Here is a 121,896-nt window from a genome sequence, read left to right as displayed (position 1 = left end):
CTGTGCGTGTTCTCGGTTCAGTACCACCAGTACCAGCACCACGCATCAGGCCTACAGTGCGCCTCGCGCCTCCAGCGCTGCCGGAGCCTTTCTCCTCTCCTGTGCTGCCGGAGTCTCCCGTCTGTTCAGCGCTGCCGGAGCCTTTCTCCTCTACAGCGCTGCTGGAGTCTCCCGCCTGTTCAGCGCAGCCAGAGCCTCTCTCCTCTCCTGCGCTGCCGGAGTCTCCCGCCTGTTCAGCGCAGCCAGAGCTGCCAGCCGGCATGGAGCAGCCAGAGCTGTCAGTCTGCATAGAGCAGCCAGAGCTGTCAGTCTGCATAGAGCAGCCAGAGCTGTCAGTCTGCATAGAGCTGCCAGCCTGCATGGAGCAGCCAGAGCTGCCAGCCTGCATGGAGCAGCCAGAGCTGCCAGCCTGCATGGAGCAGCCAGAGCTGCCAGCCTGCATGGAGCAGCCAGAGCTGTCAGTCTGCAAGGAGCTGTCAGTCTGCAAGGAGCTGTCAGTCTGCAAGGAGCTGCCAGTCTGCAAGGAGCTGCCAGTCTGCACGGAGCTGCCAGTCTGCACGGAGCTGCCAGTCTGCACGGAGCTGCCAGTCTGCAAGGAGCTGCCAGTCTGCAAGGAGCTGCCAGTCTGTAAGAAGCCGCCAGAGCTGTCAGCCTACATGGAGCAGCCAGAGCCGCCAGTCAGCGTGGAGCAGCCAGAGCCGCCAGTCAGCGTGGAGCAGCCAGATCTTTCAGTCTGCCAGGATCCGCCAGTCGGCCAGACTCTTCCAGATCCGCCAGTCGGCCAGACTCTTCCAGATCCGCCAGACTCTTCCAGATCCGCCAGTCGGCCAGACTCTTCCAGATCCGCCAGTCGGCCAGACTCTTCCAGACTCTTCCAGATCTGCCAGTCAACCAGACTCTTCCAGATCTGCCAGTCAGCCAGACTCTTCCAGATCTGCCAGTCAGCCAGACTCTTCCAGATCTGCCAGTCAGCCAGACTCTTCCAGATCTGCCAGTCAGCCAGACTCTTCCAGATCTGCCAGTCAGCCAGACTCTTCCAGATCTGCCAGTCAGCCAGACTCTTCCAGATCTGCCAGACTCTTCCAGATCTGCCAGTCAGCCAGACTCTTCCAGATCTGCCAGTCAGCCAGACTCTTCCAGATCTGCCAGTCAGCCAGACTCTTCCAGATCTGCAAGTCAGCCAGACTCTTCCAGATCTGCCAGTCAGCCAGACTCTTCCAGATCTGCCAGTCAGCCAGACTCTTCCAGATCTGCCAGTCAGCCAGACTCTTCCAGATCTGCCAGACTCTTCCAGATCCGCCAGTCAGCCAGACTCTTCCAGATCTGCCAGTCAGCCACTCTTCCAGATCCGCCAGTCAACCAGACTCTTCCAGATCCGCCAGTCAACCAGACTCTTCCAGATCCGCCAGTCAACCAGACTCTTCCAGATCCGCCAGTCAACCAGACTCTTCCAGATCCGCCAGTCAACCAGACTCTTCCAGATCCGCCAGTCAACCAGACTCTTCCAGATCCGCCAGTCAACCAGACTCTTCCAGATCCGCCAGTCAACCAGACTCTTCCAGATCCGCCAGTCAACCAGACTCTTCCAGATCCGCCAGTCAGCCAGGATCTGCCAGTCAGCCAGGATCTGCTGAAACCACCAGCCAGCCAGGATCTGGTAGATCTACCTACCTGCCTGAGCTTCCCCTCACTCCCGAGCTTCCCCTCACTCCCGAGCTTCCCCTCACTCCCGAGCTGTCCTTCAGTCCAGTGGGTTTCTGGGTGAGGACTACTAGGCCATGGTCGGCGGCGAGGGTGGACTATCCAGGGACGCGAGGAGAGGGGACTAAGACATTGACTGAGTGGGTTCCACGTCCCGCGCCGGAGCCGCCACCATGGACAGACGCCCACCCGGACCCTCCCTATTTTTTTGAGGTGCGTTCGGGCGTCCGCACCTTAGGGGGGGGGGTTCTGTCACGCCCTGGTCTAAGTATTTTGTGTTTTTCTTCATGTATTGGGTCTGGCCAGGGTGTGGCATGGGATTGTCTCAGTGTTAGTTTACACAAGTATAGGCTGTTTCGGTTTTCGTTAAGTTCTTTGTTTTGTAGTGTTTGTTATTGATTCGTGTTTTACGTTGTTCATTAAACATGGATCGCAATCTACACGCTGCATTTTGGTCCGACTATCCTTCACACCTAGAAAACCGTAACAGTAGAGCTAGTGATGTAGAGAATTGTCATAGTAATGACTGGTGCCAATGTCTCATTGGAAGTAATAAGCAAATTGTGAGTTTTAGAGACTGTGGAGGCTAGTGGCAAGTCCCCCAAATTTTTGAGGTACCCCTACCCGAAGTATACCAAAGCACAACCAGACTCGCTACACTCGCATTAACATCTGCTAACCATGTGTATGTGACAAATAAAATTTGATTTGATTTGAACCATGTTTATCCATATCTCTAAGGTATCCCCTATATGAAATGGATGGTTGTATAAAAACATTCTACTGCAAAAGTGGTTAAATTAAATAGATAGTGACACACCCCCTTAACTCAAACAGTCTTTTTGATGTAATTGTTTTCAATGATAACTGTACAAAATAATATGCTCATAATTGTTGCTGTTAAAATATAATAATTGTTATTCTTAACTGGAATAAACTTGATTGAAGCAAGATGCTTTTGAGGCAAACACACTCACACAGTTCTGGGTTGTTCATTTTATTCTTGTTCAGAATTTAAAAAAAATGTATTGTATTTTAACAGCAACAGTTCCAACCTAGACTTTCTTTTAACAATCATTTCTACAGTAAGATGTACAGTAGGCCTGATCATTTTTCATCTGTACTGTTACTTAGAGTTGCACTATCAAAAAGCCTGTGTGTGGGTGCTGTTACTCATCTGTGTGATGTGATCAATCTGTTTATTCCAATTCAGAATGAAAATTATTTATTGTATTTTAACAGCAACAGTTCCAACCTAGACAGATATGTAAGAGTGTTTTTAATGGGGGAAAATAAACATGAATAGATATTTAATTTCATTGTTATTTTTTGTCTATATTGCATTTGTTTTAGACATAAGAGCAATGAAATGAACTGATATTTATGTATAGTTGCATATTTTCCTAAGTTTGGGTCCCAGGAAAACACAGAATTTCTCATTTGGGTCTAGACTAGTCTAGCCTTCTCTGAAAATAGGCTAATATGGGTAGTCAATCAAAAATATTACCGAGTGAAGTATGTTTCACTACAGAACAATTAAGCTACTTTGAGGCTACTGTACTTGATTGAAGACAAGACTAGATGGAAGACCAGACTGTATCTATACAGACCCCACCCCTGTGTTGTATGCTAAATCAACGTGCCTACCGTTTCAAGTCATTCATTGCGGAGAGACTCAGAAAAGTATGTGTCCGCTCGCGCTCTTTGCCGTCTTTTTAGGACAATTCATTTTTTCGGTGAAAGCTTCGACCCTTACCCACAAACCGAGAGTGACATTGACAGACAAAGGTAAAGTAAGCTTTTTCTTTTAAATCAATAGTACAAGTATTGAATGACGACAGCAGGGTTGAATGATCAGGGCTATTAGGAGTCGATTTATATTCAATAGCTACTAAAAGTGTATTGAGTCCACAATAGCCAAAGGGGTCGATTTATATTCAATACTAATCCATTTGGAGGAAAAGTGTATTGAGTCCACAATAGCCAAAAGGACTCGACTCTCTTTGAGTTCTCTTTCTCTCTCTTGATTTGGAACTGCTATCAAAGACCCGACTGTTCTCATAGACTAGACGTAGCATAGTAAAAGTAAATCCGGGACACCCAAATTAGTACGTTATATATGTTATGTTTGGTATGATTACACAAGACCAATGTCGATTTTTGCAGTGATGTAAAAACACTTTAAAGTACTACTACTACTTTTGGGTATCTGTACTTTACTATTGATATTTTTGACGAATTTAACTTCACTACATTCATAAAGAAAAGTATGTACTTTTTACTCCATACATTTTCCCCGACACCCAAAAGCACTCGTTACATTTTGAATGCTTTGCAGGAAAGAAAATAGTAAAGTTCATACACTTATCAAGAGAACATCCCTGGTCATCCCTACTGCCTCTGATCTGGCGAACTCACTAAACACAAATACTTTGTTTGTAAATTAGATCTATGTGTTGGAGTGTGACCCTGGCTATCCATAAATACAAATACATTTAAAAATTGTGCCGCCTGGTTTGATTAATATAAGTATTTTTAAAATTATTTCTACTTTTCCCTTTCCTTTTGATAGTTAATTAAATATATTTTAGCAACTACATGTACTTTTGATACTTAGGTACAGTACCCGTTAAAAGTTTGGATATGTAACGGATGTGAAACTGCTCGCTAGTTAGCGGTGGTGCGCACTAAATAGCGTTTGGATAACGATGCTTCGTGGGTGACTGTTGTTGATGTGTACAGAGGGTCCCTGGTTCGTGCCCGGGTAGGGGCGAGGGAACGGTCTAAAGTTATACTGTTACAGATACACCTGCCCATTGCAGGGTTTTTCTTTATTTTTACTATTTGCTACATTGTAGAATAATAGTGAAGACATCAAAACTATGAAATAACACATATGGAATTATGTAGTAACCAAAAAAGTGTTAAACAAATCAAAATATATTTTATATTTGAGATTCTTCCAAACAGCCACCCTTTGCCTTGTTGACAGCTTTGCACACTCTTGGCATTCTTTCAACCAGCTTCATGAGGAATGCGTTTCCAACAGTCTTGAAGGAGCGCCCACATATGCTGAGCACTTATTGGCTGCTTTTAAAGTTATCACAAACAGACATGTTTGGGAGTCCCATAGGGCTGCGCCCAATTGGCCCAGTGTCGTCCATAGGCATCTTTGTAAATAAGAATGTGTTCTTAACTGGCTTGCCTAGTTAAATAAAGGTTACATTTGGAGAAAAAAAAAGAAAAAAAACTTAGTCCACTCTGTTCGTAGCATATTGTAGTTTTGGGAACAGAAAATTGTATTGAAAATTAACAGAATGTCGGCCAAAATCCGTCTTGTTCCATCTTCTCACACGGCAGGCAACTGGGCTTCGGTAGTGAGTTGAAACGCCAAGCGGAAGCTTCACATTTATACATCCAGTGAAATATCTCTCTCATTGTTCTATCTGTGATAGTACTGTCTGAAGATAGGCAGGAACTGCTTCTCCAATAGAAATCCCAGATCACACTTGTAGGCAATGTCATGGCGACGTTGGCTAACTAAGCTCATGCAGGCCATCAAATCAAAGGCACTCCTTCGATATAAAGTTGTTTTTGACTGAAATTAAAATATGTAATTCTGTCACTTTCACAAGGTTGGAATAATAACATATTCAAATAGTTAAGACATTTCACTTCTCTCATTGACTTCTCAAACCCCGGCCTGGTCTGCTTGGTCTGTTTCCCAAATGTTCCCGGAAGTCTCGCAATGTTGGGTCTCTGGGTTTAGAAACTCTGTGGTGCTATGCCGGAATGTGAAAACATACCTCAATCCAGGGATGGAATATATCATTCTACTCATACTCATCCCGAATCGAGAATATTTAAATACGGCTTGTTTTTAATTAAACTGACGTTTTCACCAGCATGCTAGGCTAGCTAATGCAATAGCAACCCATTGAAAGTGCAACGCCTAGAGTTGGGGTGAGTAGCTACCGGAAGTGTTATTGAATCCAATGGGTTGCTTTAGCATTAGCTTGCTGACGAAAATGGCAGTTTAATAAAAGAATGAACAGTATTTCAATCTTCTCGATTCACCTTTCATCATTTCGTGATGATTAGAAGTACAACGATATATTCCATCCCTGGATTGAGGTATACTGTGACGGGCTCTGGCTGTCCACATTCTGACATAGTACCATTCCGACTCAAGGGAGAGAAATGAAAGAGAGTAGGATCCTTTTTGCGCTTCTCCAAAAGGACAAGAACATGAACCATATTTCATACCTTTGTCATTAGCCAACTCTGGTAAGGAACACAAACTATTTATACAAGCCTACATTAATACTGAGCTTGAACATATTTAATGAGGAATGTCCATCATACAGCCTATCACAGTGGTGAGATACAAGGACAGTAGGCCTATCCTTAATATAATATGGAAATATGCTATGCTACGGTAAAGTTAGAAGGATAAACTCATCTGGCACAACGTGAATCATTAACCCTATTCAAATTCAGTCACTGGGTACCTTCTTTTATTTAACTCTGGCAATGTCAGTATATACTGTGTGAACAAAACATTAGGAACACCTGCTCTTTCCATGACATTGCTTTCACCTGGTCCGTCATAAGGATCAATCGTGGTTTCTAAGAAGTTATCCTAGTTCCAGAGTGTAATGTCAATGAGCACAGTTTTTGCATGAACACATATCCAGTCCGGTCATATGTTTGCTTAATGATTTATATCTCTGTGTCCTCAGATGTGAGCTTCCTAAGAATCCACGTGTCTTGGAATAACAGCCATATAGAGCTCCTGCAGGGCCCTCAGGACAACATAGTATATGCTACAGACCACATAAACCTGTTCCAGACAAACTTCAACAGTTCTAAGACCTCTACAATGGTAGTATGACTGAGTTACATACCCTTACTGCAAACCTTACTTGTGTATTGTGTTGCTTTATATTGATTTAGCTCTATTCAGGTTGTGCTCTAAGTAGGATTGTCCAATACAGTTGCTGTAATGTAAATGATGGTAATAACAGAGGGAGGGATATAGATATTTTACATTAAATATTTAGTTAAACAGTCCTTCCCCTCTTACATGCTGTGGACTAGATTATGTTGAAATGGATGTATTGAACATTGTACTCTACATGTACAGATGTAGGATCTTACTTTGATCACTATTTTGTTGCTGCACAGCAAGAAATGCAAACTTGTAGTATATTCAATGTTTAAAAAGGCTTTTAAACTTTGTAATATCCACTTTAAAATGTCACTTGATTTACCCTAACGAAATTGTATCAATGACTACAAAAAATGTCCATTAATTATAATCCACATGTCCTGTTGTATTAAACTCGCTCAAATGAAGGTCCTACATCTGTACCTGTACAATCTTTTTAATGATTGCCTTTGCAGAGTCCTGTGTTTCGAGAGGAATGTAGAAGTAATGATTCCACATCACCAGTGAGTATCTGAAAAGATGAGAGGATGTTGGTTTTATAGCATAGTTCATTACTAAAGTTGCACATATTTGGTTTACAACCATGTAACACAGTTCTGTTTTCTCCTTCAGGACTGTCACTATAACATCACTGTTTTACACAAGACTAATGATCCAAACCAACTGTTCCTGTGTGGAACCAATGGACAACAACACACATTGTGCTGTTACATGGTATGGGAAATACTTTTCATTATATAAGTATACAGGACTTTTCATGATACCATTTTGCCATTGGCATGTTAACACAAAACGATTCCACTGTAGAACCCATCAGACGACCCGTTTAACTGCACTCGATCCAAGGCCATCCAAAACATTCAACAACACATAAATGAAACAGAGCCAACACTCCTCATTGGTGAGGAAAATGTCTAATTGGAAAACATTACCCTATAATATGACCTAATGTTCTTGAGTGGTTATTGAGCTAATGTGTTGTGTCTCCAGAATCTTCTGGGGTAGAGGAGTTCTACACCACTCACTCAGGCACAGAGGGTTCCGTGGGGATCAACAGGTTCGGGAAGAACAGACTATGGACAGACAATAGTGGAACAGGTATGGAACAGGGCGAGAGAACAAGACATGGCCTGACATGGTTTTGCATAGTACTGTATATCTCATCAGACTGTCATTATTTCTCCTGTTCTTTTCCTTAGAACAGAGATATGTGAGTTTGGTGGCTAGCGGGCAGAGAGAGGATCGTCTGCAGGACAGACTATATGCTTTCTACATAGAGAAGAACCGACACCCACGTTTGGACTCTGATCTCTGGGTTCCCCGGGTTGCTCAAGTCTGCATGGTAAGCACCACAGGAGGTTGGTGGCACCTTAATTGGAGAGGACAGGCTTGTGGTAATGACTGGGAGGAATCAGTGGAATGGTATTAAATACATCAAACACATGGTTTCCAGGTGTTTTAATGCCATTCCATTTGCTTCCTTCTGCCCATTATTATGAGCCGTTCTCCCCAGCATCCTCCACTGGTAAGCACTACATAACTGTAGAGCATGAATCTGCCTGCACTGTATGTAATCATCAGTGTTGCAGTTTAGTTCAGAACATTTTTGTAGCTCTTTCATATGCGGTACCACTCCATTTCTGCCCATTTAAGCCCGTAATTAAGACTAATTCCATCGGGGGGCTCCTTGAGTGGTGTGTGCACTGCCCACTGTGATTATCTTAACATGTCTGTGGTTGCATGTGTGTTCCAGGCCGATCGTGGAGGACCTAAGGGTTATCTGCAGTTCAGGTGGACCTCCAAGCTGAGTGCCAGGCTCTTCTGTGGATACCAAGACAGCAGGCTGTCCTTCACCCAGCTAGTGGACGTGAACACTGTTCTGGCAGAGAGGTGGCAGGATACCAGGGTCTATGCACTCTTCAGGAATGGCTGGTAGGACGACATACTGTATGTAGATAGATCATAATGGACCTTAGTAACATACACAAATCATCAATAACATCACAACAGGCGCTGGTAACAGGGACTCATAGTACAGTTTATGACATGAAGTTGCAGTGCCGTTAAGAAAATAAATCAAATTTGAAAGAGAAAAAAAATCAAACTGAAAGTGACACAACGATTAAGAAAACCAAAACAAAATGTCATAGTCTTTGTTTTGTTCTTATTACCATGGAAGTTTGGGTTGTACTTCCCCTCTCCCCTTTTCTGATCTCGAGAGTCAGCTGTTTCTCTGACCTTCACTGAAAGCAGAAGTCGTGAAACATTGCGAAAGAGACCTTTAGTAAGGGGTTAGTTGAAACTTGCTGAGCTCTGTGTCTACCCCTAGGGGTATGAGTGCTGTATGTGTCTACACCATAGGAGATATTGACCGCATCTTTAAAACCTCCAACTTCAAGGGACACACGGGGTCTGTCCCAATCCCACGACCTGGGAAGGTATGCTCAACAATATGACTTTCTAGTCAGCTCTACTCCTTTACTCTGTATGTTTACTATATTGGACTGTATTCTGTGTATGTCTTCGTATGTTGAAGTATACATACAAGTGTCCATCCTCTTGTAGTGTGTTGAAGACAGTACTAGACTCCCCATGGAAGTCCTGAAGATGGTGGACAAGGTTTCAGAGATGGAGGAGTGTGTCACCAGTAAGCCTCTCCTGGTCACTCACCACTATTACCACCACATCCGCGTGGACAGAGTCCAAGGCAAAGGGAATGTCCTGTTTCTGTCTCTAGGTGAGAAGTTTTGATCTCTAGACGATGAATCAGAAATTATCAGTCTGAAAGGAATGACGGGAAACCTTATGTTTGGAGACCTTTAACATAGACCCCTTATGACCCAGCAGCAAGTGATGATAGGGAGCCGTATTGTGTATACGTACAGCATATTTATAGGAATGTGGATGAGGTGAGAACATTTCCATCTTATACTCACACCAGTTTTAAGAGACAGAGGCTTTCAGAAGGTTGAAATACTATTGACCGTACATGGGTGTAAAGTGATACTTTTTTTCATGCTGACTACCTGACACTGATCTTTTGTAAGGTGTAAAAAAGGCCTGTCTGAGCTGTTTATTTTTTAGTTTAAAAAGATAACTAAGCGGAAGTATACTCTTATCACACTGTGCTGGGAAACCAGAGATGCAGTTCATTTCCCATCATTGGCACACAGACTTATTCAAACAACCCTAACTTGAGATTCACGTTTGCACAACATTTTGTAGGTTGTGGTTAGCGTCAGAGAAGTACAATCCAAACATGAGACTGATGAATGTAATTGAAGTACAGTATCAGAAGCATTACTGGAGCAATAGTCATAGATACTCATAGATATGTGTCCTTAGGGCGAGTCTATGCCTCACCATGCATCTGTACTGTGAGTGGTGTAATATGACTGGAGGATGTCTCAACATTATGTTGAAACATGAACTATTGTGTGTGTGTTATGCTTAAATGACTGTGTTGACATTTCTTACACAACTTTCTTTTGTAATGTTTGACTCTCACTCATAACCTCAATGATCGATAACTGCTGTTTGACACACTGTGTGTGTGTGTGTGTGTGTGTGTGTGTGTGTGTGTGTGTGTGTGTGTGTGTGTGTGCGTGTCTACACTAGGGAATGGAGGGATTCATAAGGTTCTGGAGAGGGATGGTCATGCCTTTGTCATCGCTGAGTTACAACCTTTTAACTACAGAGCACACATCCTCAGTATGATGTTGCACTCCTCCACGGTGAGTCAAGGAACACAGACAACACCGAAACCTCCCCACAGATCCAACAGTGGTAATAAGGAAACATGGAGTGGAATAGACAATAGTCAAAGAGATCCCTTTCAAACCATGTTTATATCTCTATAATAATATTGTAAAAGAAGTGGTGTTCTTATTGTAAATCAGCAACTTTCTTCTGCAGTCAACAGTCATTATTTGAGTACTTCCTACAATATTAGGTTCTAGATAGCACCTTTTTTCCAAAGAGTGTACTAATGTTCTTGTGTTCCAGGGGAAGCTGTATGTGGGCTCCAGCAGAGAGCTGGTTCAGATTGACTTGGGCAGCTGTGAGCAGTATGGAGCCCAGTGTGAAGACTGTGTCCTGGCCAGAGACCCTTACTGTGGCTGGGATGGCCATCACTGCACCACAGCAACAAAGTAAGACCAAACACAGCCTGCTTGCAGCTTATAGCATCCGCTATATAGATATTTAATGGTAGTGATTCAAAAACAGATTTTTCATTAATGGTTTCCTCTCTGTGGTTTCCTGTCAGCCTTACAGTTTATTTGGAACACTTCATAGTGTTTGTCAAAAATGCTAATATAGAGTGGTGCATTATTTTGGCCATTATACTAGACCTTATTTTCCATCAGTTCAGTTCAACATGGCCAGAGCCAGTTTTTCCAGAATTATGTAAACACACATGGCCCTTGTTCAAACAAATGGTGTCAGATGAGGCCTTGAAAACAAACAAAATATACTTAAAACAAGTGTGGTGTCAGATAGAGGCCATAAAAGAAAACAAAATATACTTCATTTGATTAAACATAACATACAAGTCTGTCTGCATTGTGTGTCAGTGGGAAATGTTAGTTCTCACTTCCTCACTCTGATCCCCACCTTCTGTTAAAAGTATACTACACTTCCTCCTCTACACTCCCCCAACACATGCTACACACACACACGATACTACACACTACCCGTTGTGTCGTGAAATGCTCTATGCTCTGTTGGTGTGATACCATGTGTTTTCAGTTCATCTTTGCATTTTCAAATAACTATCACTGCCAACCACAAGGTAGACACTCTACTGGGCCATAAACAGGAATAAGCAACCTCTGAGTGAAAATAGACATTCACTATTTTCTGGTTGAGTTGCTTGTTGAGACTCCTTAACTCATATGTGCTTGTCTTTTTACAGTAAGACAATTCAGGATGTGGAGAACGGGAACCATCAGGTATGCAGCAACATATCCAGAGGAGTTACTGCAAGTAAAGGTGTGTAGTGTGTTACAGCCACCCTTGTATAAATACAAAACCATTTATTATGACCATGTACTATAATAAAGGATGGAAACCACCCACAATGGTTAGCTATGGAAGTCTAGAAAGCTATGTTTTGCTCTTAGTTTACTTTCCAAGGTCACTAGTTGGCGCTGCAGATGGAATCAGAGTTTCTCAATCTTCAAAGTACTTCCTCCATTGCCCAACCTTGTCCAGCCACGCTGAGTACAGCTGGAGGCACCATGGCAACACCACAGCAACACCGTGCATCTCCAGAGGGTCAGAGCACCAGTGTCTCCTGCTAATAGAGAGCATGGGCCCTGAGCAGCAGGGAACATACAGCTGTGTGTCTGAGGAGAGGGGCTACCACAGGACTCTGGTGCAGTACCAGTTACAGCTGGACAGTGGGGCCACAGGCCTGGCCTCTCACCGCCTGCCCTGTCTTGGTCTGGGTCTGGTACTAACACTGGTCCTGACTTTGCTCTGCTAGCATCAGCTCTATGGACTCTCACCCCAGCCCTATGACCAAGCTGACTTGACTTGGACATCCCTGCACTTGTACTTTGGTCTTCCTTACACCCACGCTACCTCAAGAATAGTTCATGACAGTCAATGTCCGAGCCATTTCGCTGAGCCGTTTCCTTTGTTCATTTCACAATCAATTGGTAAAAAACAGAACGCTGTAGAAGTTAAAGCTAATGCACTTTTGCGGAGTTAAGGATTTATTGGCCTTATGCATTTTATAATCATGCTACGTTATCCAATATGGAACTTTTCAGGGGTTTAAAATATTTAATGTGAAAATCTGAATGTACAGTATATATAGCAAAAACAGACTTAAATTTGTTATATTTTAGAAATCAATTTTTTAATTAACTCCTAACTTTCTTGCTAACAGTATGATGGTTGTAAATATATACAGTACCAGTCAAAAGTTAGGACACACCTACTCATTCAAGGGTTTTTCTTTATTTTTACTATTTTCTACATTGTACAATAATAGTGAAGACATCAAAACTATGAAATGACACATATGGAATTATGTAGTAACCAAAAAAGTGTAAAACAAATAAACTAAAAAAAGAAACGTCCTCTCACTGTCAACTGCATTTATTTTCAGCAAACTTAACATGTGTAAATATTGGTATGAACATAACATGCAACAAGAAGACATAAACTGAACAAGTTCCACAGACATGTGACTAACAGAAATTGAATAATGTGTCCCTGAACAAAGGGGGGGTTAAAATCAAAAGTAACAGTCAGTATCTGGTGTGGCCACCAGCTGCATTAAGTACTGCAGTGCATCTCCTCCTCATGGACTGCACCAGATTTGCCAGTTCTGAGATGTTCTTTCTGAGATGTAGCCATTATTTACTATTTTACACCTAGGGTTACTATACATAACTTTAACCCATTTTATAAGAGATTCTCCAAAATGTAAATATTCCGGGAGCAGGTCCAATTTGCAGTTCAAGATCAAGCAAACGTAGCAGAATTCAAAGTTGGGCTGTACAACATGCAAAAAGGTAGGGAGCTTTGGTCTAGAAACGACTGGAGGGATTAAACTAGCAAAAGAGTGGGTGGAATGTACGGTAAATTAACATCCTATGCATCAGATGTAAAAAAAAATAAGAAAAAAAGAACAACAGCAAGCCTTGTAGAGGACACCCAGGTTAACACTCAGAAATGTAATAATAGACACTACTGCCAGAGTCTTCAGAACAGCCTTAGGAGGATGCTAAACATCACAGCCACATGCCTGCTCATGGCTTCCAGCAAGAAGTTGACATGGTAGGAAAAAAAAAGTTTCAAGTTTGTAATCTGAATATGAGCCTCATATTATCACATATAAATTCTCAAATGTGTGTTCTGCTGTTGCCTAAATGTATTTAAAGTTATATTATGATATTTTGATATTTGTTTTACTTCTACATTGTCTTGAAAATGATATGAAATTCGGGTCTTGAAAGCACCACAGCTGAGTATGTGTGTATATGTCTGGTGTTCTCCAGTGTCGTCTAAAAATGTTACTGTACATTGATGAGGCTATAAGAAATTCAGACTTGTGTAAGCCCCGCATCTACACTCACATCAGTGAATTCTAAAATGCTTTGAATAATTAGCACCTTGGAGAGTGCTGTCCGTTTCACCACCATAGATAATAGGCTACTTGGAGAGTGCTGTTTCACCACCATAGATAATAGGCTACATGGAGAGTGCTGTTTCACCACCATAGATAGTAGGCTACTTGGAGAGTGCTGTTTCACCACCATAGATAATAGGCTACATGGAGAGTGCTGTTTCACCACCATAGATAGTAGGCTACTTGGAGAGTGCTGTTTCACCACCATAGATAATAGGCTACATGGAGAGTGCTATTTCACCACCATAGATAATAGGCTACATGGAGAGTGCTGTTTCACCACCATAGATAATAGGCTACTTGGAGAGTGCTGTTTCACCACCATAGATAATAGGCTACATGGAGAGTGCTGTTTCACCACCATAGATAGTAGGCTACTTGGAGAGTGCTGTTTCACCACCATAGATAGTAGGCTACTTGGAGAGTGCTGTTTCACCACCATAGATAGTAGGCTACTTGGAGAGTGCTGTTTCACCACCATAGATAGTAGGCTACTTGGAGAGTGCTGTTTCACCACCATAGATAATAGGCTACATGGAGAGTACTGTTTCACCACCATAGATAGTAGGCTACTTGAAGAGTGCTGTTTCACCACCATAGATAGTAGGCTACTTGAAGAGTGCTGTTTCACCACCATAGATAGTAGGCTACTTGAAGAGTGCTGTTTCACCACCATAGATAGTAGGCTACTTGAAGAGTGCTGTTTCACCACCATAGATAGTAGGCTACTTGGCTGCTACGTTGTGTTTGACACTTTTTTCTCAATGTGTTCCAGTACCAGAGCCCCCCATGATAATGTAGGCTATACAATAGAAATAAGATTTTTAATTTGTTTATTTAACAGGAAGCAGAGAAAGTCAAGGTTGCCAAGAATTAAGACATTCAAGAGCGCCCATCCCTGCAAGTTAAAAGACTGCAATTTAAATTCTGCATAACGGCACAGCATTTCGTCAACTTCCCTGTGGGAAATGTGATACTGTATGCTTCAGTTTGGTGCCATATGACTGGTTTCACATTTGTCTCTAAGGTAAAATATATATTTTTAAATGTCATTTATATTTACAATTAACTTATCCAAACGGATTTCTTATTTACCTATCTCTTATTAATAGCTCTTATTAAGTTGTAAATTACAGTCCTTGGAGAACGGTGTTAATTCTATCAGGAAAAAAATGTAATGCCTTATACTCCTGGAACCGGTCGGTTCACTAGACCTTATTTATGGTTTCGTCACAAGTAAAGGTGGTAAAATGAGGAAATTAAGTCGAGATCACATCTTCATTTATTCGGTCTACACTCCAAACAAATAGTGGATGCTAAATCATGCAATTATCATGCTAAACAGAATACTCGGAGAAAAGTGTATTAACTCGGGTCGGAATTGGGTCCTAATGCTTAGACCTGTTGCGTATCAGATGGAAAGGTTTGTGTTGAGTTTGAGTAAGTGTGAACATGAGTCAATGAGTGAAGAGTGAGTAGTCGAGATGTGTGGGTAGCTAACAGGAACCCCACACAATGGAAAGTCAGCTCTTCTGGAGGTGGGGGGCTTTTGCATGCTGAATCATTTCCGAAACCTACAAAATACCATAAAATGTTTTAGGGTTATCCACGATACAAAAAATCTGACACCTCATTGTGAGAGCCCCTTATTAGTATGCCTAATCCATGCTTGAGTAACAGGAGGCTTAGGCCACTGTAGCAAAATAGGCCTCAACTTCCCATAAAAACCTTGTGACAGCTGTCATATGAAGAGGAAGCGGTTTGTAATCATGAACTTTTTAAAACTGTGACAAAATGTTATCAACTATTTTCATGCCTCATTCCTGCGCCTGAGTCACTTTCCCACTCTAATCTCTATGGTGCAGCTGCTGAGACATGGCTCCAAGTCCTGTATCATTCATGTGCAAATGAAAATGATGTGCCAATGAAAATCGTGTTAAATGGAGCCAGAGAAGAAGGCAGACGTTTTACGTGCCCCCAACTGATTGTTTTTTTGTTTGTCTATTTGCGTTGTTTGTAACTCATTTTTTAAACTTATTTTGTACAAAATGTTGCCGTTACCGTCTCTTATGAATGAAAATAACTTCTGGACATCAGGACTGCAATCACAGACTGGCAGAATCCTTTTTTTCCTATAACGTGTCTGACGAGCCTGACGCGAATGATATACTGCTTTTTCGGGAACAGGCCCAGATCCCCCTGATTTGTGTGAAGAGGAGGTGGGGGAAAAGGGGCCTGAGGGCGGGCTGCCTTCTGAGAATTCGTAGGCGATCGAATACACCCCCACTTCCTTCCATTCTGCTAACAAACGTGCAATCTTTGGAGAATAAAATAGATTACCTACGCGGAAGATTAAACTACCAAAGGGACATTCAAAACTGTGATATTTTATGCTTCACGATATCTAAGGAAGTCTCAAGCTATTGCTCGCCTAAGGTAGAGTCTCTCATGATAAGCTGTAGACCACACTATCTATATAGAGAGTTATCTGGATTTTTCATAGCTGTTTACATACCAACACAGTCACAGGCTGGCACCCAGACAGCATTGAATGAGCTGTATTCCATCCTAAGCAAACAAGAAAACGCTCATCCAGAGGCTGCGCTCCTAGTAGCCAGGAACTTTAATGCAGGGAAACCTTCGTTCTTCTAAATTTCTATCAGCATGTTAAATGTGCAACCAGAGGGAAAACAAACTCTACACCCCCTTTACTCCACACACAGACTCGCATACAAAGCTTTCTCTCGCCCTCCATTTGGCAAATCTGACCACAATTATATCCTCCTGAAAAATGTAAACAGGAAGCACCAGTGACTAGATCAATAACCAAGTGGTCAGATGAAGCAGATGCTAAGCTACAGGACTGTTTTGCTAGCACAGACTGGAATATGTTCCGGGATTCCTCCAACGGCATTGAGGAGTACACCACATCAGTCATTGGCTTCATCAATAAGTGCATCGATGACGTCATCCCCACAGTGACCGTACATTTATTTTGATTTTCTTTAAACCTTTATTTATACAGGTTTTTCTCATTGAGATAACATCTCTTTTCCAAGAGAGACCTGGTCCAATAGCAGCAGGGGGAACAATGTTTCAGACAAAACAACTTACATACACTAACAACATTAAACAAAACTAAAAACACACAAACGGTACAACAAAAACATTTTACCTAAAAAACACGAAAGTATTTACTAAAAACAACTGTCCTAAAGACAATTACACTCTTCTATGATATATACATCGATCAAGTGTTGAAACTCCACCAACGAAACTAGATCATCAAATTTTAAAATGTTCAGGAGAGAATTCCAGGACCACGGAGCTAAGTAACTAAAACTATTTCTACCACTTTTTTGGTACTGTTAGAAGCAAATGAGCATGGGACCGTAATTGATATTTATTTACCAACCTAACTAAAAAAGAACAGAGATAAAATGGCATTTTACCCAATATGGCCTATGTATACCAGTGTTTAAGCCTACGCAAGGTCAATGACGACCAGCCAACAGCGCTGTAGAGATCACAATGATGTGCTAGATGTTATTGATTTGTAATGAACCTGAGGACTGACTGCATGATACACTGAATCAAGTGTAGTGGTTGAGACCTGCATATACACAGCTCAAAAAAATAAAGGGAACACTTAAACAACACAATGTAACTCCAAGTCAATCACACTTCTGTGAAATCAAACTGTCCACTTAGGAAGCAACACTGATTGTTCTGTGAAATCAAACTGTCCGCTTAGGAAGCAACACTGATTGACAATAGATTTCACATGCTGTTGTGCAAATGGAATAGACAACAGGTGGAAATTATAGGCAATTAGCAAGACACCCCCAATAAAAGGAGTGGTTCTGCAGGTGGTGACCACAGACCACTTCTCAGTTCCTATGCTCCCTGGCTGATGTTTTGGTCACTTTTGAATTCTGGCGGTGCCTTCACTCGTGGTAGCATGAAACGGAGTCTACAACCCACACAAGTGGCTCAGGTAGTGCAGCTCATCCAGGATGGCACATCAATGCAAGCTGTGGCAAGAAGGTTTGCTGTGTCTGTCAGCGTAGTGTCCAGAGCATGGAGGCACTACCAGGAGACAGGCCAGTACATCAGGAGACGTGGAGGAGGCCGTAGGAGGGCAACAACCCAGCTGCAGGACCGCTACCTCCGCCTTTGTGCAAGGACGAGCATTGCCAGAGCCCTGCAAAATGACCTCCAGCAGGCCACAAATGTGCATGTGTCTGCTCAAACGGTCAGAAACAGACTCCATGAGGGTGGTATGAGGGCCCGACGTCCACAGGTGGGAGTTGTGCTTACAGCCCAACACCGTGCAGGACGTTTGGCATTTTCCAGAGAACACCAAGATTGGCGAATTCGCCACTGGCGCCCTGTGCTCTTCACAGATGAAAGCAGGTTCACACTGAGCACATGTGACAGACGTGACAGAGTCTGGAGACGCCGTGGAGAGCGTTCTGCTGCCTGCAACATCCTCCAGCATGACCGGTTTGGCAGTGGGACAGTCATGGTGTGGGGTGGCATTTCTTTGGGGGGCCGCACAGCCCTCCATGTGCTCGCCAGAGGTAGCCTGACTGCCATTAGGTACCGAGATGAGATCCTCAGATCCCTTGTGAGACCATATGCTGTGTCAGCAGTTCCTGCAAGAGGAAAGCATTGATGCTATGGACTGGCCTGCCCGTTCCCCAGACCTGAATCCAATTGAGCACATCTGGACATCATGTCTCGCTCCATCCACCAACGCCACGTTGCACCACAGACTGTCCAGGAGTTGGCGGATGCTTTAGTCCAGGTCTGGGAGGAGATCCCGCAGGAGACCATCCGCCACCTCATCAGGAGCATGCCCAGGCGTTGTAGGGAGGTCATACAGGCACGTGGAGGCCACACACACTACTGAGCCTCATTTTGACTTGTTTTAAGGACATTACATCAAAGTTTTATCAGCCTGTAGTGTGGTTTTCCACTTTAATTTTGAGTGTGACTCCAAATCCAGACCTCCATGGGTTGATAAATTTGATTTCCATTGATCATTTTTGTGTGATTTTGTTGTCAGCACATTCAACTATGTAAAGAAAAAAGTATTTAATAAGAATATTTAATTCATTCAGATCTAGGATGTGTTATTTTAGTGTTCCCTTTATTTTTTTGAGCAGTATATATAACATCACTAAAACCGCCAGTAATGTACATTGTACCATTTCCTTCCTGGCCTCAAAAGAAAAATAAGCCTTATGCCAGTAATAAAAACCTATTATCAGTCTGAGCTTCCTTATAAAGTTCTCTACATGCACAGTCAAGCTCAGCTTATCATCAAACCACACACCCAAACATTTGTACACTTTAACTTACTCTATAGTATGTCCAGCCAACGTAGCAATAATTTGATTAGTAACATGCTTGACATTTGAATATACCATGCATTTTGTTTTATACGAATTTAGAACCAGCTTTAAATCTTTCAGATTATGTGGTATGATGTTAAATGCTCTTTGGGCATTTTCAAAAGCTAAAGATAAACTACTACTACTTGAATAAAGAACAGTATCATCTGCATAAAAATGAACATCTGCTGTTTCAATAAGATCCCCCAATGTTGTTGATATACAAAATTAACAACAGTGGACCCATAGCAGAACCTTGCGGAACACCTGAGCACACGTCTATGGACTCAGATTTACAACCATACGCCATTACACATTGTGTACGATTTGATAGGTAATTTATAAACCAATCTAGAGCATGACCAGTAACTCCACAACATTTTAACCTTTGCACTAACACAGCATGGTCCACGGTGTCAAAAGCCTTCGACAAATCAATAAAGACAGATACACAATGTAACATCTTATCAAGAGTACAATGGATGTCATTTAAAACCTTCAATGTTGCTGAAAGTGCTGTGTCCAGACCTAAAACCTGATTGCATTCCATTTAATATGTTGTTTTCTTGGAAGTAGGCCTTTAGCTGCCTACTAAGTACTCCAGTACCTTAGGCAGTACAGACAATTTGGATATGAGTCGATAGTTGTCCAGTAGCGAAAGATCTCCACCTTTCAGGAGAGGCAGTACAAAAGCATATATTTCAATAACTTGGGGATTTCCTTAACATCAAGTGTGAGGTTAAAAATACATGTTAAGGGGGAGCAATGATGTCTGTAGCTAGGTGCAGGAAGCAGAGGTCTAGTTCATCAGGGCCAAGGGATTTCTTTCCATCAATTTCTTTCAGGGCTCGACACACTTCTGAAACAAAGAAGGATGAAAAGGAGAACCCGGTGAAGGAGTGCACAGGGGTGTCAGGTAAATTCATAGGGGGCTCACTTATACCTTTGACCTTTTCAAATAAACTGCCTGCATCTAAAAAATGCTGATTCAAGGCTTTCAGAACAGAGGTTATCTGTGTGTCTAACAAGAATTGTTTGGGAAGCTGTGTATCTTTTTTGCACTCCAAACCTTTCACTACTTGCCAGAATTTGGACGGATTATTTAAATTATGTGAAGTAGATTTCAGGTAGTGGTCTGCTTTCAATTTACGGATCATAGCCACACCTATATTTTGAAGATGTTTAAAAGCCATCCAATCATCTGCCAAATCAGTCCCTCTTGCTTTAGCCCACATAGCATTTCGTTCCCTTGTGATTTTTGTAAGTTCCTTAGTAAACCAAGGGTTCTCTCTGCCCTTAATCATGAATTTAAAAAAAAGGGCCATGCCTATTGCATACATCCTGGAATGCGTTGTGGAAGTAAGAAAAGGCTAGTTGAACATCAGGGATTAATTCCATTCTATACTATTCAATGCTAGATACATCATGTAAAAAACCTTGAATATCAAACCGCTTCCAGTTTCTTTTCGTAATGACACGTGGAGATTTCTTAGGAATTTTATCATCTCTCACACAGGCAATAGCACAGTACATACATACCCCAACCAGAAGCCATGGATTACAGGCAACATCCACACTGAGCTAAAGGCTAGAGCTGCCTCTTTCAAGGAGCGGGACTCTAACCCGGAAGCTTATAAGAAATCCCGCTATGCACTCCGACAAACCATCAAACAGGCAAAGCATCAATACAATACTAAGATTGAATCGAAGACCGGCTCTGACGCTCAGATGTGGCAGGACTTACAAACCATTACAGACTACAAAGGGAAGCACAGCCGAGAGCTGCTGAGTGACACGAGCCTACCAGACGAGCTAAACGACTTATATGCTCGCTTCGAGGAAAATAACTCTGAAACATGCATGAGAGTACCAGCTGTTCCGGAAGACTGTGTGATCACGCTCTCCGCAGCCGATGTGAGTAAGACCTTTAAACAGATCAACATTCACAAGGCCACAGGGCCAGACGGATTACCAGTATGTGTACTGCGAGCATGCGCTGACCAACTGCCAAGTGGAAGGAAATTCAAGCCACACTTAACAAAAACCACACACACAGATAAGATATAAAGTAAAACTTTATCATGACATACAAGTTTAAAGCCCTGAGAACCATATCTTTATATTACTAATGTGAACAAAACTGAATGTCAAAATCACTTTGGAAAAGTGCTCCTCTTTTAAATACAATCAGCACAAACCAGTTTTACAAGCATTTACGTTGTCCCAATTTTGTTTTAATCAAAAGAGAAAACTATAATATCATTACCATGTCCATAATAATAATAATAATAACAGTACAAAAATATGCACAAACCTCACAGATTTATATACGGAGCATTGTACAAGCCAAAAACAACATAGAATTGATAAATGAGGTATTCAATAACCACTTGCATATGCACTTGTATTACACAGATCAGATTAGATTTAAATAATAAAAAATCTAATAAAATCCAAACCATCCAGGGACAAGGTTCTGCAGACTTTCAACTTCACAGTTTCTTGAGTGATGTGACCTTGCCTGCAACTGATGACAAAAATCAAAAAGCGACAAAACCCGAACCAGTCTAAAACAGCATTTAGCAAGTCAGTAGAAACAGATTTTGGGTCGTCCAAGATTTGGATGTGTCCCTCAGTATACATGCCAATTGCATAACTTCAATATCAAATGCAACAATGACAGCAGCCCAATGCCCTGAGGTAAGAGGTAGGGGGTCTTCAAGAGCTCTCACACACACACCAACAATTGTAGCCCACATAAGCCTGAGCTGTAAACTGAATTCCCAGTAAATGTGGTTCTAACTTGTTTCCAACCCTTGTCATGGTGTGGTTTTGGAGAACAGCACCACCTGCAGTCTCCTACGTGGCATTACATGGTTGTTACACACCCGTCTCTAGCATATTCTGAACTTGCTCTCACTCATACACACACTCCCCTCTCTCATGCAAAGGCTGTAAGGATACACTGTCAGACAGTCATTGACTAGACTGATTGGAAAAAACAGAAATGTCTGTTTCTAAAACGAGAGAAACGAAAAAGGGTTTTTGTGACACCACCTAAGTGATCAAGCTAATTCGGTCCATCAGAAGAAGAAAAATCAACACAAATAAATAGCATACCTTGGTTTTGAAACCAATAACATGATTTATGAATGCCTTAATGCCTGACTGAATTCATGAAGATCATTTACTCTTCAAAGGATTAAGCTTGAAGATAAAACAGTCATTCCTAGCAGAGAGTCCTGAAAGGTTCACTGTTCTCTCACAGCTGATTTTAAGGCAGCAACTACATCTTTCACCTTTATTAAACGTGGACATAATATTTCATCACGATTGCAGTTGTCTCTTTAGTCATTGTATATATGTTGTGGTGGTCCTGTAATCCTGGTCGGTGGTCTGCACCGCAAAAAGTCCACAAAAGCCAACAAATAACAGCTAAAACACAGCTTACTAAAAGCAACAAGGCTGCCCACCTCAGAGATTACAGGAGATCAGGGGTGAAAGGTTTAGAAACAGTTAAATGCCTCACAGATAATGCTAGAAATTAATTTCATTCAAATCATGTTCTATTAAAAAATGCAGAGTAATTACCTGAACAGTTTGAGAATGGAAATACTGTAACTGTGGATGTGTCTGAGAAATTTGGGAGGCCTGAACATTGAATTGAGAGAGAAACCAGTTGTCAAAACAGCTACCCTTTCTGTCTTATTCAATGTAGAGATTAGGCCAAAGGGCCTTGTGTGTCATGCACTGTTCACTGCAGCATAACTCACTGAGGTATATCCCTGGTATGTCAGGTGATGGGTGCCCATGCCAGGCAGAACCATACCGGGCCCAAGACTCAATCACAGGTAGGCAAATGTCTGATTAAGAAGCTAAGGAAAGCAACATGACCAGAGCTGACAACTTTAACAGTATGGACTATAGAAGATGGGCTAGCATAGAACCCATTCTTTACTCCACTGTATCCTACCTAGTGGTTCAGCTAGCCTATTCAGCTAACCCACAGCAGCTAGCCCATAACAGCCTGGGCAGGAGACAGGGCTAGTCTTTGGTATTCAGCTGTGCAACGGCCAGAGGCTACCACACAGCAGAGGATTACGGTGTAAAATACTGGCCACCTGATTGTACACATGCAGAGCAATACTCTTAAATAGGTTTTGTCTCATAAAATGCAGTATGAAGTAAACCAAACAAATACAGAGAAAACCGGAGGAGAGCAAGCCCATCCCAGTTCAGCTTGGTATAATAATGTGTCCCCAAGAAAACCCAGTAGTCAAGTCTACGTATGTAGTCCAGCATTCGGGAGGGGTCCACTCCTGTGGACCGTTGCTTGTCGCAGGGACTCAAACCACCAGGTCAAGTCACGCTGGCTTTGCAGCAATGAGGTATGTAGTGTACGTCTCCTTCTAGAGAGTCTGAGGTATTCTTTGAAGACAGTCTGTTAGACTTGCGCATTCTTTCGGTGGAATCCTTTTTTAAATGACAAAGCGAGTCCATAATAAGAGACTTCACTGTGCTTCCTGAGAAAGGGCCCTCTCCCACACGGAGAGGTGAATATGAGGTTTGAAAAGGTATGTGGTTAGAACACTTCAGGTCTGGTCTGCCAGTGTTGGAGGAAAACCATTGATGGGTGATTTGTCTCTCCTCTCTGTTGAATTGAACTAGGGACACACACTGATCCCAGAGCAGGGACTAGAACACCTTCACTACCTTTCTGATTATTAGATCGATCCGGGGTGGTGAGCTTGGGGCTGCTAGTCCTAAACAGATAGACGGATCAGTCAGTTCTTATGACCTCATACCGTGTGTGAAAAAATATCCAAAGATAATTCTGATCCTCAAAGCCCTTTAGACACATTGCCCATCAGTTTCTTGTGTTAGATTGAAGATTAAGTACATCATTCCAAATAGGCTGAATGAGGGGGTGACTCCCTGGTATTGATTGTGGGAGTGACTACTGTATATGAGGTTTTACATGGCGATCTGTAGGATCAATAAAGTAGTGCACTCAGAAGCAAAAAGGCTACGGCCCGTCGTCATGGCAACTCGAGCGGTGTGATAGGGTTACTGCATGAATGCGTAGGTGGTGTGCTGAGGTGAGTGAGGTTCCGTTGTGAAATTCCCAGAAATTCCCCTGATTTCAATAAGATCAAAAAGGATACAAAAATAAAGTTAATTCAGGTGAAGTATACTACAGCTCCTGAGGTAAAGATACCACTGCAGGTTACTTGATTTGAGGTATGTAAAAAGATAACTAAAAAAATAGTATTAATAATAATAATAATAATTCGAAAAAACTAAAATCAAAAAAACAAAAAGCCAACAAACAAACAAAATAAAACTCTTCAAGTTCAGTTGTGAACACCTGTCAGTGGGTTTTGGCTGAGCTCTGATTGTGTTTAGCATGTGTTTGGGATAAGAGTGTCTGTGTGCTGGGTGTCTGTGAAATGCATGTGTGTATGTGTACATGTGTGTAAAATGCATAGGTGTGTGTGTGTGTTCATGTTCTCTTGAGATGTAATTGGGTGTGTGAATTGTGTATTCATAAACGGGTAGCCAAGGTTGACAGGAGCAATGAGGTATTTGTTGTGCACCAGTTTCTTTTTTTCTTATCGATTTATCAATGTACTGTATTCATGCTAGGCCTCGGTGTTGATGAAAAGCCTAGAGAGTGGGTTGTAGGGCGGCCTGAGCTAAGGGGAGCCACTGGTGGAGGGCTCGGCTGAGCAAGGCCCCTTGGAAGAAGAGGAAGAGCTGGGACTGTGGCTGTGGGCAGAGGTGACGAACCCAAACCCAGCGCTGGGTCCAGCAGAGGGCACTGGAGTGGACACACTAGTCCCTGGTGCGCCTGACTTCTGTGCAAACAGGGTTCCTACAGGACAGAAGGACAAACAGAATATTACAGCAAGATAAACAACACAACCAAATCCGTTTATTTCTTACACGCACGCACGCACACACACACACATACACACCTGAATAGAGTGTGCCGTTGACCTCCACAGACACACTGATGCTAGCAGATCCATTGGTGGAGATGCTCAGAGCCATGTCCTGCTGCTTCTCATCTGGAAAGACAGAGAAAGAGGAAGTGTAAACCAGTGTGGGCAGAAAGCAGAATCAGGTACTGTACAATAGCATGCAGTAAGTGAGAATTGGGTGTCACGAACATTTCCTTGTGGGTGTCTTGCAGCATACATCTGCATAACCCACTGAGGAGAGAGAAACACAATCATGTCACAGTGACCCCAGGAAAACCCAGGAAAACATTCTGCACTTCCCCTCTCAAAGCATTTATTGTGTAGCAGTCATAAAGCATTGATTGTTGTACTCGCACACACACATTCAACACCCATACAGGCTGAACCTCTACTGTGTGTGTGTGTGTGTGTGTGTGTGTGTGTGTGTGTGAGTGAGAGAGAGAGAGACATGGGGAATAACCAGCATGTGATAACATTAAGGCACCAAACAAAGCATGTGTTATGACATATATACAAACAGCCAGAGGCTGAGCTGAAGAGGCACAGGTCAGTGAGTCAGCTAGCAGAGTGGGCTGAAAGCCTTTATCTCTGTTGTGCAGTGACCGCTGTGTTGCCTTTATAATGGCTTCTAAATGTCATCCTCCTCTATCTCACGGGGAAGCGGAGGGAATCTGGTGTAGGCTGTGCGTTTTTTCATGGTGCTCAGAGAGTCAGGCATTGAGGGAGCTTCAGTGTACATCACTAGTCTACTTTAATGTATGCGTTTCCTTGAGAAAATGATTTCTAGTGCATATCAGGCAATTACTCCAATCTTGAAAATCTATGGAATGTACTGTATGTGTCGGATACAAACTGACTATGATATGTAACTGTATAGAGTGCCCAGGGGGAGTCAGCCTGGGCACGTACCTCTAGCGGTGGTGCTGTTGCCCAGGCGCAGGTTCATGGGGACCTGGGAGGCCATGGCAAGCAGGTTGTGTTGGAAGGCCTGCTGCATCAGACGCTGCTGCTGCTCCTCTGCCAGGCGTGCCATCTTCCTCTCAGGGCCCTCGCCAGTCTCCAGCTTCTCCCTCAGCTGCTCCAGAGTGGCAGCCCGCGCCAGCCCTGCCACCTGCTGCTGCCCCAGCGACAGGGACATGGAGGTACCACGAGCCGCTGCCATCACGGAGGGGGTGACCTCTTCTAAAGAGAGGCAGGGTAGGAGAGGTAGGATATGTTACTTCCATGGAAACAAAAATTAGAATAATTTCAATATTGTAAAATATGAAGAAAATATTTGATAAAATGACAATTTAACGTGGTAAAATGAGGCCAAAGAAAGGGAGGGAGATCTGTTGAAACAATAACTACCTCTTTTAGAAAAAAAAATAGAAAAAAAACACAGCAATTATGTGGGCAGTATTTTCTGTAACTGAGCAGCATTCCAATAACATCAAAGGTAAGATCAGATAAGAAAAACAGGTAATGGTAGTGATCCAGCCAGATCCTATTGATGAGGACAGACAGCTGTAATCCTGGCTGGCCGTAAAGTGTCCTGCTGTCTGTGGGAAACATGTTATTAATCAGTAGTAAATGGTTAAGAGACAGTGAACAGCCCAGGGTCAAACCCTCAGTCACACTCAGACGCTTTGATCACAAAGGGAGTGCATAGCACATTGATCGTCACACAATCTACAGTACAATACACACTGGAGAACAGTGGAGGCTGCTGAGGGGAGGACGGCTCATAATAATGGCTGGAATGAATGGAATGGCATCAAACACATGGAAACCACATGTTCTGTACTTTAACCCCTTTTTCTTCCCAATATCGTGGTCTCCAATTGGTAACTACAGTCTTGTCCCATCACTGCAACTCCCGTATGGACTCGGGAGAGGCGAAGGCCGAGAGCCATGCGTCCTCCGAAACACAACCCTGCCAAGCCGCAATGCTTCAGGACTGCCAGGCGCACCAATATGCCGGCTCATGGGTCTCCCAGTCACTGCCGGCTGTGACACAACCTGGGATCGAACCCAGGTCTGTAGTAACGCCTCAAGCACCGCAATGCAGTGCCTTAGACCGCTGCACCACTCGGGCGGTGGAAACCATGTGTTTGATGTATTTGATACCATTCCACTTATTCTGCTCCAGCCATTTCCAAGAGCCCGTCCTCCCCAATTAAGGCGTCACCAACCTCCTGTGCTGCAGATATTACATAACACAAGGCCTGCCAATGAGTGTAAAGTACAAAATATTTCTGTAAATGGCCATTAAGAAATCAGAGCATTTCTTCTTGTAATACTTGTACTGTACATAATGTCTGACTCTCTACAGTCTGTAGGCTGGGGTGTCTAATCCTATCCAGACAATGAAAGAAAATGATCCTGTAGTTCCTAACCATTGCGACAGAGAGCGCTAAGGCACTATGGATATTTGTTGAGGGTTGCGCTCCGATCAGTCCGATGCGCAAACCCGGAGCCCAACTCTCACTTCTATCTTATTTGAACCCAATAGAGAGCATGGTCTTTCTTTTCCTTTTGTCAAGATGCCTACTGTGTGTTTAGGCTATATCTTAATTCCAGTATTTATTTGAATTAATTATTTATTTTCCAATCTTAATCCTTTATTTCCATTTTTTTATTGAGAAGTTGCTGATCCTTTAATACTCACCTTTTTTGAGAGAGTGGACGGGTGAGGCCAGCAGGCCGTTGAGGCTCCCAGCGGCTCCGGCACCCAGTGCAGACAGGTGCATCTTGGGAGGGGAGAGGATGTGAGGGGCTGTGCTGGGGGAGAAGCGGAAGAGGCTGCTGCTGTAGCTAGGGCGACGGCCCTCCCGGCGGTTACTGTCGATGGCCGCCTGAAGCTCGCCTGGCGAACTTAGACCTTTCCTCTCACACTCAAAGGGATACAGGTACTTCATGTACCTGAATGAGACAGACATTAAGATATGCAAATTAGCAGACCAAAGCGACTTACAGTCATGCGTGAATACATGGGTCTTCAGATCAGAGTACACACACACACATTATATATGCAAACGTATGTGGACACCCCTTCAAGTTAGTGGATGACAGGTCTATAAAATCTAGCACACAGCCACACAATCTCTATAGACAAACATTGGCAGTAGAGCTCAGTGACTTTCAACGTGGCACCGTCATAGGATGCCACCTTTCCAACAAGTCAGTTCGTAAATTTTTTTGCCCCGTTAGAGCTGCCCCAGTCAACTGTAAGTGCTGTTATTGTGAAGTGGAAACGTCTAGGAGCAACAACGGCTCAGCCGCGAAGTGGCAGGCCACACAAGCTCACAGAAAGAGTCCGCTGAGTGCAGAAGCACGTAGTGGGGTTGCAACATTCACTACCAAGTTTCAAAATGCCTTTGGAAGCAACGTCATCACAAGAATGTTGGGAGCTTCATTAAACCGATTTCCATAGCCAAGCTAAGCTAAGATCAGTGTGGAAGATCTTGACTGGCCTGCACAGAGACCTGACCTCAACTACATCGAACACCTCTGGGATGAATTCGAAAGCCGACAGCAAGCCAGGCCTAATCGTCCAAAATCAGTGCCCGAACTCACTAATGCTCTTGGCTGAATGGAAGCAAGTCCCCGCAGCAATGTTCCAACATCTAATGGAAAGCCTTCCCAGAAGAGTGGAGGGCGGGGACCAACTCCATGTTAATGCTCATGACTTTGGAATGAGATGTTCGACGAGCAGGTGTCCACATACTTTTGCTCAGGTAGTGTAGATGCAGTGGCAGAGAGGTCAAAGTGTTACCTAACAGAGACCATGGTATGTAACAGCCTGTGAGCGTGCAGTAGCAGCAGCAGCATGGGTATTTTTCCACCCCATAAAAATGTATAAAAGCGAAGAGCATAATAGAGAGAGAGAGAACACTGAGGATCAATACGGAGTGAAGAGCACTATCCATTAGATAAGAACAGTGGACCGTTGCTGCTGGAGAGAACAGGCAGGCTGAGTAGGCTAGCATTAAAAATACATAAAAGGTTCATTAAGGCTCTCTGGTATACAGGCAGTAGTATAGAGAGCTAAAGCCCTACACAGGGGCTTACAGAACGCAGAGCTCTCGCCCCTCAGTGAAAGCCCACCTCAATTGCTGTGAACTCTGACCCAAATCACATCACAAAATCTACTGGATCAATGGGCTCCTCACACGTGTGATGTCATGGCTGGAGGATGGAATGCAGCGAGAGAGAAGGTGAGTAGTTAAGAGGGATGCGCACACACACACACAGTCAGGATGAATGGACACATGCAAACAGACACACACATAGACGTCATAGAAAGAGACACATAGCATAGGGACACACGACTAAGCAGAATGGGGTAGAGAGAGAGACTTACTGTGTGCGGAGGGTGAAGGCAGCAGAGGTGATAGAGGTGGGCAGGCTGAGGCCCTTGGTGATCTCTCTCCAGATCTTCTTGTTGATGACCTCCACCAGGCCGCCCTTCTCTGTCACCAGCTTGTAAAGCATGTACAGGTCCAGAACCTGCTTGGCCATGATGGGGATGCGGTTCACTGGAGTCCCTGAAGGTAGAACCACACACATCAATATGGATCCAAATATCCTGTTGACGTTACATTGCTGAAGGAGCTGGAATGGTGTGGGTGAGGAGGCTTGTTGCACGTTTTAACAACCTGAAAACAACCTAAAGTGTTTGGTTTTTTAAAACTCTATATTGTCATAGCACTGTAACATGCTTCGAACAGTTAATGAAAGTACATTTTCACCCCCCATGGTTTGCTGAAACAAATACACAGGTGATATCGTTACTGCCCTCGGTGACAGAGGCCCATAACTCAGAGAGCCGGTTGAATTAGACTGGGAAACGTAAACACAACGCTATAAAATGACAAAGAGAACATATTAGCCAAGTTAAGGCAAAAACAGCTGGACCTGGAAAGAGGGATTTGCAAACAACAAAGTGAACCTGCTCCAGACTTTTGATACAGATGCATTAATCTGGTTAACAGCTTATCTGCAGTAAAGCGTGTAGAAAGTGTGTGTGTGGGGGGAGGGAGGGAGGGAGGGGCGGGGAGGTGTAGCCTAGCCCTGGCCTAGTGTGCACCAGCATCAAAAAGTGCTACTCTCCTGCCCCGATAGGGGTTGTAGGTCTGGGCAGGGGGGGCATGGTTAGCCCGGTATAATGAAGCTTATTTAGTTGATTGTGGAGAGTAAATCCACACCCCTCGGCTGTTAGCTGTTGTGCCAGTGCTGCCTGGGGCCTGGTGCTGAGTGGCTGCTGGGCAGGGAGGACAGACAGCCTGAAGCCAGGCCAGCTTTGTGGCACGGTGGTTAATAGCAGCCAATCCTCCCAGCCTCCGCAGGCTGCTAGCAGCTCTAACCTGGAATAAGACCCATTCATGTTTTTTTAAAAATAGCAATGTGATCAGGCCAGGAGAGGAGATAAGCCCTGGTCCTGATTCAATGTCTCAAGTTAGCAGCAGTCAGTCCAGTCCTCCGAGGCACAGGTTGTCTTTAATTAAACCATTAGAATCATTGGCTCTGACTGGAGGACACATGGGCTAGCTTGTGTAAGTGTTGCTAGCTAACTCTGAGGCGGGGTGTAGCTGTAGAGGCATTACCTCTCATCTCATGTCAGAGAGGAACGTGTGTTAGAAAACACTGTAGACCCTTACGACTAAAGCCTATATACAGTAGACCATCAACAAAGCCAGCCAGTGGTAACTACAGCTAGCTAAGCTAGGAAATCAAAATCCCCTATTCCTACAAGACAGTGGGAAGTCTCAGCTTTTCCCAGAATTCCACATTCTGATTTCAAGAGACAATTAACAGACTCCGAAACAGAAAGTACTTTTGCCAAAATAGCCACTTTCTATAGTACAGTAGTAGTAGTTGAAGTAGTAGTAGTAGTAATAATAAATAAAAACAAATCTGAAAGGTGAAAGACATTTCACAAAACTAGGGTACAATATACACATAACATAAAATTAACTATAGATTGTACATGGCCGCTATGACATAATATCAGTTTCCTGTAAGATTAAGGAAGTGCCAACAGCCCAGTAATGTGTCCGGAGTCCTGTCTCTCTGTGTGGTGGATGAGATGACATCAGGCAGGATGTTTGATTAGCACAGAGAGCATAGTGTCACTACCACCAGCCACCACACAGCCCAGCACAAAGAGAGAACAGAGAGAGAGACAGACAGAGAGACAGAGAGACAGACAGAGAGACAGAGAGACAGACAGAGAGACAGAGAGAGACACAGAGACACAGAGAGACAGGCACAGAGAGACACAGTGACAGACAGAGAGAGAGAGAGCGAGAGAGAGGCCGGGTAGAGGGTAGATAGATCAGGAGCCAGTAGCCCTGTGCTTCCAGAACATACAGCCTATCAAAAGCAGCAGGAATGTGGTGTAAAAAGGCCAGCCTGAGCCCTGGTCAGGCCACAGTTATTTAATGCAGCGCTGCAAGGACATCAATCCTGCATCAAACAATTAGTACAACTGCAGGGGTCAAAGGTTGGCCAGGGGTTATTGATGTCTGAATTAAAGTGCAGGTCAGCAGGAAGCCGTTTTCATACACAGCCAGCCGTATGTCCCCCTGGACAATGAGGCCAGAACAGATAAGCACAATAGACCTGACCTGCACTGACAACCCAGCATTTAGGCTTTAATTCACACCAATGCCTCTATTCCATTCCAGGAGAGTAATATCAATGTCAGGAAGAGGACCATCAGGAAGCGATGTATAGCAAGAAGCAAATCAGTATTTTAAATTTAGACAATAGATTTATACTCTGAATTTGTAATAAATACAAACACTACAATAAACCTGACGGTACAGAATCAAATGAACACGTTTCAACAGGATCTGCTGAAATGTGAGCAAACTGCAACAACCCATTTACGAATATGATTAAATGACGTAATTAACCAAAGCCCCTTCAGCTGGACTGGAGGAGATAGAGAAACATTAGTGAGAACTAACAACCCACCAGTCTTTGGTGAGAAACATCTGCTCCAGCTCTTTTAGGCCTGTGGGCACAATCACTTTAAACACCTCATGTTTAATCTGGGAAACCCAACCCCCGAGTCAGTCGATGCAGAAATGAGTAGCAGAGCAGAGTAGCCATGATAGCAGGCCACAGAACAGCTGAAGCATTAGCTCAAGCTAGGGTTAATGTTGGCCACTATTGGCTGCTTTCCCTCATAGCTCAAGCTAGGGTTAATGTTGGCCACTATTGGCTGCTTTCCCTCAAAGGGCAGCAGGGATTTGTCCACAGCAGCACCGAAACAATTTGTAATTGGCTACAGGCTTCACCTCCCATCGTCCTTTGCCCTGGACTGATTTTCCCCCTGGGACAAGGCCATCAGGAGGCAAGTGATTAATGGCTGTGGAGGTCAGGGGTCATGGTGGTGGGAAGTGCTGTGGTGGTGAAGGCTCCCTGAGCCACTCCCTAACTCCTTCCTCCAGTCGCGGTACTTCCAGTGTTCAGACAGGGCCAGGGCCCAACAGAGAAAGGCCCCCAGGAGGCACCCCACTGGGAGGGAGTTAAAGTACAGTAATTGAGGTATTATTTTCAGTAGTGAGCACAGTCCAGCTTAGAAGACATTATGCTGGATAGAGAACAAGACCAAAAGAGAGAATGAGACCAGCCTACTGCAGTCTGAACCAGTCAAATCAGTGAGTCACAGTTCCAGGATTGAAAAAACACACCAATGAGACTGGTGTTGAAGCATCCCCTCGTCACATGATAGGTTTAACCCCCTTCACCATCCACACTGCTCCCTACAGTTCCAAGTATGCGTTCCATCTCCGTGAGACAAAAAACAAGGTCATTACATGATGATCCCTGACCAATTATTTTGTAAAACAGCTGTCTGCATTAAAGAGTTCTATAATAAATAAATTATATATAGCTGATTTCACATTACTGGCACTCCAGCTGACAGGGGCAGAGAAGAGACAGGAAATGCATTTTTTACAGAATGTGCTGCCAGGAGGTGTGGGGTTTCACTACCATCCTGCTCCACCTCTTCGGAAGTGAGGGAGGAGGAAAAGAGGAAGGAAAGAGAGGATGGAGAGAGGTGAGAGAGAGACAAGGACAGGCAGGAGCGCATTTATAAGCCCATCATTATCTAAAGGATATATTGCTTTCTGTGGACCTCCCCATGCTCTGAGAGAGGGAAGGAGCAGATGAGGTGGATGGGACAGCCAGCTGGATAAAGCCTGGATTACTGCTATAAAAAAAGGTGTCAGCCAAAACACAAATGGCCTCTGCCTCATGTCAGTGTCTGAGTCCTTTCAGATGATCACCCTCCCCCCAAACCCCTTTGGATCCCAACCCACCACCAGCAATATCCAAGATTAGACCAAACAAGGGCCTGCAGCTCCCCACCACTGTTTTGTTCTGCCTCAGACCCACTACAGTCCACAAGCAGCCCTTACTGCTCCTGCTGGATGTTTAGTTTACCCAGGGACCCAAGGCCATTTGGTTTACATGTTCATATGGTCGAGCCTGGTATTGTCAGGGCCTGCTATGCTGCTGCTGGAGCAGTGTTTGTTTGATTTTTAATGCCGGGCCGAGGGACATAGAAGGTAAAGTCCAACGACGGTATGGAATTCTTCAGCTATCTTTAGTCTGGGGAGAGCCATTCATATGCATCACATGACTGACCAATTCAGATCAAGTGGTACGGCACACGTACGTGGACACACAGCAGCCAACCAGCCCTCCTATCTATAGCGAGAGTTAAGATCACCCCCTATATATGTAGGAGGCCAATAACACCAGGCAGGCGAGGATATAAAAGCACAGCAGGGGGTGGGGGGGGTAATGTCTCATGACAAAACATGAAAAATAAACCCCACAACAAACATTTGAGGAGTAAATTACAAAGAGACCTTCCATTATATGTTAAACTCAGTACACAACATGTAAATCACTAGATTGAGGCCTGGGAACGAGAGCCTTTTTTTATTTATAGGACAAATCCTTTGATACATCAAGTATCGTCAATGATAAAGGAACAACAGTAACAACTCACAGAGTAGACCGTGATCTGGCTGCAGTCCAAAATGGGGACGGTAATCTCTCTCTCCTTGGGAACAATTAGTTCAGTAAGAAGATCAGCGATAAAGGGGTGAGAGAAGGAGCAAGAGAGAGAAACCTGACTCCCTCCTCTCGGGTCATAAAGATGGGTCACAAAGATGGGTCACCTGGTGAATTGGGGGAGGGGGATTGAAAGGACGGAATGTGGATAGCGTGAAAAGTGAGACTGTAACCCAAATCCCTTTGGTCCCTCGAGGCCAAGCGGGGTCTGGCTTGGACTACTGGTTGACTGGACTATAATCAAGAGTGCATCAGATAAGGAGGTGATGGGGGGGGGTAAACTGCAGGTAAACATGGCCCGGTAGACGGAAGAGATCTAGCCCTGATCTCAAATCCCTCAACCTCAACCTGAGATCAAACAATAGCCTACACTTACATTTGTATTCAGTTTCAGTAGTCTAATAACCAAATTGCACTGGCGGGTAAATCTCTGTCAATTATTTATTTTTTTAAAGCAAAAATTGGCTTTATGAAATTTGACATGAGCACATTACTAGAAGGCTTTTTGATCTCCACTGTGCTGCTACGTTTACTCTCCCCGTCAAAATATGAAATGTCATCATTCTCGTCTGAGGTAATCAAGTGAGACAGGTCTGAAATCAGCTGCTCCTCAAATAACAATAGAGCAGTGACCACAGAGGCGGTCAACTAAAACAGGGCTGGTTTAGAGGGCAGGTAGGGGACAGAAACCTCTCCACTGGCAGGTGGACCATTGACAGGGTCTCAGTGGACCTCTGCTCCACCCACTCCTCACTTTATTTCATAGATAACTGCTCCCAATCAATGGACACCCAGATTGACAGATAAAGCCATCAGCTGGCAAGCCTCATTTGGAGCCCAGCAAGAGATCAATACAGGAGCATCAGCTGCTGTGGACTGGGGATAGCATAGGGTCTGGAGGAGAGGAAACCAGGCACCCCTCACAACTCAATACAAAACCCTCTCTATGGTAACTGCTGATTGGAACATTGAGCTGGAATGGAACAGTCTATATATGTGCACCATAGTAGCGTGGGCTGACATTGTAACCTAGAGAAAGCAATAAAAAGGTGTAGGATCGATACTGTACCACTGACTGTGTGCGTAAATGAGTACAACGTGGACTAAGGCTCTTTTGAGACATCCTTTATCCCCCGACAGTACAGACATCTGTCATTCCTTGTTTCTCTTGAAAACCCAACGTGTACCAGTACATTACTGAGTCGTATGTAACGGTACTATATATACCATACTGTATGTCAGTGCAGGGCTATTGTGCTGGTGAAGATCTCCTTCAGGGGCCGTTAACTATTTCAGTCGTCCATCCATCACTGGATTGCGATGGAGAGGAATCCCAACTCCAGTGGACACAGAACAGGACACATATGTAGAAATGGACAAAGAGAGAACTATAGAGAGAGAAATACAGAGAGAGAAATATAAAATGTTACATTAACGTTACAACGGTCAGATTGAAACCTTGTCAAATAGAGTAGGGAATCGTCACAGCTCTATTCATTTTGTTTCTGTCTGCAACATTTACATCACTGAATACACCCCACAACCAAGTAGATTGATTCAGGAAAGGACAGGAAGAGGTGGGGGTGGGGAGAGGAAGAAAGAAAGAAAGACACTAAAACATAAAAGAAGGGCGGGCCCCTGATGGTACCGAAACTAAAAACAAATAGGATGGAGTAGATTCCCATCGAGCTAACATCAGGAAAACCCCAATTTCCTTTGGTTTTGAAGTGGGGAAAAACAGAGGACAGACGGGTCTGCCTGTGGATGAGCCTGCATCTAAATACAGCTTTGTAATTTGGGCGGGCGGGGTTTTAAAATGACCCAAGACAATCTCAGACCTCTAACATATCAACACGCTGACCACATCTTTGATCAAAAAAACAGAGAAATGTCTGCAGCTAAGAATACTTGTCCTTTTTGGCATCTGTCAAGATTCTATAAGGCATTTATTATAAAGCAGTGGCTCTGACTGCGCTGGGCTGGGGTTGGCCCTGCGGTTCCCACCCTTTCCTCCCTCAGGAGCCCACTCTACTCTGCCAGCCCATCCCCAGCTCCTGCCTGTCTGGACTAGCCCCAGACCCAAACTGCATCTCAAATAGCACCATATTCCCCATATATTGCAGAACTTTTAACCAGGGCACAGGTCAAAAGTAGTGCTCATAGGGCTCGGGTCAAAAGCAGTAAACTATATAGGGAATAGGGTGCTGTTTGGGACACACCCCCAGTGTCTGCTCCAGTGACGGATCGCCCATTTTCAGGGGAAATGAAAGACTGTGGCCTTGTTTCCAAACACGCAGGCCTGATGCCTCCCTTCGCTCCACGTCCCCTCTGATGCCTCTGTAGTTGTGGCACCCTCTCCCCTCTCTCCTTTCCCTGTTCCTCCTCTGTCTGTTGGTTACCTTCATCCCTCTTGCAGTCCAGACACGTGGCGGCCTTTCCCTAGTCTGCTGTCCGTCAGTGTTCCCCCTATCAAAAAGGCGGGGCACCCCAGTTTTAGGGGCTCATTAATCATTCTCTTCGGGACAGGAGGCCCCTTAATCCAGCCCCTCCCCCTACCGCCTGCCCTGCGCACTACCATCAGCCCCTATCCCCCACGGTCTTATCAAGTTTCAGTGGCTGTAACTGTAGCACAATAAACAGAGGGAAAAGGGGGTGAGGGGGGGAGAGAGGGAAAATGGGGTGAGGGGAGACGAGGGAGGAGGACAGAGGAGAGATTTTCCAGTACCATCACATTTCTATTCTGGCCCCAGTCACTGTTCTATACAGCCATGTTTCACACACTTCTCATAAGGAACTGAATCTGTGAGCTAGTCATCTATATAACGTGTTGCTACACTCACGGTTGCTACACTCATGGTTTTGAGTTAGTAGCGTAGTGAAACCAGAATGAAATTCAAATAAATGGTTTCTAAATCAGTGCACCATATGAGTAGCCTGACGTTTTACCACCTTTCAGACCAGCGGGGGAGGTTAGATTCAACAGGTTTGGATTCAGTTGGAAACCATTTTGCTCACACAACACCTACTATAATAGTATGGACAGATGTGCTCATATGAAAGAGCTGGTAAAACTCTCAGGCAAGTCATTTCCAGAAACTGTTAAATGAAAATAAAGCCCTATTAAACAGGCCACAGAATGTTCCCATTGTAGCTCTGCTAAAGTGTGAGTGTGTACAGCACAGCGCACCTCTCTGTCCTGTATGGGGGGGGGCTCTGTAGCGTGAGTGTTAGCCCTGCTCAGAGTGGTAATGTAATGCATACATGGATCCCCTGGAGCCCATTCGTGGTGTAATTGGTGTGGACAGAGCACTCCGTCTCTGGGTTACTGTTAGGGACTTCCTCGCGTCCACTGTTCCCACGCCGCTACACTACGCAGCCCTGGCCGCCAACACGTCGCCAAGCCAACGTGGCCCGGCCCTCAGTAAACACAGCTGACTGACCGACAGCCTGGTAACATTAAGACGATTAGGGCACAACTACTGTCAGCCTCAAGATTCACTCACTAGCTAATAGGCCTGGCTGTGCTGAGCCGGCTGGCGGAGCTATTGTAGTTCAAAGAGAAGCCTGCCTTCAGCAAATCCAAATCAATTCAGAGTTTATTAGTCACATGCACAGGGTCGCAGATGTAATTGCGAGTGAACAGTGAAATTGGAAATTAGTGAAATTCTTAAGCTCAGAGTTCCAACAACACAGGTTAAAAAGAAGTGAATGAAACAATAAAATACTACTAAGTAAAATAATAGAATAGAAAAAGATCACAAGACGACATATATAGTGTACAAAACATTTCCATGACAGACTGACCAGCTGAATCCAGGTGAAAGCTAGGATCCCTTATTGATGTCACTTGTTAAATCCACTTCAAATCAGTGTAGATGAAAGGGAGGAGACAGTATAAAGAAGGATTTTTAAGTCTTGAGACAATTAAGACATGGATGTGTGTCATTCAGAGGGGGAATGGGGGTGAATGAGGTTGAATGGACACAAGATTGAAGTGCCTTTGAACAGAGTATGGTAGTAGGTACCAGGCACACCGGTTTCAGGAAGGTGACTTTTATATTTGGTATACTCAGTGTATATTTACAACTAGTTTTAAATTCTATACAGCTGCTGCAGTTAAAAGTGGTGATGTGCGTAAACAAGGATACGTGTCCATAGAATGACGAGTGAGTAACAAGAATACATGTCCATTGTGGTTGAGTGGGGGAAACAAGTAGCTGACTAGTGGTGGCTACTCATGATGCAAAACCACCATCAGATCAGTTTCGGTCCCTCTCTCCAGTCCAGTCCTGACTGTTCTGGTTAAATGGCACAGACAAGGCCGGCTTACAGCATTTCAATCTAAATCTTTACTACGGAGGATTTCCCTATAATAACCTCTTACTCCAATAGCCAAACAAACCCCCAGCATCAGGTTTTTTGACGCATCAACTTCCTACACTACACTCGACACTAAACCATGTTTGGGCGATATACAGCAGTGGCCAAAAAATATTAGCACCCTCGTACTTTTTTCAAGTAACTCACAATTTCCCCTAAAAATAAGTTGAAATTGAACAAAGTATTTGGTCTCCACAATTCTTTATTACACTGTTAATATTACAGAACCTTTGTTTTTAATTCAGAACCTAATATATCCATTCAACAGAAATGACGTTGACAAAATTATTGACACGACTTAATATTTGGTAGCACTGCCTTTGGTCAAAATAACTGCAATCAAGCGCATCCTATAGCAATCGATGAGCTTCCTGCACCTCTGTACTGGTAGTTTGGCCCACTCCTCTTGGTCAAACTGCTCCAGTTCTCCCAGATTAGAAGGGTGCCTTCTCCCAACTGCTGTTTTCAGATCTCTCCACAAGTCTTCAATGGGACTTCGATCTAGACTTGTTGCTGGCCACTTCAGAACAGTCCAGCGTTTTGTCTTTCCTAGGTGCTTTGTCTTTCTTGGGTGCTTTTTGAAGTGTGTTTGGGGTCATTGTCCTGCTGGAAGACTACCATTTATACTGTATCAAATCAAATCACATTTTATTTGTCACTGAATACAACCGTGAAACGCTTACTTAACTGCATTGATGGTCAAGGGCTTGTAAGAAAATCAAGTCAAGAAATTATTTACTAAATAAACTAAAGTAAAAAACAAAAACAAAATTATAACAAAAAAATAACAATAAGGCTATATACAGGGGCTACAGAGTCCATGGACGGGGGTACAGGCTAGTTGAGGTCATTTTTACATGTAGGTAGGGGTAAAGTGACTATGCATAGAAAATAAACAGTGAGTAGCAGCAGTGTAAAAACGAGAGGGGGGCAGGGGTGGGTCTATGCAAATCGTCTGGGTGGCCATTTGATTAATTGTTCAGCAGTCTTATGGCTTGGAAGTAGAAGCTGTTAAGGAGCCTTTTGAACCTAGATGTGGCCCTCCGGTACCACTTGCCATAAGGTAGCAGAGAGAACAGTTTATGACTTGAGTGACAGGAGTCTTTGACAATTTTTCGGGACTTCTTCTGACACCGCCACCGTATACTAGGGTATTTCATAATACCAACGGTATGATTTTCAATACAATTATAGGGAGTTAGGGGCACAGCTGCAAGGGTGCCCGCTACACCACCCACTGCTTATAAATATAAGAAATCTAAGATGTGTCAAATGAATGATATCCTGCTCTGGGCTCCAGCTATTCATTTGGTCTGCTAGTTAAGTGGCTAGATGTCAAGATTAAGCTTCATGGTTACAGCAAAGACATTAAATCACCTCATGGATCAAGATTGATCTTGTCAAAACTGTTGTGTGTGTGTGTATTTAAAAATACATTTTTTATTTTTTTGTTTGTTGCCACATTCGGTAATAGCGTATACCCACCCCGGTGTGGTACAGTATGAAAGTCTGGATACTGCCCAACCCTACACTAGAAGCTCTACTATACAAGCTTCCCAATTACTAAACTTTGTTGTTAAAGTATAAAAACATGAGATCCCAAACCCGTTAACACGGTTGCTTAACTCTTGACGTTCCTCGGGTCTCCTCCGAACAAGGTAAATCCGCTTTAGGTTTTAACGCTTTACATGTTTTGGAATCACTTACAAAATGCATTACATTTGGATTCCCTGGTTCCCCTAGAGCAGTTTAAACCCCTGATGAGAATTTTTTACATTTTATTTCACCTGTATTTAACGAGGTAGGCAAGTTGAGAACAAGTTCTCATTTACAATTGCAACCTGGCCAAGATAAAGCAAAGCAGTTCGACACATAAAACGACAGAGTTATACATGGAGTAAAACAAACATACAGTCAATAATACAGTAGAAACAAGTCTATATACGATGTGAGCAAGTGAGGTGAGATAAGGGAGGTAAAGGCAAAAAAAAAAGGCTATGGTGGCAAAGTAAATACAATACAGCAAGTAAAACACTGGAATGGTAGATTTGCAGTGGAAAAATGTGCAAAGTAGAAATAAAAATAGTTCACCAAGGTATGCAACTGTTATGATACATTGACTTTAATAACTTGTTTATAACAGCTGTGATGTTTGTAATGTTCTAATGTAATGCACTTGTGATTCTATCTTGTAGTTTATCTTTATGTCATCAGGGCACCATTGAAAATGAGATTCTGGTCTCAATTGGTCTCCACTGAATAAATAAAAGTTAATGAAAAAAAAAAAAAAACTATACAACAAGACAGGACACTTCTTCACAGGCAGCAGGGACAACTGGGGTGGATCAAACCATTCTCTAGTTTGGAGGGGTCTATCTTTTTGTTGGAGAGGTGTGTGTGGGGGGGGTTAAACACTTTCCGTCCCGTGATTCCCTAAACAGAAGTCTCTCACACTCGTTCTGTCCATCAGACCTAGGCACCATTAATCATCTCAAGTGGACAGCGGTGACAGACATTTGGCTGCTTTGCACTGTTTAAATGTTTTTTTTTTAAGTGCCCGTTTCTCCTAGTCTCCCTTACTGCTCCCTCCCAGACCCCATCCCATCTCAGAGCAAGAGGTGAGGGAGGGGTGTCAAACCAAAGCAAACAATCACCCATCTGCTTAAATCGAAGCCTTTAAGACAGTTAATAATAGCAACACAACTGTCAAAGTTTTTCTCCACGTTCCCAACGAGAGAGAACGCAGGAAGTGAAACGGATATGATAAACAATCAGGCTACAGGAAAACACGGCAGCTAAACACTCCTGAGTCCTCAGCCACCAATTGAAGAGGAAACGCTGCTGCTGTTGCTGCTACTCTAATGTGGGGCGTGTCAATGGGCCTCTTCATAGGCTCATTGGGTGTATGACAGCTGGTGAAATTCCTCAACAATGAACACACAAACACGCCTGTTTTTAGGCACACAAGGCCAAATGGGATTCTCTCGTAAGCTTCCTTTCAGTTATTTCCCACTTCCCAAGCATTTGGGGGGGCATGAAGTGGGTAATTGCTCCTCCATTTGGGCCTCTCAACCTTCCCATTTCCTCTTTTCTTTCTTTCACTCCTCAGAAACTCACACTCTCTTCTCCAACTAACATCTTTGATCAGCTGTCAGCTGTCCAAATATATTCAATATCATTAGCTTAGAGTGTTTTCTCCTACTTCAAAACAAGGTAATAATGAGAAAAATATTTGACACTCAAAGCACAACTGAAAACGAAATGCAGTATCCCAGTATAAATCTGTATTTTCATTTGATAGTGCAGCAGAAGCCACAAAAACAAACCAAAAAATGGAGTACAGTGCCTCATAACAGGGCCGGACATCATTTTGTCAGCGATCACCGGCCTGGCCTGCGAGGCAAGCGGCTGAGGGCTGCATCTCACGGTAGTCCTGGGGAATGTGTGCTGTGCTGTGGCCCTGTTCTCACAGCCGAGTGGGAAGACAGCCAAGCAATTTGTTCACCATGATTAAGGCCCCGATTTAGGAGACAGCGGAGGTCAGCCAAGTGCCGCTTATTGAAGTAGAAAAAAGGAGTGGGGGGTTCTTTCTCTCTCAGGCCACAAAAGAGGTATTGACAGGGTAGCCACGTAGGTGAAATTCTTTGCTGCACCATGGTAATGACAGGATAGAGAACATCTCCGCTAAAAGCATTGACCTTCTGGTTCTAGAATGATCCTGTGATATCATCAATAAAGAAGCCTGGGGGTTATCATTCTCTCAGTGAATCTTATTGGAAACACAACACAGCTATAAATCAGGACTCACCCATCACCACTCACAATTATCTTGAATTACTTTTGAATAACTTCTTTGACTTATCACTGCTGCTACTGTTTAATATCTGTCACTTTATTCCTAGTTATATGTACAATACCAGTCAAAAGTTTGGACACACCTACTCTTTAATCTGACTATTTTCTACATTGTAGAATAATAGTGAAGACATCAAAACTATGAAATCATGTAGTAACCACCCCCCCCAAAAAGAGTTAAATCAAAATAGATTTTGTACTTGACTCTTCAAAGTAGCCACCCTTTGCCTTGATGACAGCTTTGCACACTCTAGCATTCTCTCAACCAGCTTCATGAGGAATGCTTTTCCAATAGTGTTGAAGGAGTTCCCACATATGCTGAGCACTTGTTGGCTGCTTTTCCTTCACTCTGCGGTCCAACTTATCCCAAACCATCTCAAAATGGGTTGAGGTCGGTGATTGTGGAGGCCATGTAATCCGATGCAGCACTCCACCACTTTCCTCTTAAACGCTAGTAAAACCAAATGCGTGCTTTTCAACCATTCGCTGCCTGCACCCGCACGCCCGACTAGCATCACCACCCTGGATGGTTCCGACCTAGAATATGTGGACATCTATAAGTACCTAGGTGTCTGGCTAGACTGCAAACTCTCCTTCCAGACTCATATCAAACATCTCCAATCCAAAATCAAATCTAGAGTCGGCTTTCCATTTCGCATCAAAGTCTCCTTCACTCACACCGCCAAACTTACCCTGGTAAAACTGACTATCCTACCGATCCTAGACTTCGGCGATGTCATCTACAAAATAGCTTCCAATACTCTACTCAGCAAACTGGATGCAGTTGATCACAGTGCCATCCGTTTTGTTACTAAAGCACCTTATACCACCCACCACTGCGACCTGTATGCTCTAGTCGGCTGGCCCTCGCTACATGTTCGTCGCCAGACCCACTGGCTCCAGGTCATCTACAAGTCTATGCTAGGTAAAGCTCCGCCTTATCTCAGTTCACTGGTCACGATGGCAACACCCACCCGCACGCGCTCCAGCAGGTGTATCTCACTGATCATCCCTAAAGCCAAAACCTCATTTAGCCGCCTTTCCTTCCAGTTCTCTGCTGCCTGTGACTGGAACGAATTGCAAAAATCTCTGAAGTTGGAGAATTAACTGCCTCACCAACTTTAAACATCTGCTATCTAAGCAGCTAACCGATCGCTGCAGCTGTACATAGTCCATCGGTATATAGCCCACCCAATTTACCTACCTCATCCCCATACTGTTTTTATTTTATTTACTTTTCTGCTCTTTTGCACACCAATATCTCTACCAGCACATGTTCATCTGATCATTTATCACCCCAGTGTTAATCTGCTAAATTGTAATTATTCACTCCTATGGCCTATTTATTTCCTACCTCATGCCTTTTGCACACAATGTATATAGATTATTTTTTCCCCTACTATGTTATTGACTTGTTTATTGTTTACTCCATGTGTAACTCTGTGTTGTCTGTTCACACTGCTATGCTTTATCTTGGCCTGGTCGCAGTTGCAAATGAGAACTTGTTCTCAACTAGCCTACCTGGTTAAATAAAGGTGAAATAAAACAAATAAAACAAATATTATTATGTGTTTAACTTTTCTATTATTTCTCCATTTCTTTCTTGCTGCAGGGCCTGTAAGTAAGCATTTCATTGTTAGTCCACACCTGTTGTTTACGAAGCATGTGACACAACAAATTTGATTTTGAAACTCATCCTGGCACCATGTTCTGAACAAAATGATGCATCATGAATGAAACCAGATTGAACTTGACTGGTTGTGAAAACAACACACTTGCAGTATGTAAGATAAAAAAGGAAACCACAAAAAACAACTGATTAAATCATCATCTATCCAGTTTTAGTCGGCTTGATTAAGATTCCCATCTGACCAACATAGTACAAGGGTCAGCCTTCCACTCCCCACTGTCAGAGCAGTGACATGCTAATTGGCCAATGACAGATCCTTTCCCTCTCTAACTAATACATTATCCCCCAACAAGACATCTAAAACACATGTCCTAGGCCAGGCCAGCCAGGCCCAGGGACCAGGGTGGGGAGTCACTAGCTACCGCTGATTTCACTGGCCGTGTGAGGACACACATAAGGCTCTCTCTACAGGGACTCAAGTCATTTGACTGGATCGGAGTCTATGGCATCCGCCGTGACAATGTTTTGACAGTATCTTAGTTCACACACACACACTGAAACTAACATTTTACATGTGGCTCTATACTCCAGCATTTTGGATTTGAGATCACATGTTTCATGAGGTGACAGTACAGAATGTCAACTTTTATTTTAGGGTATTTTCATACATATCTGTTTTACCGTTTAGAAATGCAAGTACTTTATGTATCTAGTCCACCCATTTGAGGAAGTGAAGTATTTGGACAAAATTCACTTAGTTTATTAAAGTAGTCAAAAGTTTAGTATTTCGGCCCATATTCCTAGTACACAATGACTACATCAAGCATTTGACTCTACAAACTTGGATTTATTGGCAGTTTGTGTTAGGTTTTGCTAAGTGCGTAACTTTGTGTTGCATATTATGGGTAGTCAGGGTCAATGGGTTCCGGGTTCAACACCCTTCATGGGACAGGATAATAAAACAAGAAGAAATTGCCTTGAAATGTTTCTGGTGTATTTTTAAGGGAAAATACATCCAAAACTTTGATAACTGATAATTTGGTCAATATATCCCAACCACAACTGAAATACCAATCATTTCTGTATTACTTAAAACTGTTGGTCTAACTAACAATTAAGAAAGAAACCATGCTTGACCATTTCTTGGTAGAATGACTGTGAATGTCAGTTCTGGGGTTTGATTGAATGTTGCGTAACGGCTTGTACTGAATGACGCTTCCCCAAAATGTTCTTCAACTTTCTTGAACAGACTTTAAGGTAGCCTCCATTTGTAGATGTGCTGAGGTGTGGCTTGAAGCAATGAGTGACGTATTTGAAGTGAAGCGGTGCATTTTGAATCCACAACAGAAACCCTCCCTGTTTTCAACCGGTCGTTCAGAACAACCCTGTTTCCATTTGATTGAATGTTGTATTATGTTTTGTTTTTGTACTAAACGCAGCCCTGGTGAATATTCTACAACAAAATTAATGAAAGTAAAATGGTGAAACCTTCAAAATATAATTTCCCCTTGAAAAAATGTGCCTAACAAAATATTGGTCCATATTAACAGGCTGGTGTGTTATTTAGCAATAAGCATTATCACCTGTAGCCCAAATTATGCAGCATAGTGGCTATAAATAAATAGGCAGAAACATGGGGTTGCCCATATGTATTTGTACTAATCATTAGCTAGAGCAGGGCTTCCCAAACCTTTTCAGTCATGGCTCCCTTTCATCTTGGGTGAACATCATTTTGGCCTTCAAAATTGTTTTCTAAACATAAATAAGGAGGATAGGTTGCTGCTACTGGTCAGAGTCTATGAGACAAGCAGGCTGCCTCTGACTGGGGAGAGAAACAGGCTTGTTTGAGCCTACTGCCTGAGGTTCAGAGAAACAACTTTTCTCTAATTCTGTAGCCTACAACAAACCCGTTGTTTCAAAGTTTATAATACTACCAAAGTTGTCTTTGAACTCTCAAAAATGAGCCCAATATAACCATTACCAATTATCACTGGCTTTGAAAAATAACACTCACATGCTAGATGCTCATCTTGTCACTTCGCAATACAAACTTTTCTATTTGAAAAATTGAATTTTATATACAATTGTTTTGTGTTTACATTTGTTTTATTTATTTAAATAATTTCCAATTCATTAAATTCACCATGGTACAGTGCCTTGAGAAAATATGCACCCAGTCACTACAAAGATACAGGCTCCCTTCCTAACTCAGTTGCCGGAGAAGAAGGAAAGCGCTCAGGGATTTCACCATGAGGCCAATGGTGATTTAAACCTATTACAGAGTTGAATGGCTGTGATAGGAGATAACTGTGGATGGGTCAACAACATTGTAATTACTCCACAATACTAACATAAATTAAAGAGTGAAAAGGAGGAAGTAACGTTCTTTGTGCCTCTAAATTTCTCACTGAACCTTTTCCACAATTAATTCACGATTATCCATAATCATGGTAGTATCCACATGAATGCAGAAGTGTTCAGAAACATTATATTCTCACTCACAATAAAAGTGACTCCAAAATGACAATACATTGGTCACCATTCAGTTCCTATCGGGCAAAACATAACCAGAAACAACCAAAACAAACTACAAATGCATCCGAGTTTGTAGAGTCACAAGCTTGATGTTGTCATTGAGTGCAAGGAATATGGGACCAAATACTAAAGTTGACTACTTTAATACACTTTTAGTGAATTTGTCTAAATACGTGACTTCCTCAAATAGGGAGACTAGATACATGAAGTGCTTTCATTTCTAAACTGTAAAACAGATATTTATGAAAATGCCCTCCAATAAAAGGTGACATTCTGTACTGTTGCCTTATATGAAACACTTGATCTCAAATCCAAAATGGTGGAGTATAGAGACAAATTATAAAATGTAGATTCACTGTCCAAATACATATTGAGAGGAGTGTACCTGGCAATTGAACATGACCTAAAAGCATTCTGAAAATGTGATATGACCACAGGGAAAAAGCTATGCTTATAAGATACTGGGAAAATACTGCAAATTACAGGTTGGATTGAACTGAGCCTTTTATCCCTTAGCAGTTCTGTAGTCTGAGGTGGTCTCTCTCATTTGAGTGACCATGTTTAGAAAGTAGACTGATTGTGGAGCCTTCCAGGCTGTTTGCTTAGTGAATTAGTCACAGCCTAAACAGGTCTTCTCAGGTCTGAGACTTGTGTGTGTGTGTGTGTGTGTGTGTGTGTGTGTGTGTGTGTGTGTGGGGGGGGTCAGCAGGAGACTGATCTCACCTGACAAGCCCTCGAACACCTTTAACACAGTGAAACTGGATTTACAGTGTTCTATAGTTTAAGTATATTTTCTAGTTGACTACTCTTTCCTCTGAGGAGAGGAAAAGCTTGTTTTTTTGTGTGTGTGTGTGTGTGTGTGTGTGTGTGTGTGTGTGTGTGTGTGTGTGTGTGTGTGTGTGTGTGTGTGTGTGTGTGTGTGTGTGCACGCGTTAGAAGGGACACCAAGAGGCTGATCTCACTTTTAACACAGCGAAACAGGATTTACAGTGTTCTATAGTTTAAGTCTATTTTCTAGTTGACTACTTTCTCTGAGAAAGGGCTTGTTTCGTGTGTGTGCGTGTGCTTGCACGCGACTGAAAGTGGAAGAGAAACTATGGTGTTGTGAATCATACAGGCAAGACAATCTGTGAGAATTTCAGTATCTCTACAAGTGAACCATAGTACATAGAAGAGGAAATGAATGTTGTCTAAATGGAAGTAGTAGGGGAAAGTTGCTTTCTAGACGTCAGTCTTCTTACCTCGTTTCTGCATGTAGGTGAACAGGTCATCCAGGAACTCCTTTCTGTTGGGGTCACTGTCAAGCTCATACAGCTGAAGGTGAAAGCCATCGAGTTACAGTCAGTCTTACCTTTTGATACTTTTAAATAAAGCATTTAAGTCCAACATGCATTTGTATTTATTGAATTGCTTCTAATCAATTGTCTAACGAAAGGAAAGTATCATCAAGCAATCACTACTAATAAATAGTAAGGGTTCATTATATAAAATCTGACCTGTGACCTTCTCTACGAGATTAATAACATTCTTTCTTTACGGCTAGATAGGTATTTGATGACCTGTTGGAGCTGTGTTCTGAGTGCTAACCAAAGCCTGGTTCAGCCATAATGTGCTCCAGACCAGATACGTACCTTAGCAAAGTCTCTGGAGGCCTCTCCTCTTCCTCCTCTTCCACTGTCATTCTCATCTGCCCAAGCACCACTCCCATTCTGTAGAGAGATGACGCAGAGAATTAACATCCAGTACACCCAAACATACACACGCTTAGGGCTGTGGCGGTCATTAAATTTTGTCCACTGTTTTCTTTCATGCAAATGACTGCCAGTGTCACAGTAAATGACTGAAAATTACAAATTAAAAAAACAGGTTTAGCATTTCAAAGGCTCCACACATACAAGCCACTGATGCGCGCCTATGGAACATCTACATTGAAAAAAAAAGGATAATAAATCTATTTAACCCTTTAGAACCCATAGTGGCTGTCAACGACCTTTCTTTATATTACTATAGCGCCCGCTATAGTGCCAGACATGTCCCCCTGCTTAAGCCAGTACATGTTCAGGCCCGTCTGAAGTTAGCTAGAGAGCATTTGGATGATCCAGAAGAAGATTGGGAGAATGTCATATGGACATATGAAACCAAAATAGAACTTTGTGTGTCGTGTTTGGAGGACAAAGAATGCTGAGTTGCATCCAAAGAACACCATACCTACTGTGAAGCATGGGGGTGGAAACATCATGCTTTGGGGCTGTTTTTCTGCAAAGGGACCTGGACGACTGATCCGTGTAAAGGAAAGAATGAATGGGGCCATGTATTGTGAGATTGAGTGAAAACCTCCTTCCATCAGCAAGGGCATTGAAGATGAAACGTGGCTGGGTCTTTCAGCATGACAATGATCCCAAACACACCGCCCGGGCAACGAAGTAGTGGCTTCGTAAGAAGCATTTCAAGGTCCTGGAGTGGCCTAGCCCTCAACCCCATAGAAAATCTTTGGAGGGAGTTGAAAGTCCGTATTGCCCAGCAACAGCCCCAAAACATCACTGCTCTAGAGGAGATCTGCATGGAGGAATGAGCCAGAATACCAGCAACAGTGTGTGAAAACCTTGTGAAGACTTACAGAAAACATTTGACAGCTGTCATTGCCAACAAAGGGTATATAACAAAGTATTGAGATAAATAAGATTTTGGTCAATAACAAAAGTTTTCCACCATAATTTGCAAATAAATTCATTAAAAAAATCCTACAATGTGATTTTCTGGATTTTTTTCTCTCATTTTGTCTGTCATAGTTGTAGTATACCTATGATGAAAGTTACAGGCCTCTCATCTTTTTTTAAGTGGGAGAACTTGCACAATTGGTGGCTGACTAAATACTTTTTTTGCCCCACTGTATTTCAAGGCCTATCATCAAACTCAGTGCCTCCTTGCTTGACATCATGGGAAAATCAAAAGAAATCAGCCAAGACCTCACAATAAACATTGGAGACCTCCACAAGTCTGGTTCATCCTTGGGATCAATTTCCAAATGCCTGAAGATATCAAGTTCATCTGTAAAAACAATAGTACGCAAGAATAAACACCATGGGACCAAGCAGACGTCATACCGCTCAGGAAGGAGACACGTTCTGTCTCCTAGAGATGAACGTACTTTGTTGTGAAAAGTGCAAATCAATCCCAGAACAGCAGCAAAGGACTTTGTGAAGATGCTGGAGGAAACAGGTACAAAAGTACCTATATCCACAGTAAAACGAGTTGTATATCGACATAGCCTTTCAGGTTATGTGAAACAAATCCATATATATTTAATAATTATTTAATATTTCAGGATCTTCAAATAGCTACCTTTTGCCTTGATGACAGCGTATAAATAAAAATAAATATATATTTTGGTTTAAAAAAAAATTTTGGGGTCCTTACATGATCCCATATGTGTTATTTCAAAGTTTTGATATATTCACTATTAGTCTACAATGTAGAAAATAGTACAAAAAGAAAAACCTTGCAATGAGTAGATGTGTCCAAAATGTTTGACTGGTACTGTACATATGCACACCATGAACTGAGAAACAATCTGGCCACTAAGGGCTACATAAAATAATTTTGATTGATTGATTTAAAGTGCTGTACAGCATCATGATGATACTGTTCACGGTGTGAGTGTGTAGAAGTCAAACGGGAGGGCTGTAACTACCACACTATTTATTATGGAACCCCCTAAGAGGTGATTATTAGGAAGACAGTATGTGTATGGTTGAGAAAGAGAGGAAGGAAGAGAGAGACAGTGTGAGAGAGGAGAGAGATTATGTTCCTGACCACAATTGTTTCCTATTTGTTGCTTCCCTCCCTCCCTGCAGGTCAGTGAAAGTGAGGGAAGTGATGTGAAGAGTCAGGACTCTGCAGCAGAAGGCAGGGAGGAAGAGATGATTGGAGAGATAGGGATGTGGAGCGAGGAGGAAGAGGAGAGTGATGAGGGAGGAAGGTGAGGAGAGTGATGAGGGAGAGAGAGGAGCGTGATGAGGGAGAGAGAGGAGCGTGATGAGGGAGGGAGAGAGAGGAGTGATGAGGGAGGGAGGGAGAGAGAGGAGCGTGATGAGGGAGAGAGTGGAGAGTGATGAGGGAAGGCAGAGGAGAGGAAAGGTAGAGGAATATGGATAAGAGGAAGCAGAGGGAGAGCACACCCAAGAGGGGAGCCTACATTTCCATGGAGTGTTTCTGCCCCAAGTCCCACCACCCACCCTTGTACCACACCACCAGGGACTAAAGTGACAGTGGCGGGGGGTTGAGTTGTAGGAGACTGTTCTTTTTTCTTCACATCTGCTGTTTAACACCAACCTGTCTGCCACCACATCCAATTCACTGAATTGTTGTCAAAGTAGGCTACTATTTCTACATTTTGTGTCATGCTTAGTCTGTACGAAATCTTATTGAAATAGTCTTCGAATAGTCGTTTGCATTTTGACATTTTTACAGAAGAAAGAATCGTAGTTAATCAAATAGCTTACTTTGTGTGGATTTTGAAATACTTTCTGAATATTGTTCTCTGGTCACATTTCTGATTATTTTTAAAATATTTATATGTAAATAATATTTATAAGTATAATGCTATACTTGGTACATTTAGTGAGTAACAAACTACAATTTAAACTCCAGGGTTTGTTGAGTGTTTTATTGATAGTGATTGTAGACAAAAATGAGTTATTCCTACTGACATGAATGTGATCTTTAAAACTCAGTTAACTTCTAATTGTCATTTGTTCTTTGTTTTTAGAGCTATTTATGTTTGAGAAAATTAGCTTAATCTTAAATTCTCAGTAATCTCAGCAGCAGTCTAGAATTCTATTGGGGTCTAAAAGGTTATTATAAACTAGGTGGTTTATATTGTATACCCTAGGTATGACAGAATATTTGTTTTTACTGCTTTAAATTACATTGGTAACCAGTGTATAATAGCAATAAGGCAGCTCGGGAGTTTGTGGCATATGGCCAATATACCATGGCTAAGGGCTGTATCCAGGCACTCCACGTTGCATCGGGCATAAGAACAGCCCTTACCGGTGGTATATTGGCCATATACCACACCCCCTCGGGCCTTAATGCTTAAATACACACCCTCACAATAAACCATTTTAGGCAGGTGCAAAGAAACCTGATATGAAGAAAATGTATTTCGGCCTACTGTATGTTATCTGGCTATGCGCCATGCTATAGACTAGTTCATTTTTATTTTATTTCACCTTTATTTAACCAGGTAGGCCAGTAGAGAACAAGTTCTCATTTACAACTGCGACCTGGCCAAGATAAAGCAAAGCAGTGCGACAACAACAACAGAGTTACACATAAACAAGCGTACAGTCAATAACACAATAGAAGAATTTAGCTGACAAGATATGCTTATAAGCTCCGTGCAATTATTTTATATGATTTTATTGTAAGAATGATATAACCGAACTTATCTGAATAAAATAGAAAGGATATTTTTCACATTCCGGAGTGAGTGTGCATATTCAGTGGCAATGCGTAAAAGTGTTCATTTGAAACAGGTCGCTATACGCTAGATTTAGCATTATTTGGCACATTTAGTTGTGAATGATACAAACCTTAGAAATGAAAACATATTGCAAATACAATATTGCACTCTGTTCCTTTTTCAGGCTGCACACCATGTTCTCTCATCAAGCAACATGTTTCCACAACGAAACAAATTTAAATAAACTGTTGACAGCCTCTATCTCTGCTCCAGAAAGGACTGAGTAAGAGAGAGGATAAGAAGGAAATGCACGGTGGTGAGATATTTTGTAGCTAAAAAGGTCATGTGTCAGCATATTCTTTAAGAAAATATAAAAAATGGCTATTACTAGGGATGCGCGATATATTGGTGAACATATCGTAATCGGCTGATATTAACTAAAAATGCAAACATCGGTATCGGCCTGATGTCTAATTTAACGCCAATGTTAAAAACCGATGTCAAAACTACCGTTCATACCTAAACTCGCTGGCCATGTCAGAACACTGACATTCCTGTCTTGCAGGAAATCACGCACAGAACAAGCAGTATGGCTGGTGGCATTGTCATGCTGGAGGGTCATGTACCCTTCCTGCAGGCTCATCCTGACCACATGAGGGAGGAGGATGTCTTCCCTGTTACGCACAGTGTTGAGATTGCCGGCAATGACAACAAGCTCAGTCCGATGATGCTGACACACCGCCCCAGGCCATGATGGACCCTCCACCTCCAAATCGATCCCGCTCCAGAGTACAGGCCTCGGTGTAACGCTCATTCCTTCGACGATAAACGCGAATCCGACCATCACCCCTGGTGAGACAAAACTGCGACTCGTCAGTGAAGAGCACTTTTTGACAGTCCTGTCTGGTCCAGCGACAGTGGGTTTGTGCCTATAGGCGACGGTGTTGCCGGTGATGTCTGGTGAGGCCCTGCCTTACAACAGGCCTACAAGCCCTCAGTCCAGCCTCTCTCAGCCTATTGCGGACAGTCTGAGCACTGATGGAGGGATTGTGCGTTCCTGGTGTAACTCGGGCAGTTGTTGTTGCCATACTGTACCTGTCCCGCAGGTGATGTTTGGATGTACCGATCCTGTGTTGTTACACGTGGTCTGCCACTGCGAGGACGATCAGCTGTCTGTCCTGGCTCCCTGTAGCGCTATCATAGGCATCTCACAGTACGGACATTGCAATTTATTGCCCTGGCCACTTCTGCAGTCCTCCTGCCTCCTTGCAGCATACCTAAGGCACGTTCACGCAGATGAGCAGGGATCCTTGGGCATCTTTCTTTTAATGTTTAATGAAGATCTGTGAAGCTATTTGGATTTTTACGAATTATCGTTGAAAGACAGGTTCCTGAAAAAGGGCAGTTTCTTTTTTTGCTGAGTTTATATAATGTAGGTACAGGACTGAATGACGCCACACAAAATGTTGCACTACAAGTGCAACACAGATTTCCTAACCTAGCTCACAATGTCTGCTGTGTGGATCGAGCAGTCAACAAGTCCAGCAGTCATTTGAAAGAGTAAGAACATTTCAGCGAGACAATTCAAAAGGCGAAATCCATTGAAGCCAAGATAACGGAATTCATTACCCTTGACAATGAACCGTTCTCTGTCGTGCGTGATGTTGGCTTTCGCCGACTGGTCGGGCACCGGGACACACTACCAAGTGCGCTATTTTTCAGATGCTACCCTACCGGAGTTACACGGTAATACCGTCACTGCTATTAGCTTCACGACATAGATACTATGGAACACCGTTTGAGTCTTTGCACGTCAAAAAAGATACAGCACTGTCAAAGCTGTACAAAAAAAGTCTGCAAACAAGCAAAGACCTGCCATGAATGATGTGTCTACAATACCGTAGTGATAATAAAGCATAATTTGTTCGACTGCAACTTCTGGGGTAGCTAGCTTTAGCTTGGTACCTAGATAGCACCAATACAACCAGCCTGGAAACAATGACCAGTAGAAAATGCAGTCATTTTCATTATTCTTAACAATGATTTAGGAATCCTTGTGAGTAAGCATTAGCTAGGGTGCCACTTGTTGTTCGCCTATTGGAATTGAACTGAATGGCTAGCCAGCTACTTAACCCTGTTGCCCAAAGCTAAGCAGCCAGCAAGTTTCATCTGGCTAATGAGTCTTGATCGGACCGGGTTATGTGTTGTGAAGCTAGCCCACAATAAGGATTAGGCACAATAGTGGAATTTGCGGTTTGCCTTCAAAATAAAATTGTCATTGACGCAAATTAATACAAATAATAGAATTATGCCATGATTTTATTTTGAGGGCTAATTGCAAAGTCCACTATTATGGCTAATCCTTATTGTGGCTAGCTTTACATAAATGGTCCCACCACCATTAATCAAATAAGAACTGTTTTATAAATTAGGGTTATTTTAGACAATGACACCTAGTTAGATAACTATATAACTATAGCTACTGAAACAGATGTCGTTTTGCTTTGTTTTTGGGGAAGAACATTGTTTGCATCCATCAGCTAGCTAGCTTTTTTACAACCAGAACTGTAGGTGCGCGAGACAACTTTACCAGCATTATAGCATATGTATCGATGAATCATTGTGATATATGAAATACGAGTGATTGATTACACTATGTGTAATAACTACATAAAAATGTATGAACGCGTTAAATTATTATTTGACGTGCAGTCACATTCAGGTCCTGATTGGTCAACAAGCTTATTTGACACGTCAAAGTGTGTTATTTGACGTGTATCTTTTTTGACACGCAAACGGTGTTCCATAGAAATCCTGGTTGAGAATGAAACAACGAAACAGTACAGCATGTAAGTGAAAAAAATAGGTTTTGATTATGTTTTACTGGTAATGGGGACATACGTGAATGCCAACAAAATATATTTTTGGTCAGTGTGGTGTGTATATGTGTAACCTTTATTTTACTAGGCAAGTCCGTTAAGGACAAATTCTGATTTACAATGACGGCCCGGACGACGCCGGGCCAATTGTGCGCCGCCCTATGGGACTCCCAATCACGGCCGGATGTGATACAGCCTGGATATGAACCAGGGACTGTTGTGACGCCTCTTGCACTGAGATGCAGTGCCTTAGACTGCTGCGTCCATGTGTGTGTGTTAACTATTTAACTGTACTAGAATGCTTTAATATGCTGCTAAAATTTTAAATATTGGTTATCGGTATCGATTTTTTTGGCAAGAAAAATATCGTATATCGGTATTAGCCAAAAATGTAATATCGGTGCATTACTACACCTATTACTAGGCTATTTAAAATTAAATACAAATTCACTATAATTGTAGGCAAACTCTGTAAGCCGCCCTGCACAACTGTGAACCAACAGCATCGCCTAGGCCTATGTTCTCTCCCAGACTCATAAAGTTTGGAGCGTTTCATAAGGTAACTAGTCCATCCAGTAGGCTATGCATAACAATACAGTCCACACTCAAAGGCATTTACTAAAATTTGTTTAAATTTGAGCATAGGATAAACCAATTATGTACCAAAGACATCTTAAATCTTTTTATTTTTAATGTTTTTCTTCCGTGGGTAATATACAGTGATGGATTTTGGATTGCATTTGCATTGATGTCAATGTGATTAGAGGGACAATAGAGCCCTGAGTACCAGCCATTAGGACCTGATGGTCGTTAGCGAGCTAGGTACTACCAATACATGCCCAGAGTGCATAAGAGGAGATTACAGTGACTCAACGGCCACGTGGAATTTGACTGTGGTCATGACTCATGACTGCCAGTGTGGCGGTAATACGGTCATTGCGACAGCCCTACAAACACTCACAAACCCTTTATTTGGATCTGTGAGTGAAGCCTGAGGAGTTAGTGTGTTCCTCAGAAGCTCCTGTGCCCTTCCCCCATTAGCTAACATCTCAATTTCACCTAAACCATCTACATCTGGGCCCAGACCCAGACCTGCCCCCACCAGGCCTTCCAACCCAGCTGGATACCTTGGGGCCCCCCATCCCTCAACCCAAAAGCAGCTGCAGCAGGCAGCCAGGTTAATGGGGTGTAGCAGGGCTGACAGACAGGCTGGTCAGTAGCCCTAACCAGAGGCGGACTGGTCATAAGGGGGGGGTTCACTCAGTGGCCCCACAGGACGGAAGATAAAGGAACATGGGGTAGAAGGTAAAACAGGATGTGCAGAACAGGAATTTCTCCTTTAAGACAAACCCAATAAAAGTATCAGGAATCAAAACAAGATCCGGACAGGAGAGAGAAGAGAGGGGTTGTTAATAGCCCCAAGCCCATTGGTCAGTACGGAAGAAAACTCCTGAAAACGAGAGGCAGGAGGCCAAAGGTTGTCAAGGGCCCAGAGAGTAAGTTATTTTCACTCACTGGGCATGTGAACATCTATATCTTAATGGTTGCCAATGGTCATGCAGTTTAAATAGATATTAATATCAGCTTACAACACATATAGATTTCAATCCAGTTCTGATCCAAATATCCCTCTTCGTGTTTCTAAATAACAGGTCAAACAAATAACTTTTTACAATAAAAATCTTGCATAGTTTTCCTTAGCAAACACTTTAGGTGTAAATTTCCACTATAGGCTCAGACACACCAATAGCATTGGCTGGACTTTGCACCTCTGAACAGAGCGACGGCTGTGATTTGCACACCAATTTAACATTTAGAATCTGTGAAAATGTCATCAGTCAGACACCCACCAACGGGTGGTCCATAAAACACAGCGCGCTTAACAATCAGCAGATGAACGCTAGACCCACATTCGGTGCAATGTGTGCGAGCCTTAAGTAACAAAGATTACAACAGGACCATCAAGAAAGTACAAAATAGTACATTTAGAAATCTTTATTGACCCCCCTTGCACACTATTTGGTTGCTTTTGTTCAAGTTGGACCATTAGAAATGATAACATAAGATAATTCATATTATGACCATGCAGAATCCCACATACTTGTATTTACTTTTTCATTCAAAATGTTGCGATCTGTATCTCATAAACAACATTGTTGTTATCTTTTCCATGGCACAGAGGTCATTGTGATGTAAAAAGCCATAAACCTATATCTGTCACACTCAATCATTTCACTAGTCTGGCACTGAATACACTGAACTCTCAAAGTCCTTCTGACTTCAGAGTCTGGAATGGCTCTTTGATATTATCGGCACAATGCTTTGATAATGAAGGAGGCTGTGCTTTTACTGGTTGTCTCTCCTCTGCCTTTCTCACTCAAAACACCCAGACGCACAGCCCCTCCGAGAGCCGCCCCCTTCCATTACAACGGCTGGATTTTCAAATCCAAACAGAGCGAGGTCTCAACCCGAGGGGAAAAAAATGACATTTGAGAGAACCAAATCTGAATGTGTGAGTGACTCATCACTGAAGATTTAACTACCAGTAGCCCCCTCCCTCTCCATAGGGTGAATATATAATATAACTATTGACAGTGAGCAGTGACAGTTGGGTTATCGGCCACCATTTGTTAGAGTACACACATCTCCCCAAGCGACACTCCGTGCTGCACTGCGCTGTGAGAGCGGGGGTCAAGGTGTGTGGCATCACAGGGAACAACGATCTGTGTGATAGAATGTCACTGCTAAATGACAGACTTCCAGCGTCTGGGCCAGCCCACCTGTCCACTGACCCACGCCCTGTCTAGGGTACTGCCTACCTGTCTGACCAACTGTCTGCTCCAGGGGCCAGAGGATTTCCCCTTCCCTGGACTTCCCCTCCTAATGGACAGCTAATGGGTATACAGGCCTGTAAATTCCTCAGTCTATATTCTGTCTGTATATTGTCTATTGCTAACAGCACCACTTCACCAAGTCAAATTCTGGATGAAGGTGATTGTGATTATGCTCCGGGCCTACAAACACACCTGACTCAGTAAACTATTCAAAATGAATTAGTATAAATCAGATTGAGGCTGGAACAAAAGCCTGCACAATGGCAGCTTTCCAGAAGGAGGGTTGGTCACCCCAGTTGTAGGGCTTTATCCCAAATAGACATCAAATATGGGCCAATACAAAAGGAACCTCCTACTCATGGGCAGACATGTTGGCGCTTGTAGGGAAATGGTCAGCCCAGGAATGTTAAAACTATGTTGTTTGTGTTTAGTGTGGAACACAGCCTTTTGGACCACTTTGTATAAATTGCCCATCTCTGCCCCTTCATCAACATGTACACACTCCACCCCAAGCTCCACATTTATCATGAGGCTCCCACATCCTAAAAACATATAACAGGGTACTTACTACCTCTGATGGGGTCTGGTGTATGTGTGGGTGCACGTGCATGTATGAGACATGAGTGTGTGTTGCTGAGGCTGAAAACTTTTTTCTCTTTCCCTCTCCCTCTCTAGTCTGCCAGCGTAATGCTGTTAGGAGGTTTACTGGCCAGGCGGTGGAAGGGATAATCACATTATGGCCATACGTGTCTGACTGGCCCAGCACCAAATAAGGGATGAGAATCATCCAGATGAACATCCATGTGTTAGTGAGTCACCAGGAGGGAACAAACAAGCAGTCTGTCTGCCACAGCTAGAACGACATCTCAGAGAGGAGAGAACTGGACTGATGACAAAAGAGCACTATGCCTGGGGATGATTACACACACACACACACACACACACACACACATATACATAAGGACACTTGATGAGCAGCTCAAAGAGCCACACTTCTGTTGAGATGGAGGAACCATGCCAGAAATGCAAATCATTTGGAGAAAAAAAAGGCCCATTTCTGCCAAAACAAATGCAGTGTGTTTTATTTTGAGTGGTAAACATAATACTTGAAATGGACTCGACTGTAAATGGATAATACATCTCCGGGAAATAAGCATTGTGTATTGCAGTGTGTAATGTTTTTATATTCTTTACATATATGCTTCAATCAACATCTCACACACACAAACAGGTTTACAATCCCTCCTCCTAGTTGAATGTCGACACATACCTGAGGGGGAACACAAAACAGCCATTAAAAACAAATGTTTGGAGTCACGCCTCCATTTTGGTGGAGGAAGCCAGGCGAGTTGGAACAGGAGGGGTTAATGGCAGGCGCTGGGCAGCTTTAAAGGGGGGAGGGGACAGAATTGATTGCTCAGGATGTTGACAGCAGTTCTCCAATTTGATAAGCAGCTGTTATTAGATGAAGAGGCTAGTTTGCAATAAAAGCACTTTGTGATTTTCCTTCATTTCTCCAGAGGGGCTTTGAGGGACAGAGATAGTTCACAACATGATGTGGTGTGGCTCTGTGTGGTGCTTACAAGGGGAAATACATGAAAAAGAGAAACCTTGGCTCTGGGCAAATCCTCTCTACAGCAACACTACACAAGCACACTAAAGCAGGTCAACCTGCAGCACATACTGCAAGAGAACATCCTACTGAACTAGGTCATTGTCATGTTGTAGATAACTTAGCAGATAACACTGAACATGCTTGTGGGACAGGGTGGAGAGCAGGGAAGATCATTTTCTCATTGGCTGGTTTAAACGTGTGTCTGGCTGGCTGGCTTGCAGTTCTGGTTTCCAGAGTTACATTATGCTCGTATGGAGCTAGGCTAGGGTTAATCAACGAAGGCAAGCGTGTCCCTGACATATCAGAGTCGTATTTAACCGGAGGCAGGTCGGAGCTGCTGCAGCCCCCTAACCTCTCCACTCCACTGGACCTAGATGCCACAGTCCCGCCCACAGCTTCATGCTACAGGCCATGGCTCTTTCCCCGGGGGCCTGGCCAGTGATCGAACTGAAGCCCGATCAATAGCTCTGGATGTGCAAACATGGTGAACTTCCCAACCCCCCCCGGACACAATCTCACAGCACGGGTCAATACTCATCATCCTCATACTACTGCTATGACCAGGGAAATTGAGATTGGGGAAAATATCATTGTGACGACTCTGGTGTGACTTCAACCGATCACCTTGAGCAAGAGCCTCAAGTTTGGGACAGGGGGATTTCCATTGGAAAAACTCATGTTCCCTAGCTGGCTGAATTAATCATAAAAACCCATAATCACCTACAAGCTGGAGCAAAGAGTCACAACCATCCTTTAAAAAACACACACACACCAAAATGTATTAGTCACATGTGCCGAATACAACAGCGAAATGCTTACCAACAAGCAACACTGCAGCTTAAAAAAAATACAGATAAGAATAAGGTGATAAAAGTAACAATTAATTAAAGAGCAGCAGTAAAACAACAATAGCGAGACTATATACAGGGGGGTACAGAGTCAATGTGCAGGGGCACCGGTTAGTTGAGGTAGTCTGTATATGTAGAGTTAAGGTGACTATGCATAGATGATAACAACAGAGAGTAGCAGTGGTGTAAAAGAGGGGGAGGCGGGGAGCAAAGCAAATAGTCTGGGAGGCCATTTGATTAGGTGTTCAAACAAGATCGCTATGGTAACCGCAGGTTGTAAATCATGGGCTAGAGAAATGCCATTGTACTCCCAGCTTGACCTAGTCAACAATGGCAGGCAGACTTTACTAAAATAGAGCAACAGTTCACATCCCACTGTAAATCTACAGACAGTCATGGGATCTCACAACACTGGGGGAGCAGAGCAGTCACCATCTCACAGCCTTCTCTAGGTCACACTCCTCTTACTAATCTTTTTCCCTAAAATGACTAGCTGTCAAACTGGAAGATTGAGGGAAATCTCTAAAACAGACATGGGAAGGGGAGGTAATTTAATCATATTCAAGGTTGTCTCTGGGCTAAGCATACCACAAGACTTCTGAGACCGTTCTGGAACCCAGCCAAAACGCTGGAGATAAATGACAAGAAACATGCAAATGTGCATCTCCATACAGTGAACTCTCTACAGCATAATTATAGAATTATGCTAAAAGACTGGTTCTTTCTATGAGGTCCAAAGATAAACATGCAGTGGTTAAATGTTCCTTATGTTGTGTCTCACATTAACAGTAAATGCCTATAAAATTAAGTTATCAAAATGAAATTACAGCTAGTCAAATAGAATGTTTCCCAGTCTTTCTATAATTTAACTTGGTTCCACCATTGTGAGAAAAAAAAAACTTCAATTATTTGCTTTGTACATTACTCAATTACTGGTTGGGAAGTGAAACCTTGGATTAAAGCAGATTATGTGTACAGCAAGCACCTTCTGTGTTACTGAACTCATACAGCATTGTCACTCTCCTTGGTATTCGGCGACAGGGTAGCCTAGTGGTTAGAGCGTTGGACTAGTAACCGGAAGGTTGCAAGTTCAAAACCCCAAACTGACAAAGTACAAATCTGTCGTTCTGCCCCTGAACAGGCAGTTAAACCCACTTTTCCTAGGCCGTCATTGAAAATAAGAATTTGTTCTTAACTGACTTGCCTAGTTAAATAAAGGTAAAATACTTTTTTTTTTTAAATTAATTCCCTACAGCTGCAAATCCACTTCCCTATGTCGGACAGTGATACTGCCCTTTCAGCACACTTAAAAAAAAAAAAAAAAAAAAAAAAAAAAAAACTGGCATTGCAGTGGGCTGCCATCTTTAATCTAAATAAAAAAACTTGGCCTTTATCCCTCTGCGGGAACTCATATAATCCTTTATAGAGCCTCTTGCTGTGGTGGGGGAGGGGGTGCTGAGTGGATAGGGCTGTAAAGGATCTCATGGTGAGCCGGCCATACGCTATGCTAGCACAAAGGTTCTCACTAATCACAATTCCATGTGCACAGGGAGTAAATCTCACTGCCAATGCTGGAACATATGGTGGAATTCCTCCACACACATACGACCGGATTCTCTCTGTTCACATTTGGAACTACCAAAATGCATTCAAAAGCTCATACATCATTATATGAAACGCAGCAGGGTTCTGAATCAGATCAGAGCCTGCCTGCCCTCTGGATGTCCAGTCATGTTGGAGGGAGATGTATTTCTTTGGGGAGCAGCAGACAGAACGGTGGGGAGCCAGGGACAAGGGGCCAAACGTCCAGAGGGGAGAGCATGTCGCTACCTGCCCATCCTGCGATTTGTCTTGCACCTCTAAAGAGAAGAGGCATGTGAAAGGCAGGTAGGCCCCAGGACAGACCACCATCCTCCATTAAATCACTCCAATTACAGAGCAAAGAGAGAGACAGAGAGGACAAACCAGACCCTGACTGACCAACTTTTTCACCTTGTTCTACTTGGCTTCTTCAGACTCTCCAAGTCACTAGAAGTAAGGGTTTAAAACTCAGAGGACAAAGGCAGGGTCTTGGAGAAAGCCAGGGTGTATCAACATTCTGGGTAAACATTTCTACTGCTGGTGACCAGTAAGTCTGGTTCATCAAATAAACTGTCTGCATTTGTTCAGCTCCAGCCCTTTCACCAAGATACCACATTCCTCAGGCAGAGAGAGATCCCCTCCCCCACTGCCTCACTCTCTCTCACCCGCCTCACGCAAATGCAAAAAGTTTACAGGCTGGCATGGCCAGAAGTTCACACTCATTGGTTGAAAGACCCCTTCAGAGCCAGAGTAAACTTATAAAATTCCATCTGTGGCTCAACATGCACCATACCACTGCCGCTTTAGGAGTGAATGTCTGAGAACTGAACTGTAAATGGGTTGACTTGTCCAAATCTAACTACTGTATGCACAGATTTGCGTGAGACCCAGACCCCCCTTTAATATAATTGGATTTGGAGCTATTACCTTTGTTCTCTGAAGTGTAGTGACCATTTTATTTGAAGTGCTCTCAGAGGTGGGGGAGCGAGAAGATTGTGCAAAAGCAGATCCAGTGAAGAAACAAGTGGGAGCTTTTAAGACTAGAATCTAAGTACATTATACGTACAATAAAACTACATTTATTTGATACCATTAAAGTCAAGACTGCTCCAAGCAAGCACTGCTCTACTCAGGTCAAAAGAGCCATTAGCCTTTTTTCTTGGGTTAAAAGCTTTGGCTAAAAATATGTTGCATCTCTCACATCAATCATCCACCTCACCCCAGTGCTAATGGTAGCTGTAGACATCACATGTCACTGGTCGGCTTTTATAGCCATTCTCATTACACTGCAGAGCCAAAGGAATTCAATACATTCAGAAATAAACAAAGGCCTTTCTGCTATTAAGCCACATCACATCTAATTACATATGAAATGGGGCCAGGGCCACAAACCCGGCTGTTAAATGAGAAAATTACTTCTTTGTCTGGTGGGGATATAAAAAAAAACAGAGTGCCTCATTCAGAGCAGAGGCTTTCCTTCTTAACTCCTAACGTCACATAGCAGCTAGCAGGAAGAATTTCCCCCATTCTGAAGTATCAGATGGCGCAAGTAATTTTCCCAATTCAAACACAGCCCTTTTGCAGAGCAGAACGTGGCAAGGTCTAATCAATAGGGACTGATTTTCCTTTTCAGTGGCTGTGGGTATCGGTTTTGTCTCAGCTAGTGTTAAGTGTGTGGGGGTGTTCCACCTCTGACAGTCTGGTCGGCTCCCTAGAGGACCCAGGCTGGTGTTCCACTGTGGGCCCGCTGCTGCTGTTGCATTGAGAGGAGCTGTGGCCCCGTGGCTCCTGCATCGTCCACCCAGGCCTCAGGCGTCACGCATCTGGAGCTCATCTCCAGGCCCCAGGGAGGCAGCAGAGAGGAGTCCAGCTGCTGCTCACTGGCTGCTGCAGCTCTATTGTACATTCTCACAAAGTCACTTCATGTGGCGGGCTAATACAGTACGCAAAGGGAAGTGTGTTACATCAAGTCTCACATAATAAGTCACTTGGATGACTAGGCATCAGGATGTCAAGTGAAATGTCATACTTTCCTATAGCCTGCGGTTTAATATTAGTTACAACACTGAGTAACAGAAGTCACTGAAGTCACTTTGAAAACAAATTTCTAAAGATTTATTTAGGTCCAAAGTGAAGCATTTAACTTGTACATGCCCTTTAGGTTTCATGTTTCAAGTTTTATTGTCACATGCACAAGTACAGTTAAATGCCATTCTCGTGCTTTCCCAACAATGCAGTAATCAATATCAGCAGTACTATACATTTTATGAAAAAGTCAAGTAGAACAAAAAACACAAGAAACATAAATAAGACCACGAGAAAATAAGTAAGCTAGATACAGGGTCAGTTCCAGTACCATATTTACAATGTGCAGGGATACTGGAGTGATTGAGGTAGATATGATTAGGGGTAAGATGACTAGGCATCAGGATATATGATAAACAGAGTAGCAGCAGCATATTTGGTGGTGCAGCATATTTGGTGGTATATATATATATATATATACACACACACACACACACACACATATACACAGAGTCAGTATGAATGTGTGTGCATGTTATGTACACCCTACCTACCGCCCCAACAGATCCACATATGATGCAATCTCTATTGCATCCACATTGGCCTCTCCCACCTGGACAAGAGGAACACCTATGTGAGAATGCTGTTTAAAGACTACAGATCAGAATTCAACACCATAGTGCCCTCCAAGCTCATCACTAAGCTGAGGACCCTGGTACTGAACAACAGCTGCAACTGGTTCCTGGACTTCCTGACGGGCCCACCCCCAGGTGGTAAGGGTAGGCAACAACACATACGCCACACTGACCCTCAACACGGGGGCCCCTCAGGGGTGCATGCTCAGTCTCCTCCTGTACTCTCTGTTCAACCACAGCTGTGGCACGGTTATGTGCCCTCAGATCCTCAAAAACGTTCTACAGCTGCACCATTGAGAGCATCTTGACTGGCTGCATCACCGCTTGGTATGGTGACTGCTTGGCATTTAACGGCAAGGCGATACAGAGAGTAGTACGTACGGCCAAGTAAATTACTTAGGCCAAGCTCCCGGTCATCCAGGACCTCTGTACCAGGCCGTGTCAGAGGAAAGCCGTACAAATTGTCAAAGACTCCAGCCACCCAAGTAAGGCTGGGCGAGATGGAATAAATTCTCCATTGTTTTCTAAAAGTTATGGGCGATTCACAATATAGATCTTGATTTCGTAAACTGTTCTCGAAATAAGGTTTGTTTGTAAAATACACTGCATTACAAAACAGTCAGCAATAATCGAACGAATTCGGGGGTTGTGAAATGATACATAGCATAGGCTAAATACAAGACTTCAACAATTATAAGACCAAATCATTATTTATTGACTCAAAATAGTTTAACATGCTTTTTTTTGCAATAATCACTGATCTGGCTTTCAGGTCTGTCTATAAAAACACAATTTTTGTAACAAATTTAACCACAAAACACGCATAACGCACATTCACTAATAATGAGAAATTCTGGAAGCAGGCCTAGAATATTAATACAGGTAGGTCTCAATCTCTCAAGCACAAACCCACATGCTAGTGAGGACACAAGCTCATTTTTATACTTCAAGTTTTGCCAACTTGTAATCTATTTGCTAGCTAACAAGGTAGAACAGTGTAATTGTTATGGACATAATCTTCAGTCCATCTCTAACTGTTTGAACAGCATGCAAGCCTGTCCACTTTGTTCAGATGATGAAAATCAAGTGGCCTACCTTATTTCTCAGAATGAGAAAAGTTGCCAATTCCTTGTATAATAGATTTTTATGCTCATTTCACATTTATAAAACACAGATTAGACAGCTAGTATAACAGTCTTTGGCTAAAATGCTGCTAGTGGTACGTGGTACCCCAATGCAGCTCAAAACAGAAACAGAGCATTTATTTTCCAGAATCAATGTTCATTGACTCTCCCGTTTTGGTAGTCTGCTCTTCACACAATTTCAGGAGTTGAGACATAAGGGTATCATAAAAAAAAAACTTTATTCTTGCAATACAGGCATCTATCTGTATTGACCCTTTTTACATCAACTCTTGACTTATCGAGGCAGTTAGCCCACTGTTCCCCGGTAAGCCGTCATTGTAAATTTGTTCTTAACTGACTTGCCTTGTTAAATAAATCACATACTCTGCTGGAACCGTTTATTGCCTAGTCACTAAATTCCTAAATACAGTGCCTTCGGAAACTATTCAGACCCCTTTGAGTTTTTCCACATTTTTGTTAATTTTATTCTAAAATGTATTAAATAAAACAATTTCCTCAGCAATCTACACCCCATAATGACAAAGTGAAAACAGGGTTCTGGACATTTGCAAATGTATTAAAAACAAAAAGAAATATGTTACTTACATAAGCATTGAGCTCAGGTGCATCCTATTTCCATTGATCATCCTTGAGATGTTTCTACAACTTGATTGGTAAATTCAACTGATGGTAACTCTGACAGAGCTCTAGAGTTCCTCTGTGGAGATCAGAGAACCTTCCAGAAGGACAATCATCTCTGCAGAACACCACCAATTAGGCCTTTACGGTAGAGTGGCCAGACAGAAGCCACTCCTTAGTAAAAAGGCATGACAGCCCACTATGAGTTTGCCAAATGGCACCTAAAGACTCTCAGACCATGAGAAACAAGATTCTCTGGTCTGATGAAACCAAGATTGAACTCTTTGGTATGAATGCCAATCGTCACGTCTGGAGGAAACCTGCCACCATCCCTACGGTGAAGCATGGTGGTGGCAGCATCTTGCTGTGGGGATATTTTTCAGGGACTGGGAGGCTTGTCAGGATTGAGGCAAAGATGAATGGAGCAAAGTACAGAGAGATCCTTGATGAAAACCTGCTCCAGAGTGCTCAGTACCTCAGACTGTGGCGAAGGTTCACCTTCCAACAGGACAACAGCCCTAAGCACACAGCCAAGACAACGCAGGAGTGGCTTCGGGACAAGTCTCTGAATGTCCTTGAGTGGCCCAGCCAGAGCCCGGACTTGAACCCGATTGAACATCTCTGGAGAGACCTGAAAATAGCTGTGCAGCAATGCTCCCCATCCAACCTGACAGAGCTTGAGGATCTGCAGAGAAGATTGCGAGAAACTCCCCAAATACAGGTGTGCCAAGCTTGTAGCATTATACCCAAGAAGACTTGAGGCTGTAATCCAGGGGTGGGCAACTCCAGTCCTGGAGTGCCTGATTGGTGTAACTTTTTCTCCATCCTTACCAAATACAGCTGATTATTCAAATTGCATTCTAAACTGAAGATCATGATTTGGTGATTATTGGAGTCAGGTGTGTTAGCTGGAGCAAAACTATGACACCAATCAGGCTCTTGCTCCAGCTAACACACCTGACTCCAATAATCACCAAATCATGATCTTCAGTTTAGAATGCAATTTGAATAAATCAGCTGTATTTGCTAAGGATGGAGAAAAAGTTACACCAATCAGGCACTCCAGGACTGGAGTTGCCCACCCCTGCTGTAATCGCTGCCAAAGGTTCTTCTACAAAGCACTAATGTGTTAATTTATAAAAAAAGTTAGCTTTGTCAGTATGCGGTATTGTTTGTAGATTGAGGGGGGGGAAAAAACGACGTAATCAATTTTAGAATAAGAAACTACAAAATGTGGAAAAAGCCAAGGGGTCTGAATACTTTCCAAAGGCACTGTATACATCTACCAACCTCAATTACCTAGTACCCCTGCAAATCGACTCTGCACTGGTATCCCGTGTTCCACTGTGTATTTATTCCTTGTTATTATTTTTCTCTATATAAAAAAAATATTTCTCGAGATTCTTGGGAAGGGCTTGTAAGTAAGCATTGGAGTGTGTTGGAGTGTCCGTGTGAATGAGTGTGTAGAGTGTGTGTAGAGTGTCAAAGCAGAAAGCCGGTGACGCCACTTTGTTAGCTATTTAGCAGTCTTAAGGCTTGAGGATATAGATGCTGTTCAGGAGCCGTTGGTGTCAGACTTGTTGCTTCGGTACCGCTTGCCATGAAGAAGCAAAGAACAGTCTATGGCTTTGGTGGTAGGAATCATTTTCCGGGCCTTCCTTTCACATTCTCTACTGGGTGGTTCAAAAATAGAGTTCCTGCTAAATAAGGAAATAACTATTTATTTAGCAGTTAAATCATAAGAGTAAACAACCCACTGACATTTACTATATTGATGCTATAAAGCGTACAGAACGATAAACTGACACTTTCAACATTTGAGTAATGCAGTTAAACAAGTTTGACAAAAATGCTCCTGAAATGTTGTACTTTCTTCATATTAAACAAATAAAAACCAAATCGTCCAAACCTAATCTTTCTATCATAATTCATTATTAGGTTTTTACCCTTGTAGGATGGCCAAAATTAGGGTGACAAAATCAATGTAGGCCAGAGAAAATTCTGGAAAAAAGCATTGTGTAAACTAGGCTAGATGCTGTGCGATAATTAAGGCTAACTGTCAGGCCCACCGTTGTTGAACTCGTCATTTTTCTTTTCGAATCCAGAGGACATAAAAAAAATTGAGGTAAGATTGAGATACATTTTGGTATCCACTGTTCATGTGAAATTCCTGTTATTTTTCAAAACAAGCACATCTCTAAAATCCCTTTACATTCTCAAAGCCTTTTCTATTGAATTCCATTCGTGTCATGTAAATTCTCCTCCTTTCCAGACCAGTGTGGTCACAGTTCTCCCTGCGCTGTGGAGTCACGTTAGTCGCGTCAACCATTCTAGGTTAATTGTTCGTGGAGGATTAAAACACATTTATTTGAGTCAGGCAGGTCTGACTGGATGTCTTTTGTTTGACCAGATGGTGGACCAATCTAGGCTAATTCAGGTGAGGAAAGAAAACAGCCTCCACAGTCCTCACATTTAGATCCATGCAAATGTCTGATTTCTGAAATCTGCAAGGATCCAAAACTTGCAAAGGCTCTTTTTTTTCAGTTGATGTTCTTATCTTCCTACTCATTCCATACCTTATCAGGTATACCACAGTATCCTCCATTTTATACTGAACATAATCTTTACCATTCAATGCAGTCCCAACTCTTTCTCTTCAAAGGCTTGAAGTTAATAATTAACATTTTTGGACCAACCTTTTAAATCATTTACCAACACGGCTTTTGAAATGATCAACTCCAGTTGACATGGTTCATAGTTCTATTGAGAATGTGATTGTCTACTAACTAGATCAGCAAAAAATAATCACAGGTTGTATTTCCTAATCTATCAAACCCCCATTTCTATATCTCACATTTAATTTAATCTGAATCTCTAGAGCCAGAAACTGTTCACCATATTCTGACTGATATGGACATCAGACAAAAGTAGTTTGCTTGATTTCAAAGTTGGGAGTAGGGTTGTTTTAGTTGAGAAACATGAGCTCAGAAAGACAAGCCTCAAGAAAGACCTTCGCAAGTCCAATCTATCCCATGTGCCTGATTTGCAAGTGAAATGTCTCTAAAATACAAGTTTCACTACTTCACAACAACACAGAGAACGCAATATTGAACTGTCTTTTAGTTCAGAAATAGGGTGAAACACGACTCGACACGGTGAAAATTCTCAGATTTCCGAATGTGTGAAAACATCAGCTGGCACAGCAAAGCAGACATTGGTTTTGCTGTGAAATATTACGTTTACCACTATAAACGAGTGGCAAATTCTCTCTCTCTGCCTCCTCTGCAAGAGACCGGTGCTGACAAGCGGGGGCGATTACATGGAGGCCTGTATTGTGAAGACTTGGCAGATTAACAACCTGGCCACACACTTGCGCTGTAATATACTGTACGCTACACAGGAGGTTGGCAGGCAGGTCGTCTGCACATGCCGTTAGAGCAGGGGGTGGACTGCGGTGAGGTGGGAGGAGAGAAAGGCAGCAGTGAAAGGAAAGCCTCCCTCCTACACACCTCCTGCTCCTCTGCCTGGCTGGGTGCCAGGCTCCAGTCAGCTGCGCTGCTGCTGCAGTGTTGTTTACCCAGGGCCTCTGACACAGCGGGTCATTTAGCAACTCAGGGCCCGCCTGCCACTGGCCTGGACCTGAGCCAAACCACCGCCAGGGTTCGGAGACGGCCACTAACAATAGCGAAACGCCTTTCACTCCTCACCTCCACACTGTGCTTTCAATAGGGAGCGCAGCCCGGTTTCGACACGCCAGGATTAAACTCAGACCCGACCCGGACCACCCTTCCCTCCGGTCTGTTCTAAGGACATGCTACGGATACTAAATAGTCAGTGGTGTTAGTGGGAATTCACTCACTTCTAGACGGAGATAGAAATGTTAAGTTTAATGACGAGGCTCTGCTGTGACATCGGAGCTCAGCTTGGCTCTGTTCCCTGGCTGCAGCCATGGTGGAGGCCTTTGTTTCACTCGGCCATTTCCTCTCATCTGTCTGTGCATAGGGGGCTTCATTAAAGAGCAGGTGTTGAGATATGTCATAGTGGGAAGGATATGGTCATTGAGGATGAAGAGAGAGGGAGAAAAAAAGGGGGTGCAATAGAGAAGAGGGGGGAGAGGGAGATAGGGAGCCGGGCTTGCGGTTGCTGCTGACTGATCAGATTACACCAGCCATCAGTAGCTTTCCAATAAGGGCCAAGGAAGTCAAATCCTCCGATTTCGTGGGGGGGGTGATAGCCCTAAGGGCATGTCCCATTTGCATTTAAAATGTGAGAACTTTTGCCTTGGTAAACTTTGTGCTCAGCATTGCAACTGATACGAAATAGAGATCAGATTTAAGCAAGCCATACTCTTATTGTCATTATCAAGAACGTACATTTCAAACATCACTGAGGTTAGGGCGGCAGGTAGTCTAGTGGTTTGAGCGATAGGCCACTAACCGAAAGGTTGCTAGTTTGAATCCCTGACAGGAGGGGGGCTGTGACCCAACTCTGAGGGTGACTCAGTTGGGATATGCGAAAAACACATTTCCAATTCACACATGAATATTAATACACACTTGTACATAGGGCTGGGCAATATATCGAATTAAGAATCCAGGTAATTTATTTATTATGCGTGTTTATGGCCACTTGTTCTCACGTTGTCTTCCCATTTACACACACACACCAAGCTCCTCCCCCTGCCACTAACAACAAAGATGAGAGATCACTTCTTCCTCTCTGACAAGCAGTTTCAACTCGCTATTTGCATTTGAGGTTTGGTCCAACAGAATCACTCATATGGACAGCGAAACACATGAGACAATATTTTACCGTAATAAAAGGGGAAGTTAACCTTTTCTAAATTATACTCTTTTTCATGTCGCAACTCCTCACATTGTGGTTGTATCAATGAACATTGACTCTGGAAATGTAATGCTCAGTTTGTCACGTGTGGCATTGCGCTACCATGTACCGCTAGGAGCATTTTAGCCAAAGAAAGGCTGTTTTACATATGTGCAACTTGTTCTCATTCTGAGAAAAAAAAAAGGTAGGCTGCTTGACTTCAACATCTGAACAAAATGGACAGGCTGTTCAAACAGAGACAGACAGAAGGGTGTGTTCATATCTTAAATGAACAATAATTAAATTATTAGTGGGTCTTGTGGTTGTGGAAAGCCTAGGTATAATTTCACAAGCGGTGAATTCAATAGCTTATTGCTGACTGTTTGAAATGCAGCGTATTTTACCTTTAAATTGTACAATAAAGTTTCTTTAGAGAATTTTTTTAATTAATCGAGATGTATAATTAAATCACCCATAAGTTTAAAAAAATTCAATTGGGATACACTACATGTATGTGGACCCTTCCAACTAGTGGATTCGGTTATTTCAGCAACACACATTGGTGACAGGTGTATAAAATCGGGCACACAGCCATGCAATCTCCATAGCTAGACATTTGCAGTAGAATGGCCTGTACTAAAGAGCTCAGTCACTTCAACATGGCACCGTTATAGGATGCCATCTTTCCAGTTGGTCAAATTTCTGCCCTGCTTGACCTGCCCTGGTCAACTGTAAATGCTGTTATTGTGAAGTGGAAACATCTAGGAGCAACACAAGCTCAGCCGTGATGTGGTAGGCCACAAAAGCTCACAGAACGGGACCGCCGAGGGCTGAAGTACGTATCACTTAAAAATCATCTGTCCTCGGTTGCAGCACTCACTACAGAGCTCCAAACTTCCTCTGGAAGTAACGTCAACACAAGAACTGTTCATTGGGAGCTTCATGAAATGGGTGTCCGTGTCCGAGCAGCCCCACACAAGCCATAAATCACCATGTGCAATGCAAAGCATCGGCTGAAGTGGTGTAAAGCTTGCCGCCTTCGGACTCTGGAGCAGTGGAAACGCGTTCTCTAGAGTGATGAATCACACTTCCCAATCTGGCAGTCCGACGGACTAATCTGGGTTTGGCAGATGCCAGAAGAATGCTACCTGCCCCAATGCATAGTGCCAACTGTAATGTTTGGTGGAGGAGGAGTAATGCTGGGGCTATTTTTTTAATGGTTCGGGGTAGTTTGGGGAAGGCCCTTTACTGTTTCAGCATGACAATGCCCCCATGCACAAAGCAAGGTTCACACAGAAATGGTTTGTGAGATCGGTGTGGAAGAACTTGACTGGCCTGTACAGAGCTCTGACCTCAACCCCATCAAACACCTTTGGGATGAATTGGAAAGCGGACTGCGAGCCAGACCTAATTGCCGAACATCAGTGTCCAACCTCACTAATGCTCATGACTGAATGGAAGTAAGTCCCCGCAGCAATGTTCAAAAACCTAGTGGAAAGCCTTCCCATATTAATGCCCATGATTTTGGAATGAGACGTTAAACAAATCATTTTGGCCAAGTGTATGATTTTAAGGCCATATCGCCCCGCCCTACTTGTAGATGTATAAAATAGGACAAATATAGAAACACCCACCAAATTATTATTATTACATATGGTGTCAGAAAACACCATCTTTAATAATATTTGGCCTCTTTTTGGTTCATGTGGCCATAGTGCTGGAGCTGCAATCAAGAGCACGGATCTTGAAATTCAACAACTCCTTTCTTCCCTGTAGCCTCAGACAAAAATCACTATGCCAATCCATGGTCGGTAGACTCATCACTGCCAATAAAGCTGAGGTTGAGTGGGCCAAGCTCTGGTCAGGTCAGCTGGTGCACATCTTTAGCACAGCATTGTCAGTCTGTCTGTCTGAGAGAGAAGTGGAGAGGAGCCATAAGGGTTCCCCCAGACCAGACCAGCCTCCCCGGGAGGGCTCTCTCCCAGCAGCAGCAGGTGTGCCCTTTGAGACAGGGATAAATAAAATAAGTGTCTTTCCCTGCACCAGCCCTCCCCTCCCGCTCCTTTTTCTTTTACAGCCCCTGTGACAATGACTAAAATAAATTAAAAGATCACCAATCACGGCCCTGACAGAACAGCACAGATACGCTACGCTACCCCACCCCCCCCAGCCTCTTGTAGGAGCCACAATGAGAATGCTCACTGTTTGAACAGTTAACTCTTTAATTCCGTCTGGAATGTTTCCTTTGGGTGGGGCAGTGCAATGTTGAGACAGACCAATATCCCCCTGACCCCACCCCTCCACAACGTCTCCCCCTTCATCTCTCTACCTCTATTTCTAGGTTATATTCGGAATATTCCACACTTGACTGTTAGGAGCAGGATACCGCAAGCAAACTCCCACAAAGGAGCCTTCCCATAGCCCCATGGTTCAATCATCTCACAAGATTACTCAGGCTCACGTCTCCCTTCTAAATCTCTGTAAATCTGACACCTAAACAGGTTCTGTATTGGTTTCTATACCAAGTCAAACTAGCACAGTTACATTTAGTACAGACTATTCTCTGATGGAAAGAATGCTATTAGAATGGTGGAGTCGGTGCTAATCGCGTGTTGCCTCCTACACCCAAACCACCCAGCCAGGGCCCTTTGTTAATGAGGCACAACGAAGGCCCACAAAGCACTGGGCCACAAACAGACAGAAAATCCCACTACAGACGCAAGGCACCATGTGAAGCAAACGTATAAACACAGCGCCGAGTTTGTTTAAAGAGTTAGAAATGCTCCATCACTGAAACCCAGGTTATGAAAATAAAGACTGGATTAAAATACACAAGAAAAACATCAACATACATCATTCATTCATGTGGACTGCCTGAAGCATGAAAATAGAAACGTATACAAGGACACTTAGTTCAAACACACTGTTAAAGCCACATCTTAAATCAGCCTAACACAAGAGCAACATAAACTACGGATATCCTAATTTATATAATCATAAACTTCTCAAACTGTATTATCATAAATCCTGGCTCCAGCCACAATCTCACCGGGTAGTTGTCCACCACAAACTAAAACTAAAGCTGGAATCATGGAGGCCCTGAGCAGTCTAATCTGTTTTAAGACAAGCTCTGAAATTAACAGGCCAAATTAGGCAATGTTAACCCCTTAGCGCTCAGCCTATCAATCACATGAATCACATTAGGACACATCAAGAAAGCCCAGATCATAGGATGTGTGTTCTTGATCGGTTCTTATTCTGTTAGTTCCTATATTCTGAATTGAAAAGAAACTCATGCACATTGGCGATCTCGATGGTCCACAAAAAAGTAATTGATCTTATGTAACCAACGATTCAGTCTCAATGGAACACCAGAAATGAAAAATGTAAAGTTAGTTACTGTATTGCCAGCTCCACAAGAGACATCCATCTGAGTGGACAAAAGACTGTACAAACATTCTACAACAGGACTAGGCTATACTTATTCAACCAGTCTTTAAACACAACCATTAGAAAACCTGTGTAGAACTAATGAGACACCGTTGTGTGTGTTTTTTTTTAATGCTTTCAGCTGTACAACAAATAGGTGTTTCACAATGGTTCTATAAATAGATGTGAAGAATTATCTAGGCCGGGAAATTCTGTTGGTTAAAAAAGGCTGTGTGAGAAGAACTCTAGCCTGTGGCAGGTAGGAAAATAAACTAAAAGCAGACTGTGTTCACTTAACTATACACGGCAAGAATCTGGCTTATAATAGCTACAGATCCCCAGTAGTAGCTGTCAATAGGAGAAAACAAACAGGATGTTGCTAAACAAAGGAGATGGGAGGGTTCAAACTGAACAAGTATACAACATCATTGAAAAACAGGTAGTAAGTGGCATTGGATAGTGAATACAAACAAGGCAACATTGTGAAGCCTTTAACAAGGTCATACTGATGCCGTACACCTGTACTGTATCACAGACTAGGCAAGGAGGGAGAGAGGCCCCATAATTCCAACCACAGCCTCGATCTCTGAGAACTGAAGCCATGTCACCGTGCAAAAAATAACAACATTTCGAGTGGTCTTCCCAGCACTCTGCTGGGCAGATGCATCAGGCTGCATTTGATCCACATTTCATTGTCAAAATGCATAGTGGAATACATCTGCTAAATATGTCCGCCATAAATGAGGCTTAACATTCACCCCCTCCTCCCTGCTCTAAAAGCAGCTTCCACAACCTCCATTGATCGCATCGCAGGCAGCTGCAGCTGTGCAGCCAGCTCTCCATTTCCTGACTGATGCGTTGTTGGGGCGACAGCTGAATTATGCAACAGCAAGCATTCAACAAACATGTTTTAATGCCTGGCCAGTAACTAGCAGCAGCCAGCAGTAGAAACCAGCCGTGCTTGGAGTTTAATGATGCGATGAGAGAGGGGCTCTGAGAAACCATGTCACAGTGCAAAGAAACCATTTCTCACATTTCCAGTGGTCTTCCCAGCACTCCCTCCTAGACCCAACTTAGCGCTCCCTGACTCGGTCATCACTACAATGCAAATGAAGCCCCAGTCTAACTTTTGTTGATTAGGTCTCCCTTGACACCAGAAAAAAAAGGAACATCAAAGATGTAAACATGAAGATACGGCAGATAAACCAGCAAAACCAAAACTACCTCTAGTCTACCACAAGTATAATCATTAGAAAATGCTCAGCTCAACCCCTCCAGTATGGAGCTGCTAGGGAGGGAGTTAGCTATCACTGCCCGACACACCAGGGCACGGTCCACAGGCGTGATTATTACTCTATTAATCACTGGGAGATTATCATGAGGAGAGGGATACGAGAGTTCAATTAGTGGGCCTACAGCGGAGCCCAGACCGGGGGGAAAGAGAGTGATCTGCCCAGGCCCAATAACACCCCGGCCAACACTCCACGCAATGCTTTTGTCCATCCTCTCGTTTGACAATTATTTACTCTGCTGTTTAGGGCAAGGGCGAGGTCACGACACATGCGTCAATGACAGAAAACACAAACTCTCCACCCCCAATCTTTACACCATGCACCTTTGACACAGAGTGCTATCGTAGAGCAGTGTTTCCCAACTCCCGTACCCCCAACGGCACACATTTTTGTTGTAGCCCCAGACAAACTCACCTAATTCAACTCATTTAGGGCTTGATGATTAATTGACAAGTTGAACCAGGTGTGCTTGTCCAGGGCTACAATAAAATGTGTGCTGTTGGGGGTTCTGGAGAACTGGAGTTGGGAAACACTTAGAGGACATTCAGTTGAATGCATTAGGTTGTAAAACTAACTAGGTATCCCCCTTTCCCATTCTTGGCTAATATAACAATTGCATAATATCAAATCAGTGGTAGGATGTTCTATTTGTTTTTATAACCTTAATATAAATTAATATAATAGGCTATTTCAAACACCCAGATTATGGTGTGCCATTGCCTTTGAAAATATGAATCAACACTCCCTCCAGAGAATGGTATTTGTGGCATTTGCTGGGGCTTCTCTCCAGCCTCTTGAAGACAATACCATCAAAAAGGTCCCCCTTCAGCAGTGCAACCTAAAACTGCCACAAGAGATGAGCAGTCGTTAAATACTGCAGAACTGACATAATGACAGGAAAGATAAAAGAGAGGAAACAAAAAAAGCGCAGACCAATTCTCGTTTGACAATGGCTCTCCAACCCCCCAGGCTCAATCCCCTCTCCTAATAAAAGAACCACGCCACAGATAGCCAGGCCAGGGCTCTGCGACACCTCTCCTGCTCTGATCACTGGTGGCTGTCTGACAACTGGCCTAAACAGAGACATGTCGACCACCTCTAACCTACTGCCGCCAATGACGCATTTTTTTGTTCACAGTCACATAACAATGTGGTCAAACTTCTTTTCATTCAGGTTGTTTCCACTGTGATCTAATAATGTGGTAGCTAGAAGTCTACTACACCCTCTATCCTGTCCGTCTGTTCTTTGTGAGAACTGTAGCCTACTCTAACCATAGCACTGCTGCTGTCTGCCTGCCTCTAATCCAGGGCTCAATCTGCTGTCATTTATTTACTTCCCCTTCCACCATCACTCCTGTGGAGCTAAATTTGGAAATAGACAGAGTGACAGTCCCAAAGCCATTTCCCCTTTAAATAGACAGTAATGACATCCTTGGAAAATGATAGTGCAGCACACGCAATGCAACGGTCAGTCACAGCAATAGATCTGTTCTGCCTCCTACATCTGTCAACTCCACTGCAACATGGCTTTTTATATCAACCACTGGTGGGCTGTTACACAACACATGCTACTTCCCTAGTGCTGACTCAACCATGAAGGATAGCTTGGATTCCACTCTGCATTCTGTCGCGCCGTGACAAAGCGGTGAGGAAATATTTACCTTCAATGGAAAAAGTACACTTGGCACAGTGCTGAAACCCTTCAGATGGGTAGCACCACTACTGTGCCTTAGGATACCTCTACCTTCTCACCCCGTGTGCTGCATGTCTGCCAGGAGAGCGCAAGAGAAAAATCACTGAGTGCGAGAGAGAGAGAGAGAGCGCAGTGAGTGAGAGCGACACACGTGCCTGGCCCTCTGCCAGTGCACACTTCTAGGGTTTTTGGCCTCAAAAGCCATAGAGCGGCTCAGCCCTCCCCAGTGATTGTAAGTGTCTCACAAAGATACTGGCTGAGAGGTCTGTGTCGAAGCTAAGATTAACCCACCCGCTCACAGCAGGAGAGGGCAGAAACAAATCAGACAACACACACAACAGGAGACTGGAAAATAGCGAAAGGCTTTCCCCCTATATGACGCTTACTTACCAAGGGGGACATTTGTATTTTCATTATACAGCTTTGTGTTGACTCACTGTGTTTGGGGAAGAGATAGTACAACTTTGGATACCAGGTTAGCTGCCGAGGAGAAATATTCAAAGAAATGTGCCAATCTTTCTTCATGTGGACAAATCTATTCTTTAATGTCAAGGGCAGACATAAAATTACATTGGGATTGGATTTTGAGAATATATCTAAGAAAGGAGAACTGACATACATTTATAAGGAGAGTAGAATGGCGGTAAGCCAAGGTGGCCTTACCTGTTTGAACTGATCCTCAAAGCTATTCCAGTCAGCCTGCCCGTTGGGGGAGGTGGCAGAATGGGGCCCTGCAGGAGAGCGGCTCTCGTCAGGCTCCTGCTTCACCCTGGCAGGTGGCAATGGCACCTGCTGGGGGCCCGAGGTAGAGTAACTGCCAAATGGATGCGCTGGGAGGCGGGAGGCACCCTGTTGTAGAGCCAGTGTCTGCTTGCGGAGGTACTCAAGACCACTAGCCCCTCCCTCTTCCTCCTCGCTCCCCTCGTCTCCATCCATCATCTCCTCATCATCCCCTGAATCCCGGCCTCTGTCCTCCTCATCCTCCCTCTCCGAGTCCACACTGCTCTGGTTGGAGACCCGGGACAGTGGGCCTCCTCTGGGTATCCCTGCACCTCCAACCAGGGCCTTGCCCATGAAGCCAGCTCCAGAGGCCCGGGCCGCGGCCAGGATGGCCTGCTGCGCTGCTACCTGCTGGGCGTACATGATGTGGGCCTCACGGAGCCGCCTCTCTTTGCACTCCATCTCCAGCCTGGCCTGCTGCTGGCGCTGCAGCTGCTCCATGACAGCCTCCAGCTTCATTCCTCCTGCAGTGCCTGCCTGAGGATAGACACCCCCCAGACCACTCTCCTGTGACATGCTGGGCTGGGAGAGGAAGTGAGGAAGACATCAATAGCCAACCATAAACCAACAACTCAAATTACCACTGGATGTCTGGCTTTACAGGTTCTAATAAAAACATGCATAACACAAAGTGGACTATTTAGACATAAAAAACAGGGAAGTCCCATATGTCAGGATTAGACTTGGTACAGTAGGCTACAACAAACCATCCACTTCATGAGGATAACATGGGTAAGTTTCAACATGAGCACAATAGATGAGGGAAAGGCTAATTGACATTGAGGAAAGGGGAGAAGACACTGCAAAATACTGTTAATAAACAAACAACAACAACAAAAAGTACAAAGAAATATACTGCATGGAAAGGATTGTATGGTATGCAATATCTGGTGCTACACGTGATTGTATCTAAAAGTACAGTAGTAAAATGCAGGACATATTTATACGTAGGTGTAGTATAGGAAAATGATACAATGTTCAGCACAGCTGCACATAATACAGAAGTTACAAGACCACGTTTCGTCCTGTAGATAGATCTACAGCATATTGCATTTATGATTCTTATTTGAAAAAAATGAATTCGAGTTAACGCATAACACTCAATTGAAATAGATATGCACCACTTTAAGAATGAGCTAAAACAATGTAAACCATTGGATTTTAACAGAAACATCAGTAACAATAACAACTTTGAAATAATTGTGAACCATGTAGCCTCGTACAGTTGTTTCTTATCATCAAAAGGTGTCAATTTAGCTTAAATCCGAAACAATAAATCAACCCAGATGTATCCTACATTCAAAATTAACGTTAGATGATTGTTAAAGTTCGAATATAATTTTATCCAAAACACATAGGCCTACAGCCTCTTCTATTCGTGCAGTCAGTCAAAATTAGCCTTCCGGATGTATATGGCGAGGCTCCAGAAAACGTACATGAGTAAACAGCGTATAGGTTCGTAGCTGGCTACGCACATATACTCTCCCCCCCCCCCTATCTAAATCATATTAGGGGAGCAGATTACAGTGCATAAAAATATGCATGCATTTGATCTATTTTATTGGGTTACGCACTATACATTATTTATTTGCAGTAGGATTTATAACTGTAATTAAAACAGGACATTGGCAATGACGTACGCTGAACTATCAAAACCAAATATTAATAAGGATTTGCATTTTTTTTAAAGCGTTACTTTTTATAGGCTAAAAGCACGAGACTATATTTCTCTGCAAATAAATGTTCGCTACCTCGCTCCTATAGGCTATGACACAGCCGAGACCCAGCCAGGGCACAGCGCCAAACAGGGGGAAACAACTCACCATTTGTGCCTTGCTGCTACCGGAATTGTCCACCATCCCTCCTTCCTAGGTTATCCTTTTCCCTCTTCGCTGGCACGGTTTCAATCACTTGTAAACACAGAGAAATTGTGCATGCACGGGGAGGGGGGTACATTTGTCCACCAGCAGATAGGCAGAATGTTGGCTGTGCAACTCTCAATTGGATCTTTCTCCACTTCTTTTTTAATTTTTTTTAGAGAAAGACGAACATGAAATATGGCCCGATCTCATATCTCGAAAAACTAGCCGTTGAGGTAACTCCCTTGACTCGATTTTCCTTCACTTGAATTACACCCCCCGTCTAGGCGTACAACATCATTAGGGCCCGCCCAGTGACAGCAACAAGTTCCAGAGTTCCAGCGCAGCGTTGGCTGAATAGTTACTATGCGTATGCAAATCTCATGAGAATGGCAATTTTATGAGAATGGCAACATTGTCAGTCCATGCAAACTAGAGCCTATTAAATAGTACATAATAGATCGCGTGTGGCCGTTATGCTGACAGGCGTTTTCCCTCAATACAATTCCATTTGACATGTGGATAACTTGCCTGTTGAATAATTAGCCGGCCCTACATTTTTGACTAACATTGATAATGCAAAGCTAAAATTATATAACTATTGAGGTACAGTACTAATGCAATTTATAATCCCAGATAAAAACTACTCCGCTGAGCGGTGAACTATAAAATAGCCTACAAAGACACATTTATACAGTGATGCATGTACGTAACGCAAGTAATGACAGCCTGTTAGCTACTTCCATCGCCATGAAATAATATTGTGACAACTCAATTCTGCCCCCAAATGGATGGAAATGGTCTGGTACTATGGCCCCACAGTGTGTGTGGTCTCTATGATCAGTTAACGATCTATTTATTCCACGTGTCAAACTCATTCCACGGTGCGCGGAATGTCTGTGGGTTTTCGCTCCTCCCTTGTACTTGATTGTGGAATTAAGGTTACTGATTAGAAAGTAACTCCCCTCACCTGGTTGTCTAGGTCTTAACTGAAAGGTTAAAACAAAAACCAACAGCCCAGTTTGCCACCCCTGATCTAACATAACCAACCTGCTTTTATCAAGATGTCTTTCCAATATACCAGAATACATATCATAAACATATTCTGCATCCTCAATGCTGTACATTCAAGCTCTTCTACATAACAAATATTTGACAGAGATTAGATTGACAGTAACATCCCCTCCAGCAAACCAGAAGAAAATTACTACAGGACGTGTGCATATTAATTATATTGAATATAGCAAAACAATCTTTATAATCAAATAAAAATAGTTTCCTATACATAATAACTCAAGTAAAAAAAAAAAAACATTTAGCACTCAGTAACACTTGGTATATTGTTTTAACTAGGATACTTAAGCAGATTGTCCCATTAGTTGCATAGTACAGGCGAGTGCAGTGTACTGACTGCACCAGTTGGTGTTGAGTGCAATATTTATCTATCTAGCACACAGGTCAAGCACTCAATGGCTGCGTTTAAACATGCAGCCCAATTCTGATATTCTTTCTGCTAAATTGGTCTTTGGACCAATCATGCCAGAACTTTCCACCGCAGCTCTTTTTCAAAGCTGATGTGATTGGTCAAAAGACCAATTAGTGAAAAAAATATCAGAATTGGGTCGCTTGTGTAAACACTGCCAGACTGACACACACTTCCACATTAAGTCTGCACTGATAAACAGCAACTAGCAAACACACTTATCTTTAGCCACACATGTAAGGGCTTGAGTGATGAGAATCACCCATTCTAATGCCTGACAACACAGACAGAATTCTTCAAAATGTTTAGTGTACTGACAATGTACTGCTTCATTTAAAAATCAGAAGATACCAAAATACTAACATACGGGTGGGTAAATTTACAATTTGCTGAGTGACATGCGAGTGAGAGTGATCCAAATGTAACAACAGGTAGGTGACTTGTCTGTTCAGATCGCCTATCGTATGCATGTCCCTGTGAGTATCCAGTAACTACTATATGTAGTAGGCAGAGGATCAAGTAGGTTATTGTGTACAGCATTGTCCGGAGGTAGTGGTTAACCTCAGTGACACCATGGGCTGTAATGTTACCTCTAACACACAGGACAAGATTGACCAGTTCTCATTGCTGTAACATTACAGTAAAAACAGTGCCATTTTGTAACCCTTTAACATAACACTTTTTTTAAAGCATTGAAAGGCAGCCTGACATGAGTAAGTGCTAGTTTCCCTATACAATTTAAAGCATTAATTCACATACAAGTAAACCATGTAGTGTCAAAGCCACAGACCAGGGTTTGAGGTTAGACCCAAGATTAATACCAAGGATTTGCAACAGAAACAGGGAATTTTAGGAAGATGTATTAAAAATGCCAATCAATATATCTAAAGTTAGGGAATGTTCAGGTTTGTTTTCAAAGGGCTTACTTTGAAAGGGAATTGGAGCAAGACAAGCTTGCGTAAAAACTTTAGCGTTCAAACCACTCTAGGACATTTGCTGTATGCATATCAATTTTCTATGTTTAAATAGACCTGGGAGAGATATGCCAAAGAGGACAACAAGACAGTGACCTTCTCCATCAGGTGAATGAGTATAGTGCATGTCCAAAGATGAATCACCCTGCACCTGTCTATTCAGAGGGGCTGCAGCATGGTTAGCATTTCATCTAGATCCAAAATAACACAGAGGTCAACCTTTGGGGTGACAGAGAGCCCTGCTTGGACAGTGGCTAAGGCTTTGGATGACTTCAGTCCATGCTTAAGGTTAGTTAGGGTGTAGAGAGCACTGCATAAACAGTGGCTAGGCGTTTAAAGTGTTAGGGGGGGTTCCATGCTTAGACAGTGGTAGGGTTTGGGTAACAGGAGGCCTTCCTTGACTTAAACAGTGGCTAAGGTCAGGGTAACAGAGGTCCAGTCTTTAAACACAGAGCTGCAGGGTCAGCCAGGTCACAAAGTGCCCTCCTCACTGCACAGAGCACGACGGGGCCTCAGCGCAGCAGCAGGCTGAGGAACCCATGGCTTTAGGGGGAATGAGGTCCAGGTCCTCATCGTCAGGGATCTCATCCAGCCGGTATCCATCCTGCAGCAGCTGCCTGCTCAGGTCTGGGTGTACCTGCATAGAGAGGTCAACAGGTCAGCCGTGGAATGACAATTCAAAAAAGGTATGCGGACAGGAGGTGTAAGAAAAATGTGTGAGGAGAATATAAATTGTAGGTGGATTTCAGATTTTCTTTTTTACATTGTATATACTTGTATTGAATCTTGTTTAAATATGAATAGATGTGCAGTTGACTATAAGGGCAACTATTTTATATAAACTGAACCCTGTTCCTGATAGAGAGCACTGCTGCTCAATGAACAAGCCTTTCTATGTAGAAGCATGGTCTGAGTATAGTATACACTCTTTCACACTGGGCACACTCACCTCAGCTGAAGAATATCCCGAGGAATACTGCTCGACATCTAGCTCATCATCACTGCAAGGTCAAGACAAGATAATGTCATTAGGAAAACTCTTAGGCTGGGATTCAATCCGATCTCAGATTTGGACAATGTGCCACTTAAAGGTCATTTACGATTGAGTCAACATATGCAGCGTTTACCATAAATATGGTCTATGCAAACGTGGGAAAATTGCCTTTTAAAATGTGCATTGCTGACCAGGCGCACTTGGATTGAATTCCAGCCCTATACGGGTTCCCGAGTGGCACAGCGGTCTAAGGCACTGCATTTGAGTGGAGAGGCATCACCACAGACCCTGATTCGATTCCAGGCTGAATCACATCCAGCTGTGATTGGGAGTCCCATAGGGCGGCACACAATTGGCCCAGCGTCGTCCGGGTTTGGCCGTCAGTGTTAATAAGAATTTGTTCTGACTTGAACGGTTAATTAAAAAAACGTACAAAAAACAAATCTCTAAAGACTCTGCCTGCAGTCAGTAGTGCCTTGCCAATAGTGTTTTCCAGAGAGAGTACTTAGCACCTCTGAACAGAGGCCATAATTTGCACACTGTCAGACATCCACCAGGGTGTGGTCCCTAAATCCCAGCGCGCCGAACGATTGGCAGATCAACATTCGGCGCCATATGTGTGTAGTCCTTTACCTGTCTGAATCCAATGCTACCAGTGTCTCTTCAGCATGCTGACTCAAAGCAGCATAGCCTTTGTTGAACTTCACACTTCTACAAGAGGAACAAGAGAAACTTGAATTGTAACAGCTCGAATACCTCAAATTCCATATTTGTAGGCGTCCAATGACACACACCTACAAACATACATCTCTTACCTCTTTCCTCCTTGCCTGGGCTGTTGCATCACTGGACCCCCTGAGGTAAGGCCTTTTTTCTTCATTGCTTTGCGGGCCATCTCACAGTGTTTCTCTAAAGCCAGGATTCAGTCACATGCAGAAGAACACTTTAAATAAAAACATAGGCTATGACACTGAAACACTGAATCATCACAAGGCTTTAAACAGGAATTGTGTCAATCTAGGGCCAGGGATGTGCTTACGTAGTTTCATGTGAATGGCTGGGGCTTTGGACATGATGTAGGGTCCCCTCTTCTCCAAAGGTCTGATGCCCCCATCTGTAGCCCTTGGTCTTGAGCTGCTGCCATTGCCCTGACCCTTGACATGTGAAAATCAGGAATGTATGAAATGTCATGGCGGATTCTGTTACAAATAGAGGATCCCTGGAAGACAACTACAGAAAACAGCCTTGCCCTTAATGCTGCTACACAACTACAAATTAGCACTACCATTAGCCTCTCATTTGACTCAAAAAGATAACTAGCCAAGTATATTGCCACCAATTTAGAAAATGATAAAAAAAATTATAAATGTTTTGCTCCATGAAGTAATCCAACAATGTTTACGCCGCCATTTTGTCTATTTAAAATCTTCTCACATTGTTTGTCACAGGTGAGTGCCATCATGATCATGACACTTCCCAAAGTGCTGCATGTCATGATGGGACTCACCAGTGTCACTCAATGAGAGAAGGTTTTTAATTGACAAGATGGTGGCATAAACATTGTTGGATTACTTCATGGAGAAAAACATTTATTTTAATAACTGAGCATTTTCAAAATTCAAACAAATCACCTGCAACTGGTCACACCCAAATCAAGACCATAAAAAGTGTTATCAAATACAGGTTAGTTCAAATCTATGCTGGCGGTCTGTATAGGGCACCCAAAATATTTGTGAACTAGTGTTCTGTTTGGATTCAGTCGTGTCATTAACTTTGTTTAACTCTTCCGTTTCAATTGCTACCATAGCTATGCTTTTCATATTTCTTCTGCAAGAAACATTTCAATTTAGCCATTTCCATATAGCAATGGAGGCTGCTGAGTGGAGGACGGCTCATAATAACGCTTGGAATCTGCCCGCTTTTATCCACTCAGAGACTAAGTCCCCAACCCAACCTCCACATCCTGAGTGATGCCCCCAGCCCGAGTCCGGCCGTCCCTGCTTGGACTCTGAGTGCCCCCAGCCTTTGGGGAGGCCTCATCGTGCACCTGGTGACCTTTTGACTTCTACAGCGAGTCCCAACCTGACTGACAATCCCACCAGAAGACGGGCCTGGCGGATGGGCGACCACCACCTAGCCCCCTACCTATCCAGAGCCCAATGTCTTATGCCTTCTACCCACCTGCCTGTTCTCTCTCACACTCTATGTCTGGCCTCTGGCCCCGACAAAAGCTTGGATCGAGGGCTGACTATCAATAGATCGCAGTAAGTGAGCTGCTCTGCTACGAATGAAACCCTGACCCAGAATCAGGTCGTCTACGAGTGATTTACCACCAGGTTCCCCACAAACATGCAGTGCGCATCAGGAGAGGGGCAGCAACTTATCCGGCTGCACCCCAACCTCGTGACGAACGGCTCTACTCACCTGTCAAAAGAGGAAGGCTAACCCGGGCCAACCGAAGATCTGCGGCACTACGGTATCATTACGTTTAGGGGGGATTCTGACTTAGAGGCGTTCAGTCCTAATCCCACAGATGGTAGCTTCGCATCACTGGCTCCTCAGCCAAGCACGTGCACCAAATGTCTGAACCTGCGGTTCCTCTCGTATTGAGCAGGATTACTATTTCAACAACATATCATGTCATATCAGTAGGGTAAAACTAAACTGTCTCACGATGGTCCAAACTCTGCTCATGTTCCCTATTAGTGGGTGATCAATTCAAATCTTGGTGAATTCTGCTTCACAATGATAGGAAGAGCCGACATCGAAAGATCAAAAAGCGACATCGCTATGAACTTTTCATACTGAAAAATCAAGATCAAGCGAGCTTTTGCCCTCCCTAAGCTCACCTGCGTTACCGTTTGACAGGTGTACCGCCCCAGTCAAACTCCCCACCTGCCATTGTCCCTGGAGCGGGTTGCACCCAGCGCGAGCTCCCAGGGCTCGCCTCCCCAAGTAAGTGGAAAAACGACTAGAGTAGTGGTATTTCACCAGCGGCAAAGGCCTCCCACTTATTCTACACCTCTCATGTCTCTTCACAGTGCCAGACTAGAGTCAAGCTCAACATGGTCTTCTTTCCCCGCTGATTCCATCAAGCCTGTTCCCTTGACTGTGGTTTTGCTAGACAGTAGGTAGGGACAGTGGGAATCTCGTTCCTACATTCATGCGCGTCACTAATTAGATGACAATGCATTTGGCTACCTCAAGAGAATATCAATTATGTCCCAAATTTTGTCCCTGCTTCATCGAATTTCCTCATTTTGACATGAGGGGGTCACAGCCACCCTGAAGGTGGATTGAGAGCGACCGCGAAGGCTAGCATGCTACGGTCAGATATCGTCAAAATGACATCCATTCGAGAAAAACCTGGTGGTATCATCAGAGGCTTTTCTATCTTACAAACTGGACATCAGTTGCCGCTACTAACCTTCTGCGGACTTTAATAGGGTTTTACACCCAATCGAGAACCAAATAACCCTCGCAGTATCTAGCGGCACCATCGACCAACTTTACCAGCGCTTCATCGATATTCCTCACTTTGACATGAGGGGGTCAGTCACTCCACGGGTGATTTGAGTGCGACTGCGACATTTGGGTACGCTCCTTTGAATTTCATCAAGTTGACATTCAGTGATCCGTCACCAGTGGGAACCTAAGCTTCTTCCATCTGTTTTATTGTTCGGCAGCAAATCAATGGCCGTGGATGGTACTACCCACATCAAATGTAGGCCTCCCTCCCCAGACAAGCTGGAGATGCCTTTCCCCACTTCGTAGGGCATGAGCCAGATCCATGCAATGCCCTATCACTGCAGGGCCAATGGGTTTAGTCTCCGCCTCAAGTCTAGTGAGGGTAGAGGAGACCTCCCCACCTACAATGTATGGGGCCGGCAAGCGCCATAGCTGGCGAGATCTGCGAGAAGGTCCCGGATCGTGTCCAGAGTTGCCACCGCCAACCGCCGGACCCAACCTCCCCACCGGTCCGCCTTCAGCCGGCCAACGGACACCACCTGGACGAACACCCACATACAGCCCCTTGCAAGACCATGCACGAGAAACCATGAGATGGGCCGCACAACTAACTTCCAATGATGGCGAGAGGAGGGCCTCCCTAATCTTCTACATTTGCAGTCACTGTACATAGTTTTCTATTGTGTCATTGACTGTATGTTTGTTTATGTGTAACTCTGTTGTTTTTGTCGCACTGCTTTGCTTTATCATGGCCAGGTTGCAGTTGGAAATGAGAACTTGTTCTCAACTGGCCTACCTGGGTAAATAAAGGTGGAATAAAAAGATAAAATAAAAAAGGGCGACAAAGCGACTGCTCCCCCAGCCCCGCTTCGCACCCCAGCCCCGCTTCGCACCCCAGCCCCGCTTCGCACCCCAGCCCGACCGACCCAGCCCTAAGAGCCAATCCTTACCCCGAAATTACGGATCTTTTTTGCCAACTTTTCTTACCTACATTGTTATAACATGCCAGAGGCTGTTCACCTTTGAGACCTGCTGTGGATATGGGTACGGCCCGGCGTGAGATTTACACCCTCGCCCCCAGATTTTCAAGGGCCAGGGGGAGCTCACCAGACGCCGCCGAAACCGCAACGCTTTCCAGGGCTTGGGTCACTCTCCCGGGGCGAACGCATTCCAGGCGCTCTGCCCTTCACAAAAAAAAGATTACTCTCACCAGGGATCCCGCCAGTTTCTCCGGGACCGGTCCCATTACCGCACTGGATGCCTCACGGCACCCGTCTCCGCCAGTCCGTGGAAAAGTAGTTTGCGGTCAGTGTGTCACATTACTATTGAGCTTTTGAAATTATAAAGTTTGAAAAACGAATGTAAAAACATGTGAGATGAAAATGGACAAACTAAAGTGTGTGCAATGTGTAGGTCTGCTGTGTGTACATTTTGAACCTTGTTTGAAGTCACTTGGTCACATGACCAAGGAGCTATTGAAAAAAAAATATATATATATATTAAATAGTGTAAGATGTAAAAAAAATAATTTAAAATAAAGCGTGTGCAATGTGTGTCTATGCCATCGGGTTAGCTAGAACCAGTTTTTAAAGTTTTAGGAGTAATGGTTAAAGAGCTATTGAAATGTGAAAAATTAGATTTGTCACTATGTTGACTGCTAACTGCTGTTGGTGGAGGGAAGGAAAACTACAGGCGAATATCCAACCTGAATCTGGTTTACCTCGGTTGCAATATAGGCATATTCCCACGAGTGTAACGGGTTAACGGAATAGTTAAGATTATACAAGACGTTTTGAAAAAAAAAAAACATATTGGTGTGTATTCTACGCAGTTGAACATACCCTCTTTTTAATATTTGTCAGTGAACCTAAACAAGTTGCTGGATAGGGCAAGTAGCCAAGCTGATAAGAGCGTTGGGCCAGTAACAAAAAGGTCGCTGGTTCGAATGCCCGAGGCGACTAGGTGGAAAATATGTCGATGTGCCCTTGAGCAAGGCACTTATCCAGAGCAATTATGGTTAAGAGCGTCTTCTAAATGACAGATTTAAATAACGTACTCAATATCTGGTGTACAATCTGTAACTAACATGGTTAACTTCAACTTTGCTAACGTTAGCAGTAAACAGTAAATAACAAGACAAGAAACGTTATACGCTGAGAGAATGGTAGCAAGGTTGGCTGTCATTTGAAAACAGTTGCCAGAAATCAGATTGCGTGTTATTGGTTAGCTAGCTAGCCAAAACATAGTTACCGGCGTCAAAACTTGGGATTCGGGCACAGCAGCAAGGAGAGTAACCCTCTCCTGTTCCTCCATAATGTTGTTCATGTTGGTGGGAATGTTCACGCTTTATACGCTAAAACAGGCATGTTGACTGTATTTCCAACCATCCATGAAAGGATGTCTTATCGCTGCTGTCTTTTCCTCCTGCTAGCTAGTCTAAGGACCACTTCCGCTTCCTGTCAACAGAAGCCTTGGACTACTTTCATCGTCCTTCCTTCATCCCTACCCCATGACATCAGAAGCCACAAGGTGGGAGAACTTCAGTGGTAGCAAACTTTCTGGTGATAGTGTTACCAATATCAAATTCTGTCTGATTATTGCAATATTCGACAAAAGGGGCCACCTAACAGGGCTAGTGCAAAATTACATTTTGGCTAGCACCTATTGATGAAGGTAACTTCTTCCCGGGGACCATTTTGTTAAGAGCCCCGACGCTTGTTCTTAACGTTAACACGGATCGCTTGCGGTAAAGTTTTGGAAATAAGGAACGTATGTTCATTCATAAGTGTTAAATTATTTTGAGAAAACAAAATGTTAAATTACCACACACCTTTAGGGTTAGTGTTACCAAACGGCCGTATCACAGCACTTCAGGAAGACGACCAACAGTGCTAATTAGCAATCTAGCATGTGTAACGTTAACGGAGGAAGCACGCAACGTATGGCTATTTGCAAATCTGCTAGTTGATGTTAGTGTTTTAAGATTATTTCTCGCTAAAATGAGAGAAGGGCCATATTTCGAAAACCGGTCCACAAGCAATCATTGACGTTTAACAGCCAGCCGTGGCGAAGTTAACCGCTGAACACCCTACACCACGGGAAGAAGGGTTTGAGAGCTTGTGCAAAACCTGACAGAATTACAAGACCCCTCTGCATTGAATCAAAGTGAATGCTGACCAAACCCATTGTTGTAATTAATCCCTTTGTCCTCAACTTTCTTGAACTACCATCTTACATCAGTTTCGACCCAGCAGTGTTATGAGATGCATCAAAGTACATACTACTAGTTAGGTTACATGTTTGGGTCTGCCATATGTTCATGTAAACAAAAGATTATGTTGTATATGTCAGTGGTCTGAAAAGCCCATAATTGATTTATTTGAGCAAAAGTTTGTTTGGAAATTGAACATTGACACCATTTGAATTAATGGGTTACTACACACCAGTAAATCAAGCTTACCATTGAGACAGCAGCGTCAATAGATATTGCTTTATTAAATCCATAATTTTGTACACAACAGGAGAGTGGATTAAATCAACATCATACAGACACCAGGACAAGGCAGAGACTTGAAGAGAAGTGGTTCATCTCGTTGGCCACCAGATGACCTGAGTGGAAATGAAAACGAAACATTTAATTAGTTGATTTAAAAATGAAGAGAACTGTGAAGGGCCCGAAGATGCAACATGCGTTTCCCAAAAGACCATGCAGAGAGAACATTCGCTTATCGTGTCGTTGAGGCATGTGTCAATACTGATAGGATCAAAAGAAAGGCAGCGCTGCTCTCAGGCCAGCTTTCTCCATTGACATCTTACCTTAAAGCTGCAGTATGTAACTTTCTGGGCAACCAGACCAAGTTCACATAGAAATGGGTTATAGATGTCACTCATTGAAAGCAAGCCTAAGATGCGGTAGATCTGTTATGTGCGCTATATCTATGCTTCCAGTTCTCAAGTTTAGTTTTAGTGTCTTGGTTTTGTACACCAGCTTCACATTGATATGGAAAAGTTATTTCAGAGCAGTACAATGATTCTCTACACAATGACTGCTTGTTTTATCCAACTGAAATTAGGCAAACTAGAATTTTAGCAACCAGGAAATGGAGGAGCGATTTTTCTGCACATTGCACCTTTAACATTAAAATTATTTTCACAATACTGACGCTGTATAAACTCCTAGAGATTATCACCTATGGCTGCTAATATTGAGGCAGCTTACCCTATAATGCACAAAATAAAACTCAATTGAATAAACATAACTAATTTAAATATAGGCCTATGTAGCCTATACTTTGGATAGGCTATTTGCCTTTTAATGCAGTCATCATCCTTTGCTTGTTTAATATTTGCAGAGACATTGACAACTTTATTTGTATTCAACTTCGTTGTGAGGTTATGGGGTCACAGACTGAAACATCTTGATTCTATGTTTAGTGGGGATCTGTATAACATATTTAACGATGCACTTCGCTGTTCTACAAATGGTCTGAGGCAGTTGGTAAATAACATGCGTTTAAGTGCAACTTTAGGAACTAAGGTTTTGGGACACGGCTCAGAGATTTAACAATGCTCCTACAAAGGTTGTAACAATGAACTTAGCCTTAAGATGCTTTTGAGAAACTGGGCCCAGAGCATTCACTTTTCAATGTGTAAGCACTCACCCAGAGGATGTCTATAATTTGTCCATGCCCAGATCCTCAGGTGTGGAGATACCCAGCTCAATCAGAGTGGGCTGCAGTTCTTGAATCAGGTATGGGTAGATATCTTTGTGGGGGCCAGATTTGTCCTGTTATAGAGAGAGGATGATGAAGTTCACCATAGGGAATATTTCAAAAAAGGCATACAGGTTGAATATTGTGTACCATTCTATACGTTTCCTAAAATAATTTCCTTTGAATTTATTCACATATTAGTAAATCAAAATTATTTTACATGTTAAACCCAATTTCACAAAAAAGTGACATATACAGAACAAAAATAAACACTATGTGAAGTGTTGGTCCCATGAGCTGAAATAAGATCCCAGAAATGTTCCATATGCAAAGTGTATTTTTCTCAAATGTTTACATTTTGTTAGTGAGCATTTCTCCTTTGCCAAGATAATCCATCCACCGGACAGTTGTGGCATATCAAGAAACTGATTAAACAGCATGATCGTTACACAGGTGCACCTTGTGCTGGGGACAAAAGGCCACTCAAATGTGCAGTGTTGTCACAACACAATGCCACTGATGTCTCAAGTTGAGGGAGCATGATATTGGCATGCTGAATGCAGGAATGTCAACCAGAGCTGTTGCCAGAAAATGTAATGTTAATTTCTCTATATACAGTGGGGCAAAAAAGTATTTAGTCAGCCACCACTTGTGCAAGTTCTCCCACTTAAAAGGATGAGGCTTGTGCCCATATTGTGCCCATGCCGAGTCATGTGAAATCCATAGATTAGGACCTAATTTCCTTATATGAACTGTAACTCGTTAAATGTTGCGTTAAGTATAGCATAAAAATAGATTATGCTGTGAGCCTTCCAGCTAGTCTAGTTAAATAAAAGGGTTAGGGTTAGTTGGCTACGTTGAAAGGGTGAGGAATTGGTACACCTACTAATTAAGGAGTTTGACTGTTCTTTTTGTACAGCAAGGTGGCTCATGTGAAGATTAAAGTCTGCTTCCACCAAATACAAGAAATAGCCCAAACCCTAAAAGTATGCATATTTCAGAGGAACCAGTTTTCAAAGCTACTGGAATATTCAAAAATGTGCTTTTGTCTGAATGGAAGTCATTTAAATTTAGGCTCAGCCATCTGTATATTTTTCTAATTTAACCATCTGGAACAAAAACACCTACTGAATAAGATAAAGGTGCTGTAACATGTAGAATGTCTAACCCATGTGGAAGCTAGGTGAATTGCAATAGGCCCACCTAATTAAAATGAGTTCTCCCCCACAAAAGGGAATGTTGCGTTTTTATATTTTTGTTCAGTATATTATGGACATTTTCAGAAATTACAATGGAAAAATTCTACATGTAGCTCCTTTAACCAAATGGCATAAATTGAAATGTAAAGAGATTTTCCATTTTAACATGATATAAAAGCAGCGAGTATATCCACACTTATGTAGTTCTGTCCTTGAGCGGTTCTTGACTACTAATGTTCTGTATTGTGTCATGTTGTGTGGACCCTAGGTAGAGTAGCTGCTGCTACAGCTAATGGGGATCCTAATACAGTGCAGTCAGAAAGTATTCAGAACCCTTGACATTTTTCAATTACATTAGTCTTAAGACCCCCCTAATCTACATGCAATACCCCATAATGGCAAAGCAAAAACAGGTTTTTACAAATGTTTGGGTTTATCTGTCTGTCTGTATATATATATTTATACACATACACACAGTGCCTTGCGAAAGTATTCGGCCCCCTTGAACTTTGCGACCTTTTGCCACATTTCAGGCTTCAAACATAAAGATATAAAACTTTTTTTTTTGTGAAGAATCAACAACAAGTGGGACACAATCATGAAGTGGAACGACATTTATTGGATATTTCAAACTTTTTTAACATTTCAAAAACTGAAAAATTGGGTGTGCAAAATTATTCAGCCCCCTTAAGTTAATACTTTGTAGCGCCACCTTTTTGCTGCGATTACAGCTGTAAGACGCTTGGGGTATGTCTATCAGTTTTGCACATCGAGAGACTGACATTTTTTCCCATTCCTCCTTGCAAAACAGCTCGAGCTCAGTGAGGTTGGATGGAGAGCATTTGTGAACAGCAGTTTTCAGTTCTTTCCACAGATTCTCGATTGGATTCAGGTCTGGACTTTGACTTGGCCATTCTAACACCTGGATATGTTTATTTTTGAACCATTCCATTGTAGATTTTGCTTTATGTTTTGGATCATTGTCTTGTTGGAAGACAAAACTCCGTCCCAGTCTCAGGTCTTTTGCAGACTCCATCAGGTTTTCTTCCAGAATGGTCCTGTATTTGGCTCCATCCATCTTCCCATCAATTTTAACCATCTTCCCTGACCCTGCTGAAGAAAAGCAGGCCCAAACCATGATGCTGCCACCACCATGTTTGACAGTGGGGATGGTGTGTTCAGGGTGATGAGCTGTGTTGCTTTTACGCCAAACATAACGTTTTGCATTGTTGCCAAAAAGTTCAATTTTGGTTTCATCTGACCAGAGCACCTTCTTCCACATGTTTGGTGTGTCTCCCAGGTGGCTTGTGGCAAACTTTAAACGACACTTTTTATGGATATCTTTAGGAAATGGCTTTCTTCTTGCCACTCTTCCATAAAGGCCAGATTTGTGCAATATACAACTGATTGTTGTCCTATGGACAGAGTCTCCCACCTCAGCTGTAGATCTCTGCAGTTCATCCAGAGTGATCATGGGCCTCTTGGCTGCATCTCTGATCAGTCTTCTCCTTGTATGAGCTGAAAGTTTAGAGGGACGGCCAGGTCTTGGTAGATTTGCAGTGGTCTGATACTCCTTTGATTTCAATATTATCGCTTGCACAGTGCTCCTTGGGATGTTTAAAGCTTGGGAAATCTTTTTGTATCCAAATCCGGCTTTAAACTTCTTCACAACAGTATCTCGGACCTGCCTGGTGTGTTCCTTGTTCTTCATGATGCTCTCTGCGCTTTTAACGGACCTCTGAGACTATCACAGTGCAGGTGCATTTATACGGAGACTTGATTACACACAGGTGGATTGTATTTATCATCATTAGTCATTTAGGTCAACATTGGATCATTCAGAGATCCTCACTGAACTTCTGGAGAGAGTTTGCTGCACTGAAAGTAAAGGGGCTGAATAATTTTGCACGCCCAATTTTTCAGTTTTTGATTTGTTAAAAAAGTTTGAAATATCCAATAAATGTCGTTCCACTTCATGATTGTGTCCCACTTGTTGTTGATTCTTCACAAAAAAATACCGTTTTATATCTTTATGTTTGAAGCCTGAAATGTGGCAAAAGGTCGCAAAGTTCAAGGGGGCCGAATACTTTCCCAAGGCACTGTATATAAAATGTGTACATTTACATAAGTATTCAGACCCTTTACTCAGTACTTTGTTGAAACACCTTTGGCAGGGATTACAGCCTCGAGTCTTCTTGGGTATGAAGCGACAATCTTGGCCAATCATGTCCAATCAATTGAATTTACCACAGGTGGACTCCAATCAAGTTATAGAAACATCAAGGATGATCATTGGAAGGAAACATGAGCTCAATTTCAAGTCTCATAGCAAAGGGTCTGAATAGGTATGTTTTATTAGTACATTTGCAGAAACGTTTAAACCTGTTTTTTCGCTTTGTCATTATTGTGTGTAGATTGAGGGGGGAAATAATTTAATCAATTTTAGAATAAGGCCAACATTACAATGTGGGAAAAGTCAAGGGGTCTGAACACTTCCCGACTGCACTGTAAAATACCAAAAATACATAGTTTATTTTATTGAGATATGACTTCACTAGAAGTCAGTAGGGGAAGCGGTGTAGCTCACCTTGACTGCCTCGAGGATGCGGATGGCACTGGCCAAGTCATTCAACCTTCGGCAAGCACGAAGAGCTGAGTCGAGGATTTTGGGTTCAGGTACCAGGTCGTAGCCAATTAATGTGTTCATGCCTATGGGATGTGGAATGGGATTCAAGCATACTGTTAACCTTTTTTTTTTTTTTATAAATCTGGCTATCCGTTAAGTCTCCAACTCAAGGACTGAAAAAAAATTACAGACCGGTCAGCAAAAGTGCAAACTTATTTTCAATAATCTTTAGAAGATCACCTTTCTTCAGCTCCCAGGCATCAATGTCTGGCTTGCTGAAATAAGTGACCCAACGGGCATCGAACTCCTCATCTGTCTCCACCTTGGCATGGGAGTAGCATCGGGAGGCCAAAGGAGCTGCAACATAGAAAATAAACTAATTCTAGATTATATAGGTCAAGGACTATTCGTAGATGCTTGACCGGAAAAAAAAAATACACACCCTTTCATTCTCATGAAAAAGCAGGTGAGCCATAACCTACACCTTCTGTCAGACATGTCATCTCACTACCAGATGATTTCAAATAAGATTTTTGCAGCCCAGTATGTTTTGAGTACTTTGCCTGTGTACTACACTAAGATCTATTCTAGGGGAAACTGACCTTTGACATATAAATGCATAATTGCAATATCCCCTTAGCTTGCAGGGAAGGAATGTATATTTACAGCAATCTGGTTAACTGGGCCAGGAGGTCAATGACAAGACACTCAGTTTATTTTCACAGCACAAATCTAGCCATAACTGAGTGTACAGATCTCAAGAGCAGTCGATGGTGTAGTAGGACATGACCATACACTGGTTTGACCGCAAGGTCTAGAATTGCTGCGCATTGTTGTGCACTTGTGATTCCCTCGAAAAACTGAAGCGTGGGTCATCACAAGGACACATGCTAAAGTTTACTAGCTGTCTCATGGAATCTATACATTTACACTGGATATTACAAATTTATGAACGTGATGACACTACACTAAGTGCACCAATAAATGTTACTTTAGATCAAATGAAAATCAATGTCACCCTGACGCAAACAGTCCCATTGACTTAGCTTTAAGCTAGCTACATACAGCGAATACCATCTATGTGTAGGACCACAATACACAATTTAACAGTTTGTGACTTAATATACTTACCGCAATGCATTGAATTAGCCTAATAGTGTGAACTGTCGAGTTTTGAGAGACTACCTTAACGTTACATACCATTTACGACTAACGTTAGCTAGCTTTATGGCTATTTGCGATGGACAACTGGCTAACACGAAAGGCAAACAATTGTGTAAATTGAATAAATAGACAAATTGAATAAGTAAACAATTTAATAGGCTTTGCCGTCAGTCTTACCCGAGTAACATGGTCGTATCCGCGCTAAACTCCGTACCCCAGAGGTTGAAAGTCGAACAACGGCTCTGAACATCTTGCCGACCGGTGAGAATCTGGCTAACGGTGTCGTATGCTAAGGAACAGATTCAGAGGGACATCGAAAAGGGAAGCAATTGCGTCTGCGCAAAACCGCAGGGCCTACGTGCTAGGAGACAACCGTGAGAGTGAGGTAGGCTGTTAGTCTCACCTTGAAGGTCTATCAACAACTGCCAGTTGGAAATAAATGCATACAATGCACATATACCTTAAGGTAATGCATTCATATAATTACACACTACTATGGTGGTCTTAACCTCTTTTTTAGCTAGGCTACATTACCCACTGATAATTGGGGCATTCGAACGCAGCTCTAGGCTGGGTTTGCCAAAAGCATCGTAGCACTTATCTTAATTCTATAGAAACCAAATGGACGAAAGATTATTTTAGGGCTACGATGCTTTTAGGAAACAGCCCAGGTTGACACACCGCCTGCCTGAACAGAGACCAAATAAAACTTGACAGAATAACCAATAACCATTTTACCCCTTAAACTATAGTATGCTTTAACCCATTACTTATCATATAAATATAGATCTTATTGCCAAAACATGTGCACTGTGTAACTTTAATACACAAAAAGCATGATTAATAGAGTGAAACTAGCGGCAGAAAACAAATGGTTGGCATGCCAAAAAACGGTAGATTGTTCATGGGCCTGTTAGCCCTTAATCATGACTTGGTTAGATTACATTACATACAAATCATTGGATGAAGCAAGGGGGAATTTTGTTAAGAGTTGTGAAGCTAGGTCTGAACATTAAAGGAAAATTCCACCCAAAACTATTTTGGTATGCGTAATTAGTCCATTGTTGGGTCCCAACATGCTTTGCTTGTCAACAATGGACTAATGAAACAAATGCCAAAATACAGTTTCTGGGTGAAGTTTTCTTTTTAACAAGGAAACCCCTATGGGACTCCCGAGTGGCGCAACGATATAAAGCTCTGCATCTCAGTGCTAGAGGCGTCACTATAGACCCTGGTTCAATTCCAGGCTGTATCACAACCGGCCGTGATTGGGAGTCCCATAGGGCGGCGCACACTTGGCCCAGCGTCGTTAGTGTTTGGCAGGGGTAGGCCGTCATTGTAAATAATAATTAAATAAAAAACATTTTAACAATGCATTGCTTGCAGTATGGTTTGGGAAGTATACAAACTCTCTTTCCAATCAGTGAGAAATCATTTTCTGAAAACAAAGGTTAAATTGATACACACCTTTTTATAGTGTTAGTGTTCCCAGACGGCCATATGTCCATGTTACTGCGCTTGTGTACGGAAACAGGGAAGAAAGATTGGACGACCTTTGCTAATTAGCTATCTGCCTCACGGACAGCCTGGTCTCATTGACCAGAGGTAAAATATTACATCAAATCCGGGACACTCTAATTAGTATATGTTACGTTTGGTATGTTTACCTGAGACAAAAGGTTACTTAAGGCAAACGAAAGGAGGATGGGTTTAGGATTTGAGCTAATTAGTAACTACTTAGCATGTTAGCTAACCTTAACTCTAACCCTAACCTAGCCTAGCTAAGGTTACTGTTAGCTACCAAGCGAATGTTAGCCACAACAAATTTTAATTTGTAACATATCATACAAATTTCAATTTGTAACATATCATATGAAATGTAAGGTCCTTGGACTAAGGAGTAACGTTAGAGTCCAATATTGGGCTTGGGAAGTTCTAGTTCTATTCAGTGTTGCCAACTTAGCGACCATGTCGCTATATTTAGCGAGTATTTAGACCCCTCTAGCGACACATTTAAAAAAAAAAAAATCGACTAGCGACAAATCTAGTGACTTTTGAAGACTGACGTGAAAGCACACATCGTTCTTACTCTTCTCAATGAGCAGCGGGTGCTGCCGTGGGCCCCACACCTGTCCCAAGGCACAGCTGTGATGTTCACCCCTCCACGTCCAGACTGCAAATGAATCGCGCATGCGGTAAGCCGCCGCTGGCCGATGTAAATGTAAAATGTTCTTTGTCTAAAATAAATCACTTACCATGTCCACTGTGTGTGTGTCTCTCTGTGACATATTCTAAACATCTAGCTGGCTAGCTCATCATGTCTCAGTCTAAACTGTACACTCAAAAATACAGAAAGGAGTGGGAATCAAACCCTGAATTCAAAGGCTGGTTGAAGCCGTTTATTGGAGATGATACACGGGCATACTGCCTGTATTGTAAGGCTGATTTCTACGCCAAACTTGTATGTAAAAAAAAAAAAAACACATGACAACTCAAAAACATACTCAAATAAAGGCAAAGCCTTATAACAGTTCCACCCAAAACAAGCTGCCATTTATGGTTAAAAAAATTACTCTGCAAAAAAAGGCTGAGGCCACCATGACATTAGCTATCACTGAACACTGTTCCATGCTGGCATGTGATCACATTGGAGAAGCATGTAGAGCTGCTTTCTCAGACTCCACTGCTGCTACTCACTTCAAACTGCATAGGACAAAGTGCACAGAAATGATTAATGGTGTTCTAGCACCATACTTTCTGAAAAAGTTGGTCGCAGATGTGGGTGACCAGCGTTTCAGCCTCCTCCTCAATGAGTCCACGGATGTGGGTGACCAGCGTTTCAGCCTCCTCCTCGATGTGTCCACGGATGTGGGTAACCAGGGTTTCAGCCTCCTCGATGGGTCCACGGATGTAAGTGTTTCTAAGTACCTGGGGGTTGTGATAAGGTACTTTAGTGACACCAAGCAGACAATAGTATCAACATTTCTGGGGCTTGTTGAGTTGGAGGGAGGAGATGCTAAATCTACGCCTGTGCTGTTGTGGCTTTCCTCGAGAAGTGTTGTCTTAAAAAAGAGAAACTCCTGGGGATAGGGACTGACAATGCCTCTGTTCTGACGGGGATTAACAATGGGGTCCATAAAGTGCTAAAGGAGTATGGCCTCAAAGATCTGGTTCTTATTCGCTGTGTGTGCCACTCTCTGCAGCTCGCTGTAAGTCATGTTTCCAATGACACCATCCTCCGTAGTGTGGAGTACTTGGTACGAGAGACTTATAACTGGTTTTCAGTGTCTCCAAAGCGCAGGGAGGCCTACAAGGCCATATATGAGACCATCAACTGTGGGGGGAAACCTTTACAGATAACCAGGGTGTGTGCCACATGTTGGCTCTCCATTGAACCCGCGGTTTCACGCATTTTGGACCAGTGGGAGGAGCTTAGGCTGTATTTTTCAGTCCCCAAGTCCAGTGAACACTGCAACATGACTGAGGTTTTATACTCCAAGTCCAGTGAACACTGCAACATGGCTGAGGTTTTATACTCCAAGTCCAGTGAACACTGCAACATGGCTGAGGTTTTATACTCCAAGTCCAGTGAACACTGCAACATGGCTGAGGTTTTATACTCCATGTACAGTGATCCTCAAAACATATTGTATATGACTTTTTTGAAGTCAGTGCTGGGTGAGGTACAGTAGTGCTGGGTGAGGTACAGTAGTGCTGGGTGAGGTACAGTTGGCCATCAAGGCTTTTGAGGGAGAGCTAGTAGATCCTCTTAAGCTACTTGACAGCTTGGTTAGCCTGATCAAGTCTGTGAGCAGCAGGGTGCTGAATCCACTGGCAAATGTTGATGTACTCAAAGGGCCAATAGATGGATACATCAGTCCCAAACCGTACCTTGGTTACCTTTTGGAGTCTAAGGCAGCTGAGCTCCACCTTGCGCCTGAGGATGAAACAATGTCCAAAAGCGGTGAGTAGCCTTCACCATCCCCATCACTAATGAGTTGAGGGTGAGACTGCCAGACAACATCGAAGCATTGCAGTACATGTCAGTTTTCAATGTGGAGGAAACTCTAAAGCACAATAAGAGCCCTGGAGAAATAGAAAAAAATAGCCAAGCTCATTGGCTACTCCCCTACAGAGATAGACAAGATTGTCCAGCAATGGCGTGCCATCCATCTTAGTAAATGGAATGAGACAAAAACACACAAGGCTTCTGGAGTGAGATTTGGAAGTTCAGGGATGCAGCAGATATCAATCCGTTTCAAGAACTTGCCATGGCTGCTGTGTCTGTGTTGTCATTGCCACACTCGAATGCTGAAGTCGAGAGAGTATTCAGCCAGATGAGTGTGGTAAAAAGCAAACTTAGAAATCAGATGTCCTTGCAGACCCTTAACTCCATCCTGTACATTCGATATGGACTGAAACTGTCTGGTGAGGCTTGCTATGAGCACCAGCTGCCTGATAATATTTTGCAGCTTTTTGGCACATCAGCTGCTTACTCATTTAAGTCAGCTCCATCAGTTGCTGAACCTGCCATAGAGAGCCTTGACCAAAATGACGATGACCCACTCTTTCTGTGAGCCAGCACAGCCTGTGTGTGTGTGTGGAGGGGGTATGGAGAAGAAAATAAACTGAATTAGGGCCAGACTAGTTACCATAATTTTCTCACATTTCCATTGACAGTTTTTTATATTGTCTCTTTTTGGTCCATTTAGATTGTTATTGTAGATTGTATACAAAAACATTTTAAAAATTGTCATATCAGAGAACACACAATGTTTCAATATATCACTTTTTGCCTAAAGGTCAGTATCCTGTCTAGCATGCCAGAAGTTTGAGAAGGCAAAGACTTGCACCGGAGTTGAAGCCCATCAAAGTTGTTTCACCATGGCACATGATCGGTAAGTGATCCAATTAAAATTTTGCCCTGATAAGTTGTTTTGTAATGGTTACTTTATTTGGCAGTTCAATATCATAGAATGTGTGTGTCAGTATCCTTACAATTACAAAAATCTGCACACTGTATGACAGATATGGGTAAGAATAAGGTCATCTTCTCTCTAACATTTTAAATGTTAGGGGTGGACTTCATCGGACCCTTCACGAAATCCAGGAATGGCATCAGCTGGTGTCTGACGGTGACCGATCACTTTACCAAGTCAGTGGATGCAATACCCATTAAGGTCAGTAAAGGAAGAGTACGTGCTTAACTCTCAATTCCCTTCTGTAGCCCATTCAAAATGGTGCTTGTTTACGTCTGTCTCCTACCCTGTTCCTTTTAACTCTGCTCCTGTTCTCCAGCAGCTAGAGGTTCTGCCCAACACCCAGACATGGACCCACCTGATGTCCCCCATTACCAACCATCCTCCAACTTTTCTTTACATCATCTACACTGTTGTTGTCATTATCCGCTAAGAAAGTTTCCTTGCTCTATCATACTGGACACATAATATGTGAGATACACAGATGAACTAAAAACACTAGCACTGTAAACACACAGAACAAAGAGAGCAGCAGTGCCTCGACTTTGCCGTCTCCCTCTTCAAGTCCCCCTTCTGAGACTGGGTGCCTGTTGAGAACAAGTGACAGACAGAATTCCACACACCAGAATTCAGTATTTTAGCCTATGATTGCCATGTAAGTGTACAGAAAATCTGTGAAAATAAATGAATGACACAACTGTACCAAAAACTATCAAAGTTTGTATTCAAATCATAAATATTGCCAGGTTGGTTTTCACAGCTGTTTCACAAGGTGTTCATTATTGTAAGCTGTAAGGTATCCTTTGATGGTATTTATTTGTTTTACATTATTCATTGTTGTATCCTAGGACAATACAATTGATGGAAGAAAAAAAAGGATCATAATAGAGGACTACGGAAATGATATTATTTCAGCGTAGATAGGGGAAGTGCAGGTTAAAATAAAACATGACAGCCAGACAAGCCAGTGTATGAATCAAACGGATTTGCATATGAATGGAGTGGATATTAGCTGACTTCGTGATCTGCAAGGTAAGTACTTTCATGTGTCAAGCAGATGACACGTTTTCTTTGCCATTTCCGAAACTTAGTAACGTTTAAGACATGGATTTCATGTTGTAATGTTAACAAGGTACCCAAAAGTAGTTGAAATGAATGTTTTCATTTTATTAGGTAAACAAAACTTGTTTAATTAAACAGCGAAATTGTTGCGGAAATAAAGTAATTTAGTCTGTAACGATCTCCAAAATTCTAATCATTAGGTCAACACACCGTTGATATAGCAACGGACGCTAATAGTTTGTCGAATTCCATTGTGATTTAGAGGGGGACACTATTTGGCCGGGGGACATTATTTGGCATGACAAGCCCTATAAATTAGACTAAGTGCGATAACTTGAGGATCATCAATCAATAAATGTACAGACCCATTTGAAAAAATGTGCCAAAACAAACATGTCTTTCCATCATCTAGTCCCTTTACGGCCTGAACATGAAGCATATATAACTGTTATTTACTGATGTCCTCTCAAAATGTAGGCCTCTATAATATTTCACCTCCACCAGAGGGCAGCAACAGCCAGATCAAGTATCCAAATTGACAGCTTTCACAATTTTACAATAACTCATGTAACACAGTGAGAGGCTGTTTCCCGGACACAGATTAATTTAGTCCTGGACTAACTATTTCATTGGAGATTCTCTGAGAATTTTGAGAAAGCTTCAGAAGACAGGCAAATAATTAAAACCACCATTTAGGCCAAATAATATTTTTCTTCTCAATTGTCAATTTTCTCATTCAATCATCAGCTTGCACATCAGAAATTGAATTTTGCGGTATAGATTAATTTGTCCTATACCAATTCCGTGAACCCTTGCAACTCTTGCATCAATATAAAACAAACTAAATTCCCATAATTTTGTATTGTGGCCCTCTACGATTTTAGAGCATATATATCAGGGGCACAATGGTCGCTGCAATTCTCATAATTTTTCAAATTTGAATTCTGGAAGTCATTTATTCAGTCTTCATTATCTGCACTTACAGATTTGACTTCAGCACTGCAATTACATCCTCAACTGCACTGATTAATCCAACATGGAGGAATTTCAGAAAAGTGTTTTTTGCAAAGACATTTCGAGACACTTACCAGGGAGGAGCTGTGCCCTGGTTTGTTCATGCAGATAGACTCCAGCCAGCCAGTTATATTGCAATAAGACGCTTTCAATTGCTGTTTGAGTGTGCCTCAATCCGTGGTGTACAAAGTGAAGAAGGAAATAAGAGTGTGGGGGAAAAAAGTGATTAACTCCATCTATTCTATTCTTGACACAAGATGGAGGAGGTATTCCCCCCTGTCATAATCCATACATACTTTTCTCTATTGTTGAACATATTCCCTGTATGGTCATTCATTAATACCTCCGTGCTGCTCCCAGCTTAACCTTACGTTCTTTTCTGGCATAATCACATAATCAATCACTGTCCCATTCCCTAACTAGGGAGATGGAGAGTGAGAATGTGCATGAGGAGGGGGGGGACCCTTCGGCCTGTCTTCCCAAGCAAGAGGAATAGTGTGTTCAGTCGGGCTAACACAGGCAGAAAGCAACATAGGCCCAGTAAATATTCAATTGAAAGGATTCCCAGATAAGGGAATGGAGGCAGCACCCATTCTTCTAGATAAGAAAAGATGGAACCATCTGGAGGCAGGGTGATAGCAAACTCCCACGCCATCCGAGAGACCTCGCTCTCGTCTGCTGCAGCGGGGGAGAAATAGAGTGCACACTTTTATCACAAGTTCAAAATGAATTTATTCTCATTCTTTATGCAGTGGGAAAGGAAGAGGAAACGGGGATACCTGGTCAGTTCAACTGAAATGCGCATTCAACTGAAATGTGTCTTCAGCATTTAATCCAACCGCTCTGAATCAGAGAGGTGCGGGGGGCTGCCTTAATCCACATCCACGTCAATGGTAGGTTTTGGCAAACAGAAAAGGGTTATTATTAATCAATATTCAAATGTATTTATTATTATTATTAGTAGTAGTAGTATACTGAACAAAAATATAAACGCGACATGCAACAATTTCAAAGATTTTACTGAGTTACAGTTCATATAAGGAAATCAGTCAATTGAAATAAATAAATTAGGCCCTGATCAATGGATTTCACATGACTGGGAATACAGATATGCATCTGTTGGTCACAGATACCATAAAAAATGGTCTTGGATCAGAAAATTCAGTGAGTATCTGGTGTGACCACCATTTCCCTCGGGCAGCACGACACATCTCCTTCACATAGAGTTGATCAGGCTGTTGATTGTGGCCTGTGGAATGTTGTCCCACTCCTCTTCAATGGCGAAGTTGCTGCATATTGGCGGGAACTGGATGATGCTGTCGATCCAGAGCATCCCTAACATGCTCAATGGGTGACATGTCTGGTGAGTATGCAGGCCATGGAAGAACTGGGACATTGTCATCTTCCAGGAATTGTGTGCAGATCCTTGCTTCATGGGGCCGTGCATTATCATGCTGAAACAGTCAGCATGCCAATTGCACACTCCCTAAAAACTTGAGACATCTGTGGCATTGTGTTGTGTGACCAAACTGCACCTTTTAAAGTGGTGTTTTATTTTCCCCAGCACAAGGTGTACCTGTGTAATGATCATGCTGTTTAATCAGCTTCTTGATATTCCACACCTGTCAGGTGGATGGGTTATCTTGTCAAAGGATAAATGCTCACTAACAGGGATGTAAACACATTTGTGCACAACATTTGAGAGAAATAAGCTTTTTGTGCATATGGAACATTTCTGGGATCTTTTATTTCAGCTCATGAAACATGGGACACTTGACATGTTGCGTTTATACTTTGGTTCAGTGTAGTTGTAGGCCTATATGTTTTAGGAGGATACCACTTTACATGTTGTGTTTATACTTTGGTTTAGTGTAGTTGTAGGCCTATATGTTTTAGGAGGATACCACTTGACGTGTTCCATACAAAAAGCTGTGGTACTTCATAGAAAACCAATGTCATTGCGGAAATCGACTTCCAGCTTGTGTATTCTTGTCCACCACACACTCATATGGTACCTTGTTGTCTCATCTGATATGCTATTTCTCACCAGCCACATGTGATTTGGCTCTAGGGTAATGCTTTTGTCACAGTTTTTTATCTGTCCTCTCATTCAGGTATACACTATCCAGTTCTCCCTAATTACCCTCTCTGGATTTTACACTTGGCCCAGAATTTGTCATGCTTGATAACGGATTCAGCAGGTCGATAGGAGATTTACTTATAGAGCCTCTATCTATGTGACCAGCATCACTGACTGGCCGTCCCTCAGGCACCTCACTGAAAGCTGTTAACTGTATGATAACAGCGACCTGAAGTGATAACCTTTCTCCAGTCTTGAGGACACACGGTTTGTTCCATTTGGGCTTTATTGCAGTCGCAGCATTTTTTTAATTCAACCTTGGGTTCTCTGCTTTGCTCAGATTGATTTAATGGGTTTGAGAAGGAGGTTAATGGCTGTGTCCGCTCTAGACAGTGAAACGCAGGCAGACATTTGCTACAAAAGCACTGTTTGGTATTTCATGATTTAAAAAATATATATATTTTGAAAGATGTCATCTCAGCCAAAATATTAGGAGTGCATGGGATCACACTTCATGACAAATTGCACTATGATCGTAATTGTTCAAATCTATTTCCAGAGCTCTAAAGCCATTTCAATAAATGGATTGTAATTAGGCCAATTGTTGTCCTTGCAGATTTTCATTATGATGAAGAGAAAGGACACTTAATTCCATTTGTAAAAGGTTATCATACTCAGCAGGCATGGCTGATTTAGAACTAATACCTCTGGGGAAGTGTGATCTTGGTTTGGGACAGTATCTAATCGTTTTTGATAAAGGAAAACCTTCTTACACTTATCAATATTTTAATGAGTTGTCCAAATCGGATCGAGCAAGGACTACTTGACTCCTTTTTGAGTCAGATGTACAATATCCCTTAAGATATAGGGAAGTGGAAGGTACTCTGAAAATATAGTTTACCAAGCTACCAATTACTTCACACTAGAAGAAGTTTAGGCACACTAAAGCTACCCTCAAGAAACATAGTTTACCTAACTATGGGTCATTTCAGGAAGCCATGACACCCATCATCTCAGATTGTTCTGAATTCATTTATGTAGGTCGAAACAGATAAGATTAGCATTCCTGAAACATTATTTTGTTGAAATAAAGATAATTGATTGCGCCCAAATTGGCCATTTTAAGTTATAGGATGTATATATTCTTCAATAAATATAGTACCTAATATCCGACTTGGACCATAATTCTACCTAACAATGATTAGACATGAGGAATCCAATAAAACGATCAAAAGCCACCCACGGACCCACACACCCCAACTCAACAACCAGTATACAATATACAGTATACAAGTATACAGTATACAAGTTCTCTGTCTGACAGGTAGTATGGAGCTGCTGCTTGGAGTATTACTTCTTCATCCTTATTAATGTATTCCATGTGAATCTGGTGATGGTCTTTTCCCCCTGTTAAGAGAAATTAGCCATTGAAGTCGCTTGCATTATTTACCGTAAGTTAGGGTGAAAGTACCACATTTTGCCCACTAGATGCCACTGTTCCTGCTACTGTCACCACACCCTTTAATCCATTTTGCTTGTCTCTTGTATTTATTAAATAGATCACAATTTTCTTTGGAACTTTGGGTAGAAAACCAATAACTTTTGCTCATGATGAAAATTAATTGTCAATCGTGTTTCTTGTGCTTTTTAAAGCTGGAATGACTCTAAAGTTACTTTAAAAAACATCCAATCTACTTAATGATAAATTATCATGTCTAAATCTGAAATGTCATATACTACAAATTGCAATAACATATCACTCTGGAGTCAGATTTAAAGGAAAATACCTCTCAAAAACAAACTTTTGGTATTTGTTTCATTAGCCCACTGTTGATACAGTCCCAAAATGTTTAGCAAAATGTTTCCTTAAACAGAATGTGTAATTTAGCCTATTCAACACAAAAACTGTTTCAAGTTAGAATTAGGCAAGTCTGATGCTGTGAAAGAAAGGAAATTCTTGCTACTTCACCAATATGTTCTTTGTGTGTAGTTCCAGTTAGCCACACATCTAAAAAGTAATTAAGTACTGAAAACACTACCAAGATTTTAATTGAGTTCAACTAATAAATGTAATTAAATTACAAATTAAATTACACCCCAGGGGTACCCGCAATGCAGTCGGGGGTATGCCAAATAAAAATGTGATTCATTTATTGATTTATTTTTTAAAAATGTAAAAAATTATTCTCATTTTAAAACAGTCCATTTATATTTTCGAACGGTTCTATCCATTTGGGTGAGGTTTTTTTCTCGCCTGAGTAGCCTCGTTTCACTGCCAAAAATAAAATAAAATCATCTAGTGTTCAGCAAAATAACAACACAATGTCAAATACAGGTAGCCTAGTCAAATAATTAACATCCAATCACATTAACCTATACTCTCTTCCAGGAATTCCACTAACAGTCCGTATGTAGCCAAACGTAGCTGCTGCTCATTCCGTTTGCTCTAAAATGGATAAATAGTGCAGAAACCTAACTTATTTTAACCATGTCCATAGACACACATACCCACATACCAGCTCTACTGGTAGCACTGCTACTACCAGCAGTACTACAACTGCACCTGTCGATGACACAAGTTGTTCTGCTTCCACGAGCACATCCAATGCTAGCATCAGTAATTCTACATTTGTTGTTAGCCCAGCTAGCATGGACACTGACAGTTGTGTATCTAATGCAGCCAAAGAGCTACTGCCCCTTTACCCGGGAAAGCACCTAACAACAGACAAGGACGTTGGACCATCGAAGAGGCGCAAACATGATGAGAACTACATTGATTTGGGATTCACTTATATTGGGAGTAGTACCTTTCCTCAGCCACAGTGTGCTATATGTGCAAAAGTACTATCTCACAACTCGATGAAACCTTCACTCTTGCGCAGACATTGAGAAACAAAAATGGCAATTTGAAAAATAAGCCACGGGAGTTTTTTGATCGAGAATTAAGATGACTTTCAAGTAGTAAGACATGAATAAAAGCAACAGATACCATTAATAAGAAGGGGCTAGAAGAGTCTTAAATGGTGAGCTACCGAGTGGCTAGGACAGGCAAGCCCCATACAATTGTGGAGGACTTAATTCTTCCTGCTGCTGCGGATATGGCTGGGACCATGCTGGGGGAAAGGGCCCCAAAAAATGATACAGACAATGTCTTCATCAAACAACACTGTTTCACGACGCATCAGTGAGATGTTTTGAAACAATTACTGCTTCGCATACAAGCCAGTGAATTCTATGCGTTACAGCTGGATGAGTCAATAGACACGGTGGGCCTGGCACAGCTCCTGGTACATGTCCGTTACGTTTATGGGGGGGTCAATTAAGGAAGACATCCTCTTCTGCAAACCACTGGAAACCAGGACAACAGGAGAGGATATTTTTAAAGTGCTGCACAGCTTTGTGACATCAAATGGACTTTGGTGGTCAAGATGTGTTGGTATCTGTACTGATGCTGCAAAAGCCATGACAGAGAGACATAGTGGAGTGGTAACGTGCGTGCAAAGAGTTGGGTACACCCACCAGTTGGGTACACCCACCACTTGGGTACACTGCAGCATCCTCAGAGAGGCTCTTGCTGCCAAAGGAATGCCTGACAGCTTGAAAGACGTTTTGGACACTACAGTGAAAATGGTTAACTTTGTTAAAGTAAGGCCCCTAAACTCTCATGTATTTTCTGCACTATGCAATGATATGGGCAGCGACCATGTAACGTTTTTACAACATACAGAAGTGCGCTGGTTATCAAGGAGCAAAGTATTGACACATTTGTTTGAATTGAGAGACGAGCTTAAAGTTTTCTTTACTGACCATCATTTTCACTTGTCTGACCACTTGTATGATGACGAGTTTCTCACATGACTGGCCTATCTGGGTGATGTTTTTTCTCGCCTGAATGATCTGAATCTAGGATTACAGGGACTCTTTCCCAATACAGATGACACAAACAACTGGATTCGTTATCTCTTTCATGCCCTGCCTCCAGTCCACTTACAGATATCTGAACAAGAGAGCCTCATTGAAATTGCGACAAGTGGTTCTGTGAGAATTTAATTTAATCAGAAGCCACTGCCAGATTTCTGGATTGGGCTGCGCTCAGAGTATCCTGCCTTGGCAAATCGCACTGTTAAGACACTGATGCCCTTTGCAACCATGTACCTTTGTGAGAGTGGATTCTTGGCCGTCACTAGCATGACAACTAAATACAGGCACAGACTGTGTGTGGAAAATGATTTCAGACTGAGACTCTCTCCAATACAACCCAACATTGCAGAGTTATGTGCATCCTTTCAAGCACACACTTCTCATTAACCTGTGGTTAATGTGTTATTCACAATTTTTGATGAACAAATAAAGTTTTATATGTAAGATGGCTAAATAAAGAGCAAAATTATTGATTATTATTATATTATTATTTGTGCCCTGGTCCTGGTCCTACAAAAACTCACACTCATTATTATGTTTAATAAATGTATTGTATAGTGTGTGTGTGGCAGGCTTACATTGATGGCAAAAAAACAACATTTGAGAGTGTGCTGACCCTGGTGCTAGAGGGGGTACGCAGCTGAAGGTTGAATGTTTGAAACTGTACCGGACTAAAAAAAGTTTGGGAACCACTGCTCTACTTGAACCCGAGCACTGTAGTAATGGTATGGAGTTGAGTCTGCTGCTATGGTTTCATATTCTGGTGGGACACTGACTGTGTGAATTTATATCAACCTTAGTTTTGATCATTTTCTCTAGTGTGCTACAATGTAGTGTTGTAATCTTAATGATAATCTGTCCCTGTATTTCAGCCCCCAGCATCTGTCAGGCTGCTTGGTTCTGGAGCTGTGTCTTATCAGGGGCCATGTCATTAAATCAGTCTCTTAGACAAATTTCACTCCCGTTACTCTTATCAACACATCAGCATGCTGTGATTTCCTTTTCAATCAGGACTTTGTACAGTACTATAGGCTGAGGGATAAAAATACACAAAAAGGCTTTTCCTGCATATAGTTTATTTGAATGTTTGGATATTTGAAAACATGATACATTTGCCATATTATGGATAGTTTAGAAATGAATGCGCTTAATGTATATTGTCCCCCCATTTGACGGTCCCATAAGTATTTGGACAAATTCACTCATAGTGTAATAATAGTCTACATTTTATACACTGTAAGTGCCTTCAAATGGGGGACTAGATACATAAAGTACTTTAATTTCTAAACAGGCAAACAGATATGCATGAAAATACCCTCAAATCAAAGGTGACATTCTCTACTGTCGCATTTTGGATTTGATCTCAAATCCGAAATGCTGGCGTATAGAGCCAAATTAAACATTTTAGCTTCCCTGTCCAAATAAATACATAGGGGAGTGTAGATATTCTGTGTATTCATTACAATATCGTGGACCTACCTTGTGCATTTGAACAGATTTGCAGATGTAGGACATAATTAGGAAAACAGAACTACAATGTTCAAAAGGTATTGTCAGTCTACTGAAAGCAGAAATCTGGGATCTTGGGTGATTGGTCACTCTGTGTTGTGTTGATGTTTTAAAATGTGATAAGTGTGCTGTCATGTCTAAGCTCTTACAGTGTGACATACAGTGTGATGATATTAAGTATCTCTGGGCACAAAGGCCAACAATTGATTGTGCTGAGAAATGGGTTCAATAAATGCTGTATCTACAGAGACAAGCGTTCAGGTCCTATTTTGACTGACCTCTGGAGGATGGGGTGGGCAGGGTGCTCAGTTCTCCTCAGAAAGCACGGTTCTGTCTGAGTGAATGTTCTGATTGTTTCAGCACTGTGCTTCAGTGGAGGGCAGTGCAGAATGAACTCCTCTGATCCTTCCCACTCGACTGTTTCATACCAGTTCAGTCAGTCAGTTAGCCAGTGGGGTGGACAGAGCCAGAGTCCCCTCATCCAGACCCAGACACACTCTCTTAGATTCAGGGAAACTGCTGTATGGGGACAGACCAAGAGGTCTCTTGCTGGCTGTCTGTGGGGCATCCACACTGTCTCTGTCCTCCCAGAGAGCACTGAGAGTCTCAGGGGGCTGGTAGCCGGGCTCCTGGTGATCCAGGGGGTCTTTGGACAAAAGGATGCTGATGGAGGGGACGGTCCTGTGAACGGTCATCTCCGATGCCCCCCCTTCGTGGCTCTCCCACACCTCCCTCACACCCTTGTAGCGCAGCTTGGTCAGCTGGTGCAGAGACCCCACTTTTCTCTTCATGATCTCAGCGCATGTGATGGTCTTGGTGACGGCACGACCTGACCCAGAGAAAACAACCTGCCTTAGGCCACCGCCTCCACTAACCCCAACACCACTGACATCCCCCTGCATGCGAGCCATGGCAAAACCCATGAGGTTACGGATCTTACTGCCCTCCTTGACACGCATCTCCAGCACTCCTGAGGCCAATCCTGGGAAGGGGCACGGGCTGTCCTCCTCTGTGCGACACACCTTCTTGAACCCACCCTGGCCCGGTTTGAGTGCGGCGGGAGGTGGAGGTAGAGGTGTAGGCACTGGGGTGGGCTGTGTGTTGGAAACACTGTTGACTGTGCAGGAGGGCTGCCCACTGTAAGGCTGAACCTGATATTCTGGGCACCTAGCTGGGATCACACCGGTTTCCATTGGGACCTGTGTATTTCCTCCAGGTCCGGTGTATGGTCTGACAGAGTCCCTGACCTGATACTGTCTTTGGATGCTGGCCACTCCAACTCCACAGCCGGAATACATCTCTTCGTTCCTGTATCTTCTCCAATCATAAAAGTCCAGTCAGAGACCCTTACTCATATGGGATCCAGCACAGCATTGTTTTCTTATTCTTGTTAGAGGTTTTTTCTGTAGACGTCTGCGAAAGTTACAAGGCTTCAGACAGGAATATTACCCGGCTCGCAGAAAGTGCTTTCAATGGAGTCTTTCATGCTGCTTTACAGACAGCTGAAAAAATAAGATAAACGCTGGGTGGTGAATTGAGAATACAAATGGGCCAATTCAAGATGTAAAAAAATAAAAAATACTTGAAAATGCATAAATTCTCAGCTGAAGTGTCCTTTCTCTTGTTTTCTCTCAATGAGCCTTTATCCTTGTAACCTGGAGACTTCGATGCTTCAGTCTAACTTTTCAAGAGAAAACGTTTACTTTAGACAATACACTCAATACACCTCTCACTTAGGGTTCAGATCCAGCATTTATCAGTTGGATTCATATCATTCATGTCATCTCACTTTCTGGGACGGTCCAGTTGATTAGCATCTCTTCTCCTTTCGTGGACCTCTTGGCCAAGGTGCTCTGGGGGAGCTGTCCCCTGCAGGGCTGGGCCAGGGGTGGCTGTAGGCTGGAACCCTGGGCGTCCTGCCTGGAACTCTGTGTCTCTGTCTCCAGTTATGCTCTAGAAAGTGTGCCCTCTGTTTCCCCACAAAGAGACGTAAGGGACAGGAGCTGCCTCACAAATGCTCGCAGGAGGAGTGTCTACTCTGTGTGGTTGGGGGGGGAGCATTAGGAAAAGGGGGGACAGCCCTCTTAAAGGCACAGGCCTTTCAAATATCAGATGAACACTTTCCCTCCACAATAGAAACCTGCCATGGAGGGGAGGGGGGTTATGTCCCTTTTAAGAGCCGTAGCGAGCACAGATCCCGGGCAACTTTGTCAATCTCTTTAGAGGACGTTCCAGTGCATGTGTTCAATGTACATGACTGATTAAACCTGATTTCTGAAATGGAGACTCAGTGAAGCTTTAAAAATGCATTTTCGGCTGTGAAACAATGAATTACATTAGCAAGGTTATAATTGAAAACATCATTCAAAGAGCCAGTTAAAGTCAGCGGCATTATATTGCACTGTACTTAAGCCTTTATCCTATTAGATGTTTTTGTCCATTATTATTTACATAATGTGGTGTTAATGGCTTCATTGTTCAAGCAATCATGAGTCCACTGAGGGGCATGTCTCTCATGGATGAGTTGTTATGTTGTTACCAGGTTGGAAACAACCTCATGATGATCAAGGACGTGTGGATCACAGAAGCATAGAGCCATTACTTCTATCACCAAAGTATTGTTGTGATGGGGCAAGGGTAGGTCTGCACATTAGTGTGCTGGAGGCACCTCCAGGTGAGATGGTGTCGTAGTGGTGACAGGTGGGCTAATAAGCAGACTAATGGACCCTCCATCACCAGAGGAGGGCGCTGTCACACTCTCCTGTCCCGGCCCAGACAGCTGCAGCGTCTCTGAGCCCAGCCTCCTGGAAGACAGGTGGATTTGTTTTGGCCTGTGACTGACAGATGGGAAAATTGGTAAAGACAGCCCACTGAGGCTGAACCTATGAGGCTAGGAGAGAGGCACAGAACTCCTAACTGTTCTCCAATCACTCCTCTGAGGGCACACACTAGGAATAAGAACCACGCTATATCTGGGACTAGTCCATGAAGGTAATTCACATTGGTGTGGGTATTATTTTGGATCCCCAAAGGAAAATCAAAGAAAATAAGGAGGTTTGCTGTTTTCACATGCCATGGTGTTATTTAAATCCGTATTAAATGTTGTATTCGAGTCCAAGTTTCTATGATTGAGAAGCAACATTTCTTCACCAATGAAAACTGAGAACACATTTGCCAATTTCTTTTGTTTGTGCACAACTATGTTTATTTTCTCACCAACCACTTTATTATAGCCAATGTGTGCGTATCTCAAATGCATGGGACTGGAGAGCTATTCATCATCTGAACCCATTCTACCCACTGCTGGAGACATAGCAGCAAACGTCTCTGTCTTCTTTCTACTCGGATATAAAGAAGGAGGAGGGAGTTGGGGGACCAAACCAAAGTGATCATTCTGCTGTTTGGGAGAAATTACCCTCATCAGTCATAAGGAGATGCACAGCTGCCTAAGGAGATCTGGTGATGTTACTGCATAATAAACTATGAGAGAGAGAGAGAGAGAGAGAGAAAGAGAGAAAGAGAGAAAGAGGTAGAGAGAAAAGGGCTGATTTAAGTGCACAGAGGTTAAACTACATGATAAAAAGCTGCCAGTAATCACTCCCACTTCACAACCTGTTTTTAGCACATTTCACTGTGCATTTGAAAAAAATGATCTATCCTCTATTTTGTAAATAACTACATGAAAACATGGTACATTTCCATCAGGCTGTACTTGCACCTTTTCGAGAGAGGGGAGCTTTTAGAGCGGTGGTGGTGTTTAATGACAGAGAGAGCAGTAGCAGCTCACACTTGGTCACTCACCCTCTCACACCTCCTCCACGGCTGCCCTCTGCTCCCACACCTCTCCAAACACTCACACCTTTATCTGTTCTCCTGACACCTCTGCTCAGACTGCAGGCAAGCACTCTATCTCTCCCAAATACTGTTCTCTTTACTCCACCTATAGTTTCTCCTTCTCTCCTGCATGTATACAAGCATTTATTCACGCACAAAAACAATGTATTCTTAAAGACTGTGACAAATAGCAGTCGTTCTGTCTAGCTCCTCTCTGCTTACCTTGGATGGCATAGCTGCTGGTGTTAGGAATTGTAACACGGACTCTGTTGTTTTGTTTCTGTACTGCAGAGTAGTTGGAGAGGGGCTTGTGTTGCTGGCAGAACTGCACACAGCCTCACAGTTCTCGCTGTGGCAGCTTCTCGCTCGCTTTACGTTAACCGCAAGAGTTTCACGGTCATCAACCAATGCTGGCCTGGAGGCTGTCATTTCCCTCAGTGTGGAGCTCGCCCGCGGCTCTGCTGCCGTTCAGCCCCACAAACTCCCAGCCGGCCCCGGTGGGGCACAGTTGTTCTCTCCACACACACACACACACACACACACACACACACACACACACACACACACACACACACACACACACACACACACACACACACACACACACACACACACACACACACGCGCATGCTCAGCATAAGGCAGGCCGTTTCAGCAATTACAGGAACATGGCAGAACACAATGAAGCAGGGTCCCGCCATCAGGAGGGAAATAGAGAGAGACCAGGAAAAATGCTGATTCCATTAATAAGAGACTTTGAGGGAGGTGGGGGTGGAAGGGTACATGACCCTCTCAGTATTGTCATCACTTCAGGATGAGATTGATTGGTCTATGTGTTAGTGTGTGTCAAATGGCAATAATACCAAGGTGTCACCCATGACTCCATGATGTGGCTTCCCGGCCATCTCTCCTCTTCTCTCCCTCTTCCTCTCTCTCTCTACATGCACAACGACTCCTCTCATGCAGCCACTGCTTTCTCCTTGGCACTGCAATGCAGATGTGAGCCTCACATGATGGCAGGAAACTTTCAGAGAGAGAGAGAGAGCGAGAATTGACAGAGGGAAGGTGATCTAGTGCCACCAAGAGGGTGTAGGCAAGGATTAAGAAAGTTTCAGTACATAGAACAAAGGAAGGCGAGAAAGTAAACAAACACCACAGAAAAACAGACGGGGAAACTCTTGATTTATGAGAATGGACTTTGAAAGTCCTCTGTTATACACTACATGGCCAAAACACCCCTTCAAATTATTTGATTTAGCTATTTCAGCCACACCCGTTCCTAACAGGTGTTTAAAATCGAGCACCCAGCCATGCAATCTCCATAGACAAACATTGGCAGTAGAAAGGCCCGTACTGAAGAGCTCAGTAACTTTCAGCGTGGCACTGTCATAGGATGCCACCTTTCCAACAAGTCAGTTTGTCAAATTTCTGCCATTCTACAGCTGCCCCTGTCAACTGTAAGTGCTGTTATTGTGAGGTGGAAACTATCAACACCAGCTCAGGCACAAAGTGGTAGTCCACACAAGTACTGAAGCAGGTAAAAATGGTCTGTTCTCGGTTGCAACACTCACTACTGAGTACAAACTGCCTCTGGAAGCAACATCAGCACAGCAACTGTTCGCCAGGAGGTTCATGAAATGGGTTTCCATGGCTGATCAGCCACAATCAAGCCTAAGATCAGCATGCGCAATGCCAAGAGTCAGCTAGAGTGTTGTAAAGCTTGCCGACCATTGGACTCTGGAGCAGTGGAAATGCGTTCTCTGGAGTGATGAATCACACTTCACCATCTAGCGAATCTGGTGTTTGGCGGCTGCCAAGAGAACGCTACCTGCCCGAATAAATAAATAATAATATACATATACAGTGCCTTGCAAAAGTATTCATCCCCCTTAGTGTTTTTCCTGTTTTGTTGCATTACAATCTGTAATTTAAATGGATTTTTATTTGGATTTAATGTAATGGACACATACACAAAATAGTCCAAATTGGTGAAGGGAAATTTAAAAAATGACAGGTTTAAAAAAATAGAAAATGGTGCGTGCATATGTATTCACCCACTTTGAAATGAAGCCCCTAAATACAATCTGGTGCAACCAATTACCTTCAGAAGTCACATAATTAGTTAGATTGCACACGGGTGGACTTTATTTAAGTGTCACATGATCTGTCACATGATCCCAGTATATATTCACCTGTTCTGAAAGGCCCCAGAGTCTGCAACACCACTATGCAAGGGGCACCACCAAGCAAGTGGCACTATGAAAACCAATGAGCGTGCCAAACAGGTCAGAGACAAAGTTGTGGAGAAGTATAGATCAGGGTTGGGTTATAAAAAAATATCCGAAACTTTGAACATCCCACGGAGCACCATTAAATTATTTTAAAAATGAACGAATATGGCACCACAACAAACCTGCCAGGAGAGGGCCGCCCACCAAAACTCAAGGGCCAGGCAAGGAGGGCATTAATCAGAGATTAAAAAAGAGACCAAAGATAACCCTGAAGGAGCTTCAAAGCTCCACCACGGAGATTGGAGTATCTGTCCATACGACAACTTTAAGCCGTTACACTCCACAGAGCTGGGCTTTACGGAAGAGTGGACAGAAAAAAATAAGCAAACACGTTTGGTGTTCGCCAAAAGGCATGTGGGAGACTCCCCAAACATATGGAAGAAGGTACTCTGGTCAGACAAGACTAAAATTGAACTATTTGGCCATCAAGGAAAACGCTATGTCTGGTGCAAACCCAACACCTCTCATCACCCCGAGAACCCCATCCCCACAATGAAGCATGGTGATGGCAGCATCATGCTGTGGGGATGTTTTTAATTGGCAGAGACTGGGAAACTGGTCAGAATTGAAGAAATGATGGATGACGCTAAATACCGGGAAATTATTGAGGGAAACCTGTTTCAGTCTTCCAGAGATTTGAGACTGGGACAGAGGTTAACCTTCCAGCAGGACAATGACCCTAAGCATACTGCTAAAGCAACACTTGAGTGGTTTAAGGGGAAACATTTAAATGTCTTGGAATGGCCTAGTCAAAGCCCAGACCTCAATCCAATTGAGAATCTGTGGTATGACTTTTGCCTTGAAGAATGGGCAAAAATCCCAGTGGCTAGATGTGCCAAGCTTATAGAGATATACCCCAAGAGACTTGCAGCTGTAATTGCTTCAAAATATGGCTCTACAAAGTATTGACTTTGAGGGGGGGCGAATAGTTATGCATGCTCAAGTTTTCTGTTTTTTTTTTGTGTTATTTTTTTGTTTGTTTCACAAATAAAAAATATTTTGCATCTTCAAAGTGGTAGGCATGTTGTGTAAATGAAATGATACAACCCCCCCAAAACTCTATTTTAATTCCAGGTTGTAAGGCAACAAAATAGGAAAAATGCTAAGGGGGTGAATACTTTTGCAAGCCACTATATAGGTCTGATCGCCCAACATCAGTGACCGACCTCACTAATGCTCTTGTGGTTGAATGGAAGCCAGTCCCCTCAGCAATGTTCCAACATATAGTGGAAAGCTTTCCCAAAAGAGTGGAGGCTGTTTATAGCAGTAAAGGGGAGACCAAGTCAATGTTAATGCCCATGATTTTGGAATGAGATGTTTGACGAGTAGGTGTCCACATACTTTTGGCCATGTAGTGTACCATCTCTGTGGAGCGATGAGGAAACTTTTTTTTTCTCCATAAATGCATTCTCTGAAGCCATTGTAGGTTATTTCCTAACAAGCATGTCATCCCAGAAAACATTTCCTAATCCATGACATTTTGAATGTGACATTTAAAGAGATGAGTGAAGAGTTGAGAGCTGTTTTTCTCTGCTCTGAGGTACGTTTGTGTACTGTGTTTGATTAACTCCACGGACTCTAACTGCAATTGGCAGAGTCTACCTGTTAATGGCAAACACACACAGGCACAAACACATGCTGTTCTCTCCAGCCCTAGGCTACAACTAATGGATTTTATTGGAAATGTTTGATCAATTAAATGAAGGGAAATGAACATGCCATGTATAACAAATGTTAATAGCTAATGAATGGCTCCTAGCGACTACGAGCTAATACCAGGAGTTCCATTTAGAGACGTACCGGTGCTAAAAAACAACAACAACACAACTAAAAACAGATGAAGAGCAGTAGTGTCACAGAGAACAGCATGTCCTAACATAACACTAAGCACCATCAGAGATACTGATTAGAGCCCTACAGATAATCTCCCATTAAAATGACTTGTTTGTTGTTATCCTTTTGATGGCTGGTCTACAGCAGCAGCACAGGACAAGGTAGCGGCCCAGGTTGTGGGTGTCGTTAGTCTCCTCAGAGGGCTGCCTCAGTCATAAACACTCTCCTGCCACTGTTTCCAGATGGCCACGGCCCGATAGTGCCCGAGTCCGGTGCTTTGCCACTTCCTACCGAGCACATTCGCACCGGGTCACTGCTTCCTCCGACACGCTACGCACTGCAAAGGAGAGGAGGGTGGCTAATCCTACCCAGCATGCCACACTCTGGAAACTCTAAATGCAAATGTGTGGATCTATGGATGGAAAACGGTGTGTGTGCGTGCGTGTCGACTGTGTTCCAAGTGAGTATCCTCAAATGGATTTGTTTCAGTAGGTTCTTTGGTGAGTCTGTCAGTGTGACCTCTTCCAAATATTCTGGGACATGTTTCACAACCCCTAGAAAGACTACAGAGTGTAACTGCGGTAAGCTTCAAAAGACCCGTCGTGTGCAGACACGTTTACAGGGCCAGACCAGATTTGTCCCGTTTTTAATTGCATCGGAGAGCAATCATTCTCTGCCCCACAAATCCTCTGTAAAGCCGCAGCACGTTACAATGGAACCATAATTGCAGGAGTTGAATTGGCTGCCAATGTTCTGCTACTCTCAGTGCCTGCTAGCATTGGAGAGCTCAATAATTAGAAACAGGGAAAAATTAGGTGGCAATTTTGTGTTGGCAATTATCATAATGTAAAAGAAGTGCCATTAGTATTGTTAGTTCTGCGGTATGGCGTCCTGTGACACTTGTCCTGTACCCCTCTCAGCTGCTGGAGTCAACTCTTGATTTCCCTGTAGCCTTTGCACCCCCGCCATCACTGATTTGGTGTTTAGGCTCTCAGAGGAGGTAGCTCATTGGGTGGAGACTAGCAAACTGCCTCAGCCAAAAACATCACTAGCCTCAAATACTATGAGGATGATTACAGCATTAGACCCTTGTTTCCATATAGGTAAACAATGAAGTGTTCACCCATTTGAGAGTTTAACCAAATGTATGAGTTCTACCTCAACTGAGATACACTGATTGTACAAAACATCAAGAACACCTTCCTAATATTGAGTCGGAGCCTCCTTTTTGCCCTCAGAACAGCCTCAATTCATTGGGGCATGGACTCTACAATGTTTCGAAAGCATTCCACAGGGATGCTGGTCCATGTTGACTATTCTTGATACACACAGGAAACTGTTGAGCGTGACAAGCCCAGCAATGTTGCATTTGGCACCTACTACCATACCGCGTTCAAAGGCACTTAAATATTTTGTCTTGCCCATTCACCCTCTGAATGGCACACATACACAATCCATGTCTCAATTGTCTCAAGGCTTAAACATCCTTCTTTAACCTGTCTCCTCCCTTTCATCTACACTGATTGAAGTGGATTTAACAAGTGACATTGATAAGGGATCATAGCTTTCACCTGGATTCACCTGGTCAGTCTACTGTATGTCATGGAAAGAGCAGGTGTTCTTAATGTTTTGTATACTCAGTGTATGTACAGACTATTATTTTACTATTATAAATAGCAGCACAACTGAGAGGATGGGGAATTCATTTCATTGTTAAGCTAGATGTCCCTGGGCAGAAAACAAGAAGTGTTCATAAACGAATGAAAAAGTAAATGACTTTGGGATGCAGGAAGTCCTTCAGCATTAAGGTTGGAACAACTCTCAGCGGCTCTCAAGCAATCAAGCGTGGGGATTTACACAAGATTTTAATTTGGATGCATTATCCAATCCCTCTCGGACTGAAAAGCTGGCAATTGCTTAGACAAAAGATATGCACTGATAAGTGTTGAAGGTCAACAAGCTGCAAAAGTGAAGATATCAGCAGTTGGTCCACAACAGAAACACGTAGCTACACACACACACACACACACACACACACACACACACACACACACAGCCACAGCCACAAAATATAAACCGCAGACTTCATACGTTACATGACAGTCTACACACAGATCCTACAGTGAGTCTCTGCTATAACTCTTAGATCAAAGCTTATGATCAGTCCAATGTTTTTGTTTCACAGTGTGTTTGAAAGCTGCTCGGCACATGGCTTACACTTCCTCATGATGCCGTGAAGCCGTAAAGCTAAATGAGGGTCTGTGTTAAGAATAAAAGAAGGATTAAATGAACAACACTGTCTGAGAAGAGAGGCAGCTCTTTCAGCATACTGTATGTATATAGTAGGTGAGAAAGAATATTCTTGTGCTTTTTCTCATCCCTGACGCATTATTGAATGGCCTGCACCTTCTCTCGCCTCAAAGCATTCTGCTGATGGAATCAAAATCCCTTTCACAAATTTAAATGAGGTGTGCTCTGCTGTGAGTGGTATTGGAAAAGCATTTGTCGGAACAGAGCCTCGCAGAAGCATCCTTAAATACAAGGCAATCACCGTCTAACACAGAGACGA

General features: G+C 43.0%; 5 protein-coding genes across 10 annotated transcripts; 1 reads left to right on the top strand and 4 right to left on the bottom strand.

The window, feature by feature from the left end:
- Positions 1–3,331: 3,331 nt before the first annotated feature.
- LOC112263664 (semaphorin-7A) lies at positions 3,332–12,656 on the top strand. Of its 3 annotated transcripts, none has more exons than XM_024440153.2 (14): positions 3,332–3,489; positions 6,444–6,586; positions 7,108–7,155; positions 7,265–7,366; positions 7,460–7,553; positions 7,643–7,750; positions 7,852–7,994; positions 8,406–8,584; positions 8,982–9,090; positions 9,218–9,389; positions 10,271–10,386; positions 10,658–10,803; positions 11,568–11,644; positions 11,776–12,656. In XM_024440153.2, exons 1-14 carry the CDS (start codon positions 3,387–3,389, stop codon positions 12,138–12,140), a joined length of 1,905 nt encoding a protein of 634 aa, XP_024295921.1. In that variant the 5' UTR covers positions 3,332–3,386; the 3' UTR covers positions 12,141–12,656. The 3 variants fall into 3 exon arrangements, with proteins under 3 accessions (XP_024295921.1, XP_042186849.1, XP_024295922.1); XM_042330915.1 differs by having other exon boundaries at positions 11,568–11,604; positions 11,776–11,935; XM_024440154.2 differs by lacking the exon at positions 3,332–3,489 and adding an exon at positions 5,454–5,988.
- Positions 12,657–21,252: 8,596 nt separating this feature from the next.
- LOC112263661 (AT-rich interactive domain-containing protein 3B) lies at positions 21,253–81,311 on the bottom strand. Of its 3 annotated transcripts, none has more exons than XM_042330912.1 (10): positions 80,149–81,311; positions 78,209–78,847; positions 48,292–48,369; positions 47,902–47,974; positions 29,525–29,708; positions 27,830–28,083; positions 26,089–26,361; positions 25,369–25,410; positions 25,174–25,266; positions 21,253–25,070 (listed from the first exon to the last, which is right to left on the bottom strand). In XM_042330912.1, exons 1-10 carry the CDS (start codon positions 80,182–80,184, stop codon positions 24,892–24,894), a joined length of 1,851 nt encoding a protein of 616 aa, XP_042186846.1. In that variant the 5' UTR covers positions 80,185–81,311; the 3' UTR covers positions 21,253–24,891. The 3 variants fall into 3 exon arrangements, with proteins under 3 accessions (XP_042186846.1, XP_042186847.1, XP_042186848.1); XM_042330913.1 differs by having other exon boundaries at positions 26,089–26,358; XM_042330914.1 differs by lacking the exon at positions 25,369–25,410.
- An 87-nt stretch (positions 81,312–81,398) lies between these two features.
- On the bottom strand, positions 81,399–89,491 carry fam219b (family with sequence similarity 219 member B). The gene is made up of 6 exons (XM_024440149.2): positions 89,354–89,491; positions 84,675–84,789; positions 84,451–84,544; positions 84,269–84,346; positions 83,591–83,642; positions 81,399–83,278 (listed from the first exon to the last, which is right to left on the bottom strand). Exons 1-6 carry the CDS (start codon positions 89,426–89,428, stop codon positions 83,129–83,131), a joined length of 564 nt encoding a protein of 187 aa, XP_024295917.1. The 5' UTR covers positions 89,429–89,491; the 3' UTR covers positions 81,399–83,128.
- Positions 89,492–90,578: 1,087 nt separating this feature from the next.
- LOC112263663 (cytochrome c oxidase subunit 5A, mitochondrial) lies at positions 90,579–99,004 on the bottom strand. Of its 2 annotated transcripts, none has more exons than XM_024440150.2 (5): positions 98,894–99,004; positions 95,881–95,997; positions 95,602–95,723; positions 91,765–91,889; positions 90,579–90,712 (listed from the first exon to the last, which is right to left on the bottom strand). In XM_024440150.2, the coding sequence occupies exons 1-4, from the start codon at positions 98,994–98,996 to the stop codon at positions 91,776–91,778; spliced, it is 456 nt and encodes a 151-aa protein (XP_024295918.1). In that variant the 5' UTR covers positions 98,997–99,004; the 3' UTR covers positions 90,579–90,712; positions 91,765–91,775. The 2 variants fall into 2 exon arrangements, with proteins under 2 accessions (XP_024295918.1, XP_024295919.1); XM_024440151.2 differs by lacking the exon at positions 98,894–99,004 and adding an exon at positions 96,982–97,087.
- An 11,926-nt stretch (positions 99,005–110,930) lies between these two features.
- LOC112264054 (ribonuclease P protein subunit p25-like) lies at positions 110,931–113,373 on the bottom strand. The gene has a single exon (XM_024440657.2). The coding sequence runs from the start codon at positions 112,665–112,667 to the stop codon at positions 111,810–111,812; it is 858 nt and encodes a 285-aa protein (XP_024296425.1). The 5' UTR covers positions 112,668–113,373; the 3' UTR covers positions 110,931–111,809.
- Between the last annotated feature and the right edge of the window lie 8,523 nt (positions 113,374–121,896).

Source organism: Oncorhynchus tshawytscha, linkage group LG12 (assembly GCF_018296145.1).
Source record: "Oncorhynchus tshawytscha isolate Ot180627B linkage group LG12, Otsh_v2.0, whole genome shotgun sequence".
Lineage (NCBI taxonomy): Eukaryota > Metazoa > Chordata > Actinopteri > Salmoniformes > Salmonidae > Oncorhynchus > Oncorhynchus tshawytscha.
The sequence above is the reverse complement of the archived record's forward strand: the minus strand, read 5'-3'. Positions and strand labels throughout refer to the sequence as shown.

What these genes read in the sequence shown, in the direction of transcription:
- LOC112263664 (XM_024440153.2), top strand. Translation starts at nt 3,387, where the DNA reads ATGTGTCCGCTCGCGCTCTTTGCCGTCTTTTTAGGACAATTCATTTTT. An exon ending in GTTCTAAGACCTCTACAATG is followed by an intron (nt 6,587 to 7,107) that starts GTAGTATGACTG and finishes TTGCCTTTGCAG; the next exon opens with AGTCCTGTGTTTCGAGAGGA. An exon ending in AGAGCCAACACTCCTCATTG is followed by an intron (nt 7,554 to 7,642) that starts GTGAGGAAAATG and finishes TTGTGTCTCCAG; the next exon opens with AATCTTCTGGGGTAGAGGAG.
- LOC112263661 (XM_042330912.1), bottom strand. Translation starts at nt 80,184, where the DNA reads ATGGTGGACAATTCCGGTAGCAGCAAGGCACAAATG. An exon ending in TTGAGGATCAGTTCAAACAG is followed by an intron (nt 48,370 to 78,208) that starts GTAAGGCCACCT and finishes ATCTCTCTACAG; the next exon opens with AATGGGAGTGGTGCTTGGGC. An exon ending in CGTCCACTCTCTCAAAAAAG is followed by an intron (nt 26,362 to 27,829) that starts GTGAGTATTAAA and finishes GCCTCTCTTTAG; the next exon opens with AAGAGGTCACCCCCTCCGTG.
- fam219b (XM_024440149.2), bottom strand. Translation starts at nt 89,428, where the DNA reads ATGAACAACATTATGGAGGAACAGGAGAGGGTTACTCTCCTTGCTGCT. An exon ending in CCCAGGCAAGGAGGAAAGAG is followed by an intron (nt 84,347 to 84,450) that starts GTAAGAGATGTA and finishes TTCCTCTTGTAG; the next exon opens with AAGTGTGAAGTTCAACAAAG. An exon ending in GTAGCATTGGATTCAGACAG is followed by an intron (nt 83,643 to 84,268) that starts GTAAAGGACTAC and finishes TTGACCTTGCAG; the next exon opens with TGATGATGAGCTAGATGTCG.
- LOC112263663 (XM_024440150.2), bottom strand. Translation starts at nt 98,996, where the DNA reads ATGCGCGATTCATTTGCAGTCTGGACGTGGAGGGGTGAACATCACAGC. An exon ending in CCCGCTGCTCATTGAGAAGA is followed by an intron (nt 95,998 to 98,893) that starts GTAAGAACGATG and finishes TCTATGTTGCAG; the next exon opens with CTCCTTTGGCCTCCCGATGC. An exon ending in TGCCTGGGAGCTGAAGAAAG is followed by an intron (nt 95,724 to 95,880) that starts GTGATCTTCTAA and finishes CACATCCCATAG; the next exon opens with GCATGAACACATTAATTGGC.
- LOC112264054 (XM_024440657.2), bottom strand. Translation starts at nt 112,667, where the DNA reads ATGTATTCCGGCTGTGGAGTTGGAGTGGCCAGCATCCAAAGACAGTAT.